Source organism: Podarcis cretensis (genome assembly GCF_951804945.1).
Source record: "Podarcis cretensis genome assembly, chromosome: 14".
In the NCBI taxonomy this organism is placed as follows: Eukaryota; Metazoa; Chordata; class Lepidosauria; order Squamata; family Lacertidae; genus Podarcis; species Podarcis cretensis.
Genome location: NC_137183.1, coordinates 14,351,734 through 14,464,555, shown reverse-complemented (window position 1 = coordinate 14,464,555; position 112,822 = coordinate 14,351,734). Strand labels below are relative to the sequence as shown.

Genomic DNA, 112,822 nt, shown 5'->3' with positions numbered 1-112,822 from the left:
GCTCAGGGTTTCATTCAACTACAGAGTTAGACCCATAGAAATCAATGAACAAAGTTAGCTGCGTCTATTTATTTCAATGGGCCTACGCTGAGTAGGACAAGCCTTGAACCCTCAGCCTTGTAAACCATTGGAGGGACGTGAATAATGTTGAGGGGTATTTTAGTGGGTAAATTAGGCCCAACTTGAAACTTCGGCTTGCTTTTCCAATTTGGGGGGGGGGGGTGGAGAGAGCTTTTTACTCATGCATTTCCACCTTCTGCTAAGGCTGGTTTTTGTGCTTTTGCTCCCCCTGTTTTGATATAGAAAGCTATTTCTGATTGTGTTCTTTTTTAAAAACAAAACAAAAGCCAGCTTTTAAAAATCTTGCTTCACATGTGCAGCACCCTGTGACTTACTAAAAGAGTGTGTTATTATGATGTGTCTCCTCCCACACCACAGGCCCACACACTGGTGCCTTTAGATAGGGGAGTCTTCCTTTGATGTTTTTTAATCTCCCTTTCATCATTGGAAAAGATGTGGCAAGGAAACTTCTTTGTTTTTAACAAAAAGCCCTCACATAGGAATTTATGGCATAGGAATTGGTGCCTGTAAGGAAAGCCCAAGTTTTTGCCCTGATTGCCCCGGTATCACGCGAACCCCTCATGGGGCATCCAGAATCATAGGACCATCATGTTAAATGTCAGGTAAAGAAAAACTGGAGGGATCTGTTGTGATTTAGTTACGAGGGCCCGGGGCGCAGCATAGGGTGTGTGTGTGTGCCAGTGGGGCCATGGCCCCAGGCACACATTTTTTAAGGGGGCATGAACCAAGCACATCCCTCACAAGCACCCTCAGCACAGCCCGACCTGGTGTGACTCTCCACCCGCCAAGGGCTGTGTTAGATGGCCAGGCTCCCCGCCCCCCCCCTGCAGGATGGACAGGCCCTTCTTTGCTCCGGTGGGGGGGGGGTCGGGTCGCTCCAGCAGCATTGGTGGCAAGGGCTGGGCTGGCGCTCCCTGGCCGGCGTGTGTGCATGCGCCCTCCGGCACGCTTGCCCTTGCCCACCCTGGGCACCACCAACCAACGCTACGCCACTGTATGAGGGAGTAGCCCAATGTGAAAAGTGAATGGCATCTATCCGCTTTCATTAAAATCTTCTGCACCACCAAGCTGTCCTTTAAAAGCCCATGGAGTACTTGCTCATTTTCACATTCTCACTTTCAAACTTCTGAATCCAGTTCCCGAAGAGACCCCCTTTTGTGCTAGGCCAAGACTGGCATCTTTCAGCATGACATGATATCACAGCAGACAGAGTCAGTGGCAGTCGGATGCATGCCACTTCTGCCACATCTATTTATGGTGTGTTAGTGCACACAAAGCAATGACGGAGTTGTGTGTCTGCGTTTGACATATTGATTGGCATGTCCAGGACACAGAAGAATGAAGGAGGGTGCAGAGAGAGGGTCAGAGGCAGAGATTGTAAGAGGGCACATTCGAGGTCTGTTGTATGGAATGGACCAATAATTACTTTATATTATGTTCATAACTACCACGGCTAGCACCATCACCCTACATCGTTGGGCATCTGCCAGGGCCCCAACACCCTGGTGTGGGCCTACTGCTGATTCCTGCCCTGGGTCCTTTAAGAAAAAAATGACTCAGTGCCTGGGAGGCCTCTCATCTCAGTCTTTTAATTGGACTCAGCTGGTGTTTTAGGTGGCACTCCATAAACAGATTAAGGGTGTGAGCTTTGCCATCTACCACCCAAGGTATCCTGAAGGAAAGGCGAGAGGTCCCAGTGGAAGAAGGCAGAAGGTGCAAGCTGAGGCAGTGCAAAAGCACTACAGGTCTCAGGTAAGAGTGTCACCCCTTTAAATGTCCTGCAGCTCTGCTGAGGGACTGGTTCTGCTCAGATATATAAATGCTAAGTTAATGGTTGGACTCACTGGGAAGATTCTGGTTTCCTTGTTGCTTCCTATGAGGTCTAGGTTTTCTTCCGTTAGGCTTGATCTCTATACCTGGTACCTACAACTGAACGAGTCCAGTTGAAGGTAATATCGTCCCAGTCTTGCTACTTAGCATCATGAAGGCTCCTGGCTTGAGAGTCAGGATGTTGCCCGAAACGAACAGCTGAAAACATGAAGAGAAAGTGACTTGGTAACCCAGGAAGTAGATGTTTGAACCTGGGTCACTACATCACCCCTGCTTTCATCAGCCACATTTCTGAACATCACCACATGTACACTGAAGGGTTTTGTTTGACTGTCAATAGGTAGCAAGTGCTGGTGTTGGTTAGGTTTTCCCATGGTATTGACTTGAGGCTGAAGAAGTGTTTTGTGGGAAAGAGGCTGTCATGGGCTTAACTCTCTGCAAGTGATCATGGCAAATTAAACAATCTATGTCCTTTTAAACTGGGGAGGGGGTATCATTTTTGTTCCTTATTATGATATGTATTTTGTGTTTTTATGTTGTAAATTGCTGTATGAACCTCAGGTGAAGGGCGGTAAAGAAATTTAATAAATAATAATAATAACAACAACACATGCCCATTGCATACCCCATGCTGGCTCTGTATTCGTTCCTGTAAAGACTTGGAGATCTGTTGCCAGTCAGAGTGGACAACACAAAGCTACATGGACAAATGGCTGCCTTGCACCAAATCAGATTTCTATCAGATATAGAATAAAAGTGTGCGAAGTAAGTAAATATATGTTTTTGACAATTTTTGTGTGCATTTTGGCCGCTAATTTCAGCTTTTTCTCTCTAGTACAGAATTCAGATTCTTGTTTTTAAGTGTAATACACACATCCTTTGTAATAAGCATTAAATCATTGGGTCAGCCCCACTCCTTAATGCAGTTTTGTGTTCCTCACTAATGGCTAAGACTGCTAGCAATTTCGGTGGACGCAATGTGCTTTATTGCACTGCTGACTCAGCCTCACTTCTGGTCTGTGCTCAGTCCTTTGCAGTTTTTCTCATGTCTTCAGAGTAAATTTGATAGGCACAGGAAGTGTCATTAGATATTGAACCGAGAGTCAACAAAAAGGAACTCTTCTTCTAAGAATGGTACATCACTACCCCCCCTCCCGATTTTATACCATATGAACTAACGCTGGTGGAAAAGATGTTTGCTTGTTTCCTTCTCTACTAGCCATCTCATGCTGCATTGCAGAAATAACAGCACACACACACGTTTTTTCTCAACAGGAAAAAAAATGAATTGCACACATTGGCAGTGTAATTATTGATGTCTTCATCCATTCACTGCCTACCAGAACATTAAGAATTGCCCCCATCACTAAAAGTCACATTTTGCATGGCTACTAGTTTAGTGTATTTATGGTGCATGAGTCACTGAGCTTTCTCCTGATTGGCTGGAAATTAAACACCCCTGGGACTGTCAGTCAGTTACAGCCATTCTCAGCTTCATTCACAGATTTATTTCGCTTGCACACAGGGAAATTCATTCAGAAAACTTCATTCATAAAAACTGCAACATTCTCTTTCTTTTAATCTTCCCTACAAATAAGCTACCATGACCTGGCTACTGAGGAAAACCTACGGATGACTTGAAAGGCTGCTGGAGATGCTTCACTGTAATATTTCCACTGACTGATGATGAATCTGAAGTCCAATTGTACCGGATCATAAATCTACGAGGAGTATTTTGCTTATTGTGGTGCTAAAGGATTTTTCAAGAATTACCAGGGTTTCACTGAGAGAAACTGAGTTTCATCTGCAGAATTATTTAACATGGGATCTTTTCACCTACATTTCTGTGAATTAAGAATTTTTAAAATCGCATTTTTTCCCCCGACAGAGAAATTCAGCATTAATATGCTAATGAAAAATCTCCTTTCAATGCTGCTGTTCTAGGAAAGGTAGAAATTTAAACTCTCTTGTGCTGTTTTGATATGAAATACTGTAGTGTTTTCCTTTCTCATTTTAAATATATTTAGATAAAATTAATTGCAGCCAGGGTTTGACTATTGCTAAAATGGGGCTATGGTAGTGAGAGGTCAAAGCAGAGCTTGCTTGCATGCTCAGAATAAACGGTTGTAGTTTTCTCTGGTGTACCTGCATGCATGTGTGTGTAAATTTAATTCAGATTTAATTCCAAATAGCCAGATGTCCAGACAGAGCGAGGCTCAGTTTATTAAAAGGGAGAAGTCACCTGGGAACCTGACGAGGACACCAGTGACAACCAAATCTGCTCTTTTCTTCTTTCTTTTCAAAATAGTTCTGGTTTGCCTAATTCCCTATTTCTTTCTCTTATTTATAAAAAGGCGGCCGATTTAGAGAAGGGTGGGGTAGGGAAAGAGAACCCAGTTGCAGAACTTTGAAGGCTATGAGAGAACGCATTCCACACAGCCTCGGCGGACACATACTATATGTAGGACTGTTGAGAGACCTAGGAATGCTTCACAGGGCTAAGTACAGTCGTTTTAAAAATGAATCCCTCACATCCCTGGAGGAAGATGTGCAGAGCTGTCCTTTGCACCTTAAAGGCTCTTCGTCTTCTCATTCCTCAACGCCTAACATGCCCATTGAAGATGTCACCATAGGAACACCGGACAGCTCTCTTGCTCTGTGCACCTTGATCCCTCGGATGGCTAATATCAAGCTGGCCAACCCTTCCACCTTACCAAGCTTCAAGAACTTCTGCCTACGGACTAAGGAGGTACCAAGAATTAAGCTCACCGAATGCCAAACTGTCCCGAGCAGCCCAACCTTGCCAGAAATCAATTTAACCAGCTGCCTGACTGCTTCTTATTCCCGGGGAAACCCAGACAGGCCAACAAAGGCCAAAACAAATATCCAAGAGGACAGTTTCTTGTCTGGCTCTGAGGAATCGGCTTTCATATCTAAACAGGAAAAAGACTTTAGGCAGAGGGGTGAATCCAGTTTGGAGACTGGGATCTCATACGCCGTCCAAGTAAGTTGCTTCTCAAAATGTCTCTTTTTTCTAGTTTTTGACATGGTAGATTACCTGCTATTAAGAATTTAAAAGCAAGACCAACTTGGGAATTATGTGGGGTGCTAAAAAGCGTTGAAAGCACTTTAGTTAAAACTATCCCAATTCTTGCAGCTGTTGTGCAAAACAAAACAAAATGCCAGTATTATTATCCTCATGCAGATGTGAAGACGGAGGCTCACGGTGTAGCTTCTTTAAGACCATTTTGTGATGTGAGTTGGTAATATTTGATTTCAGGATTTCCTGGTTTATGGCTCACTTGCTAGCTTTTATCCTGTGCCAGTGCATAACCCACCTCGTCTTAAAGGTCTGGGTTGGATTGCAACAGAAAAGCTAGGCAGAGAACCATGCAATGCTGAAGACATTTCTTCTCTCATACGGTGGTAAAAGAAATTCAGATCTCCCTTTTGGGCTGTGTGTATTCACATGTAGGGAAGCAGACTGGAGTTATTTTTAAACCAGGTATGCATATGTCTCAGCTGCGTACACACTACACAGCATGTGCAAAGCACATTGTCTTTCAGAAAAGACTGGGGGACGGTAGCTTCTTAAGGGCTGTTGGGAATTACAACTCTGTGCATGGTAAGAAACAACAACAGTGCCCAAATTTATTTGAGGGGAGGAAAGAATGTGCTTTAAAGGTATAGTGTGAACATTTTATGTATGTTTTATATTTGAGATGTGCGTGGAAATGTGACAAACGGCGTGTCGTGTGAGAAAACAGTCTCAAGATGCATGATGACCTAAGCCATGAGCTAGTGCGCTGAGATAGCTGTTTTAAAGACATAGTACAAGGTTTCCTGGTGCAGACTAGATCAGCCTGACATCTGACTTGACCTCTTTTCTGCATAGTGGTATGGGTCGGCCCAGAAGAAGAGAATAAGTTTGTGGACAGGGGTGTGGAGCCACTTGGAGGAGTGCCAGTGCCAAGGTCATGTTACCCGAGGAAATCCCAAAATCTACAACACTACAACTGCTGGTCACCCAGCCATAGCTAAAAGGGTTTCCTGGGATGAGGGGCACGAGCAGGGATGGGGAGCTTGTGCACCCCCTAGATGTTTTGGACTACAATTCCCATCATCCCTGACCACTGGCCATGCTGCCTAAGGCTAATGGGAGATGGAGTTCAACAACATCTGTAGGGCCACAGTTTCCTTATACCCTGCATAAGAGAGGGAGGAAGAACATTGCAGAGGGGGTTGTATGTTGTTCGAAAATGACTCATGAGTCCAGGACTTCTCAAACATTTTAAGTGGAACCAAGCTGTAAATTGACTTTACTGGACCCACTTGTATCTCTGCCTTGTGAGCCCTACTTTCCCCCTTTGTAACACTAAACAGGAATATTGCGTAAAATGCTTGGTACTGAGGAAGTTTATATTTAATTTTCAATTTTAATAGAGAACGCAGCATGTTCCCCTCTTTGGATGTTTCTAATCCACATTTTTCTTTATTGTTTTTGTGGGGGGCAGGGGGCAAATAACATGGGTATTACTCTGAGTAGGCCCATTGAAAGTAGACATGCCTACTTTGAGTATGAGTAAGACGGATTAGAACCCTATCTATTTAAATAAAATTTAAGGATGGTATTATACATGAAATGAAGGAGGGAGTAAGAGGGTTGCTTCCTTCTGAAAGAAAAATGGCATTGAAATAAGGGAAATAAGGAGGCAATATCCTGATTGTGCAGCCTGCTTAGGAGCTTAAGAATCACTGTGTTTCTCAGACTGCCAGAGAACTGGAATGTCCAACGTTTTATCATTAACCCAGAAGATGAAGCCCTCAGCGCAGATCTCCCAGTATCCCTTCCCTGCCTAGAACAAATGAAAATTACAAAACAAAACATATGCCCCAAAACAACTTTCCCACTTGTGCATGTCAAAGATGTACAAGCTTCCATTTTTATTTTTTCAAGTCAGTTTCAGGGCAAATACCTAAAGATCAAATGATTTGGATTGTCACCCCTGTGTTTACCATGCAGTTGGGTTACATTCCATCTTTCTGTATAAAATGCACTCGGGACAGCTTGGGCATGTTATGCAGTTCGTGGCTGCACAGCTTGCGACGCGCTGAGCAAAATGTTGATGTGTGATGTCCTTCCATGTGCTCTGCAAACCCTTATGTTCTTGCAGACCCCAGCTAGCGACAAAAAGCAGGCATATCCATGAGCATAGGGAGCTGCCTTACTGAATTGGACCACTGGTTCATTGAGCTGAGTAGTATTGCTTGCACATAATGCCAGTGGCTGTTTAGAATTCCAGACAGGAGTCTTTTCCCAGCCCAACCTGGGGGTGTCAGGGATTGAACTGGCGACCTGCATCCAATACAGTACAGAAGTTTTCCACCCAAGGTACAGCCTTTCCCTTTCTGCTCCTAGTGGGCCCCCTTAGAATCATAGAATTGTAGGGTTGGAAGGGATTCCCAGGGTCAACTGGTTCACTCCTTGCAGGTCAGTAATGAACACCCGCATATCATATCGCTGCATTGCAGGGGGTTCGTAGATGATCCTCAGGGTCCCTTAAAACTCTATTCTATGTCGCCATCAGTCTAGCAGGAAGTTTGGGCTGATGAGGAAGGATGCTTGCACGGTGTTCCCAAGCAGCATCAACCTCATTGCAAGCCTTTTTGTTGTCGAGAAGATGCTATTTTGTCTCCTCTTCACCCTCTGTGATTGCCACAAAAATCACTGAATGCTATTGGGACTGTCACACATTTGAACATGTTTTCACTTTAGTTCTTAGCCCCCTTTTCATTCCTCTTTATTTTATTTGTGGGAGAGCAAGATTCAGTTTTTAGCAGGTCTGGATTTGGATTTTCGAGGTCTCACTTTAGATCTCTCTGCTGAGCTCAGACTTTTTTTGGGCAGCCCTGGTCCTGTCAATATTTCACAGTGCAATCCTATACACGTCTACTCAGAAGTGCGTGCCTCTGAATTCAGTGGGGCTTACTTGCAGGTAAATGGGTACAGGACAGCAGCCTTAAAGATTCAATTTCTTCGTCATTTTGTGAAGCAGGAATAGTCTCGAAACAGCTTTTAGGGGAAAATATTGTAGTGCAGTCTAGGCAGCTGGTGCTGTTTTGGCTTCAGAATACAAATCAGGTTAAGACAACAAGATATGCCACTGGGCCAAATTCTGCTGACTAGCCTACAGAGGTTTGCAGGTGTTTGCAGAGCCAAGCAGTCCTCCTAGCAAGTCAAAATGCACATCACTGGGATTTTTCTTTGAAGGAAACACAGTGCCCAGATTAGCTAATCCTGACCTAGCAATAGGTTCTTCCCTTGATGGGGGATAGTTAGATCCTGAGCAAAGGCTGCCCATCTGACTTAAAGAAAAAAAACCAGACTGGAAAATGGATTCCACGCAACATGCTGGCCCCAATCCAGAGATCTTCATGCCTTCCATGATGGGGGAAAGCTCCCTTGCCGAACAGCTGGCCCAGACTGTCAGCTTTGATAGCACTGATCACCTGTTACAGCGGGAAGGGGGTGCTAGGCATGAATTCCCTGCCCCTAAACAGGTGTTCGCTGCTGATCAGAGCTGACAGTGTTATCTGTCTGTTTGACAAGTGTGGATAGGGTACACAAAAGCATATTGGGTGCATCAACATTGTGTGCATGTGAGCACCCATTCAGGTGGGCAACCTGCTGAAGCTCCATTTCTGAATGTATATTTCCTCTCCTGGATTGACCTCCTAGCTTGATCAAGGTGCCCAACTTCCATTGTGGTTGCAGAAGTAAATGGGAAAGGTGATACCAAGAGGTTTGGAGAGAATATTTCCCCGTTTATAGTTTGGCTATAACTTAAGGCAATAGCATCATAGTGAATTCTGTTAGCCTATTCTGCTTTTGAGGCAGATTTTCTGCATTTACGTGTTCATGTGTGTGTTATGGAGGAAGAGAGAGGAAACGTACAAAACTAAATTTATTTTTCCTTTCAAGTGAGTGCACACCAAGAAGAAGATCAAGTGTCTCTTGATGGGATAGAAAGTGATGCCTTAATATGTTCGTTCTCCGTCTCTCATATCAGAGGTTAATTTTGAGGCAGCACTCTGCTCTGGGAGCATAATAATGCTTAGAATTTAATTCTGCAGAAAACCAACTTAAATAGAACTGATTAGAAAGTTCTGGTAGCATCTGGGGATAATTAAACTAATGAAGGTGAAAAAAACAGGAGTATCAGGAAACACAAAGTGGCAGGTGCTTGGTGATCAAGTGCGTCAAGGAATAGTTAGGGATTTCACAGATAGAAATCAATGTTTCCCTGGGAGAGGCATGAATTATGTGAGAAAAAATAATATATTTATTGTTACTTTCATAATTATTAGATGTCATTCTAGTATTTTCCTTCTTTTTTGGTATTCCTCCCCCCTCCCTAATGCTCTTTTGTATTTTGGGGTAATAAAACTATACATAAAAGAACTTCGAACACATTCTTCACATATATTATTGCAGTAATCTTTAAAACAACTCTGCATAGTGTTGAGGAATTGCTGCATGCGGGAGGGATGGAGCACATGCTTTGCACAGACAAATGTCTGCTTGGACCTGATCACACACCTCCTTGTCCACTTCCTCAGCCAAAACTCATGCAACAAAAGTGGGCAAGCCAGTCTCCCAGAAAACCTTGCCAGATTCAACTGCAGCAATAGCTGAGCCCGAGTCTCTCACAATGCCTCACAAACACATCACCGTGGGCTTCAGAGAGCACGTAACAAGAGACCAGGCCATCTCAAAAAGCACCCGCTGGATAATACGCAGAGGATGCAATGGAGACTGAGAAGGAATTATCATAGATAGGAACACAGAAAGTTGCCTTACACTGAATCAGACCATTCGGTGGTGGAATTCCCCATCAAATAATTGCACCTGTTAGGCCAGCTAGTCTTATTTGCATACCCTGTTTTCTTCTCTCTCAGTTCCTGGCAGAGCAAAGCCTTTGCTGCACCAGTGGTTTCTTGAGAACCACATTTTCCACTCCCCACCTCTGCCTTGCTTGCCCACCTCCTGCCTACGCTTGCTTTCAACTCTTTCCCAATATGGATTCTGGCAGAATATTCAAGCTGGTTTTTTGAAAAATGCATCAAATTGCAGCTGATTAACAATAAGAAGCTGTCTTCTACTCAAGTCAGGCTGTTGGTCCATCTAGCTCAGTACAGCCTACACTGACTGGCAGCAGTTCTCCAGTGTTTTAGTCAGGGGATCTCTCCCAGGTCTAGGATTGAACCTGGGATCTGCTGTGCACAAAGAAGGAACTCTACTGTGGAACTATGGCCCTTCCCCATATTAAATTACGGGCATTTGAATGTAAAAGTTCTGCAGGCAACAGCGGTAGACCTGCATTTAGGCAGAGTTAGAGGTCAGCCTCAAATGGTATGAGGGGTGGGAAAGAGCTGCCACCCATCTTATCCTCCACAATAATAATAATAGTTACAGGTAGGTAGCCGGGTTGGTCTGCCGTAGTCGAAACAAAATAAAAAAATTCCTTCCAGTAGCACCTTAGAGACCAACTAAGTTTGTTATCCGTATGAGTTTTCGTGTGTATCTGAAGAGGTGTGCATGCATATGAAAGCTCATACGAGTAACAAACTTAGTTGGTCTCTAAGGTGCTACTGGAAGGAATAATAATAATTTTATTATTTATAACCTGCCCATCTGGCTGGGTTTCCCCAGCCGCTTTGGACGGCTCCCAACAGAATATTAAAAACACGATAAAACATCAAACATTAAAAACTTCCCTAAACAACTTTGCCTGGGTAAATGCATAGAATCATAAAGACAGAAGGGACCCTGAGGATCATCTAGTCCAGCCCCCTGCAATGCAGGAATATGCCACAGTCCCATATGGGGATCGAACCTGCGACCTTGGTGTTATTAGCACCATGCTTTAACCAATTGAGCTATCAACCTGAGAGCCACATTCCCATATGGACAACCTTCTGGGGTCCATATGCTCATGATGGGCAGGGCCACAAGCAAAAGTGAAGGGAACAATGAGTTTGAATTTCACCTTTGGGTAGAGGAGGTTTGTTTCTACACACACTCGTGTATCCTCTCCGTCCTCCATCCAGGCCAACAAGAAGCACGAACAGAGTGCAAGCACACTTTCTAGCTAGGCATAAACACCTAAAGGGGGTTCAAAGCAGCATTGGAGAGGGGTCGATTTATCTGGGTTTAGGTTCTGCCTAAGATCAGAACTCCTCAGTTGGGAAGGCTACATACACAGCCTGGAGGTCAGGGCTCTTGTAATCTTAACAATTGGGCAAAAGAAGGAATTTTGGCACCTGCGTCCCTGTAGAGGTGAGAAGAGTCTGTAAAGACTTTTTAATATTGTTTTGCAGATGGATGAGTGTATGTGCAAATCAAGGCACTTTCCAAAATTAGAGTATGTAGGCTTATGCCGAATATATTTTTGTCTCCGCTCTGCCATTAGATTCAATATGAGGAGGGGAATCACACCCAAAATGCCAGGGAGACTTAGGTCACCCGAAAAGCACCCCATCTCTTGAGCATCCTGTTTTGTTGCAGGGAGATTAGCTGATGTTGGCTATTTAATAAGCATCCATTCTGATGGTTTGTGGGGACATGAGATATCATTGGGTCAAAGCAAGTGTTATGACACACTGTCCAATGCATTTTCCTGTCACTTTCCTTATCACAAAAAGTCTGATATGGGGGTGGGGAGAATGATGGCCAAGGTTTGCCAGTCAACTATAATTCCACAATGTGAATTTGCTGGAATGTGATTCAAAATAACGACAGTCCAGAAGCACTTACAGCTCCTCCCCTCCAATCTGACAGTCCTGGTGATACTCGTCCAATTGTGTATTTTCATTAAGCTCAGTCAGTTCCACGGGAACAGAGGTGAGGAGTCTCAATCAGTCAGGGGTCAGCAAACTTTTTCAGCAGGGGGCCGGTCCACTGTCCCTCAGACCTTGTGGGGGGCCGGACTATATTTTGGAAAAAAAGAACAAATTCCTATGCCCCACAAATAACCCAGAGATGCATTTTAAACAAAAGGACACATTCTACACACTGATTCCCAGACCGTCTGCAGGCCGGATTTAGAAGACGATTGGGCCGGATCTGGACCTCGGACCTTAGCTTGCCTACCCATGCTTGGTAGTGCAGTTCCTGGGATCTTTCATGGTTCAGCTTTCAAAGGCAGGTTTCACCCGTCACTGCTTGAACCTTAAGCTGCTATGAAAGGATTTGGAAGAAATGCCTGATGGCATAATTAGTAGAAGACTGGTATAAATTCCAGTTTTCTTGAAAAATGCAAATTAAAAATCACATGTAGTGACACCAGTGTGAGTCCTGCCCCTCCAACCCACTGGCCTATCTTTAAGTTTCTATCCCAGGTAAATTGCTGTCCTGATAGTGACTTGCTTTGGCCTTTTGTGAATACCTTCTTAAAATTCTGCTGGTGTGATTTGCCTGTATCTTGAAACATTTGCCAGGGCAGCTAGAAGGCTACTGATGTGCTCATCTGGGAGCCTGTGAGTCTGCTTCTATCGTCGTGTCTTGTGTGAACCATGGTGTTTTCATTCCTAAGGGTCTGGTGATCTCCTCTGGAGCTCTAGAAATTAAATCTCATTGTGGGCTTGTGTCTCTTAACATGCATACAGAGAAACACGTGCATACATGAATGAATGTTTAAACCTGCGCATGTTTAAAGAACTTACTTTCCCCCAAAGAATCCTAGGAACTGCTGTTTACCCCACACAGAGTTATGATTCCCAGCACTTCTAACAAATTACAGTTTCCAGGATTCTTGGAGGGCTTTAAATGTGTGCTTAGTTTTATGTGCTTTAAATGTGTGCTTAGTGTACCCCAGCATGTCACATTTCGCTGGAGACACATTTTGAACTGTTGGCAACAGATTGCAGGACAAAATCATGTTCCCCACCCCCAAACAATATGTTTAACCTAAGAAACAAAGGCTCTCCTGGCTTTTTAAACTGGGGAGGGCAGAGTAAGTCTTATGTGGTATTCAGCAGAAAAAGAACCTTCTGCAATGTATCGTATGGGGCAGTGCAGAGTTGGGTGGTATATAAGAAGTTGCCTTATTCAAGGTCAGTTTGTGTTATGTCTACTCTAACAGCTAGCAGCTCTCCAGAAACAAAGGCAAAGGTATCTCCTATCACCTGCTCTCTGAGCCTTTGAGCAGATGGTTCCAAGGGTTGAACATGGGACTGAGAATGAAAGGAACGGGGTTAACAATTGCGTCTAGACGGCAGAATGTTGGAGGGTATGCTCTTCTTGGAGACAAATGCCCTATTGCAGAGATGGGGAAGCTGTGACCCTCCAAATATGCTCTTCAGTCCCAGCCAAAATAGCCAACAGCCAGGGATGATGGGAGCTGCTGTGCAGTAACATCTGGAGGGCCGCCATCTCTCCATCCTTGCTTTGTCACATACCATCACTTTTAAGGGGTGGAAGAAAATAAACTGACCCCTCTCCTCCACCACACACACACACACACACACACACACACACAGAGCAAGGTCCTTCCTCATGCACCCAGGTTCATTCTGCTTCCATTTAATCTGAACAATTTGTGTGTGGACATCAGTAATGCAATTGTGCCATTGCTTCCAAGACATTGCCCCCCTCGCTTTCATTGGTGTCTTACCTTGGCTCAAGACAGAATGCATAAGGGTCCAAGGCAGTCTCCCCTTGGGGCGCTGTCTGGACCAGACATAATCCTGCATGACTTCTGTGTGGTTGCTATATTTTTGCCTTTCTATCCACCCAAGACTCCCATGAGGAGGAAATGAACTCCAAGTGACTCAGTGTTTCTCAAACTCATCTATGATTCAGGAGCTGGGGGAACATATTTTTAGCTTCTCCCTCTCTTTTAGATCCACTCCACCGGGTGCAAACATTTAATTATAATATCCAAATGTGTGTGTGTGTGTGTCAGTATACTTGAGAGCACAGGTGTCTGCCTGAAGACCCTTGCAGCTCCAAGCCTTGCCAAAAGAGATGGACAAAGAGAGAGTGGGCTGCAGCTGTTCCATCTGCTTCCTTTGTAATTACTCCTGATGAGTTGTGGTTTGGCATCCCGTGGGTGACTGACCTGGCAAAGAAGCCTGCCAGATGCGCTTGCTCTTTGGCATTCATTACTGAGTCCCTTACTGAATGGCAAAGTGGCCTGTTCACTGAGGAAATAGATCAGTAGGAGGACATGGAATTTCACATCATGCCTGGCTCCAGGAAGTAGCATGATACAGTAGACGCCAGGGCTTTGAAGCTACCAGGGATCTACAGAGGAGGTCAGCTGGATCTAGACCAGCTTTTCTCAACCTGTGGGTCCCCAGATGTTGTTGAACTACAACTCCCATCACCTCTAGCTAGCAAGGCCAGAGCTCAGGGATGATGGGAGTTGTAGTCCAACAACATCTGGGGACCCACAGGTTGAGGGCTGTTGATCTAGACAGAAACAAAAGTATTTGGCAGGGGTCAGCAATGTGCTGGCTGTTGGTCTCCAATGATGTCTCCAAAACGTAGATATTTCCTCAAAAAAATCACAGTGCACAAGAATACTGTTTGCTGTTCCCACTCAGTTCCTGTTTGCACTGGCTCATCTTACCAGCACTTTAGAAAAGCTTGCTGGATGAGGCCAAAGGCCCATCTTTTGCAGCAGCCTGTTCACACATACAGCCTTTTTAAACCTAAAGAAAAAAAGGGGGATGCAAACCCTCAATTCTTTCTCAAACCTAAAGACGTACAGTGGTACCACGGTTTAAGAACAGCCCTGTTTACGAACTATTCGGTATAAGAACCCCACAAAACCGGAAGTAGTGTTCCATTTAGTGAACTCTACCTTGGTCTACAAATGGAAGTTGAATGGTGGAAGGGCACCGGCGGCGGGAGGCCTCATTAGGGAAAACACGCCTCAGTTTAAGAACAGTTTTGGTTTAAGAACAGACTTCTGGAACGGATTAAGTTCGTAAACCGAAGTACCACTGTACACCCTTTCTTATCTGCAGTTTTCCAAACTTAAATACAACATGATGGCACACAGAGCATTTTTAAACCTCTCCTACATTGAACGTGCTCACATTTCACTGGATGTCAGGATTGGACACTCACTTTCCCCATCTGTTCTGAACAGAGGAGATGGAAAGAGCTTCTCTCTGTGAGTGAGTGCTGTGGTGGCAGATGTGGGTGACTTTCCCCCCATGGATGTAGCTGCTGAAATGCCTACACCATTTTGTGCTTCTATCTCTTTTTTCAGCTCTTAGGGCAAATCCACACTATAGATTTAAGGCATATTCAATGCATGTTTTAAAGCGCATGGCCTCCCCCAAAGAAACCTGGGAGATGTAGTTTCACCCTCACAGAGCTACAATTCTGAGCACCCTTAACAAACTACAGTTCCCAGGATTCTTCAGGGGAAGCCGCGTGCTCTAAATGTGCACTGAATGTGCTTTAAATGTGTGGCTTGGACCCACTCATATTTTGGAGAAAGATGTAGACATATGACTTGGCTTGCTTGCACTAGTCATTTGTCCGGGGGCTCCTCTGTGCACTCTGTTTGCATGCCATGTCTTCTCTTTGCTTTTTAATATGTCCTGCTAATAGTTTCTTGCTCAGAAACTCTCAAGATCCCCAAGCCAGCCCTGTTATCTGTGGTGAATACAGCAGAATCTCAGCACTATGGACCTCAGAGATACAGCCATAGGATGAGTCATAACTCAGTGGCATAGTACATGTTCTGCATGCAGAAAATCATAGGCTGAATCCAAGCATAGCTGTCAACTTTTCCCTTTTCCTGCGAGGAATCCTATTCGGAATAAAGGAATTTCCCTTCAAAAAAGGGAAACGTTGACAGCTATGAATCCAAGTTATCTGTAGCTAAAAGCAGCTGGTGAAAGAGTCAAAGTCAACATTACTAGGCTAGTCAGACCAGTGATTTTATACATTATAAAGCAGCTTCACAAATAAAAAGGTTTGCTGAGTTACTCCACCATAGCACAAATGGGATGCCGTTAACATATGTTTTGTGGTATGTGATGAACTTCTCAATATAAGTCTTCTCCTACTGAAAGATCCCGATAAGTTTAGCAGAATCTCTTGTTCAGGTAATTAGTAGCGTGCACTAAGATTAATAGAAATTCTATGGATTACATAACGCTCCTGGTTTTCTTCTATGGTGTCGTGATTTGGTATTTTTAATTGGTTCTGTAACAATTGTAAAATTTAATGACCGTGCAAAGTTTGTTTCCTTGACTTACAACTAAATTTGTATACAGTGGTACCTCAGGTTAAGTACTTAATTTGTTCCGGAGGTCCGTACTTAACCTGAAACTGTTCTTAACCTGAAGCACCACTTTAGCTAATGGGGCCTCCTGCTGCTGCCGCGCCGCTGGAGCATGCTTTCTGTTCTCATCCTGAGGCAAAGTTCTTAACCTGAAGTACTATTTCTGGGTTAGTGGAGTCTGTAACCTGAAGCGTATGTAACCTGAGGTACCACTGTAATGGCAAGTGGCCATATCGGATTAAGTGGGTGATTATGATGATGACACACAGAACCATAGAATCATGGAACTGTAGAGTTGTAAGGGACCACAGGGGTCATCTAGTTCAACCCCCTGCAATGCAGGAATATTTTTGCCCGATATGGGGCTCAAACCCACAACCCTGAGAGCCTCATGCTCTCCCAACTGAACTGTCCATGCAAATTACTAACCTAGTATTTGATGCCTGTCACCAGACTAAGCTAATGTGTCACCCCTAGTTTAGAGAAAACAGTAATGGCTACCCCCTCCTCCTTTCTAACTTAAAACCAGAACTTCTCTGTTTTTCATCAACTTCAGTGGATGCCTCCAAAATATCTGTTAACTAATGTTATGTTCTGGTCAAGTGCTTTTTTTCTGGGGGTACGCATACCCCTAAACATTTTGAGAATTTCTGTACTTTTGTCCATTTACTGTATTTATTTTCCCCGATTTGAACTATAAAATGGTAGTTTTCTTGAGTCAAAATGAGAGTACCCCTAAACATTTTTTTTTAGAAAAAAAGCACTGGATCCACACCTCCCTTCTTTTGAAGTGGAAGAATGGAGGCAAGGGAAAACATCAGATAAAATTCATTCTTTCCCCATTGTTATTGATTTATTTAAAACTTTGTCACCCTGCTCTTCAGCCCAAAAGCTGTGGAATTCCCTCCCCACAGGGGCATGTTGCATCTTATTTCATAGCTTTCAGCCTATGCTGAACACATACCTCTTTGCCCTGGCCTCAGACACCTGAGAGATTTTTAAGGCCCACCTATTCTTCTGATTGGACACGGGTGGTGCTGTGGGTTAAATCACAGAGCCTAGGACTTGCTGATCAGGTCGGCTGTTCGAATCCCCATGACGGGGTAAGCTCCTATCACTCAATCCCTGCTCCTGCCAACCTAGCAGTTCGAAAACACGTCAAAAGTGCAAGTAGATAAATAGGTATCACTCCAGCGGGAAGGTACGGTAAATGGCGTTTCCGTGCGCTGCTCTGGTTCGCCAGAAGCGGCTTAGTCATGCTGGCCACATGACCTGGAAGCTATACGCCGGCTCCCTCGGCCAGTAAAGTGAGATGAGCACCGCAACCCCAGAGTCATCCACGACTGGACCTAATGGTCAGGGGTCCCTTTACCTTTATTCTTTTGATTGTGTTTGTTTTAACTGATTTCAGTATTTTATTTTTGTCCTTTGTTACTCACCTTGGGACCTTATGATGAATAAATAATGCCACTCCTAAAGTGGCTTATAGTAATCAGGTGTAAAAGCTAAAAAGACACGACACACAAGGAAAAGGGGATGGGGAGGGAAGAGAAAACAAGAAAACTCAAGCACCAGTTCTCAGATTTACAAAGATCCTATAAGAACGGCCAATGAGGAAGACGAGACAAAAAGAGCTGGCATCTCAGCAGAGCCAATGGAGTGGCCCTGCTTCCCATCTTTCCCTGTGCTGCAACAGTCTGGTGATGACTGATAACAAAGCAAAGGTCACATAGTGTCTCTGGGATTTCCCCCCAGACCCTCAGAGCCATTGGTGTTCGCCCCACCTTGCTGCCTTCCAAAACCAGCTCTACCCATTTTTGCTCAATTCCCTTCCTATTGAAAACTACAGCCATTAATAGTCCCAGGAGCTGGAGTCACCCATTGACGTTTTTTTAAAAAGCCCAGATCCTAAGAGATGCTCCTGTATTTAATGTATTATCCCTGTTCAAGGTTTTAAGTGAAAGTGGCTTTGGTGAAATGCTGGTAAGATTAACTCTGCTCAGGATAATTTATGGCAAAACCCCTGGTATTGATTTCTCTTCTCTCTCTCACCCACCCTAACCTTGCAGTTTTTGCTCAGTGTAGCTTCCCACACAGATGTGTGCAGCGTGTCTTACTCACAGTCATATGATCTCAAACTGTGACTCACCTACTCCTCCGAATCTTTGGCTTTATCAAGCATGGCGAAGCACAGCCCTGCCAGTTTGCAAGATTTCTGCTCTTAACAGAAAACAGAGCACGCATATGAATACACCGTTGCCTCCCTTTCATAGCATAGATCATACATGTTCTTCAATGGATAAATGATCTCAAGGGGAATTTTTCAAATATTTGATTTGAAAAGCCTCTTCATAAATACAGTACCCTCCTCCCCTTAAAATCTACATCTTAGTCTTGGGAGCTAATTGTAATATTATATGAAATGCATGGCAACTTCTTTGTTTTTGCATTATATATGATGCCATATTAGGGATGGGAACACTGATTCTGTTTGCATCTAAAGGCGACTCCATCCATATGGAAACTGAAACACAGCCATCCTTCAGAATTCACACCTATCCAGATTTTGCAGTACAGTTCTCCCAACTGACCCTTTTTTTAAAAAAAGAAATGCATATACATTAGGGGAAAGTGTGCATAAGAATGAATATATTAGAAAATAATAACATACAAATATGCATTAGATTAGGGAAAATTGCTTACAGAAATGTATACATTAGTCAACGATAGGAATGGTGAGGTCTAATTCTGGTTCTCCCACTTTCTCATTTTTCGAACCATAAATTCAGTTTTCCACATTTCTGCAGCAATTATCCATAGATAGATAAAAAATAGATATAATTCTCAAGAACATGCATCACAATTTTAGTGTGAATTTCTCCTAGCACGCACATTTTTGTATGCAGTTTTGACTAATGTACACATTTTTGCAAGCAATTTCTCTTAATATAATGCATTTTTGTATGTTATTTTCACCAATAAATTCATTTTTATGCACACTTTTATGCACTTCTGACAGTCAGGAAAAATGAGAAAACATTTGTATCTACCCGCGCGTTTGATGGTTGAAATACACTGTTCTTGGCAACCCTGAAATCACTGGATAAGGTTATGTTTTCAACTGTAACTGTTTTTAGAAGGTTTTAATTGCTTTTAGAATGCTTTTTTATTGTCTTGTTTTGAATGTGTTTGCTACTCTAGGCTCCTTCAGGTGGAAGGGTTGGATATAAATTCCATAAATGGGGAGATTTTGGAATGGGTTTATGCAGTGGCGTAGCGTGGGTTGTCAGCACCCGGGGCAAGGCAAGTAATTTGCGCCCCCTAACCCGGTAGGGGCAGAGAGCTGCGAGTGTGAGAGCGCCCCCCCCCAGATGTTGCGCCCGGTGTGGCCGCCCCCCCTGCACCCCCCACACTACGCCACTGGGTTTATGTATTTCTGTGCTATCGTTTTAAATTAAGGAGTATATCTTTTGAACGTTTTCTGATTGGAACTTCTTTCTCTTTATTTTTCTAGATAATTTTTAAACAGCTGTGATTTCTCTCTCTCTCAATATTTACTCTAGTATATGGGCTGTATTGAAGTGTTGCAGTCAATGAGATCTCTGGATTTTGGCACTCGGACACAAGTTACCAGGTAAGTGGTTGAAGTTTGAAAATAGCAGCTTACTAAATAGTGAATCCTTTATTTTGCAGGTAGAAGTGATTGCTTTCCAATGACTTTTTAACATAGTCCTTTTTGTTCTGTTTGAGGCTACAATATCAGCTCACAGGGCCGGCCCTCTCATGAGGCGAGGTGAAGCAGTCACCTCAGGTAGCAGATCTGGCATCTGAGAAGCACATTGCACACCACCCGATTTTCTGTAGCCTCCTATTCCCTTGCTGGCTTCCTGGGCTGTCCTGGCAGCTCACAAAGTGTAGACATCAATAAATAAAAAATGCAGCCACGCGCATTTCACATTCTTTCACATTCTTATTTCTACTGTAATTTTCAAGAGGGTAAGAAAAGCAATAATCCTTTTTGGAAAAGTGGGAGAACTGGCTTTTAAAAAATCATTACTACAGTCAAAATGAAAGAGAGAGGGGGCCTTTTTGTTGGTGGCTCCTGGCTCTAGAATCTCTCCCTAGGGAGGCCTGCCTGGCACCCAGGTTCAAATTTTTCTGTTTTCACAGGCCTCTCATCTAATTTTAAGTCCCTGTGGTACAGTTGATAGTTGTAATATATGAACGTATCTGATAGCTGTTTTTGTTCTGCACTGTATGCACTATTTCATTGTGCCTATTTTGTATTTAGGTCTTTATGTTGGTCATCTCGAGATTATTGTGGTTGTATCAGAGCATGCTTTTATTTTCTTTTTATTTGCATTACACCTAGCGAAGATATTTTATGAGGTGTTTCATAAATATATATAAAACACCCTGCTTTTCCTTTAAGCCCTCTGTGGCACCATTGTGCGTCTCCCTCTTGGGACTAATAACAACTTGGCTGGTGGGGGGTGGAAAACTTTCATGCGGTCTGCGGGGGAGAAGAGTTTCATCAGCTATTTACATTTTAAAATAAAATAAATTGCACCCTTAATTGCTTCCATGCACTTAACATCACAACTAAAGGTAAAGGTAAAGGTACCCCTGCCCGTACGGGCCAGTCTTGACAGACTCGGGGGTTGTGCGCCCATCTCACTTAAGAGGCCAGGGGCCAGCGCTGTCCGGAGACACTTCCGGGTCACGTGGCCAGCGTGATATCGCTGCTCTGGCGAGCCAGAGCCGCACACGGAAACGCCGTTTACCTTCCCGCTGGTAAGCGGTCCCTATTTATCTACTTGCACCCGGGGGTGCTTTCGAACTGCTAGGTTGGCAGGCGCTGGGACCGAGCAGCGGGAGCGCACCCCGCCGCAGGGATTCGAACCGCCGACCTTTCGATCGGCAAGTCCTAGGCGCTGAGGCTTTAACCCACAGCGCCACCTGCGTCCCTTACATCACAACTAGCTTGGCCCTTAAAGGGAGGAAGAGAATCAGTGGTAACCACAATTAATAGCTGGCTAGTATGCTGATCCAAAGCTTGGGTAACCTTGAAAATCTCATTTAAAGACTTCTGTTGTACAGATTTCTGATATGCTTAGACATACTCTGTACAGGCTACATATGGTTCTTCTTCATGCCATGCCATGGAAGATTGTACCAAAATTCTATTTTTTCCCCTCAGACAACTCAACATTAACTTTATGCCATATGTACATCCGATGGATTCCAAACTGTTCTGTAATCCTTGTGACATTGGCCTTATCAGCTCCCCAGAGGTTGTGAATGATGATTTCTGAACACAAAAACCTAACCTTATAATAACGGAAACACCTCTTTTTCCAGTGAGACACAGTTTGGGAACATACATCCTATTGCATATCATAGAAGAACATTCAGAACTGATCAGAAAGAAAATGAGAGTTTTCAACTCTAGATCAGAGATTCTAATCTATCCCACTATATGGGTAGTAAAAACTCACAAATATTGTCACCTTCAGCCAAATCATCTAATGCGTCCCCATACTTAAACTGCATAGCCATGTGTTAGATTAATGTTAATAACATTCCATATTTTATTTAGCAGAAGGGGCTTGTTTCTGGAGCTAATTTCAGGCTGCTAATAGTTAGCAAGTATCAGGAAATAAAGCAGCACCTCTATTTGTCGTCTTGATCCTAGGTTTTATGCATTTCCAGTATATAGCCTGGTAATTGGTTATACCACATGGCGTTATATGGCAGACAGAATGTGTAGAAGAATTCAGGCATGCCCAGTATCCGATGGAACAGAAACTGCACCAAATGTTTGTGCTCTACTGCATATGTGATGCACAAAAAAGTTCTTTTCCACAAAAAATGCAAGCAACTGATGGGGCAGGGTGGGGTGGGAGGAAAGCAAGTGGATCAGAAGAAAATGACTTGTTGTCAACATTAGGCAACTATCCCAAGAATAGGAATTGAGAGAATCTGTCCATTTCAGTTTCTCAGTTTTTCATTTTTCCAATCTTAAATTCAGTTCTCATTTCCACATTGTTTTGCTTTCTTTTCTTTCTTTTTTTTAGAATTTTGCATGAAAATTCACCAGCATTTTAGTGCAAATTTCTCCTAATATACTTACGTTTGTATGCAATTTTGCCTAATATGCACATTTATACAAAGCATATAGTGCACTAATATAGTACACTTTTGTATGTTATTTCCAGCAATATATGCATTTTTATTCACACGTTACCCGAGTTACATGCATCTTTGTACACCTCACATGACTGGAGAACTGCATTGCTAAATTCAAAGGAGTGCAGATTTTGAAGGGCGGGTGTGTTTTGGTCCCCGTATTGTTTGGAATGTGTGCATGAAGTCTGTTCACTTAAATGGGAAGTGAATGAAATTTCTCCCTCGTCCTTAACCAAGAGGGATCTGTCCAGGCATCTAGACATGTAGCTGATGAAGCTGAGTGTCCACATTGTGATGTTCATATGAACTCCACTGAACAGATACTGAATGCTTCTTTTGATGTAGATGAGGATGTACATCTTCTTCCAAGACTTCTAGTCGTCGTAGATGCCTGGTTGCATGCAACTAGAAGAGGCTGACATTTACAATGGGCACCAGGCCATTTGAATCACTGCCCTGTTTTCTTCTGTTTTTGCATGCATGGTCTGGAAAAAAAAACCAGTCTAGAAAATACGTTTGGCTGCCCTTTTGTCTCTCAAGTTGCCACGCAGAACATATTATTGTGTCATGGTCTCTGTTTATATCACTACTATTTATCAAAGTGATATTAGAAGGGAAATGACTTTCAGTGGTTGGTGTTGAATGCATTTTGTTTACTAGGCTAGCAAGTCTCAGGCTTCAGCTTAGAAAGCCGCGAAGAGCCTGTAGCTAGATATTATTTCACTAATATATTGCCCACCACCAATCATACGAATGAATATCATAAAATGTCTCCATTGAGCAGGAAGCAATAAAGACAACCCATGGTTCCCTGAAGGCTATTTAAGCATGAACTACACTGTTCTGTATGTCATCTTGAGACGTCTATAACTTCCTCTGCAAACAGATTTTCTGCTGTACAGAAGCACAGATGTGGTATTCCTATGTTAAATCTAAGATTGGAATTAATTTCTCCTGTGTTTCACTTCCACATGTTGGAGGGGAATCTCATATGCCTTTCCTCTGAGAACAGGCATGCTTTCCTAGACTCTGGTCAGATAGGAGTGTGTCTTTCAAGATTCCAGTTTTTTCTCTGCTCCCCCCCCCCCAACCTTGGTGAAATTGATAGTGGCGTGAAGGATTCTGAGGCAACAGCTTCTTAATATTTTGACTTTTGGGCCACACAGCACAATTGTAGGAAATTGTCAGAGCAGTGACATCATTCAAAGGATTGCAGAGGGCAAGCAGGTTTCTCTCTCTCCTATTTTTCAGACCACATGTCATTAACCTATATATCTGATCATTGTGAAGAATATAAAAAACACCACAAAAGCTCTGAAAACAGTTGCTTTAGAAAGTTCATCTTCAATACATCCAGGAGCAGACCTTTGGACCTTTCTGTGAATTTCTTCCCACCCTCATGCTGTAACCTAAAACATTGTGTTTGGGTGAAAACATACACACAAAATAATGAGGGAGCAGGATCAGGAAGAAAAAGGAGAGAGGCAAGACTTAAAAAAAAAAAAAAAGAATTGCAAACTGATAGGGAAGTTAAGATTAGAAAGATAAGAAACTGAAATTGACATTCAGCCATACCTAACCTAAATCATGCAATGGTGACAAAGGATGCTATTTTACACCGCGGCCAAAGCACAGCAGTGGAAGACCCCCGTGCTTCCCGTAGGGCACTAAACCCTGCAGGCTCAGCTGCCTTTGCTTGTGTCCAAACTTAGGTGCAGGGGCCAGCAGCCTGGCAGGAAAGGGAAGGGTCATCACTTAGTAGCAGAGCATCTTCTTTATATACAGGATAGTCCCAGGCTCCATACACAGAATCTCCAGGTCTGGCTGGGAAAGATTCTCTCTTTGACGTTATGGAGGGCTGCGGCCAAGTCAGTGTAGATCTGGTTGGGTGATTCTTGGTAGGGTTGATGAGAGTTGTAGTTCAGCAATATCTGGAGGCCCAGAGGTTCCCAGCACCTGGTGTAAACAATACTTAAGCTAGAGGAACCAATGGTTTGATTCTGTAGGTAAAGGAAAAAGGTAAAGGGACCCCTGACCATTAGGTCGAGTCGTGGACGACTCTGGGGTTGCAGCGCTCATCTCGCTTTATTGGCTGAGGGAGCCGGCGTACAGCTTCTGGGTCATGTGGCCAGCATGACTAAGCTGCTTCTGGCGAACCAGAGCAGCACATGGAAATGCCGTTTACCTTCCCACCGGATCGGTACCTATTTATTTACTTGCACTTTGACGTGCTTTCAAACTGCTAGGTTGGCAGGAGCAGGGACCGAGCAACGGGAGCTCACCCCATCGCGGGGATTCGAACCGCTGACCTTCTGATCAGCAAGTCATAGGCTCTGTGGTTTAAGCTATGTTTTTGCAAGAGCTGCATCTGTTAGAAGGCCTGTGTCCAGGGTTATCCCTTACCACCTGCTAGGAGATATTACATATACAGTGGTACCTCGGGTTAAGAACTTAATTTGTTTTGCAGGTCTGTTCTTAACCTGAAACTGTTCTTAACCTGGAGCACCACTTTAGCTAATGGGGCCTCCCGCTGCTGCTGTGCTGCCGGAGCACGATTTCTGTTCTCATCCTGAAACAAGTTCTTAACCCGAGGTACTGGGTTAGCGGAGTCTGTAACCTGAAGCATATGTAACCTGAGGTACCACTGTATTTTGGTGTCTGGGATGCTGGATTAAGGAGGACGAGGTGGGGCAACACCTGTTTGCACATTCCACTGCACTTGTGGATACATATCCAATATACACAGGGGTTCCTAGTCATGACAGTGGTATATCTTGCTTCCAACCAAGGAATCTCCTTTGTCAGATAGGAGTGGGTGCCCAAGGACACATAGTGAAGGATGGTATCCCCAGCAAGAGACAAACAATGGAAAGAAGAATCCAGTGGGTAGGGTGGGCTAGATTTCTTTTGCATTTCCAACATCAATAAAGAAGATGCAGAAATGGGTGGAAGACTGTGCCTAGTTATTAAAAGAGGCTTCTGCATTAAAGCCGAAGCAATGCCTTTGAAAATGAATTGTTACAAGCTTAAGTCATTAAAGCTCCCATTCAGCCTTAATGGACTGCTCATACTTGGCAGTCGGAAGCTTTTTGCTGTTGCACTTAACTTATGCATATTGTTAAGTTTGCAACAACAACAAAAACGGATTGCATACCCAACACTTAAATAAACATTTCACATTTGCTTTCTACCATACAGTGGTAGAAGCAAGCTCTATCTCATTCTGGAAAGCAAAAAGAAGTGAAGGTAAACATTCAGTTGCCGCTTACACATTGGAACACTCCTAAATAATTTTAAAACTTCTGTGTGTTGTAGTATATATTCTTACACACCACCCCAATCTCCATGAGTTGTGTGACGTTCCAGGGGTTCCAGGTGCTTACCCAGGGTTGTGCTTCTGTTGGGAAGATAAGGCACAGCAGTGGCTAGCGTCTTTAAAAAGTATGGTTTATTAACATATTTACACCTAAAGGTAAAGGTAAAGGAACCCCTGACCATTAGGTCCAGTCGTGGCCGACTCTGGGGTTGCGGCGCTCATCTCGCTTTATTGGCTGAGGGATCCAGCGTACAGCTTCTGGGTCATGTGGCCATCATGACTAAGCCGCTTCTGGCGAACCAGAGCAGCGCACGGAAACGCCATTTACCTTCCCGCCGGAGCGGTACCTATTTATCTACTTGCACTTTGATGTGCTTTCGAACTGCTAGGTTGGCAGGAGCAGGGACCGAGCAATGGGAGCTCACCCCGTGGCGGGGATTCGAACCGCTGACCTTCTGATCGGCAAGTCCTAGGCTCTGTGATTTAGCCCACAGCACCACCTGCGTCCCCCGCGTTACACCTAGATGCTTGCAATTGGGGGGTATGGAGTATCCTGGAACAGGGCAAGGCTGGGTGCCTGGAATCCTGAGCAGAAGCATTGTAATGTATTATTGCAAGTCTCACTTGTATACAACTGCAAGTAAGAAGGGCTGTCTACATGCAATAGTGGAGTCAAGAGAGTCAGTGTGTGCATAAACTCTATGTAGATTTTAACCTGATCATCTTTTGCTTGAGGAGGGGGCCTGCCACTACAATGCCAATTCTCTTTCTTTCTGTTACATGTATATTTCATGCACATAGCTTGAACAGCTGCATAGGACTTAATGCACAGACTATCATTGCAACCTGTGGCACTCCTACATTTTAATACCTGCTGTGGATACCCTAGGCCAGGCATAGGCAAACTTGGCCCTCCAAATATTTTGAGACTACAATTCCCATCATCCCTGACCACTGGTCCTGTTAGCTAGGGATGATGGGAGTTGTAATCCCAAAACATCTGGAGGGCTGAGTTTGCCTATGCCTGGCCTAGGACTAGTATAATATACACCAGTATTTTTTACAAGTGTCACAAAACCACATACAATTCAGTATGTGTTCATTGCAGTACAATTCTGTATTCCCGGAAGAGAGCACCATTGAGTTCAATGGGCTTTACTCCTGGGCCAATTTGTTTGGATTACATGCTTGGACATAGGGCGCTAATCCTTTCCGGCTAGTCTCAGGGGCAAGAGAATATCCAATCTATTCCTGTTTGGGACAGATCTTTGGGAACATAACACTTGTAAGCAACAACTCTTGGTCTAGTAAAGACAGCTATAAAAACGGCTATAAAAGGCTGTAAAAGGCTATAAAAGGTTTGTAATCCAGGAGGGTTCACGGAGGAGAAGTTGTTACAGCCGCCATCTTGTTTTCTCAGCCCGTGGTTGCTACTCTTGGTTCTATGTTTCGTACTGTGTTGTTTTTGTAAAAGAATTTGGAAACCAAAATAAGATTTAAAAGTTAGCATGCACTTGATCTGGCTGTCCTCCTTTTATTAGTACACAGTTCATGATTTTTCTAAATCGTTTTGTTTGGTTTCTCTCATGTTCTGTCTTGCTGACAGTAGTTTTGGGACCTTTACGGGATAACAAAGTTGGGATCTATACCTTGTTGGATAGCTACATTAAACCTTGAAAGCAGCTAGGCAAAACCGCTAGAGTTAGAAGGCATCTGAAATTGTGGGGCTAACTGGATAAGGCTGATTTTATCTTGATGATTAGACTTTCTACTTTGTCAATACATACAATCCCTTTCTGTTCTGCGGGTGAAGGAAGGGCCTCAGATGCTTAAAATCGAATCTTCAACAGCATTCTTGTTCACTTACATCAGCCCACCTCCTTGCTCCCAGCCTCATTTGGAGAAACAATAAACAAAGTGGGCCAGTGTTCGTTGCAAGATTGCCTCTCCTCCTCAACAAAATTCTTTTTTCTGGACGGTCTAGAAGACCGCAGGCTCAGGGGCTGGCAAGTTCCTTGACACCCAAAAGAGTTTCAGATGCTTTTAGCATGAAATGGCTGGTTTCATGCAGTTTCAGGGCAATAAAAGTAACAAATTCCTCATATGCTGGATAAAATCAAATTGGTTTTGCGATTTCCACCTCTGTGTGTAATTGTCAGGCTCAGTCCAATGCTATATAGACAATTTAAACAGATGGGGGAAGGCAAAACAGAACTGTGTCAAGGGCTCAAGGCTAATTCATAAATGCCTAAAAGAGGATCCCCCCCCACCTGACCTAGAGACAACAGGGTGGGTGGGTGGGTGGGTGGGTGTGTACACATTCAAGGTTTCCCAAAGTAACCAACACATCAGCTTGTATGTATATATCTGTTTGTCTGTCTTTCTACCTACAGTATTGCAATTACAAAAAGAAAACAATACAGAACAGTTACAGTTGCCCTTGGTAATTGCAATATATTGTTCTTGCCTGAAAGTGATACCAGTTGACAAAATAGAGCAGTGGTAATAAAGACAAGCTGTGTTTCCTTAGCTGATCAATGGGATACATTGCTATATCTTAATAGAGAAGTATAGAGAGGAATTTAGTGGCGGTTTCTCTTCTTTTCTTTTTTAAAGGTGCTTTTCATGAAGGGGCTATCCACATGTAGTTTTTGCCTCACTCTTTCCAGGCATAGGTCTGTCTGTGCACTTGTCTTCTTACTTTATTTTTTGGTCCTAGAGCTTTCCTTGTGAAAACCAGCACTCTTTAAAGCTGAAGGGCAACAAACAACAAGCCCTAAGTCCATATGTGTCAGTAAAGGAATTCCAGACAATCAGGAATTTCACATCACCTGAGATCTTTGCACAAAGCTCTGCTCCACATTCTGCCATTCTCTGAGATTAGGTCGGTAGGATGTGGACAGAGCCTTCTTGGTGGTGGTGGAACTTATGCGTTGGAACTGCATTCCCTAAGAGGTGGGTTTAGTTATTTGTTAGATTTCTCACTAAAAAGTCCCAGGGTGAGTTGCAACAATATTAAAATAGATGGTGAAAACTAACCTCTCCTATCAGGCTTTCTTTGAAGACAAAGCTACTGTTTTTATCCCTTGATTGCTGCTGCTTATTCATGTTTATAGTCATATCTTTGCCATTTTGATCATGTTGCTTGTGGGGACAGCTTCAGGGTTTGAGGTGGCCCCTGTGCGAAGTGCCCTCTGGTGGGAACCATCTACAGTGGTGCCTCACAAGACGAAAAGAATCCGTTCTGCGATTCTCTTCGTCTAGCGGTTTTTTCATCTTGCGAAGCAAGTCCATTGACGGCTTAGCGGATTAGCGCTATTAGCGGCTTTTAGCGGCTTATCAGCTTAGCGGATCAGCTGATAAGCGGCTTAGAAAAAGGGGGGGGGAGGAAAAGAAAGTCGGAAAAACTCGCAAGACATTTCGTCTTGTGAAGCAAGCCCATAGAGAAATTCGTTTTGCGAAGCGCCTCCAAAACAGAAAACCCTTTCGTCTAGCGGGTTTTTCGTCTTGCGAGGCGTTCGTCTTGCGGGGCACCACTGTATATCAGTGGCCCTTTTATAGCTTACTTTGTGGCAGTGCTGGATGACTGGGGCCAGGAGCTACTATTTTCATTTTCCACACTGCCCTCATGTAGGGTTGCCATACACCTGGAATTTTCCAGACATATATAGAATACTGCAGCCACCGCAAGCAGTGTCCGGCTGGAAATTGACAAAATGTCTGGGCAAATTTGGACATAGGCAGCCGATGTTGAGCAGTGTCGTTTTTGCCAATTTTCCTCAGAAATAGCTCAAAAACGTCCAATTTCTTTGCGATTTTGCAATATCTTTGGATTTTCAATTTTTTGAAATATGGCAACCCTACCCTAATGTATGGCGCTGTGGGTTAAACCACAGAGCCTAGGACTTGCTGATCAGAAGGTCAGCAGTTCGAATCCCTGCCACGGGGTGAGCTCCTGTTGCTTGGTCCCTGCTCCTGCCTACCTAGCAGTTCGAAAGCATGTCAAAGTGCAAGTAGATAAATAGGTACCACTCCGGCGGGAAGGTAAACGGGGTTTACGTGTGCTGCTCTGGTTCACCAGTAGCAGCTTAGTCATGCTGGCCACATGACTCGGAAGCTCCCTTGGCCAATAAAGCGAGATGAGCGCCGCAACCCCAGAGTCGGCCACGACTGGACCCTAACGACGACTACCCTAACGTAGTACCACTTCATGGCATTGCGAACCCAGAAACGTTTTCAAAGGGGGCCACAGGGGCCCTGGCAGTACCCAAGGAACCCAGGTGCTGTTGGCAGGATGGCTTGATTGTATGTCTGTTGTCTTTTTTTTATTTATTCTTTATACAACAACACCTTGGCAGCCAGGCATCCAAAAAGAAACATAAATGTTAACATAGCATCTTTAGTAGATACTTTTATGTGGGCCTTTATGTTAAAAAGCAAATACTTTGGTACTATTGGTGCAGTACTACGATTCACTATTTGATGATTGGTATACATGGCATTTCTGATCGAATGAACTGCTCTCAGGAGGTTAAAGATGAAGCAGAGGTTGTGTCTGTGCTGATTTTTTTTATTTTCTTTTAAGATCACAGGTGCCAAAGCAACTTAAATACCATGCCAGGAAAAGCATGTTTCATATTTTATCTTTATTTTTGCATCACTTGGCTTCTGCTAGTTATAATTGCCTCAGTCCCCTGCAAACCTTATGTAGCCAGCCCTCTGCTTTCTGAAATATCACTGTGCATAGCTTACATTTCTAAGCCTGTAGTTCCTGAAGCCATAAGAGCTAGAAATGGCATAACAGCCCTATAAAATAGGCCAGTATTACCTCAGTATCACAGAAAGGAGTGAGAAAGAGAGAGGCTTCTTAACTGAGAGGAAAGATTTGAACTCAAGACTGCCTAGTTCATGGTTCAGTCTTTACGTTAGGTCTCTTGAGATGGCCAAAATTCTTTCATGGGGGTAAAGGTTTTGGGCTATTCAGCAAAGCATTTTCCACTGGACAATATAAATAATGGGGACCACTTGGTAACAAACTTTGACCTCCCACTGGGGGGAAAATTACTGGAGTGGGTAGCTGTTCCTGAAGTCCTGCTATTTTTTTCACATTCAAGAATGAGAACCCTTGTTATTGTATTTGCTTTGGACTTATTCATTCTACCCAGAGGGTCTTTGGGCAAAGCAGCTGAGCATTCATTTATTGCCAAATTTCAGTTTGCCCCTCATTCCCCCCCCCCCATTTCATTCATCTTCTCAGTGTGCTTTCCTTACATGAGAGGCCAGTCTGTTTTATTCACTGTTGGGCCCTTGTATATGCTTGGAAGAAGAGTTCCCGCATCCTTATAAAGGCCAATTTAGTAGCTAGGAGCTTGGCAAGAACTTTTTCTCTGATTAATTGCTCGCGAGAAGGGAGTTGAAATGAATTTAAAATAATAATCAATAATTTACTTATATCCTGCTGTCCTTCTGCAAGGACTAAGAATGGCATCCAGAACATAACCATAAAATCATACTATACAATCAATTAAAAAATGCAAGTAAAACAGTTTCTAAGAGCAATATCAAAATGCAATCAGCTCTTAAAGCAAAGGAAAACACAAACATAGCAGCAGCAGCAAAGTTAAAAGTTGTTATATAATAAATCTGCTACAAGCAACAATAGAGTCCACTGAAATAAAAGTGTATTCAGTTTTGGTAAAAGACAGTGAGGGAGCCTGGTGAATATCATTTTGGAGGACAGTACAATGTTGTGATAGCATCACCAAGAATGCTCTGGTGGAATCTACACAAATTTCCCCAATTTTATTTGTATTGGTCATTGAAACTCTGGCCAATGTAATTAGAGAAGATGGAAATATAAAAGGAATAAGCAATAAAGGAAAAGAGAAAATGAGCTTATTTGCAGATGACACCTTGCTGACAATTGAAAATCCGTTGGAAAATATTCAGGTGTTAGAGGCACATTTGAAAAAAAAATTGGAGAAATAACAGGGTTGCAAATTAATTGGTCCAAATCAGAGATGATGATATTTAACTACAGTGAAGATGAAAAACGATTTTTTTTTTGAAGTAGATAAGAATAGACATAAAATTAAGAAATATAATAAAGTACTTGGGAATAAATATAACAAGAAATGCAGAACAACAGAATTTTAACAAACTAACGAAGGAAATTAAGGAAAAGCTGGATGAATATAAGAAAAAAGTTTTCATGCTTTTTTTTAAAAAAAAGCGTTTTAAAAGATACATTGAATTTTCCATAAGGCTCACCATCGCCATCTTGTGTCACATTGTATATTGCACTTAAACCGTTTTATTTGACATTGTATACCTGAGTCCTCTGTTTCTTGTGCTCACAAGAAGGGGTTGGACTATATGACCCATGAGGTCCCTTCCAACTCTACAATTCCACGATTCTATGCCAAATCTCCTGAGATGTCACAAAGAGCAGGGCGTCTGACATTTATCCTAATTCCCGGATAAACCTGTAACGGAACAAGTAGTCCTCTGGGTTACCTGTTTCTAGCTGCTGAGGGCTTTAAAGGCTAGAGCATGGGTAGGCAAACTAGGGGCTGGATCCGGCCCAATCGCCTGCTAAATCCGGCCCGTGGACGGTCCGGGAATCAGCGTGTTTTTACATGAGTAGAATGTGTCCTTTTGTTTGAAATGCATCTCTGGGTTATTTGTGGGGCATAGGAATTTGTTCATTCCTCCCCCCCCCCCAAAAAAAGTCCGGCCCCCCACATGATCTGAGGGACAGTGGACCGGCCCCCTGCTGAAAAAGTTTGCTGACCCCTTAGCTAGAGTCTGCACTTTGAACAGCCCAGAAGCATACAGGAAGCTAAAGTAACTAATGAACATAACATCGGAGTTATGCGCTAACCTGTGAGAGCCAAATAAAAATCTTGCTGCTGCATTTGGATTAGTTGACGCTTCTGGACTGTATTCAAAGGCAGACCAGTCTAGGGCGCAGGGTGTCACAGAAGCATGGATGACAAACCACACCTGCCTTCTCCAGGTACATCTTCAGCTAGCATTTCTACAGAAACTTATAAAAAAAGTCATCCTAGCAACTGCTGCAGGGACGCGGGTGGCGTTGTGGGTTAAACCACAGAGCCTAGGACTTGCTGATCAGAAGGTTAGCGGTTCGAATCCCTGCGATGGGGTGAGCTCCTGTTGCTTGGTCCCTGCTCCTGCCCACCTAGCAGTTCGAAAGCGCGTCAGAGTGCAAGTAGATAAATAGGTACCGCTCTGGCGGGAAGGTAAACGGCGTTTCCATGCGCTGCTCTGGTTCGCCAGAAGCGGCTTAGTCATGCTGGCCACATGACCCAGAAGCTGTACGCCGGCTCCCTCGGCCAGTAAAGTGAGATGAGCGCCACAACCCCAGAGTCGGCCATGACTGGACCTAATGGTTAGGATTCCCTTTACCTTTACCAGCTGCTGTCAGATAAGTATCCAGGAAAAGTGATGGATCAAGGAGTACCACTATCTTGTTAACACTCACATGCCACCAGTTTGTCACGTCCACTGCCTCAGAGCTGTGTGTCAATTTAGGAATGGACAAATCCATTGAAGTAGAGATAATCCACCAACCACAGCCTTGGGCAGCTAGCAGACGGGGCTTCTTGCTGCCTCATGCCTTGAATGAAAATAAAGGAAGTTCCGCTACTAATGACTAATTGACATTTCCTTGCTCTCGGGGTGGGGATTGTGTATGGGTCGTGTGTGTCCCGCCCCCCCCCCGTCCCCCACCAGCTACAATCCCCGGGAGACTTGCTGTATTTGCATCCCAGGTGTGCAGTGTCAAGGAGTCCCATGTGCTAGCTACTACAGGTGGCCGAATAACCTATTTTAAAAACATTTAAACATAATATTTTAGATTAACAGAGGGAGGGCTGTCTCATAAAGGAATCCACACAACTGGATTACAAAGTGGATCCATAATCTGATCTGGGTCATGATCACGCCTGGATTAAATCAGGTGCGTGTCCACTTCTGACTCTGAGTTTGGCAGATTCCTCCTACAGGTTGCATATTGGTAACTGCTCAGCCAGCCCAGGATAAAAAAACCTTAAAACATTCCTGGTCGCTAAACGTGTCTTTGTTTTAGCAGTCTCATTTAGGGTAGCAGTGGGGAAGTCTTTCAGTTGTTAGGCAATTAGGAGTCAAAAACACTTTTTGATCTACTGTAGGCACATCCAAATTCCATGTCGGGGGCCTAATTCAGCCCTCTGGTAGATTTAATCTGGCCCCTGTGGCAGTTTATTTTCTGTGGCAAAATCCCCCCAAAAAAGTTCAACTCCAATCCAAACTCAACAACTCCAATCCTAAAAAAAGGTCAACACTCATGTTCACTTCATCAAATCCAGCCATCTTTGAAAAAAGTTTGGGCACCCCTGATCTACTCAGAGATCTACCAAGATATCCCAAGCTGGATTGCAAGAAAAGCTATTCCACTCAAACAGTCACCCTTTGGATTCATGGAGACAGTGGCCTTTGGCAAGGCTAACTCCTTTTCTCCTTGCATAACTGTAATGAGGATAATTAAATGGTACATTGCATGCCAAAACAGAGATTCTGACTGATCTTATATCAGTGGTTTCGTTGTTGAACCATGGCGGCATCAGGAAGGGGAATGCAGCTTGTCATTTGACTATATGGTGTGTAATTTGCCTGTCTTTGATGTAGGTCATTAAGCGTGCAAGTGCTTTATTAGCCATCTGCTTCCCTCCCCTCCCTTCCCCCATCTGGACACAGAATCTTTAAAAGAGACATTCACTTAAATTGGGTTGGAAAGGGAATCTTATTAGAAGTTTTGGGTGTCCCCCCTCTCCCATTTCTACCCTTCCTTGCCAACAAATGTTTAAGGCAGCTTGAAATCAATCACACTTTCAAAATCTTCACAGCAACCCTGCAAGGTTGGTTATTCAGATAGATTGCGGTTGGTTCTCTAGGCTATCTATTGAGCTGCTTGATTAAACAAAGATTTGAGGCTGGAGATCCTGCACCCAGTTGTGCCATGCTTGCTACTAAACAACCATGGCTTTGTAAAAAGTAATATACGGTGAAATCCACCCCAAACTGGAAGTATTTTCATAGAATCATAGAATTGTAGAGTCAGAAGGGTCTCAACCCCCTGCAATGCAGGAATCTCAACGAGATCAAACATGACAGGTGGCCATCCAACCTCTGCTTAAAAACATCCCAGGATAGAAAGTTCAGCACCTCCCATGGGAGTCTGTTCCAGTGTCAAACAGCTCTTATGGTCAGAAAGTTCTTCCTGATGTTTAGTTGAATTCTCCTTTCTTGTAACTTGAATCCATTTGTTTGGGTCCCAGCCTCCAGAGCAGGAGAAAACAAGCCTATTCCATTCTCCATATGACAGCCCTTAAGATATTTGAAGATGGCTATTATATCTCCTCTCAGTCTCCTCTTTACCAGTCTAAACTTACCCAGGTCCTTCAACAATTCCTCATAAGGCTTGCTCTCCTAACCCTTGGTTATCTTGGTCACGCTCCTCTGCATACATTACAGCTTGTCAATATCCTTCTTAAATTATGGTGCCCAGAACTGGACAAAGTATTCCAGGAGTAAGGAAATGGATGCTTACCCCTTTCTTCAGGTGGGTGGCTGTTGCTACAAATGATACATTTATGTATTTATATTTTCATAAACTGTATATGCTGCAGAAAAAAACCTCAGAGACGTTTCTAACAAGGAGTGAAATCCCCAGAATTACTCCAAAGGTAGAGCTATGTTCGGTAGCTTTGATTTTTATATGATAAGTAGAGACAGAGTACAAAGTAAACACACAACTGCTTTAACACCCCACTGCATCACTACAACCAGTTTGGGAGAGGATAAAGTTTGCACAGTGGAGTGGAGAAATTTGTTTTAACGTTTCTTCGCATGTCTTGGACCAGCTGTCTTCCTTATTTCCTTACCCCCTACTGCAGCCCCTGGTTGCTTGCGAGAGGCAGGGGGCAAGTTCAGTGGCTGCAGTGACTAGTTTCTTTAGCACTGGCACTTGGGACAAATGTCCCACTCGCCCAAAGGCCGGCCGGCCATACCCTTGTAAGTTACTAACAGTTATTTTCTGGAAGGTGGTTGTGCTGAAGCCAAAAAAAGGGGGACTTAAATATTGAAAATAAGTATTCACTGTCTGAATCTGAAGCTAAGGCTGCATAAATAAACCACATTGCTCCATCATCAACTGTCTGTGCTATTTGTTCTTTCTCAAAGGGAAGCAATAAGTCGGCTGTGTGAAGCTGTACCAGGAACGCAAGGAGGCATAAAAAAGAGGAAGGTAAATATGGAACTCCTGGAAATTTACCATTTACTAGTATTTGCTTGTTTTAATATATTTAAGTTGAGAAGGCATCGAGCAATCAGACACAGGCTAATCCCAAAGCAGCAGCATTTCTAAAGCAACAGCAATACACCCAAAGGCGTAAGACTCCTCCTACCTGCTGCTTTCAGAAACTTGTTGTTTAGTCGTTTAGTCATGTCCGACTCTTCGTGACCCCATGGACCAGAGCACGCCAGGCACTCCTGTCTTCCACTGCCTCCCGCAGTTTGGTCAAACTCATGTTGGTAGCTTTGAGAACACTGTCCAACCATCTTGTCCTCTGTCATCCTCTTCTCCTTGTGCCCTCCATCTTTCCCAACATAAGGGTCTGTCACCATCTGCAGTGATCATAGAACCCAAGAAAGTAAAATCTCTCACTGCCTCCGTGGCTTATTCTTTTCCTAGCCAATTCAGCTCCCTCTTGGGCAAGTGGATGTGTACATTCCATCAAATAGGAATAGTTGCTATCAGTGAAAGACGTATTGTTTTATATGCCATGCTGCATACAAACCTAGAGAGAAAGGGCCATTTTCTTTATATTTGTTTATTTATTTTACAAGCGATTAATCACTAAAATATTGTGTAACAATGGCTGTAACTATACGAACATATCTATGCTTCTAGTGAGATAGGTAATTAATCAAGGAACATCCACAGTGAAGGTAAACCACATTGAACAACAGTGTTTGCATTTACTTTAAAGTGCTTGTTATTTGATTAGCAGCCACTAGCAATGCTGAAATATTTCACCAGCATTTTATGCCAGGCGTCCCTCTAGAGGGAAGAAAAAAAGGAGAGTAACACACAGCCTGAGTTTCTGGCACTAAACTGAAGGTATCTTCATTGCCTTCCCCCACACGCCACTGGCAACTAAATTCAATGTTAATACAGTGGTACCTCGGGTTACATACGCTTCAGGTTACAGACTCAGCTAACCCAGAAATAGTGCTTCAGGTTAAGAACTTTGCTTCAGGATGAGAACAGAAATCGTGCGGCGGCAGCGTGGCGGCAGCAGGAGGCCCCATTAGCTAAAGTGGTGCTTCAGGTTAAGAACAGTTTCAGGTTAAGAATGGACCGCCGGAACGAATTAAGTACTTAACCCAAGGTACCACTGTATTAGAAATATCAGTGATGCCTACATTGGGACTGGACCACTTTGGTTATCCCATGTGTCCTCATTGCAGATGGTAGAGGTTTGTTTGCTCAGCTATCCAGACCTCCCCAGGTAGCTTGGGCCCCGCAAAAGAAGTCATCCTCAGCTCTCTCCTCCAACACTATGGTAATCACCTCTTCCATCTTTCACAAACACCCCAGTAGTATTTGTAGCTCGGCTAGTTCTAAAGTAAGTGTGGAGAATCTGTCGCCCTCCAGAAGTTGTAGGACTACAGCTCCCATCAGCCCCAGCCAGCATAGCTAATGGTCAGCAATGATGGAAGTGGTAGTCCAACAACATCTAGAGGTTCCCCACCTCTGTTGTCAAGGAAGGGCAGAACTCTAATTTGTTTCATCTTTATATTTGCATCTTGATCTTTCCTTCATCTGTTGAGCTGGCCTCAGTAGCCTCTACTGCAGTTGAATATGCCAGCACTACACAGATTGTGTTTGGCTTTGTAGGGCGGGGGCCACAATACCTTCCATATTGTTGTGCCCTTCCAGTTTGTCCCTGGGTCCCATTCAGCCCCTACATATGTTACAGATGGCTAGAAATTCTATTTTTGCTACACTGGAATCACAACATTTTAAGTACCTAAAGTCCCCCTTTCCTTGTACCATAAACAGCATAGTTGCTACTTGCTACCACCTTCATGGCTTCTTTCATGCTAGTTCGGATCCTTGTAAGTTCCCTCAGTTGCTCCTTTAATGCAGTGGTGGCCAAACTTGGCCTTCCAGCTGTTTTGGGACTACAACTCCCATCATCCCTAGCTAACAGGACCAGTGGTCAGGGATGGTGGGAATTGTAGTCCCAAAACAGCTGGAGGTCCAAGTTTGGCCATCACTGCTTTAATGGTATGTCTTGCATCTTCCAAGGGTCCTGGTGTTATAATAAATACCTTGTAATAATTAATTCATTTCATTTCTCCTTGGTTACGAGTGAAATGTGAAGACTAACGGATAGGCATTTTGTTGTCTTTTTAGCCTCCAGCTAAATTTTTATCTCCAGTGCTTGGTAAAAGTAACCTTCAGTTTTCTGGCATGAATACAAAACTGACCATCTCAACAACCAGCCTCACTCTTCTGAACATTGAGACCCAGCAGGTAGGCTGGCACATTATTTTATATCAGGGTGGGGAACTTCCAGGCCTCAATATATTCGTGGGCCACAGCCCCTCTGCAAGCAGCCCTCCTATTTCATGCCCTCCTTTAAGGTTTTCACCTGGTCGGAATTTGCCCTTGAGCTATAAGCATGCCTCTGAATTACTGGTTGGAAGGCAGATGCGTTTGTGTGGTTGAAGCTAGCCTACTGCTGCTTAACCCCCAGTCGTGCTACAATTCCCAGCACCAATAACAAACCACAGTTTCCAGGATTATTCTGAGGGGGAGGCATGTGCTTTAAATGTATGGTGTGTATACAGCCAATGTAACTTAGCCTAAATGTGTATTAACTAAAACGACTGTAGATTGCTTCTTTGTTCTTTTTCTACGATGTAACTCGCTGGTGATTTCTAGCTGCGTAGCACCTTAGCATAGTTAACTGTTTTTAATTGCTCCTAATCCCTTCTTTGAATTGTTATACTTACTGTTGTTCATTTGAGATTGTGAGCCACTTGGGACGCCATTTTGTGGGAAAGTGGCATGCCAATAAACAGATGACGACAATGATGTTGTTGTGTTTTTTTTCCAGATTATTGCGAATCACCACATGCAGTCCATTTCATTTGCTTCTGGAGGTGATCCTGTAAGTACAAACTTCTGAACTTCAAGAACCTGTTATAACACACTGTCTGTCAGTTGTCTCATTTCATATGTGACTCGTTTCCAAGTTAAATTGTTCCCTGTCTTTCTGACCCTTCTGTGGTTTTGATTAGGAGAAAAGGCTCATTTTAAATGATAACTGAGGGATTTGTTTCATATGGAAAAGCTTGTAGTTTGCTTTTCCTTGACCATTAAAAACATAATACTTTGTTGTCACTCTGTTTTAGGCCATTTCCAGATGACTTGTTTATTCATTCATCCTGATTTGTTTGTGAGGAGATTAGACTATGTTGGCTATTTAATGAGCATTCATTCTGATTATTATTTTTTGGCTGGGAGGTTAGATGACGTTGCATCAAAGCAAATGTTATCCTCCACTGGCCAGTGCATTTCCCCTTCATCTTTGTTATTGCAAAAAGCCTAATTTCTTGAAGAAATAGGTTTGTTGAGCAAGGCTTCCTGACCAACTATAATTGTGCAACCTGATTTTTGTGTCTATTGAATCCTGCCCGAAAAAAAGCAATAGTCTGGAAGTGTCCTTAAGTATCCCTGCTTGCTTTCTTGTAAAGTGGGGTGGGGGTGGGGGTAGGAGTCTGCTGTAAAATAGAATGACCGCATTGTAGTGGCTTAAGCTCATGAAATAAAATTTCTTTCCTTTTTGGCTTTGTGTGTTTTAGGATACAACGGACTACGTTGCCTATGTTGCTAAAGACCCTGTTAATCAAAGAGGTAGGCGCAATCATTTTCAGTAACGTTGCACATATAAAATATAATAATTTCCACTCACTTTCCATGTACTTCAAAATGTTGCCATGAGACGACCATACTTTGGAGGGAGAGCCAGATACAAATGGTAGAACTGAAATGATATACAGTGGTATCTCTGGATGTGAACAGGATCTGTTCCAGAGCCACGTTCGCATCCAGAAGCGAATGCAACCTGTGTCTGCGTGTGCACAGGTTGCGATTTGGCGCTTCCGCGCATGCGCGTGACGTCATTTTGAGCATCTGTGCATGCGCGAGTGGCGAAACCCAGAAGTAACGCTCTCCATTACTTCCGGGTCGCCACGGAGCGCAACCCGAAAATATTCATCCTGAAGTTACTTCAACCCGAGGTATGACTGTATAATAAAAAGGTAAAGGACCTCTGGATGGTTAAGTCAAGTCAAAGGCGACTATGGGGTGCGGTGCTCATCTCACTTTCAGGCCAAGGGAGCCAGCATTTGTCCACAGACAGCTTTCCAGGTCATGTGGCCAGCATGACTAAACCACTTCAAGCGCAATGGGACACCATGACGTAAACCAGGACGCACAGAAACGCCATTTACCTTCCTGCCGCAGCTGTACCTATTTATCTACTTGCACTGGCGTGCTTTCAAACTACGAGGTTGGCAGGAGCTGGGACAGAGCAACGGGAGCTCACCCCATCGCAGGGATTCAAACCGCCAACCTTCCAATCGGCAAGCCCAAGAGGCTCAGTGGTTTAGACCACAGCGCCATCTGTGTCCCAGTATATAATAAAGACATGCTAGTTTGTAGAAACCAGTGACTTTAAAGTTTTGCGATAACTTTAAACAGTAATTTAACACTGTTGTGGCAAACGGCAGGACTCTTTGGGCAACCTCACCCATGGTGCCTGGTGATAAAGAGAGACCCCTTCCTCAGAATTAGGCAAGGCATGCCCATGCTGCCACTATGTCAGGAGCATGCAATCGTTAGGCAACAGGGAAGTGGCTGGGGAGGTGAGGGAAGAAGAGTTGTAGTCTGTAGCCCATCTCGGGCAACATGTTGTTTACTAGTTACACTGCTTACTGGTTTTCCTGATGAAAATCCTTCCTTGCCGGCCAGGTTCTATTTGCCCAGAAGGTGAGCTGCCTTCCACCCTAGGGCAAATAGCAGCTGTGGCAATTTTAACTAGGTACCGTATTTTTTGCTCTATAAGACTCACTTTTCCCCTCCTAAAAAGTAAGGAAAAATGTATGTGCGTCTTATGGAGCGAATGCAGGCTGCGCAGCTATGACAGAAGCCAGAACAGCAAGAGGGATTGCTGCTTTCACTGCGCAGCGATCCCTCTTGCTGTTCTGGCTTCTGAGATTCAGAATATTTTGTTTCTTGTTTTCCTCCTCCAAAAACTAGGTGCGCCTTGTGGTCTGGTGTGTCTTATAGAGCGAAAAATACAGTAAATGTGGGATGGGGAGAGTTAACCCCCCCTCCCCACACTGCAGTCCCAGTCTTGACCAGGCCCTCCTGGAGCAGATTAGTTTTGTTTTTGGTTTAGTTAAAGATATGGAAATGCAAGCACACATTTCGCATATCATTTAGTTAAGTTTTTATTCTACCACATACAGTGGCTTTAAAAAATGTGAACCTTTGTGGAAAACAGGGTGCATAAGATTTTTGGTGTGAAGACCTTTCCTCCTACCTTTGTACAAGAAATCCCAAGGTCCATTAGTGGACAGGGAAAGTTAAAAACACCCAAGAAGAGATCGTTGGCTTTATTCTTTGATAGCTTTCTTATCAGAGTGGTCTCAAAGTGCCATCTGATGGCTAAGATGGGGAAATGTGGCTAGTCGATACCATAATGCTGTTATACAGATCTGTGGTGTTACTGCATTTGGAATATTTTGTTCAGTTCTGATCACTTCACATCAAAAAGTGATATTGTAGAGTTGGAAAGGGTTCAGAAAAGGGCAACCAAAATGATCAAGGAGATGGAATGACTTCCCCCCAGGAAGAAAGTTTGAGTGTTTTGGATGGTTTTAAAAGAAAATTAGGTCCAGCACCGAGGGCCTTCTGGCAGTTCCCTCACTTTGAGAAGCCAAGTTACAGGGAACCAGGCAGAGGGCCTTCTCAGTAGTGGCACCCGCCCTGTGGAACGCCCTCCGACCAGATGTCAAAGACAACAACAACTACCAGACTTTTAAAAAGACATTTGAAGGCAGCCCTGTTTATGGAAGCTTTTAATGTTTGATGCATTACTGTATTTTAATATTTTGTTGGCAGCCGCCCAGAGTGGTTGGGGGAGCCCAGCCAGATGGGTGGGGTATAAATAAAATAATAATAATAATAATAATAATAATAATATAAGGCCATCAATGACTACAGTGGTGCCTCGCAAGACGAAATTAATCCGTTCCGCGAGTCTCTTCGTCTTGTGGTTTTTTTGTCTTGCGAAGCACGGCTATTAGCGGCTTAGCGGCTATTAATGGCTTAGCGGCTTTAAGAAAAAGGAAACAAACTCGCAAGAACTCGCAAGACGAAACGTCTTGCGAAGCAAGCCCATAGGGAAATTCGTCTTGCGAAGCACCTCAAAAAACGGAAAACTCTTTCGTCTAGCGAGTTTTTCGTCTTGCGAGGCATTCGTCTTGCGGGGCACCACTGTATTAGCTTTGATGGCAATGCTCTGCCTCCATGGTCAGAGGCAATAATTCCTCTGAAATCCAGTTGCTGGAAACATCATGAGGGAAGAATGCTCAGGTCCTGCTTCAAGTTTTCCACAGGCATCTAGTCAGCCCCTGTGAGAACATGATGTTGGACTAGATGGGCCATTGGCCTGATCCAGCAGGCTCTTCTTATACTGTTATTTATGTTCCTGGAAATATATACTTTTAAGAGTTTATGTTCCTGGAAATATATATATTTTAAGAGTCATTAGCAAGGCAACAGAAAATATAATAATGTGACTATGCAAATCAGTGTTTACATTTGCACCTGTAGTACTGTCTAAATGACTCCAGGGATTCCAGATATATCAGATGTGGAAATGAGACATCCAAAACAGTTTGTCCCAGAATACCCAGGACAGAATACCTCCTGTCCCGAAGATAAGCTAAAAGAATTAACAGTGCAATTCTATGCAAGCTAACTCAGAAGTCACTCTGTATTCAATGGTGCTAACTTCCGGATGAGTGTGCACAGCATTGTGGCTTAAATTTTGAACATAGTAGAATTTACTCCCGAAAGTCTGAAGTAACGATTAAAATCCTTATCTCCCTAAAAGTATTCCCCAGTATGCCTCCAGAGCCAATGTCTGTACTTGGCCTGAGGAAAGATGAACTATGAAATTCCTTAGCATAAGGAAACCACTGCCTCAAAGAATTAAGCAAGCTCTAAAGAGCAAACAGATATCGGTAGAGAATGATGTTTGCAATTGCCAGCTGATTATTCCAAGCTCCACTTCCACCTTCTGCCATTTTGTTAGTGGCTCCACCTCTGCACTGCCATTTTGTAATTGGTGGGCTTCAGGAAATTTCAACCCTCTCAACAGATCCCCGTTGGAAAGTTTGAGAACTTAGGTTAGATTTGATTCCTTTGGAATCAAATACAGTGGTGCCTCGCAAGACGAAATTAATCCGTTCCGCGAGTCTCTTCGTCTTGTGGTTTTTTCGTCTTGCGAAGCATGGCTATTAGCGGCTTAGCGGCTTAGCGCTATTAGTGGTTTAGCGGCTTAGCGGCTATTAGCAGCTTAGCGGCTTAGAAAAAGGGGGGGAAAGGGGAAAAACTCGCAAGAACTCACAAGACGTTTCGTCTTGCGAAGCAAGCCCATAGGGAAATTCGTCTTGCGAAACACCTCAAAAGAACTCTTTCGTCTTGCGAGTTTTTCGTCTTGCGAGGCATTCGTCTTGCGGGGCACCACTGTACTCTGGAAACTGTTCTAACCTTCACTTCAATGGAACTTTTACCTGCACAGCACTCTTGATAATCAGACTCCTAAGCCTTTTAATATATGACAACGATTTATTTGTTTTCCACAACTTTTCTCTGTTGTTGTTTTTTTAGCCTGCCATATACTGGAATGTCCCAGCGGAATAGCCCAGGAAGTCATAAATACCATAGGGCAAGCTTTTGAGCTCCGTTTCAAACAGTACTTGAAGAATCCATCCACTTTGATTGCTTCCAATGAAAGGTCAGCATGGTGCTGGGAAATAATGTGAATATACATGCTGTTTGCATGCTGATTTCAAGGGCCTTGCAGTGTATCTCTTTCTCCCTACATCTCTACTGTCCCATACCTTGTCATTTACCAAGAGAGCATCATGTCAGGGCTGGGAACGCTCAGGCCTGGGAGCCAAATGAGGCTCTTCTCATATCTGGCCCCAGGACACACTGCTTCCTAAAACTGAGTTGCAGTCCTAAAGGTCACCTAAAATAAAATCCCATGGAAAATAAAACTCCGAGGAAAAATCACAAATAGATTGTAAATTGTGCAGAAGAGCACACGGCTTAGTGGCAGAGTTCATGCTCAGTGTGTGGGTTCTAGGTTTGTGCAGGTTCTAGGTTCAAGCCCCACACACTCCTGGTAATAGGATGTCCAGCAGCGCTGCTTTGAAAGACCCCAGCCTGTAGACCTGATGCCAGTCACAGTAGTTAACACTGTGTTTGTTGGATTAGTGGTCTGGCTCTGTATAAGGCAGCATTTGCCAAAGTAGTGCCCTTCACATGTTTGGGACTATTACCATCATGTTGGCTGGGGCTGATGAGAATTGTAGTCCAAAATATCTGGAGGACAACAGCTTGAGAAAGGCTGGTGGTATAAGGCATGACTTATGAATAAGTTGAGTGCTCCGCACTTATAGATGATCAGATGTGAAATGTTGTCCATCTATTGCTCTGCAAATTGAATGGCTGCTTCTCCAGCCACAGTGAATTATACAATTAAATTCTTGAATTATATACTCCTAACCAGACTACTTGAACTCTGCCTCTTTCCTGTTCCCGGCCGTTTATAAAATTATGTTCTCATTATAAATTAAAAAGCAGGATTCAGGGTTATTTTTACAGAAAAGACACAGCACAGTTTGGGTTTTTTGCCCCTGGGAGGTGGGGGGTATCCAAACGGAAGATTTTTCAGATTTCTTGGTTGCAACTACAATGTAATTCATTAATATTTTGCTGCAGTTCTAACTGCAGCAAAATGCTACATTTATTTACTTAAGGTGTTTATCTACCACTTTCAGAAGGACCTCACAAAGCAGTTTATAAAAGATTGTTTAAAACTTTGATTTTAAAAAAATGTTACCATTACATTGAAAGACATGAATGAGGAACCATTGTCATCTTAAGGGCCACTTTCACTTCTGGGCAACCTTCCAAGAGCCACATGCCAGTGGTGGGAGGGGCAATGGATGCAAATTTTATTATCGTACAGTAAGCTACAGACATTGACACAAACCTCTCTGTCCTCCATCAGGACAAAAAGAGGCATTATCAGAATTCAAGAACATATTTTCACCAGGCTAAAACACTTAGAGTGAAAAGCAGGTTGAGTGAAGGGTGTGGTCAGAGCCAGGATTTTGAAGGTTAGATAGAAAGCCATATTTGGCTCCCAGACCTGAGCTACCCCACTCCTTTTGAAAGACTCCACCACAGAAAAGGCCCACTTAGAAGCTCTACATTCTCAATTAAAAATTGCCATATAGACCTGACTGAACTGGGGAGTCGCACCCTCTGTGCCATCACCTCAGACCACTTGGTGAGAGAGCATAACAGGGGCTTTTTGGTGGTGGTGCCAGATGTTTGGAATAACTTTCCTACGAAGATCCCACAAAGCTATGATGTATATCTGCCATCACATAAAAACTTTTCCTTTCGGGGAGTTCTTTAATGTTTAATTTTATGGCTGCCTGGCTTCTTTGTTTTAGATGTACTTCTTGGCTTTGTTTATGTTGTGAAGTGAAGCCATTCTGGGAGTTCCATTAGCAGAAGAGCAGAATCTGTATAATAAATACATTGTTAATGCATTCACTGGTTGATTTAATTTAATGTCATTTGAAACTACTTGCAGCTCATTTTATGAGACACATTTGAAAGTTGTGCATTTTGTAATGTTGATTAATTTTGAACAGGGAAGTGGTTAATCTTGGTGGATCCACGTGGAATATTCAGGATAAGGAAGATCATGAATACTATAATGAAATCCCAGGGAAAGAACCTCCTGCAGGTGGACTATTAGATGCCAGGCTGAAGGTGCCCGCAGAACAAAGAACTAAGTGCCCTGTGCACTATGAACAGCAATATTGTCCAGTAAGTGTGTTTATTATTGATAGGACATTATTATTATTATTTAACATTATTTAGACTTCTTGATTGCTTGTTACTCAGAGTTTTCCAGGCAGCTTACAACACACTGAAAACATACATATAGATGCATAATACCATAAAAAACAGAACAAGGAACTGCTGTAACAGCAAAAGGAAGCTTGGCAGCACACTAACAATAATGACACCATTTCAGTCTATCACATTCCTGGGGGGAAATATAAGTATTCCCCTGGTGCTGAAAATATGTCAATGATGATACCAGATGGACCATACTGGGGAGAGCATTCTGCAGATGGGGAGCTACAACTGAAAAGGCCCTCAATATTTGATGATCTCCTTCTACCGGTCAACAATAGAAGGTGTCCTTTCATACTGCATCACGGAGTAGTACGCTGGTTTGACATCAACTGATGGGAAGTGCCTACAGAGGGTGGTGAATACAGCACAAGATATTATGGGCTGTCCCGTGAATCTGCTGGATGAAATAGTGCAAGAACGTTGCCTCAGGAGAGGGAGGAAAATTCTCAGGGATGATTCACACCCTGGCTGGCACTTTCTTGATCCCCTGCCCTCAGGCAGAAGATATAGAAGCATGATTAGTCGCACCAACAGGGTAAAGAACAGCTTCTATCCGTGGGCTGTTAGGCTGCTGAATGAAAAGATAACAACAGGGCAACTGACTTTTGGGTTTGGAGGGTGTGCGTCAGTAAACGAGGGGAATTAAGACTAAGAGAGCTGAGTGGGGGGTGCTCGTGTAATCTCACTGTATACAAGTTGTACAAGTGACAATAAAGTATTTCAATTTTAACAACATGCCTTGTACTGAAATTTAACTGTATGAGAAGAGATTTATTTAATTCACTAGAAATAACTAGAACAAACTTTCCCAAGTTGGTGTCACCCAAATGTTTTGGCTTATAGCTGCTCATTATCTCTGGCCATTGACCATGGCTGCTGGCCGGGGCTGATGGGAGTTGTAGTTCAACAAGCTGGGGAAGGCTACACTATGTCAAGAGTGACATTTGGGCTGAGCAAGACAGGTAAGCTGTGAGACATTGCTCAGATAGAGAGACGGGACTTAGGAGGCTTCTGAGGCTCAAGAGTCAACCTAGACAAGGAGAAATGCAGGTGTTGCAGTCCATATCATCTGGAGGGCACCAGGTTGGAGAAGTCTGGGCTGGAGTCTCAAGCCAAGAAAGCAGCGACAAGGGAGCCTTCTAGAGCAAGCCAGCAAAGATAAAAATGTCAGACTCTTGATATTTATACCTTGCTTGGCCAACCCAGAAGCCAGTGGCGGACCTACATTTTTGCGGTCCTGAAGCTTGAACTGTCATGGGGCCACCTTCACAACCAGCCACAAGGTCTGGATAACCACTGTTGCCTTCTTCAGTGACAGATCACCACACCTTTACAACATCTGTGCTGCTGACTGTCCAACTTTGGGATTGTTGAAATATATATATATATTTTTTTTTAAATGATTTTTATTAATTTCCAATTTTTTATCACAAACAAAAAAAAACAACATAAAAACAAACAAACAACAAACTCATATTTTCTTAACCTTATTTTCGTAACCCTCTTTTCCCGGACTTCCCCATACCTTTCCCTTTTTGCATCCTTAGTTTAGTACCATTATTCAGCAACCTATCTTACCCAATTAAATATAAATTTGTCCTCTTTCTCTATTCCACCCTAAATTTTTAAACCCAGTTATCGCTGCAATTCTACGTCTTCTTTTCCCTCAGCATTTTAACACTCCTCAGTTTTATAATAATTCTTAAGATACATCTTAAATTTCTTCCAATCTTCTTCCACAGTCTCTTTCTCTTGGTCACGGATTCTGCCGGTCATTTCTGCCAATCCCATAAAGTCAATCACTTTCGCCTGCCATTCCTCCAGCGTGGGTAGCTCTTGTGTCTTCCAATACTTTGCTAGAAGAATCCTTGCTGCCGTAGTAGCGTAGAAAAAGAAATTCTTATCCTTCTTCGACACCAACTGGCCGACCATACCCAAGAGAAATGCCTCTGGTTTCTTGTTAAAGGTGCATTTAAGCACTTTCTTAATTTCGTTATAAATCATTTCCCAGAAGGCCTTAATCTTTGGGCAGGTCCACCAAAGGTGGAAAAAGGTACCCTCAGTCTCTTTACATTTCCAACATTTGTTATTGGGCAAATGGTAAATCTTCGCAAGCTTGACTGGGGTCATGTACCACCTATAAATCATTTTCATAATGTTTTCTCGTAAGGCATTACATGCCGTGAATTTAATACCTGTGGTCCATAACTGCTCCCAGTCAGCAAACATAATGTCATGACCTATGTCCTGTGCCCATTTAACCATAGCAGACTTCACTGTCTCATCTATTGTATTCCACTTCAACAGCAAGTTGTACATTCTTGATAAATTCTTAGTATTGGGTTCTAACAATTCTGTTTCCAATTTCGATTTCTCCACCTGGAAGCCAATTTTCCTGTCTTGTTTGAAGGCCTCCATTATTTGAAAATAATGGAGCCAATCTCGTACCTTGGACTTTATTTTCTCATAACTTTGTAATTTAAATTCACCACCTTCTTGTTCTAAAATCTCAGAGTATTTCGGCCAATTGGTTGTCATATTAAGTTTCTTTACTTCCTTAGCCTCCATAGGTGAAAGCCACCTGGGAGTTCTGTTTTCCAGTAAATCTTTATACCGTATCCATACATTATATAGTGCTTTCCTGACAATATGATTTTTAAAACCCTTATACACTTTAACCTTGTCATACCAGATATATGCATGCCAACCAAAATTATTGTCAAATCCTTCCAAATCTAGAATGTCTGCATTTTCAAGAAGTAGCCAATCTTTTAACCAGCAGAAAGCTGCCGATTCATAGTAAAGTCTTAAGTCCGGCAGGGCAAACCCCCCTCTTTCTTTAGAGTCGGTAAGTATCTTAAACTTAATTCTGGGCTTTTTGCCCTGCCAGACAAATTTAGATATGTCTTTCTGCCACTTCTTGAAACAGTCCAGTTTATCAACAATTTGTAATGTCTGAAACAAAAATAACATTCTAGGCAATACATTCATTTTGATCACAGCAATTCGACCTAACAAGGAAAGCTTCAGGTTTGACCATATTTCTAAATCTTTCTTTATCTCAGTCCAGCACTTGTCATAGTTGTCCTTAAATAGGTTCACATTCTTAGATGTCATGTTAATCCCCAGGTATTTTACACTCTTTGCCACCACTAACCCAGTTTCCTCTTGGAATCTTTCCCTTTCAACATTTGTTAAATTCTTTTCCAATACCTTGGTTTTTTGTTTATTCAACTTAAATCCTGCGACCTGGCCAAATACTTGAATTAATTCCAAAGCTCTTTTGGTACTAGTGTCTGGCTCTTGCAAAGTCAGTACTAAGTCATCTGCAAAAGCCTTTAATTTGTAATGTCTGGCTCCGACCGGGATTGTTGAAATATAAAGGTAAAGGGACCCCTGACCATTAGGTCCAGTCGTGACCGACTCTGGGGTTGCGGCGCTCATCTCACTTTATTGGCCGAGGGAGCCGGTGTACAGCCTCTGGGTCATGTGGCGAACCAGAGCAGTGCACGGAAACGTCATTTACCTTCCCGCTGGAGCGGTACCTATTTATCTACTTGCACTTTGACGTGCTTTCGAACTGCTAGGTTGGCAGGAGCAGGGACCGAGCAACGGGAGCTCACCCCATCACGGGGATTCGAACCGCCAACCTTCTGGTTGGCAAGTCCTAGGCTCTGGTTTAACCCACAGCGCCACCCGCGTCCCTGTTGAAATATACACAACAACAAAAAGTCAGTTTCAGTCCTGCCACTCCAATTAGGTCTCCAAGAACCAAAGTTTTTAAGCAATGTGGACTGAAGTTGCTTCTGGGGCCCATCTGGGATTAGGGGCTACATTAGCTTTGTAGTAGATCCAGCTGTTGCACTGTCTAAAGAAGTACCATACTTTCTTTCGTCTTTCTTGGAACTTCCATCAGTCAGCCGCTTTGGATGAAACTTTCTCTACTCCGTGCATAATTTTACAAACCTTCCTCGAGTCCTCCCTGACCTTTTTTCCTAAATTAAAAAGCCCCAAATGTTATACCTTTCCTTATAAGGGAGTTGTTTCAACCACTTGATCAAATTGGTCGCCCTTTCCTGAACCTTTTCCAGCTTTTGCCGTGAGCACAGCACCAAGGATAGATGACATGTAATTTGTTAGGCAAAACTATTTGATCCGGATGTGTGTGTTTTTTCTCCAAATGAATTTCATAGGATTTGATTTGACTGGACATTAAAAAAGCAATGAACACCCTATATGATTAATTTCTGCTTCTTTCAGACTGGGAGCCCCAAATCCACAAATATTTATGAAAACTGCCCAGAGAACAAGGCAGGTAAGTAACCTGTGGGTTCCTAAGACATAAGTCACAAACTGCCCTCTGCATGGGGGAATGGAAAATGTAGGATCAAGCTCCGTTCTGCCTGTGGTTAAGCCTGCCTCTGCTTCTTCTTCCCCTTTGCTAAGGGTGTTTCAGAATTCCATGAGAAACAGGGGTGGAAATTGCCACAATTCACATGTTTGTCTGAGGTCAGTAATGGAGATAATGCAAGCAAATATGAGACGTGATTCTTTGGGGGAAGTAATGAGCTTTTAATGTGTGCTTTAAAGACAGAGAAACACTGCCTGGTTAACAGAGTGCTTCAGGATGGAGTGGGGAGGGGGGAGAGAGAGTTTCTTCAGCCTTCCACCTAGGTTGAATGAATGAGTGGTTGGCAAAGGGAACCGGGAGGGCTCTTTAGCTATGTCTTTCTGCATTAACTGTTGAGTGAAATGGGGTAGAAAACAGGCAGGTACAGGCAGAAGAGGATGTACATTCATAGCTGTAAATGTAAGCATCAGGGGCTTTTTAGATCTGTGTGTATATGTAACGTAAGGGAGCCAGTGTGGTGTAATGGTTAAGAGCGGTGGACTCATAATCTGGTGAACCGGGTTCGCTTCCTCGCTCCCCCCACATGCAGCTGCTGGGTGACCTTGGGCTAGTCACACTTCTCTGAAGTCTCTCAGCCTCACTCATCTCACAGAGTGTTTGTTGAGGGGGAGGAAGGGAAAGGAGAATGTTAGCTGCTTTGAGACTCCTTAGGGTAGTGATAAAGCAGGATATCAAATCCAAACTCTTCTTCTTCTTCTTCCGCCCTAAATGATGATGTGTGCTGTGCTTGTTAGACTTTTTAAATTTTGTAATAGATGTTGTAATTTTAATATTGCTATGTGAGCCACCTAGAGGATTCCACTCAGTGACGGGCCTTGGGGTTTCAAATTTTCGCAGCACCCTATGTGACTCCAAAATTTGGCACCCCCGCCTTCTGTTCTACCTAAGTTGCAGAGCCCCCTGCAGAGCCCCCAATGCTCTATGCAACCAAACCAGTTGTGGTACCCTAAATCTGTCTCTGTACAACTGGGATCATAAGATGATAAATGCATTTATATGCAAACTTTACCCCAGTATATGTATCTTTGTACATACTGCTTGGCTGGTGAATTGCATTTCAAAAATCAGAGAAGTGCTAATTTCAAAGGTAGGATGGGTTTCAGTTACATAATATTTCAGAAAGTACAAATTAGGTTCACCTCTAAATGCAAACTGAATCAAATGTCTTCCTCATCCCTACTGAGTCAGGGACATTATACATTCTCTTCCCTATTGTGGTTCTGAGCCGATGGGATTATAGTGGTAGAAATCAGTTTACAACATCACAGTTCGATATTGGTGTTTATGTAGGATAGCCTGGTATGCTAGAAGTTCATTTTTTGATATGTGCTGAAAATATTATATAAGTAGGCCCATGGGTTTTTTTGAACATGTTTTGGAAGAACACATTTGGAAAATGTCAAGTGTTTTACTAATGTTTATTGTGAAATAAAGGAAGTCTCTTTCTACTGCAATTAACTGCAGATGGCTGCACTGAACAAGGGCAGGGAGGAAAGAAAGATGCTTCATTGCTGAAAAATGCAAGCAAAATGGATCTTTTTGATGACCCTCGATATATCAACACTCAGAATTTGCAGACCATACCTAGTACTACCAGAAGCTGCAGTGCAGAACAGCCCTGTGGCAGCCCTGTTCACCATTCAAGTACGTTCATATTCCTACAGTACATGCCATGAGGCTTTAAAAGAAATGTGAATCCTTGCAAGCCTTGCAGGCTTTTTGAAACCTGCTAATCATCTGTTCTTGATATGAGACTCAAGATGAGCAATGCCAAATTTAGCATTAATGAAAACAATGAGCAGTAACAGATGACCATTATTACTCAACACACAGTGTACATATACCCTCTTCATAAGCTGGTGCTTCCACTTCCCTGCTTCTCTGGATTTCTGCCCTTCTACACACAGGAAGATGGGACGCAGGTGGCGCTGTGGGTTAAAGCCTCAGCGCCTAGGACTTGCCGATTGAAAGGTCGGCGGTTCGAATCCCTGCGGCGGGGTGCGCTCCCGCTGCTCGGTCTCAGCGCCTGCCAACCTAGCAGTTCGAAAGCACCTCCGGGTGCAAGTAGATAAATAGGGACCGCTTACCAGCGGGAAGGTAAACAGCGTTTCCGTGTGCAGCTCTGGCTCGCCAGATGCAGCTTTGTCACGCTGGCCACGTGACCCGGAAGTGTCTCCGGACAGCGCTGGCCCCTGGCCTCTTAAGTGAGATGGGCGCACAACCCCAGAGTCTGTCAAGACTGGCCCGTACGGGCAGGGGTACCTTTACCTTTACCTTTACCTTTACCTTTACCTTTACACACAGGAAGCTGCCTCATATCAGGTCCATCTACTATTTGTTCTATTTATATCCCATCTTTCCTCCAAGGAGAAACTGAGTACCTGGTTCTTCCCGTCATGTGATAAAACAATCCCATGACTGCAAGCACGGGGCAAGAATCCTAACAACCACGACCCCTGGCTTCACATTACATCTGAGCCATGGATTGTGGTTTATTTCACACCAAGCAAACCTTGATTGGTAAGCTAAGAATAAGCTTGATCTTATCATTGAGGTTTGTTGGGAGTGAAACAAACCACTGTGGTTTGGATGTCAGGAATAATGGTTTGTTTCTCCCCAGTACAAGCAGGGAACAGTGAAAAAGGTGCCCTCCATTTACTGTGGCCAGTCTCCTGTCCACACTCCTTACGTTTACTAGTTACGGTAACTGTTTAAATAATAACAATTGTGCAAGCCGCTACACTACCCTACAATTTAAAAATCCTTTTCTCATTGTTGAAACTATTCCCCAGTGAACTGCAGTGCAGTGGCCTTTTCCCAGTTGGTTGATAGACAAATAATCACAACAGTCAATAATAAAACTTGTGCATTTTCTTTTGGTTTCCATTGAGTTTTACAGCAGGGATGGGCAGAAGAATGTAGGCTGTGGATCACTGGTGAATTTCTGGTGGATTACTGCCACCTGCTGATTGACGGCATTCTTCCAAATCACGCAGCCTAGACCAGGTGTATCTTAGCTGGATCGAGTAACACATATTTTAAAGCAAGAGTGCTTGGGGACATTTTACACAAGTTTGTTGTGCCTTAAAAGCTAAAGGGTCTTAAGTTTGCTTTGTAAAGACATCACTGACTGATGGGAACCCTTGTTCAAAAAAGCTAAGTGACACGGAAGTCAATTCATTCTTGTAGGTTTTGGAAGGGCTGTTGGAGGCAATAGGCCTCTGAGTGTCAGTCGCTGGGAATCCCAAGAGGGGACCGTGCTCTGGCACTCAGGTCCCACTTTCAGGCTTCCCATAGGCATCTGGCTAGCCTCTGTGAGAACAGGATTCTGCACCGCATGCGACATTAGCCTGATGCAGCAGGACTTTTCTTATGTTCTCATGATCATGTCTCTTTACTGGTAGTTTATTGCATGCCAATGGTGCTAGTTTGAAGCACTATCTAATGCAGACCTGTACATTTCCTTCGCTGCTTTTTTAAAAACTTTATTCCAAAACCAAAAAAGAATTACAAACATCAAATTCAAAATCCATATTCGTTTTGTAACCTAAGCCTATTACACAGTTGACTAGATTAAAATATACCTAATTGCTATAGACTTCCCTTTGCTATATATAAATTCAATGCAATTAGAAATATTATATTAGAATTTTTTATAAATTCCCCTATACCCACTACCCTTCACCCATGTGTGATCTCAATAATTTTTTTTTGCTTCTTCCATCTTGTTGTGTTGTTGTAGTTTAATAATTATTCAATTGATTCTTTTATTATTTCCTTGATTACCCCTGCAAGTTTTACACATTATCTATTAATATTCCAGTTCCAGTGCTAGTTTGAAGCACTGTCTAATGCAGACCTTTGCATTTCCTTCACTTTAATTTCAGAATCATTGGAAGAGGTTGAGCAGAACCTAGCAAGTCTTGGAAGCATTGCAGGCATACAGCAACAGCTATGGAATGAAGAATGCTACCATGGGAAGTTAACCAGGAAAGCAGCAGAGAGCCTCTTAGTGAACGATGGGGATTTTTTGGTGCGTGAAAGTACAACGTCGCCTGGCCAGTATGTTTTGAGTGGGCTACAAGGAGGACAAGCGAAACATCTGTTGTTGGTGGACCCTGAAGGCAAGGTAGGAACATTTAAGAAAATGGATGTAGTAATAATCACTAGGGGGATCACTGGGCAGGTGCAGAGTGCCAGAAATCGCATTGTCTGGTTATTGTTCGCTGGCAACTAGTATTTAGAGGCATGCTGCCTCAGATCCAGGATGCAGTAGAACATGGGTAGGAAAACTAAGGCCCAGGGCCGGATCTGGCCCAATTGCCTTCTAAATCCGGCCCGTGGACGGTCTGGGAATCAGCGTGTTTTTATACATGAGTAGAATGTGTCCTTTTATTTAAAATGCATCTCTGGGTTATTTGTGGGGCATAGGAATTTGTTCATTTTTTTTTTCAAAATATAATCTAGCCCCCCACATGGTCTGAGGGACAGTGGACCGGCCCATGGCTGAAAAAGGTTGCTGACCCCTGCAGTAGAAGCAGACAGCGGTATGGAACAAGGTTGGGTGGCATTGCTAACCTAGCTTCCCAGTGCAGAGGTTCCTGCCAGTAACTGAGAGGGGAGGGGCAAGGTGGCAGGGAGGGTGGTGCAACGGAATAGCAATAGCGTGAGCATCTGATTGGCTCCGCTATTGCACCCACACTGCACAAACCTCCCTGCCACTTAGCCCCTTGCCCGCTTAGTGCCCAGCAGCGACCACTGTGCTGAGAAGCTGGGTGAACAAAGCTCCAGCAGCACAAGACACACAGCAGCTGCTACTGGGATGTAGCATACAGCAATCATGACTCTGGCTTTTAATATTTTGCAAGTGGAAGAAAAGCTGGGGAGAAGGCAGGTGCAATATGGTGGTTTGAGATGCAGAGCCACCTTATTGACACACAATTGAAAACTAACGTTTGCCTTTATTTTTTTTGCTGTCTTTTCTAGGTTAGAACCAAAGATCATGTGTTTGACAGTGTGGATCATCTTATTCGTTACCACATGGAAAATAAATTGCCAATAATCTCTTCTGGAAGTGAATTAAATCTGAAGCAGCCTCTGAGGAAAGGGACCGGACACCCGCAATATAACAAATAATTAGGTTGGCTTATGCCATCCTCAAGACAATTCCTCCTTTCTTTTTCCTAACAAAACTTCAAGTGACTATTCTGAAACATAGATCCTAGGAATCCAGCTCTGCAAAGAATAGATGATGCCTCTAGATGCTGTTACACAAGACTTCGTGCGTGTGTTATCTACTTGCCAGTGTGTTTATCTACTTTACATCTATACAGTCCCATCTGGACAGCTATAGCAGTTTTACCTTACAGAAATAAAACCCTGGAGAGCAAGAGAGAGAGGAGATACCAAGCACCAGAATCACTTTCTAATGATTTTTAGAATCAGTATGAAATATAAAAGCACAAGCAAACGATCACAAGCAAAAGCAAAACTGACTTGAAGAAACTGGCTGGAATGATAGAAATATGTGCCTTTTAACCAAGGAGGTGTGGGGAAATAAATAATCTTTATACTGGATTTTAAAAAATTTAGTTGATTAATTTGTCTAGGTATACAACATATGATTGCCGAAAAACAGAGAGATAAAAGAACCCACAGGTCAATTTGAATAGAACGATAAAACAACAACAACAACAACTTCCATTATGATACTGATCTTTCTTTGAGGGCTACTCCAAAATTCACAGTTTCGTTAATCAATTTCAGTGAAATGTAAGTATGCTCTGGAGAAAGACTACAGCTTAAGAAAGGTATCAGATTCATTCATTAGTAGTAATAAATAATAATATCCCTAAACTTTTTAAATGTTTGTGCAACATTTGCTAAATCTAACTATGTAAATTAAGCATAATTTTGAAATGGAAGCTGACACTGGGTTAAACTTAGGTTTGCTTACTTTTCAAAAAGCCCTTCTATGCCTTTACCAGCAGCACGACATGTTAAGCGATAGCTGAAGCTTCATTTGCATGTCATGCTGCTGTTTAAGAAAAGAAGAGATGGACTTAATGGATGGTAAGCCTAGTTAGATGCTAATATTTTTGAGAGTCTCAAATATGATTTTACTAATAACGTCAACAAGTATCAGAAATAACTTTCACTCTCAAATTCCATTGTACGTTTACAATATAGAGGAGCTACAGGAAACAGATTATATGTTATTTTGCAGGGGGACCTTTTTAAACTGGCTACTTTCCTTACCTCTTTTTAAATTTTGCATGCTCTGTATTTCCCCTTCCCTCTGCTCTTTTTCAGCTCCACTAGATTTCTTTTGTTCCTAAAAGTTAAGAAACTACCGTAAGTTTCTTAGAAATAAATATTCACCCTGCATTGTCTCTGTACCCGTTGTCAATCTGAAGTATTATGTAAATTAGCATATACTGGAGCAATTCTGTACTTTATAACAGAGAGACCAAGTAGTGTGTTTGGAGTTTTGAAAAAGAAGACTACACTCTTAAGCACACACATCTAGGGATTAATATTTACTGAACTCAGCGGCCACACTCAGATGTTCTAATCCTGACTTGATAAACCACTGCATGCTTGTCCATGGCACTCGTATATATGCTGGTTTATTAAGCCAGGATTTGATTGTTATGAACCTGGTCACTGGAACTTACTTCCAAGTGCACATACTCAAGACCACACTGCACATGGAAAGGATAGTTTTCTCAGGGTATATTCCTTTTTATATATTAGCACAATGCCACCAAAATCATATTTGTAAGAGCTGAACAAGTTGGCAGAGCAATAGATGGCGATTCTCTCCTAGGATGCCCAACAATGGATATATGAAAGTCTTAAGTAAGGTTAGCTTTTAAAATAATGACATTTAAAAATAAACTTTGTCTGTGCAAATATATTTTACATGTTTTGTTTCTGTTCTTTTTACAACACACTGTTCACCCAGTTCGTCACAATGCCAAGCTGAGAATCCCAACATTTTACCAAAAGGCTTGCAGCATGAGATAGCTTGTTGATGACTGCTCATGGCAGTTTTGGTGTATAAAGCCTTATACAACTTGGAACCAAGATACATGAAAGATCATATCATCCCTTACACACCCAGCCAATCACTATGTTCTGAAGCTGAGGGGCTCCTGAATCTCACCAGGAGGTCTGTTCTGCACAGTTTGGGAATCAGACCTCTTTTGGCAACTACACTCTGGAATGTTCTCCCATTAAATATTAGACAGGTGTCACCTTTCTGGCACCCAATGATGCTTGGGGAGTGTTGTTCGGCCCAATGGAACCTGCAGTGCAGGGTTCCTCAGGGTTCAGTTTTAGCATCTACATGAAACTGCTGCGTGGGGTCTTCTGAAGGTTTGGAGTACGTTGTCAGCAATATGCTGTTGAGGCACAGCTCTCTTGCATCTGTAGGTGTGGCATGGGATGTGCTGGACCATTGTCTTGCCTCTGTAATGGACTGGATTAGAGCCAATAAAGTGAAGCTCAATCCAGATAAGACAGAGGCACCGTTAGTGGGCAGTTCCTTAGACCAGATGGGTGTGGGGGGAGGTTTGCTCTTGATGGACTTACACTCCATCTACAGGAACAGTACATAGCTTGAGGATACTTCTTGATCCTTTGCTGTCACTTGAGGCTCAGGTGGTCTCAATGGTGCAAGAGAGCTTCCATCAGCTTAGGCTGGTGACCCAGCTGTATCTCTATCTGGACAGATATAGCATAACTAATGTCATCTATGCTCTGGAAACCTAGGTTAGATTGCTGCAATGCATTATACATGGGGCTGCCTCTGAAGATGGTTTGAAAACATCAGCAGGTGCAGAAATCAGTGGCCAGTTTGCTCACTGTGGCAAGACTGTTTGAGCACATGATTCTTGCCCAAATGTACTGGCGGCCAATTAATTTCCGGGCCTAAATCAAAGTGCTGGTTTTTTACATATAAAGCCTTAAAATGGCTGAGGACCACAACACCTCAAGGACCACTTCTCCCCATATGAACCGCCTCAGACCTTGCAATCAGAATCTGAAGCCATTCTTTGTGTGCCTCGTCCACAAGAGGTCCAGAGAGCGGCAACGCAAGTTCGGGCCTTTTCTGTGGTGGCCATGGGCAAATAAATAAAAATACTTAACTGACCAATTGTATCAGATAGTTCAGTTCTGCCCCCGCCCATGGTGGTGGCTCCCCGTTTGTGACATGCTCTTCCCTGGAAGGATCGCCTGCCACTTTCATTGCATATCTTTAGGCGCCAGGCAAAAACATTTCTCCTCTCCAAGGCCTTTGGCTAATCAAACCATCTACGGCCTTTTAAAATGGGGGGGGGGGGGCGGCTTTATTTTTGCTCGTTACTGTGTTATGTATTTTTTGTCTTGTTATAGTGTAAACTGCTCTGTGATCCTTGGATGAAGGGTGGTGTATAGAAATATAACAATTATTATGATTATGATTGCTGGTCCTGATCCAACAACGCGCTCCTTCTGTGTAAGATGAGCAGGTGAATGGGTCCTGAAGGCAGAACAGAGGATGCCCCCCCCCCCCGCCCCACCTCCAGCCCCGGAATAATTCCTATTTGGAAGACAGCCGAAATCCTCCCCTTTGCCAAAACCACACACTCAGCTCCCCTTCCAACAGGCAGCCTGCAATGTGCTTAGAGCGCAGCCGCAGCCGGCTCTGAAACTGTCTGGTGCTTTGCGCTCCTCCCGATTGGCTGAGACCTCCATCCAACCGCCGAGCGGGATCCTTTTCCCGCCGCCAGCCGCGCCAGCTTTCAAACAAGGAAAGGCTTCGCGGCGCAACCGAGCTTGGAGCAAGAAAGAAAGGGAAAAACAAAAAACAAAGACCGCCTACCGGCTTCTCTCAAACACCCCCGCCTTGTGGAAAGGCTGTCTCCTTGCCTATTGGTCGGCCTTTCTTTCAATCACCCAAAGAACGACGGGCAGGTTCGGTCGTCACGCGGAAGAGAGAAGGGGTCGCTTTTAGCGGCGTGGGGACGGGGGAGCAGGTGAGGCGTCTCGGCTGCTCGTTGAGTGGGGAGGGGGGGGAGAAAATGTGGGGGGTCGCTGCTCGCTCGCTCGTGTAGGAGCCCGGGGCGGGGTTCAGCGCGGCGGGGGCGCCCAGGGAGGGGGGTGGTGGTGGTTGGGCGTCGCCATGGAAACGGGGCGCCTCGGGCCTAGACGTCGAATCCGCCTGCTCTGCTTCCCTCGCAACTCGAACCCCGTCTTCTGACGAGTTTTTTTTTAGAAGCAAAATGTTTTAAATAGGCACCTGTTTCCTTCGCTGTGGTAAAGAGGGACGCTCTTGTGCTAAAATGCGACCGAGGAAGCTTGGCGTAGCCGCTTACCTTTGACAAGCCCCCTTGTCTAGGGTTTCCACCTTTGTTGTGGCAAAATGGGGGGGCGGTTTTTATTTTCTCATCTGGTGCTCAAGCGACTTCAAAGCAGTCCAGAGTGATCTGTTGCAGCCTATTCTCTGGAATACATGTCACACACACTCGCACACACATGGATTTTTAAATCTGTGCTTGGCTACTCGGAGCTTAAATACAGTGGTACCTCGGGTTACATACGCTTCAGGTTACATACGCTTCAGGTTACAGACTCCGCTAACCCAGAAATATTACCTCGGGTTGAGAACTTTGCTTCAGGATGAGAACAGAAATCGTGCTCCGGTGGCGCGGCAGCAGCAGGAGGCCCCATTAGCTAAAGTGGTGCTTCAGGTTAAGAACAGTTTCAGGTTAAGTACGGACCTCCGGAACGAATTAAGTACTTAACCCGAGGTACCACTGTACATGACTTTTCACACACCCTTTCAAACACAGGCATTTGGAGAGGTTCTCTAACTTGGCAGAGAAAAGACCTGAAATACAGGGCAAAACTGTATCAAGTATCAATATAAGACGCACTGGACAGGTGGCAATCGTACCATTGACCTGCCTAAATAGATGTGGGGTTGCAGCTTCGCAGCCTAACCTGAGATGCTCTAATGGCAGAATTCTAATTCGCCTCAATAAGGCACACTTTTGAGCAATACTCATTTACAGGGTTGTGTGCATAAAGATGCCATGCTATGTAGTGCTTTAGAAGTACGTTTTGATACGTTTTCAAAAGAACTTCACACATACATTGCTTGTTAACGTTTTGGGCTGCTTTTCTGATCGTTCAAAGCGGCTCGCAAAACAAAAATGGCGACCAGGGACTTGCAGATGCTTGACAAAATCCCAGTTGCCACGCTTGCTAAACCAAAAGCCAGCTAGCTGAGAAAAATGTACCTTTCCAAAGGCAAGTAAGGAAGTATATATAATTCTGGAGTTAATGGAGAAGGCTTTCCCAGAGATGGGGAAGAGGATTGGACAAATGCATGGAGGATACTATTAGCCATGATGGCTCTGTTTTTACCTGCACTGTTGGGGATGGTATGCCTCTGAATACCAGCCACTGAGAATCACAAGTGGGAAGGGTGCTGTTAAGCTTTTGGGTCCTCCTTGCTGGCTTCCCCTGGGCATCTGGCTCACCAGATGCTGAAATATAATGGACCTATGGCCTCATCCAGAAGAGCTGTTCTCACGTTGTTATAATTTGAAGGAATAGTGGAAGCGTCACAAAATATTTCCCGCTACCTTATTCACTCAGCAAGGTTTCAGTCACTCAACACATAATAGGTTTCCCAAGCTAATCTTTCTGAATTTAGGCTGAGTAGGGCTGGCCATTTTAATTTAGGTTTATGGATTCTAGTCTCTCAGGGTCTTCAGGGAAAGGAATTTTATTTCAGTGTGGTGGGTCAGAACCAAAAAGGTTGGCTAACTTCCCCTGGTCCCGTCTCCGGCTAGTGGAGCAGGTAAACTGTGCAAGCCATCAATTTACACATTGTTTTGCAAACATTGCTATGCAAAGCAACTATAAAATAAAATAGCTTTTTATATTCATAGATTGGATGCTTGAGGCTAGCTTTTTAGACTGAAGAGTGCAGGAGTCTGGGTTGGATCTATAAAAATGCAGCAATCAAATATCAAGGCATTTCTCAATATCTCAAGTACCAATTGAGTTTCACAGAACTCATCAAAAGCACAACAGATGGGGCAAAATAATAATTTTGTTAGCAAATCTTGAGATTAATTTTTAAAGAATAATATGCAGAGAATAAATTTAGAGGTGATTAGAAGGTTTAGTGAGGTGTTTATTTGAGACTAAAATGGTCTGTTTTCAAGGTTATATAGGGAGTTGCTATTTGTATCTGACTGGTGATGAATCACCACAACCATATTCTACTTCAGAATACCAAACCTTCCAAGCATAGTAATGTAACTGAACAAAATTGGCACTTGAACTGCAAGTAGGGAATGTTATATGAAAAATTTGGGGTGGGGTAGGGTGGAGGGGGTCAGTCTTTAGGAATAGGTGTAACATAGGCCAAATGACTGATTATGAGCAGGCAACCTAACATTGTTAACTCCTATTATATGCCTTTTGAAAGCTAACTGCAAACCAAAGGCTCAGTATCAAAGAATTTTTAAGTAACAAGGAGCTAACAAATTCTGGCTAATGGGAACGTCACTTTAGGAAAGGTGTCTGTATATTTGAGGGCTCTCTTCCTCATTCACTAAAGCTTTTTATTATTATTATTAAATGCAGTTGTGTAATTTTTGTTTTCCCTACCACAGGTGAAACAAGAAACATTGTTGCAAACATGTCACTTGACTTTGACAGTGCAGCTTTGCAAGTACAACATGAAGATGAAGAATATGACCAGGAGGACTATGCTAGGGAGCAAGAGGTAAAAACTAAGAGTTGCCAAAACTTCATGTTTCTTATTCTCTCCCCGCCCCCCAACTTTCCTTTCTTCTTATGCTGGGGTAGATGACTTGTTCAGCACTAAGGACCACATTGGAAATGATTTAGAACATATTAAGAGCCTGACGTACCAGGCCAATGACCCATCTGGCCCAGCAGTATATCATAAACAGTTCTTTATATAATTCACAATATTCTTTCCTTTCAATACTATGTTCTTCTCTTTCAAACCTTCTTAAAAGGTCAACCAGATGATTTTAAGACAAGATAGCTCCTGGCTGATGTAAATACGTTCACCAGCTATAGAGCTATTGTGGCTAGTAGCTAACCAGTTCTTCATGAAGTTGTCTAATCCTCTCTTAAAGCCATCCAAGTTGGTGACTGTTGCTGTTTCTTGTGGAAGTGAATTTCAGAATTAACTGTGCTCTGTGTGAGGAAGTACTTTTCCTTTGTCTGTTCTGAATCTTTCAACATTCAGTTTCATTGAATGCCCACAAGTTTAATTTCATGAGAGATGGGAAAATTTCTCTCTATATATATCAGGCTTCCTCAACCTCAGCCCTCCTGATGTTTTTGGCCTACAACTCCCATGATTCCTAACTAGCAGGACCAGTGGTCAGGGAGGATGGGGTTGTAGTTTCAAAGCATCTGGAGGGCCGAGGTTGAGGAAGCCTGCTCTATATGCACTTTCTCTAAGTCATGCGTAACTTTCACACCTCTAGCATGTTTTCTAAACTTAGATGCCCAAATGTTGTAGCCTTTCCTCAAGGAAGAGTTGTCGTATGCTCTTAATCATTTTGGTTGCCCTCTTCTGAACCTTTTCCAGCTCTACAATATGACTGACCTAGCATGTCTGCTATACAGCTATAATAGCAGATCCAACTTGTGTAGTTGTTGAGCTTTTTCTGTGACTTCCTTATTCTGGGATTGGACTCCACCTCAGAAATTTCCTTTATGTTAAGACTAATACTGTTGTCTTGGAAAGACATTTCTAGTGACATCATAATCTTCTTGAAATTACACCTGAGTGTCTCATGATGTCACCGAAACAGCTCCTTATTAGTGTGGCTGGCTGTTTAAAAAAACACCTTTAAATAAAGTGCTTTTGTCATTTGCTATTTCTTAAGCTTATGTACATGTTGGAGTCAGCTGTTGTAACAGAACTGTGAATTATGCCTTCTCTTATCTGGAGTATTTAGGAATGTGGGTGCCTCTCTTGGTTATGAAGAGAGATTCTGCTGTTCTATGCAGCACTTCAGTATGTGTTTCTTATACATTTAGTTTAATTTATTTAGTGTTATAGGGTGCCTGTTGCACATGTAACTGATTTTGCTGTGTATCAGTTTTCCCTGAGAGTTCTGTATATTTTGTGGAGAGAGAAAAAACACACAAATCTGCTAATTTCTAAATGGAGTTGTGTCAAGAGGGCTTATAGGGAAACTATTGCTGGTTAATTGTATTGCAGCAAGATACTTGTATTGATTTGGTCCTAGGGAACCAGAGTGGCTCTTACACCACCATCAGCTGACCAGTACAATCTCCTGTCATTGTTGCATTACAGTGGTGCCCTGCAAGACGAACGCCTCGCAAGACGGAAAACCCGCTAGACGAAAGGGTTTTCCGTTTTGGAGGTGCTTCGCAAAACGAATTTCCCTATGGGCTTGCTTTGCAAGACGAAAATGTCTTGCGAGTTCCTGCGGGGGTTTTTCCCTCCCCCCCTTTTCCTAAGCCCTAAGCCGCTTATCAGCTGATCCGCTGATAAGCCGCTTATCAGCTGATCTGCTAAAAACCGCTAATAGCGCTAATCCGCTAAGCTGTCAATGGGCTTGCTTCGCAAGACGAAAAAACCGCTATACGAAGAGCCTCACGGAACGGATTAAGTTCGTCTTGCGAGGCACCACTGTAATGCTAAATAATCAGCATAGAATTTGTTTTGCTTCTTGTCTAGTTTGGTCATTAAAGGGGGAAAGTATTCTTTGCTGGATATGCTTCCTGTCCCATTTAATACACCTTGCAATTGGCTTTCACAGTATCACAGCTACAGTATTTATCTCAAACTAGTAAGCTAGGATAATTTGCCAGAATGCATTCGTGTTCAGATATCAAATGGAATTCACCAGACCCTTGATTTTTGTTTGTTTTTTTGAAGCCACCTGTGGCTTCAAAAACTCCCAACTTTCCCTCCTTTAGGTATGCTGATTACTAACTGAATTAATTCCCTGCCTTCCACCGGGATGGTGACGTGCTTCCCTAATTTTTGCAGAGGTGTAAACATGTTTATGGGCTGTACTACCACTTCATACTGCAAATTGGTTGGACAGTTTTTCTGTACACCCCCTATCCCAAACCTCTGAAATAAGCATGCCAGGAAGAAGGGGACCATATGGCAGTGGTGAGCAAGTCTAGAGGCAAAAGCGGGCATGACAGTGGGTGTGTTTTGTTAGCTTAATGTAGCAGACTATTTTCCAGCCACAGCAAAGTGAGAGGTATACACACACACTGTGTATTTATCAATCTATATTTATATCTTCATTCAGGAGGGATTATAATAGTAAAGGGCACATTCCAGCCAGGCAACATGCTTGATGGTGGGGAACAGGGTCAGGAAGAGCCTGTTGCTTACAAATAGTCCTAAGGGCCAGAAGGAGAGAGCTGCATTTGGTCTCTGGCTTTGAGATTCTCCATCCCTCGTCTAATCCATAGAGCAGGGTTTTCCAAACTTTTGTCTCCCGCTGTTCTTGGACTACAACTTCCATCATCCCTAGCTAGCAGGACCAGTGGTCAGGGATGATGGGAACAATAGTCCCAAAACCGTTGGAGATCCAAGTTTGGGAAACCCTGCATAGAGATGATCTGAAATCCTTGTACAACAGGCACAATCTTTTCTCCTTTACAACAGTATAAAAATGCAGCCCTTCCTCTCTCCCTGCCCCTCCCCCAGCAAAAATGAATCAATGTCTTAGGCATCTTTTGTATTCCCACTTCTGGCCTTCTGTTGTCTCACATTGGTCAACTCACATTTTTCCAGCGCTCTGCTACTAAAATTATTCACCTCTCTTGTCATCATATTCCTTAAATCCCCACACTGACTTCCTACCAGTTCCCAAATCCTGCGCAAGATCCTCAGTTTTGCTTTCAAAACCTTCCATGGCCTTGCTCACCCTTTCTCTCTGTTCTTATATGCCTTGACTCATCCAGTTCCAGCATCCTCTGCTCTCCAACGGTTTCCTGCTCCCCTCCAGCTGCCTCTTATGAGTGGATCTTTAGAAGAAACTCATCTACTTCACTCCAGTTCTGAAGTCCTCAATACTGTGCAGTGCTGAAGCCCTAGTCTATATAGAAATAGTAATTGCAAACATTGAACAAAAAGGTGTTGACAGTGTATAGCTTGGAACATCTGTGAACATTTAGATGTAGTATATTTGATAACTTAGAATCTTGATTGCCATGCCAAAAAGAAGAAGTATAGTTTTCCTGGCGGTTTTGGTGCAGTCTTACTTATGTGGTTACCCCCTTGATTTGTAATATAGTAATCCCACTCTAAAATATGAGAGAGGCACTTCTCCTATTTGCCCATTATTCTTTTTGTGGGCTGCTGCTTTCCTTTAATAAACAAACATGTATAGGCTTTGCTAGTTTTAGGATGAAGAAAAATTGGGTATCTAATTTAAAACACCATAATTGCTTATGTTGTGTACAGTCTTCTAGTAACGTGAGAAAAAGAAAATGTACTGCACAGATGTATCAGTTGAGATCCATTCTAAGTACCAAAACCTCACTGAAGGTTTGGAAGAACAGGTGCACTCTATACAGGATTCCTTGCTCCAAGTAAGTAAAGAAAGTTTATTTTAGTTAGTTGCTGAAAAGTAACTTCCTCAACAAAGAAATACTGGGGAAGGGTATTCTGAGAGATGTAAGTGGCCTGTAGCTCTTCCCTCTCAAAAGAAAAGTTGGTCCTGCAGAGAGTTAAGTTCTACATTCACAGTATTTTTTGGCTTTTAAAAAAAATACTTGGAGAAGTGCAGTATTGGTTTCCTATCATGATACTTCAGCTGAAATAATGTTACATTATTACCACCCACTCCAGCTTCGAAGTAAAATTATAGGGTAAAATAATAGGGTTCCCAAGTTTTGTATGTTCCATTGCATATTTATTGAAAGCATTTATTCCTTGTTATTGGGACGCAGGTGGCGCTGTGGGTTAAAGCCTCAGCGCCTAGGACTTGCCAATCGAAAGGTCGGCGGTTCGAATCCCTGCGGCGGGGTGCGCTCCCGCTGCTCGGTCCCAGCGCCTGCCAACCTAGCAGTTCGAAAGCACCTCCAGGTGCAAGTAGATAAATAGGGACCGCTTACCAGCGGGAAGGTAAACGGTGTTTCCGTGTGCGGCTCTGGCTCACCAGAGCAGCGATGTCACGCTGGCCACGTGACCCGGAAGTGTCTCCGGACAGCGCTGGCCCCTGGCCTCTTAAGTGAGATGGGCGCACAACCCCAGAGTCTGTCAAGACTGGCCCGTACGGGCAGGGGTACCTTTACCTTTACGTTTATTGAGCCAGAAACGCTCCCAGAGTGGCCTACAAAAATTGGTTATAGAGACTCATAATCTAGAAAGCCACGACATACGAAGAAAAGGCATGGGAGGGAGAAGGCAAAAGCAGGCTCAAACAGATGTTCTTCAGGTTACCATTCTTGTAATGCAGTTATATAGTTCTGTCTAGAAGAGCAGCAACTCCTTTCTGAAGTCAGCAGGAGTTGTGGGTGTTCCTTTACCTTTGATAAAACCCCACCCTCCATCAATTCCGGGAGGAGAGCAGGAGGCAGTATTCAGGCCAGGAGGATAGGATAGCTTTTGTCACACACCTCTTCCCTCAGGCAGGCTTGCATATCAATATAATGTCATGTCAAGACAAACAGTGCAACATTCAAATCAGCTACCTGTCCTGGCTTCTCTAAGTCATCAAGGAGTTGAGGTGGAGAACTCTGTGTGTGGGTGTGAGAGACAGAGGGCTGGGGGAGAGTTTTGCACCCTGTATTCTGAGAAATGTGAGGAATGGAGTGCTAGAATAGAGGAGGGATAAGCTCATACAAATGGGACGCGGATGGTGCTGTGGGTTAAACCACAGAGACTAGGACTTGCTGATCAGAAGGTCGGCGGTTTGAATCCCCACAACGGGGTGAGCTCCCGTTGCTCAGTCCCTGCTCCTGCCAACCTAGCAGTTTGAAAGCACATCAAAGTGCAAGTAGATAAATAGGTACCACTCCAGTGGGAAGGTGTATGCTGGCTCCCTCGGCCAATAAAGCGAGATGAGCGCCGCAACCCCAGAGTCGGTCACGACTGGACCTAATGGTCAGGGGTCCCTTTACCTTTACAGTGGTGCCCCGCAAGACGAACGCCTCGCAAGACGGAAAACCCGCTAGACGAAAGGGTTTTCCGTTTTGGAGGCGCTTCGCAAAACGAATTTCCCTATGGGCTTGCTTCGCAAGACGAAATGTCTTGCGAGTTCCTGCGGGTTTTTTCCCCTCCCCCCCCTTTCCTAAGCCGCTAAGCCGCTTAATAGCTGATCTGCTGATAAGCCGCTTAACAGCTGATCGCTAAAAGCCGCTAAACCGCTAATAGCGCTAATCCGCTAAGCTGTCAATGGGCTTGCTTCGCAAGATGAAAAAACCGCTATACGAAGAGCCTCACGGAATGGATTAATTTTGTCTTGCGAGGCACCACTGTACCTTTAAGCTCATACAAAGAAACTGGTGATTGGGTAACCTATCGCTCCTGATTATTTTCAAGTAGTCACTTACAGGCATTGGGTCCAGAGTGTCCAATCTGCAGACAGTCTTTCCATTCCCCCAAGGGACTCTGATCCAACAGAGACATCTGCTGCATCCCACAGCACTATCTCCCACACTTTCATAGGGTCCCCAAACCTTCCAGAGCAGATTCTTGCAGTCATGGGGGTGTAGTATAAGGAGATGCAGGGGCAACTAGTAGCAACAACGACAATAGCTTCCTTCTCTGAATTCTGCCTATGAAGCATCCATTTAGCAGAGTTCTGCTGCAGCCATGTCTGTATCCAACCTAATTGTCTGAACTACAATCTTACAGATATATTTCCGATGTGCAACTTTGTGCTAAACAAGTTGATGAATTCTAATCTTGCTTACTGTTTTAGGTAGCAGCAAAGCATGCCCCTCAAGGGCATCTATGTGTAGGTTGTGCAATAGGTCAGCTCCCATAAATGAATGTGTTACTATGGTTCTATTCCATCTTACCTGCCTTGTTTATGAGAATGAATATCTTTCATACTTTTTGTGCAAATGTTCATGGCCCAGCAGAGAAAGAATAATATGTGCTGTGGTGGCAATATTATAATGGTATGGCGTTTTCAGAACAATGTAGCACGCCTTCTCCTCAGTTTAATTCCTTTGATATTGAAGGTGCCAAAACCTCTTTCGCTTAAGCACAAGTCGACTTAGTGGATATGTGCTCCATAGAATCAAAGAAATATAGGTTGTAGAGTTGGAAGGATCATCTAGTCCAGCCTTCTGCATGTTTATGTAACTATAATAAGTCTTATTTCAGTTGCAGCAGCTGTTAACAGACCTTCCCCATGATATGCTAGAAGACAGCGGAGATCACCTCTCTGATTACAGTGCACCCGAGGACCATGAACAGTAAGAAACTTGACACTCTTTATTATCCTCCACCCACTCCTGACAGTGTTGAAATTTTCAAATGGCACTCAGAGTAATTGTATGAGCAACATCAACTGCTTGAGTAGGAGGCCAGATGAAGAAAAAAGTTCAGCTAATAATATATATATCACAATAATGCTACATATGCTCATGTGATTCCTATGGCTCCATGTGCTTTCTTAATAGAGCACAGAAACCCTGGGATCAGGATGCCAACAGATGGAATGATCATCCAGTTGCAACAAATCCACCAAGTGTAAGTTAATACGACATACAGTGGACCAGATTGGCATGCTTGCTTGCTTGTTTATCTTTATCTTTGCTCAGGTTTGCAAAATAATAATTTATTCATGTTGTCTTTCAAACTTTTCTAGCTGTAACATAACTAGTACCCAGTTGTGCTAACTAACTTTATTCACAGGACTATGAACAGGGTCAGAATTTGTATGCTGAGCGCTTTTTATATGACCAAGGCAACTTCCAAGGTGAAATGCATGGCAGTGACTGGTCAGAGCATCACAATGAAGATGAAGATAAAAGCATGTATGAGATTTCTGGCAGAGCTAGTGAGGATGGATCTGATGAAGTGTATCTGGGAGGAGATGGGTTTAAAGCATCTAGCCACTACCAACAAGACAATATATATCACCTTCCAGAAAACTTTAGGCCATACACAAATGGTCACCAGCAAGAGTTCAGTAAGCAACACAGCAAAGCAGACAATTTCATTGATGCTAAGAAGGAAAACTTGAAGGTTTGTAGACTCTTTGAAGCTGTTATTTTGTTTTCTCATTTCCTGATACTCCTCTTCCAAAGTTGTAAAAACTAGTGGCATTGCAAGAAAACTACAACCTCAAGATTAAGTCAGTTTGTAACTTTCAAATAGCAAATCTGGCACTACTGAGTTATGTCTAAGCTCTGTTGAAATCGTTAGGGCTTATTTCCAAGTAATGGTTTCCAAATTAAGGTCTTGGGGTACTACATTTCACATAGTGTTTGGGCCTGGTATCAGAAACAAATAGAAAATACAGGAAGTCTTTTCTTTTAAGTTCATGGATGTATAAAGAGGTGTGGGATATAGCTATTAATGATAAATTAACATTTATCATTAAGGTAAGAGGAGGAATATGCAGGAGAAATAATTTTGAGGAGATATCAAAGATGTTTGTAGAATTTGTACTTTTAAAATGGAAAGGGGTCAAACCATTGCAAGAGGTGTAGAAATTTTGGGAGGTTGGATAGTTACAATGGAATGGTCTCGGTGGTGGGGTGCACACTTTTATTCTTATTTATTTATGATGATTACTTTGTAAAAAACAACAACAGAAAAAAAATAGAATAAAAAATAAAGTACATGGGTGACGAAAGGCAAGGAGTATGAATTCAGTCATATGTATTAAAGGGAAAAGTGGGGCTTATATATGCTTCCTTTATATGTGGCACTATACAGTACATGTATATTTCATAATTGGGTATTGGAACTCTGATAACAAATGTAAGAAGCAACTTTTTAAAGAAATTATGTTTTTCTGTTGTAGTTGCAATGTGGCACTTCAGAAACAACTGTGGAGCCTTACAAAGTAGTATATAAGCCATACCAGAATAACATCCAGCAATCAGTCCCTATTTCTCCAGATGCAACAAGAAGAAATGACGCATTTGAAGAGATGCAACAAGAATTTTTGGGTACTGGTACGGGTAAGTTGTTAATTACTCTAAGAGTTGATGTTCTGAGAGTAGCAGATGAGATATCTTTATAGACGGTGGTGCCCTGTGATTTGCCTAAGTCAGGGACATGTGACTAGTTGATCTATATGTGCTTTTCCCTTTAGGCTTCTTCAGTTTAGTCTCTGCCTTCTCCTAAAGTGGTTGTATTTCCTCTGCTCTGCTCTCTTTGTCTGTGTTCTGTGCTGGCTTCCTTTCCTGCTACCTATCTTTGCCCTTTTCTCTTTATTGCTCTTTTTCTGAAGTATTTTCTAAAAAACAACAACCCTAACTTCATTTCCTTCTTTACTGTCTTCTTTGGCTCCCAACTGGAAAAACCTTTGCACCGATGAAGATGCACACACAAGCTGGTGAAACAGTCTCTGAGCTGGTGGCTGGATCCATCCTAGCTAACCAAATGCACACTGCCAACAGCAAGGGGCGCAAACAACTTGGTCAAGCAGAGAAGCAACACACGCCAAAAACTGGCTAGGGCCCAGGGCAGTCAGTCTAGCACCAAGACACTTCACTGTCACCATTTGCCACAAAAGTGTTGGTCCTGACAGAAGACACAACCACAAAAGCACACCTAGAATACCAAAGGGCCGGCAGATCATGCTTGCTCCTAAAAGAGGCACAAGCTTTCCTTATCTTTGCAGAAGAAAACCTGGCCTTGATTGTAGCACAGCACAGTACAACAGACTACCTCATCAGACTATATCTAGCCAGCAGAGTGAACACTGAACACGCTTGCCTTTTCCAAAATCCAGGCCAATATTGGACCTCTCTCAGGTTGAGAGGCAAAGACTCCAGAAGACTGGACGTGCTACACAGGTGATTGACACAATTCTGGCCTCCAGAAGGCATCAACTAACTGGATTTATGAGGCCTTTTGTGGGGAGCCTTTTCCAGATGGTTCCATAGAAAGTGGATGGGCAAACTGGAACCTGGCTTCAGAGTTCTTGCAGTTCCTATAATCTGGCGTGGAACAGGGCCTCAAGCCCAACACTGAGACACCAAGTTTCTGCACTAACCTCAGTGCTATCTCAGGTGAGCCACAGGTCTGTTGGCCACATCTACAAGTGAAAAGATTCCTCAGAAGGGCAGCACTCCTTAGCTGACCAACAGTTCACAGATTTCTGGACTTCCGGGTTAGCGCGATCGGTTAATGGCGGATTCCCTCCGAGCTCCGGAGGGAATCGGCTCTACTGGGGACGGGTCCTGCCGCAACGGCGATGCGGGGACCCTTAGAAACCGCAGGCGCGGAAGCCTGCGGACTTGGAGACTCGGTGGGCGCCTTAAGCGCCCCCTTCGACACACGAAGAGCCTTTTTAAAGGCTTCGGAGAGGGTACGAAGGGTGGCGTGGCGCTGTGAGTTGATCGCTACCTCAGTGGAGTGAAGCCGCAAGCCATGACCGGAGAGCGCTGACTTTCTTCCTTGAAAATTTGGACGTAAAGAAACAACCTGTGAGTAGAACGGAATTTGGACTTAAGAAATTTTTCTCTTTGAATTCGGTACGACCGGGGGGTGTGCTAAAAGGAAGTCCGCACCCCCCCTTTTACAGATGACCTAAAGCAAGAACTTGATAACTAAGGTGGAGTGATCGTTTTCCTCCTTGTGAGATAAAAGATATCAATTCCACGATTGGCATAAGAAGTTTGGTGTATTGTGTTAAGAAGAAGAACTTTTAGAAGCTTTTGGAACCCCCCCCCCCCCGGACCCGCTAGTGCCCTGCGAGTGAGAGCCTGTTGAAAAGAAATAAGGAGCTTGACAGCTGTCAAAGGAGCTGTCAAAGGAGCTGTCAAAATTAGGAAAAATTTCGTTAAATTCTCTCTTTGCGGACTAAATGTGTTATATTTGAACTTAAGTTGGTGGAAATAAAGAAGGAATAAATAACAAAGTAACGGACTGTTGGAAAAGGATTACTAAGTAACCAGAATCCCTCTAGGGGGAATTCTGAGACACTACAATGGCTGTAGATGGAAAAATACAGGCAGAGCTGGAAAAAAAATTTTTTCTCGTGGGAAAGTTACAAGACCAGAGCACAGCTATGGCTAAAGGGTTATCGACCTTGATTGTTAAAGTAAGCAATGCTGTTGACTGTGTTAAGGACTTGTCAGTAAAAAACTCTGCAGCCGAACTGGAAGAGATATCTTCAGAATTAGAGGTGAGGGAAGAAGGAGTGGAAACAGTTCAGGTGGAAAGTACCAACCAGAAGCTTACTTTTGTGGAGTATAAAGAAGAAGATTCATGGATTATAAACTTGCTTGAGATGGAAGAGGGAACCCTTGGAGCCTTTGGAATATCTGATTTTGAAAGAAACAAGAAATACGACTGGGACTACCCTTCTGAACACGGAAAGCAGGTTGGAAACAGCTTTGAACTTACTGTACTCCAAAGCAGGAGGTTTTGCCCCAATTTTGACTTTATTGTACCAGAGCTCCTTCGAGACCTGAGGACCAACATAAAGGACTACCAACAAATTGGCAGAGAGAGACAGACAGAGACTTGAAGGCCTCGGATGTGAGAAATCCAGGCTAAGAGCCGTTTCTGTGGACATTTATGTGGAAGGGGACTGAAACCGGGGGAGGGGGGAGCAGATTTTTGAAAATTTTAATGATTTTTGTGTTTAGTTGGTATGACTAATATTTAATGAAAGAAAGGGGAATCTGTGGAAGGGAACTTGGGTCAACCTTAGAAAAAGGCAAAATGTTTATAAGAGATCTGTTTAAGATAAATTTCGTTAAATAAGAAGAGTTAAGTTAAAAAATAATAACAATAATAATATTTTAAGGATGAGAGGTAAGGACTTGCTGAGCTATCTATTGGAAGCGGGATGTATGAAGTGGGGGGTAGGGGAAGTCAGGGGAAGAGGTTAAGAAAGCAAATATTTGAAATTATACATGTTTTGTTTGTGTCTTTTTATGTTTGTGCTGTCTATATAAAATAAAACCCAATAAAAATTTATTATATAAAAAAAAAAACAGTTCACAGATTTCTGACTTGGAGACTACACATGGACCTGAAGGTGCTAGGTCAGCCTCCTTTTGAAACCACCAGATTGGTTTCTCTGCACCTACTCTCCTTAAAAGTAGCATTCCAGGTAGTATTACCTCAGCCAGCATTCAAGGCTATCTCAATGAAAAAAGAACTATTTCACAAGGACAATGTGATTATTTGTACAGACCCTACATTTTGCACAAAAACGAACACCACTTTCCACAGTACCTAGGAATTGATATTTCTATCCTTTTTCCTGCACTCCTCCCACCCTATAGAGCAATCTTGGCACATGCTAGATTTCAGAAAGGCAGTCAGCACACACATGGAAAGAACAAAGCGCTTTTGAGAGACACACAGCCTCTTTGTATCATTTCATCCTATCATAGCAAGGTGAATTAAGGGTGTGTGTGTGTGTGTGTACAGTGGTGCCTCGCAAGACGAAATTAATCCGTTCCGTGAGGCTCTTCGTATAGCGGTTTTTTCATCTTGCGAAGCAAGCCCATTGACAGCTTAGCGGATTAGCGCTATTAGCGGTTTAGCGGCTTTTAGCGATCAGCTGTTAAGCGGCTTATCAGCGGATCAGCTGATAAGCGGCTTAACGGCTTAGGAAAAGGGGGGGGGGAAAGGGGGAAAAACCCGCAGGAACTCGCAAGACATTTCGTAGGCACCCAGCACACTCTGGACCCAATTGCCTGTAGGCACCCAAGCATGTTACTGCCCACTTGACAAGAGTAACAGCTATTTCAGCAGCCCTGCACACTCAGGCCAGCATCTATGTTTACCCATCCCTACAAAATAGACCTTTGCACCTTGGCAGAGGCAGCCCTTTTGTTAGGTGTGTATTGCAAGGTGTACTGCCTTCACAGTGAGCAGCTTTCAGACATTTCCTACCCATAATAAACACAGGCTCTGATAGTTGCTGCAGTGATTGGCTCACTATTTGCCAGCAGAACAAAAAATCAGCCAGCCATGAACACACCCTTCAAGCAAGCTGCTCACAACAAGCCTCACCATTGCTCCGTGTCCGCTTCTCTGGAGCAGCAGAAAACAACCTTTCTCCCTTCTCTATGTGACATCCTTTTATATATTTGAACATGGCTATCATATCACCCCTTAACCTCCTCTTCTCCAGGCTAAACATGCCCAGCTCCTTTAGCCGTTCTTCATAAGGCATCGTTTCCAGGCCTTTGACCATTTTGGTTGCCCTCCTTTGGACACGTTCCAGTTTGTCCGTGTCCTTCTTGAACTGTGGTGCCCAGAACTGGACACAGTACTCCAGGTGATGTCTGACCAGAGCAGAATACAGTGGCACTATTACTTCCCTTGATCTAGATGCAATACTCCTATTGATGCAGCCCAGAATTGCATTGGCTTTTTTAGCTGCCGCGTCACACTGTATAATTATCCCTCCATTAAAAAACTATATGGCCATATTTATATTAGTTGAGGAAAGCATACATATTTTAATATCTGATGTTTGGAATTTGTATCTGAATTCACAGATTCTCCAGACAACATGCAGATTCTGCAACTTCAGGTTCTTAATAAAGCAAAAGGAAGAAAACTGGAAGAACTTAATAACCAGCTGGAAGAAAGAGCCCAGCAGATTAGGTATCTGTCTCATCAGCTTGCAATTGTAAAAGGTAAATCTCTTTGCCTTGGGGAGGCAGAGTTTTGGTTTGGTTTGTGAGGATTCTAGCTCCCTTAGAAATAAAATATGTTCTTCTCTGGGAGTGGTGGGGAGCCCCCTGTCCGTAGGCCAGATTAGATCCAGAAGGAATCCTGATTTGGAATTTGAGGCTGTTTTCCCCAATTCACTCCCACTTGGGATTATTGACCGAGATCACTTGCATTCTTGGCAGAATGTGTTAGAAGTTTGGGAAATAACAAAGATAAAATGCCAAAAGGGCAGTAAGAGGACCAGATATGCAAGAGTTAATATTGAAGTGCCTATTACAAATAATAAACAAGGCAGCACACTGTTATTTTGCTATAATTTATTGTCCGAACTGTATTTTGTGTGTTCATTAAATTAAAACTACACCAATCTGGACCCTAAAATTAAATTACTTCATTAGAGACAAATTGTGTGTTCATTCTTTCCATGCTGATCACTGCATTTGTATTAATGTTTACGATTGTGTGTGAGCAGGGACTGACAATTTCAGGGGGAGGGAACAGGATTCAACCAGTGGGCAAGATAGTTTGGTCTCCCCACCATCCATGGGCCATTTTGACAGGTAGACATTGTAGTCCTTTTCCCCACCCCCTCAAACTTAATCTAGCAGTTTTAAATATTTTTCTTTCTTTTTAAAAAAAAGATGAAAAAGATGGCATGTGTCTCAGTCTCCAGGAAAGCCAAAAACTCCATCAAAATGCCAAAGAAAGGGAAATTCAGCTTGAAGGCCAAATAAAAGCTTTAGAAACACAAATTCAGACGCTAGCTGCCAATGAGGAGCAGGTACGGTAACTATTACAATTCTCATGGTTATTAAAGATTTACCAAAGTACTGCAACATTTCAGAATTTTGTTGGTGATGTCATGAAGAAAAGAGAGCCATCACCCATATATAGTAGGACTCAACTGGATTAGGATTGTTTGGAAAGATATCAGAGATACTAAAAGGGGAATTACAGGATACAGTCTGCAACTAAATCCAATTATAATGTTGTTAGATCATATTAAGCAGCAGATAAAGAACAATCAAAGGGTTCTTGTATCTCATTGTTGATAGCAGCTCAGATAACGTTTGGTAGCAAAATCTTGGAGAAACAGTAATCATCCTGAAATTAATCAGTGACTAAGAAAAGTGTGTGACATCATGGTCTTGAAGAAAACTACATGCTGTAAATTGCTTTGGGAAAGAAGTATGCAAACACATTTCCAAGCAAAACTGGCCTTTTAGTATGTATTAGCATTTTTAAAAACTTGATTATTATGGATATTCTTAGCTGAATATAGTTGCACAATACTTGCTTCGTAACATAATATGGCATTCTATTTAAGAAGTTGAATACTTTGTAACCAGAGAATTGATGTCAATAATTTTATTTTTTTAAAGGACCTAGAGAATCATTTTGAACTAACACATGTTCCTGTTTGATTTTTGTTTGTTTTTGTAGCTGATCAAACAATCTAAAGTTGCAGAAGTTGCAATGGAAACCATGCAGCAGCAGCTCTTGGAACTTCGACGCTCTGACACCCTCCAGCGTGCAAGAGAGCAGCATGAGGCGATCGTTACAGCACTCAAACAGAAACATGAAGAACAAGCCTTGTCTTTGCAGCAGAAACTGGATGCTAGGAATATAGCATTCCAGGAGCAGGTCAGATTGACGTTTACAATATTGAAAATATCACACAGAGGGCATGAAAAGTTGCGATGTTCTGCTTTTTCCATCTGACAATGATTCTAAATACCAACTCTCCATTTGAAAATACACTTGGAAGGGAAGCATACAGAATGCATACAAACTACAAAACCACAGAGCTCAGTTGTCTTCAGTGGCTTTCTCCTTTATTTTAGAAATTGAAACAGATGGTGGTAACTATCCTCACTCCTTTGACTTCCAGTCATGGACCTGTTTTGACAAGATTCTGTAATGCTGAAGATCTAATTCAGCAAATCATTCTTAAAAATCTGGGGATCACTTGACTTCAAATTGTTTATACTCCAGCTTTCTTTCCTGCCCCACCACACCTAGAAGCACAGCCATTTTTCTCTTTTTAAAGTGGGCTGCAGTTTCCCAGGGTCACCACCAGAGGCCCCTGAAGGACAATGCTCTTAACGTTGATAAATGTCAATTATCAAAAGCATCCATCTTTGGGACTGGTTCATACTTCCCCACCTTCATTTTTATTTACTAAAGAAGTGATTTAAAACCTTAAAGAGACCTTACCGACTGACATAACAAAAGATATGAAATCTGAGAAGGGGGTGGTCTAAACTTAAAAAAAAAAAAAGCTTTAGGCACTCCTTTTAATCTTTTTCTGTTCCTGCCTCTTTCTATAGCCACATGAGGAAAAAAAGCCACCCTCCTGGCTGAGTGCTGGAGGCACCATTTTGAAGGATGTGGCTGAAAAGAAAGTTGATTCATCCCACAAAAAGCTCAAGAGGCAATAGCAATAACTCTAAGAGTAGCTTCATATATCAAGCCAGGAGCAAGCTATCCTTGTAACAGCTCCTTTAAGAAACCACAGTTTATTGGCCTAAGTTTGTGATACCTGAACCATCTTAAAGTGTTGTTTTAATTTTTATTTTCCTTCCCCCTCCCTCCCTCCATTTAAAAAAAATTCACTAGTGATGCAGATTATATGATGTATATTGGACCTGTGCAAAGATATTCTGGAAAATATGCAAAATATGATTGGATATAATATACCATTGTGTCTGTTACCCAAAAAAGAATTTACATCTTAAAATAATAATAACAATCAGAACATGGTAATTTGGTGGTGAATTGCTAATTGAAGCAAAAATGTTAATAGCAGCCAAATGACATACTTAAGGAATCTCAACTGAAGGAGAGTGGATTAATAATAAAAAAAATGGTATCTGGTCATGATGTCTACACTTACTGTGATGAGAAAAAAGTCAGAGCAAAAACCAGCTTGAGAGAACTTGGTTCCCCTTAAAATCAATTATGAAGAAGAACTATAGTTTGGAACTATTTAAACTTTTCCACTGCTGGTATAAATCTGAGATCCAGAAGATGAATTAGATAGCTTGCAATGGAATGGAAAAAAAACAAAATGTCTATACACTGTTTTCAGTTGTTGTGTTATTTAATTGAGAATATGTAAATAGTTTTATGTTTCTGTGTTCCACACCCCCCAACCCAATTGTGAAGTATGGATGATTTTAATATTAAACTTGATTGGGAACAATGTAGCCTATATGGACACCCATTCTGCTGTTTGTTTGTGTTGCTTGCTGTTTGTGTTCAAAGACATTTCTCTTTAAGCTGTTGATTCTGTTTCTTAGCTGTTTTGCCTCTTTTATACTCTTGTTCTGTGATGCTGCTTTTAGTTTGGTAATTGTGTTTTAATGTAAGCTTATTTGAGACCATTTTGGAGGGGGAAAGTGGTATAATTTTTTTTGTATAGGTATTGATTGGAAACTTTTGATACAATTCTTTTATCAGTCAGAACTTTGCTGCCATCTAAAGGAACATGTGAAACAACTTGAAAGAACTCTTGAGGAAAGCAAAATGGAAAAAAATGAAATTATCAGTCGGCTCTCAAGAAGTCTAGAAGAAAGCCAAAACCAGTGTGCAAATCTGCTGCAGACAGGTTTGTCATATTTGCATTGTTTTGGCGGCAAACATGAATGAAGATCTGCTCAAGTTTTGAATAGGTATTTGCCTGAAAAATCATAATAGTCTCAAAACAGTAGCCTTTAGACTATAACTAGGTGCAGATGAAGAAACCATTTGTCAGTTCCTTCGGGACAATTGCTTAATGCTATTCTTAAGTATCAGCTGAGCATGATAGTTATCGGTTTTTAAATTTGTTTCTGAGGTTCTCCAGGTTTCCTCAATGGAAACAGCAACTACAACAGAGCCCTGGTAACCTGTGTATTTGACATTGCAGAAAGCTGTTGATTCACAGCTGCAAGTGATTAATGGGCACATTCTAGGAATACATTCTTTGTTTGTGTAGGGCAGGGGTAGTCAACCTTTTTATACCTACTGCCCACTAATGCATCTATCTTGATGGTAACATTTCCTTACCGCCCACCAGTGCTCGGTCGAAGGAGGATTCAGCTTGTGCCGTAGAACCGCCCACCTAGAATCCTGAAACACCCACTAGTGGGCAGTAGGAACTAGGTTGACAACCGCTGGTGTAGGGTGAAAAGTTGGCCCAACAAGCTTACCTAGCGAATCCTACAAACAATATACATGCTGCGCCCTAGAATCCTCTGAAAAACACTTAGGATTCTGTGGCAAATGTACAGGTATTCCTTGGCCAATAAATCAGTGGTAAAGAGAGTTATTTGAGAGGTAGGAATTAAGAAAGCTCCTCATATGTAAATAATCCTGGATTTCTCATACATTACGACGAAGCTCATATAGCACTTTCTTTGCTTAGGGTGTCATCCTAAAAAAGCGACTAGATCAGATACCTAGGTGGCATAGGTGGTGAGAGGCCTCTTGCAAGGAGAAAGATGGAAAGTTTCAGTAGAATAAAATTTCCTTTTAAGCGAACCTTGCGTAACAAGGTAAATAAGTGATGATGAGTGTGGCAGGTGATACTTAAGTGACATAAGCCCTGCCAACTCCACACTGAAAAATATTCCTGCTGGCTAAAGAAATACTGTGAAATGCCTCTGTAAGTGACATTAAAGATACCACTGTATACATTTAGACATCTTGTTCCTTAAAAAAAACCCAAAAATTTAACTATTTTACCAAGCCAGCCTTGTTCATCCTGTTTTTTTTGGCAGAGTTTCACAGTTTCCTTCAGCTTCAGGCAAGCTAAAGAAAAGCAAACATTGGACATGTCTTATGTACTCATCATTACTTTTATTTTAAAGTGCAAGGAAAAACTCAAAGGAAATAAAGCTGCCACAGTCTCAAATGCTGGAAAAGATTTTTTTAAAAAAACAACAACCTGAGAACTTGAGTACCTTCCATTCACATAGGGCCATAATGTCCATATCCTCTCTGTAGTAGAAAAATCCAGCGTTTCAGCGCATCTTTAAAAGGGTACATTTAAAAATGCTGCTACCCGATTACTGTTTCTAATTTGAGTTATTAATGTATATTCTTCTTAATGCCAAAATAGACCTTAGTCAAGGTCACTTGACAACCCGCCCTCCTGCTGTTCTTACCGTATACTCACGATATATTAATTCCAGGTCTTTCTTTTCAGGTTTGGTGAAGGAGACAAATCAGTTACGCATGCAGCTTCAGCAAGCCCAGTCTGTCCAGCTGATAAGCAATGAAATGAATAAGGCTCTGCAGGTTGGTTTATTATCCTGTTTAAATACTTTACGATTTTGGCCTGGGCACTATTTCAAGGTGCTTACCTACTAAGCTCTAAGCAGCATGGGGTCCAAATACCTGAAAAAACACTTTACCCTATACCAGCCTAGCTATGTCTTCAGATGTCCAGGGGAGGCTCTTCTCAAAACTTTCTTTACTGGATATGTGACAACCGGGGAAAGAACCTTCTTTCTTATGGTGCCTTGTTTGTGGAACACTCTCTCCACGGCAGTGCACCTGGCAGTAGCCTTGAAATGCTTTTGTTGCCAGGTCTAAACCTTCACTGATTTCCCAAGCTTTTTATGCTACATTCTATACTTGTCTGCCCATATGTTGCAGTTTGCTGCCCTGCTATTTTTTAATGGTTTATAAACATTCTAAAAAATAGTATGTTGGTGTATGCTGAGATCATTGCGATGTTGGAGACTAGACTGAAAGGTTTATTTTTACTGTCACTAATTTCAGCAGTCCTAAATTCATTTACTATGGAGCTTTCTGTTGAACTCATTGAGGATTACAACAGAATAAATATGCATGGGATTTCCCCCCCCCCCAAGTGTACAAAATACAGGGTAATCCTTATCCCATATGTTCTTTCATCACGCCATAAGATTGTTTCATTTTATTGGCAGAGGATGATGTAGGCAAGCATGACAAAAGGACACCCCGTGCATTCATTGTGGAACTCGAGCTTTAGCCTACTTTAAAATTTCCTTTATATTTATTTCCTAGCAGAAAAATGGCACTTAATGACATATCTGTAGTGAAAAGTGTGCTGCCATTAAGAATATGAATGAATGAAGCTTTATTACCCATCAAAGATATCTGTGCATACTATAGGGATACCTCTTGCGTTCAACCCATCTTAATAAAATCCAGGAATCAAAGGAGTCTTTCCACTAGGCATTTGCCCCAAATTCTTGGAGACAGTGTCATTGAGTGTCACACCTGGATTCTTCCAGTAATCAGTCGGTTGTAATAGACAGCACTCAGACACTTCTAGAATAAAGTGGCCCAATGAATGTCTGTCAGTCCCGGAAGCTCTTTCATTGATAAAGTAAATTCCTTTGATCAGATACTACCTGGTTTCCAACATGGGGGAAGGGTATGACAATAATATATATATCTTACCAGTTTCACTTTATTTGGACTACAGATCATCATTGTCATATATAGGTATTTTAAGAAATTAAACAGATGCTTAACTGCACACTCAGCTGTGACTACAGTCAGCAACCATTTTGCCAGGGGGTTCCATTCCCGGCCCCTGTGCCCAGCGTGTATAAGCGAGTCCCGCTCCCGTTCCACCCTTTTAGTGACGTGTTTCATGACATTTTCGGTTATTTCTGGGTTCGGCACTGTGCGCGATTGCGCATCTTTTGAACGCTCATTAATTGGTCATGGTTAAATGTTAGCAGGCCTATATTCCTAACCTATTCTGGATTTGTTTATCTTCCATTCCCCCCACCCACTGTATTTTAGGAAGAGTTAAAGGAACTTAAAGAAGAATTGGTTTTATATGAATCTGCTGCGAAACATGGTGTGTTTCTCAGTGACCCAGGTGGAGAATTGAATGTAGACATGACTGATTCTTATGTAGATTTGGGTATTAAAAAGAAAACTGGACTTAACAGGTACTGGGTGAACAGCTTTCTAATTTGAAAATGACTAATATTGAAATGTTGTCCAAATAGTATCATATTTCCCTATTATGTTTTAAAATTTTAAATCTCACTTTCACATGGGGCTTGCAGTTGTCCGTTATCCAAGGGACTGTTCAAGTCCATATCTACTTACCTTTAGTAATTCTGAAGAATTGGTTGTTGTCTTCCCATTCCCTGGACCCCTAAAATTATTCCGCTTATTAATGTACCTGTGTGATACATGTTTTCGTTACATATTTAAATTGTACTTTTAGGTAAAATACAACCGTTACTGCTTTCTTTTTATTCGTTTTTCTTCTGTAGATTATTACCAAAGTAGCAGTGGTTTTCATAAGAAGAGAATGGACTTGTAATAGTTGTGTTTAAGATTGATGTAAAGATACAGTGTAAACCTTCATTAGTAAATTTAAGGCTGCAATGTAGTGTGGTGTTAAGTCTTTGTTTTTAAGCCAGCATAGAAATACGCAAGCTGAAGGTGTACCGCTTGAGCTATATTTGTGGTGGTAGAACCCAAAATTTAGGGCAAGTTTATTTGGTAGAACCAAAAATTTAGGGCAAGTTTGTTTGGTCTTGTTTGTTTTGCAATTTATAAGCCACTTCTTGGGTAAGCCCTCAAGCAGCATATGATAAAATAAAAATAACAGTAAAACAACCATGAAAATGTTCAATAAAATAATAGCACTATAGCAAAACAAGATGCCAAATAGCTAGATGATAATCTCTAAATGGTACTCCAGATCGAAGAATGTCTAAACAATGCAATTTCTATTAGCCCTTGGAAAATTGAGAGGGAAGGGACTAGGTGGGCATATGATGAGTTCACAACTCTCCTTAGATAGAAACTGAATGAGTAGCACTGCTAGAATTAGTTATGGGAAAAGCTGAAATGTTGATAGAGCCAGTGTGGCGTAATGGTTAGTGTTGGACTAGGACCTGGAAGAGCAGGGTTTGAATCCCCACTCAGCCATGAAGCTCACTGCCTCACCATCTCTTAGCCTAAACTACCTTGCAGGGCTGTTGCCAAATGGGGAGGAGGAGAACCATGTACCCTGTGATCCCTGGAAGATAAAAGGTGGTATATAAATGCAATAACTAACTAAAAAAAACGGGATGGTTATTACTGTCCTCAGGTAAAAAACTGAATGGCTAGCACTGCTATAATCAGTTATGGGGAAAGTTGAAATGAGGCCCCAATGACACAAGCCAACTGGAAGGGTAATCTGTATATCCTATAATATCTGCATGCAAGAGTGAATTTGTGAGCTCTTCATTTGTTGTTTAAGTAAGTAGGTGCCTTAAACTCTTTGATAGTGAGTCCATTTTAAACTACTCTGTTGCCAATTATAGCATCCTAGAATTGCAAGGCTAGAGCTTTCTGCAATGAATAGGCTACACAGTCCAAGAACCAGATACCAGGTCAACTTCTATTGCCGCTTCAAAGTAAACCTGAAAGGCAAAGGACACATGCAAATAAAACTGTTTGCCTCTTCCTACTTGTTTATTTGGGAGCAAGTCTCACTGAAATGGAACTTTAGGATGCAGCCTTAGTACATAAAATAATTCCAAGTGGCTCAGAATCTCAAAGTCTCCCAATAATTATAGGCTATTAATGCAACTATCCCCCCCCCCTTGGTAATGTTCAACAGCGCTGCACTGACTAAAGAAGCAGATAAAGAATTTTCTAAAGATGAGATCATCTTACAGCTGAAGATTGAACTAGAACGTTTACTGAATAGTAACAAAACAAAGAGGAACCGCATTTCTCGGTTACAGAGTGACCTTGATGATTACCAGAGAACAGTTGAAGACCTGAAGGAGCAACTAGTGAAAACAAATGTGCATGAGGTTTGTTTTAATTGTGGGGTGCGTTTTGAAATATTGATATACTTTTAAGTTTTCTCTTTTCAGTTGGAGTAATGAGACATCCAGTATCTTGGGCTATAACTACCAATTGCCCAGGAAGTCAAGAAACATGTGATAAACTTCTGGGTCATTCCTGTGACCCTAGGTTCGTCCTTTTCCTATCTTCAGCCAGGATTGAGCCTTTTCTCATACATCCTTTCTTTCAGCATTTCCACCATGCCCATATTCTTCTCTCTATTATAACTTGTTTGATTACTGCCACTCATCTTCGAGTTTCTCCATTTTTCCTCTTAGCTTTCTCATCTCTGTTTCTATTCTCCATAGCTCAAAAGCATTACTCACATCCTGCCAAATTTATGAAGAAACTTAAAACTCCAGTAGTAGATGTGCCAGTGTTCTTCTTCCCTTGAATGATGACTCTTGTCTCAGATTCTTCTGCTGTAGCCCTCTGGGTCCTTAGGGCGTCCCTCATTTCATCGGAGAACTGTTGGAGGGCACAGGAATAATATAATAAATTTATTATTTGTACCCCACCCATCTGACTGGGTTGCCCCTGCCACTCAGGGGGTCATCCATCTTATATAAAAACATAGTAAAACATCAAACCTTAAAAAGCTTCCCTATACAATCAATCAATCACCCCCCAAAAAAAACAAGAGAGGGGTTTAATAATAATAATACTTTGGTTGATCTGATTTACATCCTATGCCCTTTCAAAAAGGGTTTTTTTGGGGGAGAGGGCAATTGGGTTGTTTTTATTTTTATTATGTATTTTGTGATTTTATATATTGATTTTATTCTGTGAACCGCTCTGAGACCCCCAGGTATAGGGTGGTATATAAATTCAATAAACAACAATAAACAACACCTCATTTCCCCCATAGTCATCCTTTTCTAAGCAGTGGCTATGATGCAAGATAAGGACCTAAATGATAAAACCGTAATAAGGAGCCTTCCCAGAACTGCCAAGGACAATCATTGCAGTTGCTACCATAGAAGTTCTGTAGTTTTCAGCTCAACCCATTGCTGCCTCAGCTGTAGTGTGGGTGTCCCTGTAGCTACACTAGTGGAACTCAACAGTGGCAAAAGAGCCCTCTTTTGAGCAGCCTTCCAATCCCAGAGAGAGTAGATGCCAGAAAATGAAGGTTCAGGCAGCTGTCCAGTGAAGAAGGGCTACTCAAGAGTAAAGGTCTCTTGGAGAGCAAATTTAAGTGTTTACCATAGGAGCCAACACCTAGGGGGCCATTTGGGCTTTGGCCCCTGCAATAAAATATTGAATGGGCATTGCCATTCAAATGGTGTGTGTGCACCATGTCATGTGATCAATTATGTGGGGTGGAGCTTACCTGGGCACCTGCAATATTTCATTCAAGTTGGCACCCCTAGTATTTACAGCTGGTCCTGGGTAGAGTTTGGTACATTGGAATATATGAGTGCTTAGTTGAGATCGAGTAGCTGATGGAACAGCCCATGACTTTTGAATCCCAGACTACTGAATTGTCTTACTTATTCTGTCCTATCTTATGCAGATTGTATGTCTCACTTACCCTAATTTGCTCATGGGGGTACCCAGCATTCCCCCCACCCATTAAATTTAAAACTTCGATTGGATTTCAAACAAACCAAAACTTAGTAGTCAATAATTATGGACATGAAAGTACCGGTAGTTTATACTGTTACACTTTTGAATTTAGTTTAAAAGGTAAAGGTAAAGGTACCCCTGCCCGTACGGGCCAGTCTTGACAGACTCTGGGGTTGTGCGCCCATCTCACTTAAGAGGCCAGGGGCCAGCGCTGTCCGGAGACACTTCCGGGTCACGTGGCCAGCGTGACAAAGCTGCATCTGGCGAGCCAGAGCCGCACACGGAAACGCCGTTTACCTTCCCGCTGGTAAGCGGTCCCTATTTATCTACTTGCACCCGGAGGTGCTTTCGAACTGCTAGGTTGGCAGGCGCTGGGACCGAGCAGCGGGAGCGCACCCCGCCGCAGGGATTTGAACCGCCGACCTTTCAATCGGCAAGTCCTAGGCGCTGAGGCTTTAACCCACAGCGCCATCTGTGTCCCACGGCGCCACCTGTGTCCCACGAATTTAGTTTACGAGACTGTAAATGATTGTAGGTGGTTAGATCATCCAGAAACCAGAGGCTAAGTATTGCCAACTCCTGGATGGTATTATTGAACTCATAGTTGCAATACGTATTGAATGCAAAGACTCAGCTATAATAATTACACCCCATATTTGTGTCAGATGATTGGATTGGATTAGTCCTCAGGATTATTCAACCCTCCTTAACAACTGCTTTAACCAGGTATGAACCAAAAGGAGAAAAAAAACCCCACCATCTTGGATTGTGTTAGGTGGATGTGGTAAATAATATTTAAGCAGTACTGCTGGTGAATTAATGGGTGGTGTTCAATAAAGTTTTACTTCGAGTAGACCCATTGAAATTAATGGACCTAGCATGCTCATTAATTTCACTGGGTCTGTTCAGAGCAAAACCTTGTTGAATTCTACTCAGTATTTGGAGAAGCCATGTGCTTCCTATACAGTATGGGAAGATGCAGCCCTCTGATAGTGAAGATGGCTGCTATTGTAGTTGGAGGCAATGCCCTAGGTCAGAGCTTTCCAGACTGTGTCGCGACACATTAGTGTGTTGGCTGCAGTGTGTAGGTGTGTCGCACAAATTGCTCCCTGGGCCTTGAAAGGGGTTAGTTTAACCCCCAGTTTGCTAGTAAAACTGAATTACTGTGTCGTGAAATGATGCATGTCTTAAAAGTGTCAGCAACATGAAAAGTTTGGAAAGCTCTGTCCTAGATAATATTTCACAAAGAAATAAAACAGGTGATTTTCTTCCTAAGAAACTGATGTCTGCCCTTTTGGTAGGAGCCAAGTTTTATTACAGCTATATGCACTGACCCTTTTGTTATTTTAATTTCCTGTGCTTAGCTTAAAGCACACTCTTCGTGCTGAACAACTGTATGTGATGTCTTTGCTTACATGAGAGAGTTGCTTAAGAATAAGATGGAGTACTGTAATTTAAGTTCTATAACTTGGTTTACTGGCCTAGGATAGAATGGCTAGAATATGATTGTGCTGGCTGATGGACTGTACTGGATATGTTGAAACCTTTGCCTTGATGCTGAAACATATTTACTTGGAAGTACAGTTATGTGAATCATTTAGTTGCTTCTTGTGCTGCTTGGACAGTTGTTGGACCTGGAAAGTCATGTGGGAAGCACTGACAATAGTAATTCTTCTGCCAAAATTGTCCAGCTGGCCCTAATATTTAAAACTCGAGTGTGCCCTACTTGCTATAGCATCCATGTTGCATTACCTGCCATACCAAATAAAACACAGACACTTACATCAGGTTTTTGGATAACAGTGTGTTAGGACATAATTTGACGGCTTTGTGCTGTGCTCTGCAATCATGGCTTTGTTCCACTTAGCATAAACCTATTGTGCACCAGCCAGCAAAAAGAGGCACGTATATAACACACAATCCTATCTGGATCTAGTTCCAAGTGAGCTGTGTTTTGGTACTCTCTGTGCTTTGTATCTTCTTTTTCTTTTTCCGCCAACAACTTGCATCAGGGATGGTTAGCATGGCGTTCCAGATGTTGTTGGACTAGTTTCCATCAGCCCCGGCCAGCACAACCAGGGATGCTGGGAGTTGTAGCCCAACAAAATCTGGGGGTCCACAGGTCAGCAACCCTGATAAGCATAATTGACAAATTCACCTTGTGAGTGGTAAATATTGCATGTTGGGGTTACATTTTTACTTTTTCGCTTTTGGGAAGTGTTGGGCTTCATTTCTGATTCATTTCAAATGTTCCAGTGTTAGCTTTCGTCCAGATGACATGTATTGAGTGTCTTCAGAAGTGGCTGTGTGAAAAGTTTTTCTTTGGCATCTCTCACAAAATTTTTCATTACCTGACAATTTAGCAGTCCCTAGTCCCTCCCTCCCCTTTTTCTTTCTGGTATTGGTACTTTAAACTGTTACGTCTTCTAGGAAAGGGCAGTCTTACCTCTGATTGGGGCAGCACAGAGCTATTTTGCGCTGTGTGTGTGTGTGTGTGTGTGTGTGTGTGTGTGTGTGTGTGTTTATGTTGTCTGGACTCATTTTCCCCTCCTTTATTAGCCCAGAGGAAGAAATATAGAGAATCAACTTGATCCCGTACAGTCTAATGTCTCTGAAGAAATGCTGAAGCTGAAAAAGGGAAATCAGGATTTGAAACAAGAAACTGAGGTGGGTTTTTACCATGTCAGTTTTCTTTCCATCTAAGGATAGGATGGGATGGGATCACTCAGAAAATGGCTTACATATGTTGGAGACCTGAGAGTGGGAACACATACTGTTGTATATATATCTTGATATTGAGAGTAAAGGGATCCTTATAAAAAGTGTGCATGGTAATTTGCTACAGTACCCACTCTAAAGCAAAATGAGGAAGGGGAGGATATACCTATCCTGAAGGAAGCAGAACCTAAGTTTGGGGTCCTTGCATTTTGTTTGAGAGTTATGCTCTCCCCATCAATAACCTGTACCCGCAAGGCAACAATATCTCTCACCCATTCTTTGGTCCATGATCCAGCAAAACCAAGGGCTGATTTGGGACATCATTAAGGAGCAAAGAGCTCCTGTTGGAGCTTTGAGCTGCTCAACTTGAAAATCTGAGGTTTTAAGTACTATTTTGAGCCCATGTATCCTCACGGAGAAGGAAGAGGTCTTTTTCAACAAGTGAGTGCTGTAACATCTTTATTCCTTTGTGCCATTGTACCATCCTACAAGTTCCTTGCCCATTTTGTAGTTGAAAGGAAACAGTCCTCATGAGAAATGACTAGCTGGTTATCTGTATGTTTCCTGAATCATGGCTTTTTGGAAGAAGACTGTTGTATGTAGAAAACATTCCCACAGGAAGTGATAATCTATTTTGGTAACAGGATTAGTCTGCTGATCTTATTCTGAGGTCAGAATATTTATTGATGCCTTCCAGGTTACATTTAAGATAAGAACTATTCATTGAGGAGACCCCTTTTTATGTAAATTTATGCCAACTGCACTGATGCTATGATCTACAGAAATAAACCATAGTCAAAGTTCAGATTGGCACCCATTGTTACATTACTTTGTGATGTCACTGCACTATATGTTTTCTACCCCACATCATTGGCTGCCACTGGCAAAAGGAAAAATGCACACAGTGTTAGAACACACACGTTCATACCTGTTTCAGGAGAGAAAAGAACTTTACACAGGGATGCCACTTTTGGCAGAGTTACCCGTAAAATGTTTCTCAGTAAAGGCAGGACATGTTAATAAGATGTGAGCATTATTCAAATTTAAATTGACCTTTTATCATTATTCCTCTCTTATTTTTTGTTTGGACAGAGCCTTAATGCACGTATTCGGGAATTAATAGAAAACCAAGAAAAACTGAAAAATGCAAATCAGGAGCTATGTAGTCAAATGAGACAGATGATTCAGGAGTCTGATCGGGATAAGCAAGAAGCTCTTGACAGGTAATGTGGGGGAGTGGGAAGCTAACACAATGTCCTGCATGTGCCTATAAATGTTACTTTTTGATTTTCTCTGTTTAGGAGATAAAGAAGTAGAAAATGGGTTGGCTCGGATTCTATATTTATTAGGACTTGTCCGTACTAGTAGTAGCCAAGGAGGTGAGGGTTAGCTTTCCATCTCCAGCTGCAACCAACAGGAAGATCACTCCTTTCTCCAAACAAAAAGCCTTGAAAATAACTTTCTGTTAGAGCTAAGAGAATGCTTTTTCAAGTCTAAATGTGACATGTAATTAAGCTTGAAAGAATCCTACTACTGCAGCCAGTGGAAGCCTTCCTTGAAGCCTGATTGTGACACAGCAGACACAGTTGAGGAGAGGAGAGTTAATTCTTACCCCTGAGCTTTAACCACCCCAGAAATTGTGTACGCTCTCTCTCTCTCTCGCTCTGTGTGTGTGTGTGTGTGTGTGTGTGCGCGCGCACGCGTGTGCATGTGTGTGCATGCATATGCTTGATGGGTTGCAGGCTTTGTTTTGCTCTTTATACGTGTGTAAAAAAATCATTTCTTAGGCTTTTTCCTCTTCCTATCTCCTATCCCCAGATGTGAAAGAACCTATCAGCAACATTATGAAAACATGAAGAAAAAGCTTTGTGAAGAGCTTGAAGAAAGGCATGCTGCAGAGAGAGAAAAACTCACCTATGATTATGAAATGAAGATTACACAGTTAAAGTGAGATTTGTTTTTGCCCTGCTAAGTTAGACTGCCCGAAACTGTTTCACTTTCAGACTCACTGTTTTATTAGAAAATAACTGGGATTTTTTTTATCTTTTAAAATGCAACTTGTATGTGTTTCCAGGACTGTCATTGATGAGTTGAACAAAGAGATGCTCTCAGTGAAGGAATGTTACGTCACTGTCTGCAGAGAGAGAGATGAGCAGGAGGCCACTCTGAAGGCAGAATTTGAACAAAAGCAGCAACTGAAGGAAGAGAAGGTAGAAGCAGAAATAATCCTAAGGAAAAAAATACAGTGGTACCTCGGGTTAAGTACTTAATTCGTTCTGGAGGTCTGTACTTAACTTGAAACTGTTCTTAACCTGAAACAGCACTTTAGCTAATGGGGCCTCCCGCTGCACAATTTCTGTTCTCATCCTGAAGCAAAGTTCTTAACCTGAAGCACTATTTCTGGGTTAGCAGAATCTGTAACTTGAAGCATATGTAACCTGAAGCGTATGTAACCCGAGGTACCACTGTACTCCAGCGATGATGATTGCATAGCAACTATACCAGATTTGGTTCCTGAACAAAGACAAATTCTCTCAGCAATTTGTGTTAAGTAAAATGTTTGGGAATGCCTGAATTGGTGCAGAACAGACATAACACTGGCTGCTTCTTAAGCATAATTAAACTATGGAAGATAGGCCATAGGATCTTGTACTCTTTCCCACCTGTCCCTTCCTCCTCAAGCATGAATCACCCCTATCCTTCTCTTGTTGGCATTTACTGTGACATTATATCTGCATCTGTCTAAATATGGTAGCGTATTAAAGTTTAAAGTTGGAAAGCGCTTCTTGAGGTGAGCTACATTTCACTCACCTTAAGTGCTTTCCAGTTTTAAAGATATTAGAGTTTTGCATACATATAATAATTGTGTGAACATATTACCAAGTTATGTATCGGGTGCTTGCAGGATCCAATCCTTAAAATATATAATGAGGACTAAAGACTCATTTGTGGACCAAATAGAAACCCTAAGTTAAATAGTTTTATTTCTCTTTTCCAATACAAATTTTATATGCTTAGGATTGTGAAATCATACATAGCCCCTTACTCACATTTAATCGTATATCAATCGTGTTTAGTGGCTGATTTCTGACTCTGGCAGAAATGCTGGTTCCATAGCTTTCAGCTTTCTTTTGTATCTCAAGATGCTCTTCTCCATCAGAAATGTAAATATGAAAGATGGATTTTGTTGTACAGAATAACAGTGAATGGATTTTTTTTTGCCTTCATCCTACTTTCATACAGAAGTTGTCTATAAAGGCATTTTGATTTGTGATCTTGCTTTATGGTAGTATTTGTTCCAAAGCACTATCAATGACCATTTCTTTGTAGAATCATAAAAGTGTGTACACACTTCAGACAGCTCCAAGGTGCTTAGAAACTTTGACAGTGGTGAGTCAACAACAGAGAAAATTAAAGGCAGGGTTAACAAGTTAAAGGCAGGCAGGCAGGCAGGGTGGATTTGATTTAGATCAAATCAATTTAAATCATGATTTAAATCACTAGTCAGTAAGACTTGATTTAAATCATTTTTTTTTACAGAAAGACTCAGTCTTGCATATTTACAACCAGATGAAGGTTTCTTTTTTGGAATAAAAAATTTTCAGAGTAGTTTTTACAGTTATATCAAAAATTACTGATTTGGTTATACTATTAAAAATACATAGACAGATAATTATGAAATTATTGTGAGGTTTAATAAGTTAACTATATTTGGACAACTTTTCTGCAGTACTTTATTGGAAGAAGAAAAACAATCACTTCCTTAATAACAATTTAAACAATTTACTTAACTAAAACAGTAACATTATAGCATATGTACCCATGTTTGTTAACTGATGTGGTTAAACAATTTGAAAAACAAACAAACTTAGACTGAGTTTTAGCATACATGAAAAACTTAAAACAAATCCTTATTTCCTGATGAATAGTCTTTGGACTATAATGTAACTTAAATAGAAAACTATCTTTAGAAAGATTTTTCCTCCAAAAGCATTTTATTTTTAAAATCCGATTTAAATAAAAAAAAATCTGATTTAAATTTTTAAAAATCCATTTATTTTTTTAAACCATTGATTTTTATCCACCCTGCAGGCAGGCAAGAATAACATGAGATGAAAACAAGCAAATATACCTATGTTTAAATTTCATTGGGCATAAGGTGGGCATAAGGATCAAGAAGCTAAGCCCAAAACTCCATGTGAAAAGTTGGTTTTGAAGAGGGATTTGAAGGAAGAGAGAATTGCTTGCAATGAGAAAGTTTTAGATGTAAGAACTGGCAAGGAGGAATTCAGGGAACTGTTTTAAGTAACAGCATAATCCTATGCATGTTTACTTGGAAGTAGTCCCACTGTGTTCAGTGAAACTTCCTCCCACAAAAGTGTGTATAGAACTGCAGCCTAAGAGAAACCCCTTGAGTAAGAAATGCTAGAGTAACATAACCACATAAATAGTGGTAGGATCACACCAGTGATAGTATTAAGAGAAGAGCTTTTTTAATTCTAACAGGTGTGGTGTCTATTACAACAGCTTTAATACTTTTGTTCTTTGCCAAGAAGCTGATAAACCATTGCAGATGTTTAGCTCCGAAGCTGTTGTATTTATCAAAAAGTTAATCTTGTTAAATTTTTCCTAGCTCAAGAAACAGTTATTGAAGGAAAAAGAAGACTCTTTGAGCAGGCTGAGGGCTGAACTAGAGGAAGAACACAGGAATTCCATTGTAACAGCCAAGAGCCAATGGCTGAGAGAAAAAGAATCTGATGTGAAGCAGCACATTGAAAATGAAGTGATGATAGTCAAGACCCTCTGGGAGAGAGAACAGAAAGAGGTGTGCTGGGGTTTGTACTAATACAGTCATACCTCGGGTTGAAGTAGCTCTGGGATGAATATTTTCAGGTTGCGCTCTGCAGCGACCTGGAAGTAACAGAGCACATTACTTCCGGGTTTCGCCGCTCGTGCATGTGCAGACGCTCAAAATGACGTCATGCGCAGAAGCGGCAAAACGTGACACATGCAGTTGTGTCTTACGTTCGCTTCAGGATGCGAACAGGGCTCTGGAACGGATCCCATTCTCATCCAGAGGTACCACTGTATACAGTGAACTGCTTCTGGGATGCTGTTTATGCAGACACTGAAGAATTCTTTCTGAATTCTTTGGCTCTTGCAGAAGCTTGCCATTTGTTCCTTGCATTTAAAAGTGCTAAAATAGATTTGTTTCTTTGTTGTAGTTGGTGGCAGCATCCTTTTCTAGTACGTATTCATTTGTGTGTTCATTTCCAGCTTATTTTTTCTTAAGTGATCAAGGATCAAACACACTATTCTGCTGTTACATTTGCTCTCAGAAAACATTGGGACGCAGGTGGCGCTGTGGGTTAAAGCCTCAGCGCCTAGGGCTTGCCGATCGAAAGGTCGGCGGTTCGAATCCCTGCGGCGGGGTGCGCTCCCGCTGCTCGGTCCCAGCGCCTGCCAACCTAGCAGTTCGAAAGCACCTCCGGGTGCAAGTAGATAAATAGGGACCGCTTACCAGCGGGAAGGTAAACGGCGTTTCCGTGTGCGGCTCTGGCTCTGGCTCTGGCCAGAGCAGCGATGTCACGCTGGCCACGTGACCCGGAAGTGTCTCCGGACAGCACTGGCCCCTGGCCTCTTAAGTGAGATGGGCGCACAACCCCAGAGTCTGTCAAGACTGGCCCGTACGGGCAGGGGTACCTTTACCTTTACCTAGTGTGCTCTAAAAAAATCCACATCATTTGTTCCATGTAGATCAAAGACAGAGCTATTCAGGAAGTTGAAAAAGAGTGGCAACATAGACTCGATCAAGCTTTAGAAGAAGCAAAGAGGCCTGCAGTGGAACTCAATGATTATTGCGGCCAAACAGAGTTGTTAACCATCACAGATGAATCGTTGGACCAAATGATTGCCGAAGCAGTTGAAAAACAGACACTTCTAATTCAGGAGGCACTGCAAGAAAAGGAAAAGGCCCTGAGAGATTGTGAAGCAAGGCATCATGAGAGCATTGCTAGTCAGGTAACAAGCAAACAGAACATACTGCTTTGCCCCAAATATGGCCAAAGCATGTGCAAGAAAAATTATAGTTATCATAATACACATTTTCTTAATATTGCCACGCTAGAGTTGAATCAGTGTATAATAGGCACTGATTAATAAGCAGTTCTAAATCATGTATTTTTAAGCATGTTCTTAAGATGAATCTGACTGTATACACTTTCATTACCTCAGAGTTCAAGACCTTTATATGATAGCTGGTTGTCTAGCTTTTAATGTGCAAATTAGACCATAACACTAAACAATCAGATTGATCTAGATTGAATCTGTGTGAAGCCTCAGGCTTGCATTCTCCCATCTTCTGGTTCTCTCTCCTGATTTTGAAGTTGGCTTGTATTGAAACCAATCACATTTTACATGGGAAAAGGGTCAGTATCTGTTGCTTTAATCCTGGGCACAGTTGGGCTACTTTATATCTCATTGATTTCAGTGAGTTTAAGCACCTGCACAGACAGATTTGTAGCTGAAGTCCTTTCTCTTCATTCTGTGATTAGTTGAACATAGACTGAAGCTCCACTTACCCATTTGTAGGTGGAACTGGCTCTGACAAAAGCTCGTGCCAGGTGGCTGCAAGAACTGACTGAGCTTGAGGAATACAAAGCTCACCTGAAGGTAGCCAAGGAAAAATGGGAGAAGGAATGTGAAATCAGCACAGCAAAACAGGTAGTGGAGAATGACTTGCCCGTGATGGGCAAAACTTGGCTTATTTTTCACAGTAGGTTCAAACTGGAAAAGTTGCAGATTTGAGCCCACTTGATCAGAAATGTATGTTAACTGCTCAAATTCAGTAGACCAGTGTTCTCCATAAGTTGTGTTTTATGCTTTGCCTGAGGGAATGGTATGATACATTTTGTTTTGCTAGAGCTCCCTCCCTTAAGCTGCTTCCTCAGTTCAGTTCTTGCCATCACTTAAAGTAGACATGGTTTCTTCTCTCTCCTATTTTGATGCTCAAGTTTCTCCTTGCTCTTTTGTCATCCTAGTTTCCCTCTGTTTACTTTAAATCTCCCTCCTTTGTCTCTTTTCCCTCCATTTACCTTAAACCAATAAAACAAACAAGCAAGCCTTCTTTATACTCTTCAGTTTCTCCCCACTATTTTGGCATGCTGCCCACAGAAAAGAACAACAAAGAAGAAGTTGTAGCACATAAGGATTTCTCACTTAACTGGCAAATTGAGGGCAGTGGCCTTTGGGCACCAAAACTGTCTTTCTGCTTTTAGCTTAGCATATGTCCATGCCATAGGTGAATCATGAGACACAACCAATCACATAGATATATCCCTATGCCAACCTTGGAGGTCCATTCATGGTAAGTGACCAATGTTCCATTCTGCTTTCAAAAAGAGAGATATGATAAATTTGTTAGTACAGCTAATGAAATTTTCCAAATTATTATTTTTTTCTTTTACAAATTGTGATGGGATGATGAGCTGCTTGTGCGTAAAGCTTAGTCCCTCAGAGTCTGGCCTGGTTATCAAAGCTCTGTCTATAGCGGAGCCCCCTAAAACATGACTCCCTCAATCGCTGGCAGAATCCGACAGTGGGCGTTTGCGGAAATGCTTCCAGCATAGAAGCACCTTAACGGAAACGCGTCTACGAGATTCTCGGCGCGACAATTTCCGGCGAGGGGTGGGTGTCCCTATAGGAGGTCCTGAAACTTCCCCACTGTTTTCGCTGGAAGTCTCTCTGAGCCATCCCTCCGATTCACTTTCCCTTGGAGCTCCTTCTCTCCCCCTGCTGGTTCCCTCCTCTGCTGCCGAGTCTCTCCTAACCTCCGTGAGCCCTTCCACCGCCTGCCCTTCCGATGGCAGTTCCCTGACACAAATCATCTAGTTTTTTAAAAAAAATCCAGTACAAGTTCTGCTTACATTATTTAATTATACTGAATTCAAGCTTGAGTGCCACTGACAATAAGAGTGGCATTTGCCTTGGTACAAGTGCTAGTATTCTCAAATGGGTTAATTGGACAGTAAAGCTGTCCAATCTCCTAATGATGTCTATGTGATCTGTGTTTCCCAACCTTGTGCCTCCAGCTGTTTTTGGACTACAATTCCCATCATCCCTTGCCACTGGTCTTGCTAGTCAGGGATGATGGGAGTTGTAGTTCAAAAACAGCTGGAGGCACAAGGTTGGGAAACACTGATCTAGAGGACCATTCAATCTGCTGCTCCCTCGATATCAGAGATGGGCTTGCATTGTGCCTGCACCTATATTAAAACACTAAGCATAGTTCTACCTCTAACTATGACTTTGTTTTGACACTTAACTATGGTTTGGGAGCATGCCTGTGCAAATATAATCGTAATGCTAACAATAGTTACCAGAACTGAATGAGGGCGGAGAAAAGAGAGGAGCACGCAAGCTTGTGTGCACTCCTGAGTTCCTAGCCATCATTAGGACACAAGGCAGGGTTCTGTCTGCACCAAGCCACCTGTAACCTTTAGAACTCTCAGGTAAATTTGTCAGGATATTGCTGACGGGCCATCATGTGTTGCATCCTTTAGGTGTCACTGGCTCTTTCAGCTGCTGAAGAAAAGTGGAAGAAGGAACATGAGAACACTGATATAGCTAGAGTAAGGACCAAAGAACTTGAAGATAAGGTATTTTCCCTTAAAAGGGAGCTAGAACTCAAAAAAGAAGAAATCCCTGCCATCATTAAAGCAGAAGTGGCAAAATCTCGGACTCAGTGGAACAAGGAAAAGCAAGAAGAGATTCTGAGGATTCAAGACCAAAATGAAAAAGATTACCACTCTTTTTTATACGACCATAGGAATAAAATCAATGAGGTGCTTGCCAAAGCAAAAGAAGACTTTGCAAAGCAGAAGAAAGAACTTCTAGATCAAAAAGAGGCAGAACTGAATATGTGTCTGGGCAGAAAGCAACAAGAATGGGCAGCCGGAGAAGCCAAGAGATTCCAAAATGAAATTCGCCAGTATGAAGAAAGGATTCTGGTTCAGGTGGAACTCCTCTTAGATGACATGCACAATAACTTGGTCAAATGTTCAAGCGAAGGACGTGCTCAGCAACTTAAGTGGACTGCTTCTCCTACCATTCAGATCAATTCCCAGTTCAAAGAGAAACTGACATTTTGTCTGCAAAAAGCATATAGAGCCACTGTCAGCGCCGTTCTGGAAAAAGCCAAGCAAGAATGGAATGAGGTAACATTTATGCAACTTTAAATGAAAACATGTGGGGTTTCATTTAAAAACAAGCTACATTTTGGCTTTCACACTCTGATTATGGACAAGTTTAAGAAAAATAGGGAGCCATGTATTTTTTTCAGAGTTGGGGGTGGGAAAGGATGAGGACCAATTGATGCGGAAATGTTGTAGATAATATAGAATTTGTTAACTATACATGTAAAGGGGGAGGATAAAATAGATTTGTGCAAGTGTAGCCTTGCCCAGTGGCGTAGCGTGGGTTGTCAGCACCCAGGGCAAGGCAAGTAATTTGCGCCCCCTAACCCGTGGATTTGCGCCCCCTAATCCTAACCCCCAGATGTTGCGCCCGGTGCTGCCGGCCCCCCCTGCACCCCCCACGCTACGCCACTGGCCTTGCCAGACTTGACTCAATTTGTTTATTTCTATTTAGTCATCACACTATTACAAAACAGGTTTCACAGAATGAAAGTAACACAAAATAAGCAATAGAAGTTTAATTCAGACTTGGATAAACTTTAACATAAGCAAGTTTAATGTGCTGAATTTCTCGTAGTTTACTGCTTGCCCCTTTAAAAAGGGGAGACATGTTTCTCTTGTTAAAAACATTCCATTTTAATACTGCATTTTATAAAAATGAGTTTAAAGAAAATGAATCTGCAAATCTGGAAAAAGTAAAACTTAAATGAATAAAATCCAAAAACATACTTAAAATTTTGAATTTCCCAGGCAGGATACAGAATTCTCTCCTAAAAAACCCCCCTCTCATTACTGTCTTCACAGTTGTATATTTATTTTGTTCATCTAGTGGATAAATTATTGACTCATGGTCAAACCTCTTCACATCTCTCCCTAAAATTTGTCACAAGTATTTCTCTCTCAGTGCATTCTATAATGATACAAGATCTTCAACCCATAATAAACTACAAGGACAGGTATGTTCAGAATATGGCATGTATCCGAACCTTCCTTGAAAAACAGGAAGACATCAGATTTAACTGAGCTTTACAAATTAGATATTTCACCCGTCACCATTTATATCAACACTTGTAAAAAGCCTGATTTTATGATGAGTGGGGTATATGTATGTATGGAGGGGTGAGCCTGTAGAGACTCCTAGGGGCTTGAGGTGCATCTTTTCACTCAGACACATTTGTATCCTACACACACACACACACACACACACACACCGTGGAACCCTGCAGTGGGGCACAAAATGCTCAGTTGTGGGTGGCAAGTTTGGTTCTCAGAGCAAGTGAATGATTGTGATTTGCTCCATTAAAGACAAAGGATTCCTTCAGGAGTACCATTTGGTGTGGAGACTAAACCTGTTTCCCACCTTGGCAACCCCAGCTTTTGGAAACGCCCATGGGCCTCATTGAGGCTTGGCCACCTCTGAGAGCTGCGTGCTAGTGTGGACACATGTCACTCGCACTGTATGTCATTGGTGTGCATTCATACACACTTGCCACACGTACAACAGAGCACTTCTCCAGCACACATCTAGATGCCAGGTACACCACACCACACCACCCCCAGATACAGACATACAGTTGGCTACTCTCACTTTCCTGTCCTTAATTGGTGAGCTCATTGATGAACTAATTCAGGTGGTCCTGACACCACAAAACAACCATTTCACTAGGAGGAAAAACAACACACACTTCAGACAAATAAAGCACAGACAAAGAAGGCAAGAAAAAATGGTAATTCCTCCCCAGCGCCCATCAGTTTTGCAAAAATGGGAAGGACAGGGACCCGGGGGGGGGCACCACGGGGTTTGTAGTGTCTTGGGGTACTGTGGTGCCCATGTGCACTACATAGGGGACCCTCACATTAATTACTCACCCCATTTGAATAACAGTTTTATTCAGTTGTTACCAATTTGTTGCTCTTTATTGAGGAAGCACTTTCGAATAATTTTTCCATTGCACGCATTAGGTTTAATTGCTTTTTGTATTTTTAATTATGCATGCTGCTTGTGGCAAACCCTTATAACCACTCCACAAGCATAAATTGCTGTCTTATTCCTTAGTGAATTGGATAAGTGAATTTAATGAGCATCCCCACCCCCCTTCCTCCTCTTATTCATTGTTAAATTCATTAAACACCCCTCATTTAATGAAAAGAGCAACTGCACCATAAATTCCTTATAAAATTCTCCCCATTATTTATTATTGAATTTGTATTTACGTTAAGTAGGTGGTGATGGTGGTTGTTTTTAAGTTGCCACTCTGACCTTCTTTCCATCATTTGCTCTCCTGGCTGCTCCCTGAATAGATAGTATTTATCCATCAGAAAAGTTGTAGCCAAGTTGTTCAGTCTTACTATAACTGGCTCCCAGCTGCTCCCAAAAGAGATTGTCTCTCTTTCACAGCAAAGCTACTGTGAAGGCTGTAACAAAGTTTTCAGAGTACTGCAGAAGTGTTCTCAATAAGGAAGCTGAAGGAGCTACTTTGAGGTGGAGTTTTTGGAGCTTTTGGACATTGTAGCCACACTGAAAAGTTAAAAGTTACGTGCTTGCTGGCCCACATTGAGTGGTCTACCTAATAAGGTCTTATACCCTGTTTTGAAAAGCAGCATGATACAGAAAGATATAACAAAAAAGGGATTATTATTGTTCTCTTTCCATCTAAAGAAAATGAGTACTGTATCTACCATTGGACTCACAACAAGAACTTTAAATAGATTTTATACAGATATACACTTTTCATCCTATTTCCCATCACAGTTTAACACAGTTTAAGAGTGGTTGAATATTGAATAATATAAACACTGGTGGAAAGACAGAAGTTAAAGGCTTGATTCAGCCATTCTGTAGAGTTATATTGATTTGCCTGATGTCACCAAATTCCGCACACTGTCATTGCATTCCAAACCTCTTTTGTTGTTGCTAGGATGATTCCACCAATGCTGTTACATATGAATGTAATCTCAAGTGCTGCTCTTTTTTCTTTGGGGCAAAAACGCAGTGGTGGCAGTTAATGATATATTCTGTTGTGGGGGTGTGGATTATACTTTACTATAGTCCCTCACTGTAAAACCTCATTCCACCTGTTCCCTGATCAATGATGATCAGATAGTATTTGGCAAAACCAAGAAGAACAGAATATCAGCTTTAAAAGAAAAATGGGCCAGGAGAGAATGGAGCACCAGGAATTTTTACAGAGATGAGGAATGTAGGGGCCTTTTTCAGTGCATCATTACAGAGAAGATTCAAGAGTGGGTCACCCTTGATCACATTCCCCTCTGCATTATTCCGGCTCCTGTGACAGCCATGACTTTGTATTTAGCTGTTAGTCTTTCTCCTCTCTGCAAGGTGAGGGATTCTTCAAAATGCTGTGGAAATTAAAAATTGTTGAACTATGTCCATATGAAGAGCCTGCTCTGTTCTGCAGTAGTGAGACAATGTTTGGACTGTTTTCTTTCATTTGTTGTCATGAAGCCTTGCAAACAAGTTTTATCTCCTTGCATATACTGTTGGTTTTTTTTGTTTTGTTTTTTTTTTGCTCTATAAGACTCACTTTTTCCCTCCTAAAAAGTAAGGGGAAATGTGTGTGCGTCTTATGGGGCGGATGCAGGCTGCGCAGCTATCACAGAAGCCAGAACAGCAAGAGGGATTGCTGCTTTCACTGCGCAGCGATCCCTCTTGCTGTTCTGGCTTCTGAGATTCAGAATATTTTTTTTCTTGTTTTCCTCCTCCAAAACTAGGTGCTTCTTGTGCTCTGGTGCGTCTTATAGAGCGAAAAATACGGTACATGAATATAAATCTGTCTATATATAAAGACAGATATAAAAACTCCACAAAGGGTTTCTTTTCTTGCTAGAAATATTTTTAAAGCTGAAGAGGAGCATTTAAGCTGAGTCTAAGAATATTGCCCAATCTTTGAATGAATATAAATATACCATTTAATAAGCTTCTTTTAAACAGTGTGGTGCAATAGATACTTCATGGTCTAGCCCTTGGAAAGCTAGGTCCACATTCCTGCATAGCCATGGAGCATGTTAGGTGGTCTTGACGACTAACTTTACCCTAGTCTTTTACAGGCTTGTGAAGATAGAGAATTGTAAAATACTTTGTACACCTAAATAGAAATTGATACTAGTGGCTCTCATTTGGAACTTGAATTTGTGATATCTTTTGCAGAAACATGAGGTTCTGGACTATAATTTCAAAGAACCAGGGGACTCCTGCTTACACAGCAGTGAAGGAGAAACAGGAGACAAAGCAAGACCTTCCATGTACAGCGTTGGACAGCAAGTAGAACTACAAAGGATGTTAAGGAAGCAGACACCTTTGCAGGAATCTGAAATGGGTATTGGTATTATTTCCTTCTGCCTTGCTTTAATCTTGACATTGGTTTGTTTCTTTGTAAAATAACATTTTTATAGTAGCAACTGAATATAACTGGATATAAACAGCATTGTACAAATACTGTAATACTGACAGCCACCTGCTGTTGCCCTTCCCTCTATTTCAGGCATAGGCAACCTTCGGCCCTCCAGATGTTTTGGCCTACAATTCCCATGATCCCTAGCTAACAGGATCAGTGATCAGGGATGATGGGAATAGTAGTCAAAAACATCTGGAGGGCTGAAGGTTGCCTATTCCTGCTCTTATTTCCTTCTCTGATGGCATCACACAAATCCTAAGCATTACCTCTGATTTCCAGAGACGGGAGTATTCCATGCACAGACCAGGCTTTAAGACCAAAGATGTATTCCATGTTTCATAGGAACCATGATTCTTCTCCCTCAATCTGGCAATCTGCACAGAATTTTGCTTAACGGTTGCCATCAGTTTGATTTTAATTAATTTTTATAATGAAATGTTTTTAAAATGTTGGATTATTTTATTGTTGTTAGCCGCCCTGAGCCCGGCTTTGGCTGGGGAGGGCGGGATATAAATAAAATTTATTATTATTATTATTATTATTATTATTATTATTATTATCAAACCCTCTCACCCTCTGAGAGGATTTGACAGAAGTTGATAGGCTATCAAAATCTACAACAAACGGACAAAGACATTTAGATAGCCTGACTCATTGTTTGTCTCTTTTCATCCCAGATTTCAGGGGGATTCTCGCACTTCCAAAGCCAAATTGTTTAAAGCCTGCATTTCTGTGGCCTAGGACACTTGCCTAAACCACACAGCTTGAGAACACTCTCCTATAGGGCAACAGCTACATCTTTTGCTTTCTTCAAAGCTGTCATGTGGAAATTGCATACTAGACATTGCGTACTAGACATTGATGCATCAGACATTGATGCATCAGTGGAGGCCGCTTTTTAGAAGAAATTCCTGATCTCCTATTTTATTTTTTTCTGAAAGGGAGTTCTTAATTCTTCTTATTTACAAAATAGAGGAATCAAGGATCAGCAAAAAGAGAGCCAACATTTGTGAATGTGGTTTCCCCCCCAACATAGCATTTAGTAAAATTTCATACTCTTTTTTTAAAAAAGCAAACCCCTGCTATTTGATTCTTAATTATTTTCAAAAACCTTAACGCTTCATATTCCTACTGTGTATGATAATTTCCCCTAACATTTCCAACGTTTGTGTGCATATATGTTTTGAAATTTATTTTATCTATCACCATTTTAGTTATATACCATCTGCGGATTAATTTGCAACATTTCTGCTGAACAGCCTTATTTAAAAAGAACTAGCAGCCTCTTATGTGGTATTGCTTGATAATTCTAGGGGTGTGTGGAATCAGTGCAGCTTTGAAATCAGTAGTAAAATCACTACTATTCTGAAAGGTTTATTCAGCTATCTTGATTCAAAATGGCACCTAAATGGTATCCAAGCATAAATTGAAAAACTGCTCCTTAATCTCAGGAACCATCATGCAAAATTTGATTTGATGAGGTGTCCAAATGTGGAAACATAGGTCTCAAGATACATGCTTGTTCTGTAGAAGTGCATTGAGTAGCTACGTCAAAACACTTCTAATATTACTTCCTTTATTTTTTACCAAATTCTAGTTTTACCGCCCTATCCCTTTTCTTTTCCTCCTTTCTTTCAGAAGTTTTCATCTCCTCCGCTAAGGTACCTTTTATATCCTTTCCATGGAACAGGGAGGAATCTTTAAGTGACCAGGCTTAACTGAAAGATTGGTGAAGTGTTCTCTGTCTATTAGATACCTCATTCACCTCGGAACAGAAAGAACCTTCACAGTAAATGTCAAAAAATCATTTCCCTTCAACAAGGTCAGGAATGGGGAACCCATGTTCCTCCAGATCTTGTTGGATTCCAATTCTATGGAACATAGCCAGCGGCCAGGGATGATGGAAGTTGCACTTCTACAACATCTGGAGGGCCATAAATTCCACATAGCAAGACTCCAAGAAGCTGGGAAGCATAGAATAAATGTGACTCTGGTTGGTCTATTAGCTGATTTCCTTCAACTAAGTAAGATATATAGGCACTAGAAACCTGTTGTAACCACACAGAGGTTCCAGAAAAATACAAGAAAACAGTAGTTTCTGGCCTCAAATACAATGGCTACCAATCCACGTTTTCTAGTTTTCTTAACTTTTTGTGTTGATTAACTGCAGATTTGAAATATAGGAAAAGAGATCCCTTGTCCCGAGAAGACATTTGTTGTGAGCACTGTCGCCAGCAGCTGGAAAGAAAGGAAAAAGAATGTCAGGATTTGAAAAAGAAACTTGATAAAGCTTGCAAGCACCTCCAGCTTGCAGTCAAAGCAAAGTCAGAGCAGTTCCAAGGTTTGTGTTCTTATTTGTCAAGGTAGAATTATTATTGGACTATACCTGTGATGGCCAAACTCGTCCCTCCAGAAGTTTTGGGACTACAACTCCCATCATCCCTAGCTAACAGGACCAGTGGTCAGGGATGATGGGAATTGTAGTCCCAAAACAGCTGGAGGGCCAAGTTTGGCCATCACTGGACTATACCGTCTCCAGCCAACACTGGGTATAATAGGAGTTGCAATCCACTGGAGTCATTTTCATAGAAGTATGCATCCCCAGGTGGATGAGGTCCTTTCTCGGGTGCCACAATCCAAATCAAATTAAGTTATAAGACTATGAAAGAGAAGACACAAGTTGATAATGTTACAGTGTCTTTTTAGGGTGAAGTGTTCAAATCTTCTTCCCTCGCATTCCCACTGCATGTTCCATTAGTATACTAATGGTTCTATTTGACATAAATTTGAAATAAAGGAGCTTGTGGTGGACTTCAGGAGACAGAAGAGCAATGTCCAGCCACTTTTGATTGATGGGGTCTGTGTGGAGAGGGTAAGAACGTTCAGATTTTTGGGTATTGAATTACAAGAGGATCTGTCCTGGAGTGTCAACACAAGGGGGCTTGTGAAGAAGGCGCAGCAGAGACTGTACTTTTTGAGAATCCTAAGGAAAAACCATCTTCCGCAGAAACTGCTGCTTGCCTTCTATCACTGTGCCATTGAGAGCGTGCTTACTTATGGCTTATGTGTGTGGTACGGAAGCTGTACTACCCAGGACAGGATGGGGTTGTGCAGAGTTGTTAAGGCAGCAGAGAGCATTGTTGGCTGCCCACTCTCCACCTTAGAGCAGATTTATGCCACAAGGTGCCACAGGAAGGCACTGGACATAGTAAAAGATCCATCGCATCCTGGTCACTGTCTCTTCGAGCTCCTGCCGTCGGGACGGAGATACAGGACGATGAAGACAAGAATGAGCCGTCTCAAGAACAGCTTCTTCTCCAGAGCGATCTCGGCCTTGAATGGGAAACCTGGACTTTGAAAGTCATCTAATCTTCCTTGCTGTATTATACTGTATTGTTTTAATTAGTGTTTTTATAGTTGTTCTGATTTTGAGTGGAGTGCCCTACCTGGGTGGATGGAGCAGCCAAATAATTTCGCTGTCCCCGAGAGGGGGCAATGACAATAAAGATATTATTATTATTATTATTATTATTATTATTATTATTATGAAATGCCGGGGCTGCATGTTTCTATAGGGTTTCTGTAAGTTTTTACTCAGTTCTATATAGAATTCTGGCAATGGTGCCAAATTAAGATAACAGAAAAATTCCACACTGATTCCTATTTAGATACCCAGTTAAATTAACAATGTGTAATATTTTTGTTCTGTACTTTTAGAAAATGAAAAAATTGTAGAGGCATTAATGGAAGAAAACTCCACAATGAAGGAGAAACTTGAGGATTTGAAGTTGGCCAACGGTCCCCCAAGGTAGTTAAGAAAAAGAAGAGTGATTTATGGGTGCTTGAAACTTCATACTCAGTTTGTGTACTGTGTATTTTGTGTTCTTATAGATCATCGTCAGAGGGGAGTGTCTCAGCCCCTTGTTCCTGTGATGGAAAAGCCTTGGAAGAAATGCGTTTTCAGTATATTAAAGCAGTGGGCAAAATTAAGAGTAAGTGCTAAAGAAGTTCCTTGTAGTTCAGTAACTAGTTTCCCCCATCTGCATGCTTTACAACACAGTAACTGAGGCAAATTACCAGTAAGACTGAATGGCTGCAGTGTGGGTCCCATAATCCCCTGTCTTTTCTGCACGATATGTCCTCTTACTATGTTTCATAAACATTGATCTTTGTATTATTGAATATTCACTTCTGAAACTCCAGTTGTGTATCTCTGGAGCATAAATTCTTTATTTAATTTATACCATGCTGTTTATAGGTGACATGCTTCGTTACATACATGAAAGTAAAGAGAGAGCCGCAGAAATTATTAAAGCAGAAGTTTTAAGAGAACGTCAAGAGACAGCCCGGAAGATGCGCAAATATTACCTCATTTGTCTTCAGCAGCTTTTGATTGATGATGGAAAGCATGATGGGTGAGGTATTTCTAATTGTATTAGTTGAGAAGACAACATTTTTCATAGACTTGTGCTTGAGATCCAACACTGAGTGAGTCGGCTTGTGCTCATTTAGCAGGACATTCTCTTCCTTTCCTCTTGCCTGTACCCGCTTGGCCTCAGCCCCAACCCCGAGTTAGAGGTCTGCACAGCCTAACTTTATGGAAAGTACCGTATTTTTCCATGTATAGTACGCCCACCATGTATAATATGACCCCTATTTTTTTGGACTGCAACAAAAATGGAGGGGGGGGGGAATTGCCCAAAGTTGTTGAGCTTCTTTTGGGGGAGATTGCCCAGAGTTGTTCAGCTGGGAGGGGGGAGCACCAATCACTCTACAGCCTTGCCACAGCAACCAATCACACGCCCAATTGCCGTGGCCAATCTCCTGCTGGTAGCTGACGCCAATTGCCCTTCCCCCTCTGCTATCCGTGTATAAGACAACCTGCAATTTTTGCCTGTTAGTTCTAAGAAAACAATATTGTTTTATACCTGGAAAAATACGGTATTTTTAATCTTGCTTATCAATAATGGTATTATCAGTGACAATACTCTCCAAGTATTGTCTGCCAAGCAGAAATAGGTTGCTCAAAGCACCTGTGGAATTTACCAAAGTTGCTATCTCGCCTGCTCTGCATGAGAAATCCTCTACTTTCTGCTATTCAGCTCATTGATTGAGAGAGGTAATAGCTGCTCTTCTAGCCTGCACTTAGACAGATCACAGTTCATGAGCTCTGCTCTCATCTCTCAGAAATCCCATCCTGTCGTATAATTATTTTATACGATAGTGAAGAATTATGCAGATATCCTTAAATCATTCAAACTTTAAAGCTACAAGGGAAACTTTTGAGTAGCCAAACCTTGGAGAAACCTTTCTGTGATATATATATTGTCCATAGACAGCTTTCCAGGTCATGTGGCCAGCATGACGTGTGTGTGTGTGTGTGTGTGTGTGTATATATAAGTGCTCACTCTCTTTATTGAAGTGCTCACTCTCTTTTTGTCGTAACTTCAGATGGCTGGAATGGCCCTTGTAATTTGCTGCTCTAAAACAGTTGTCAATCAGATTAGTCCAGAAAAGGGTGGACTTTTAAGACCTCTTACTGGTTTTCCTGCAGGCCTGAGAAGAAAATAATATGTGCTGCTGGCAAACTTGCTACAATGGCTAAAATATTAGAAACACCTGTTCGTAATGCATCCCAGAGCAAAGTTACCCACTCAGGTACAGTAACATGAAGAATGCCTATCTCCTGGTTTTTTATACATGTCATTTGCTTATGTAGTGAGAGAAGATGTTTGCTCGTGTGGCTTATAGTACCTTCAATTGTGCCTTACGTATATGTGAAGCACTTTAAACTCATTGAAGGAATTCTTTTTAAAATATATGTGTTTGTTGATTTTTTGAGGATACAGCTGTAAAAACTTAATAAGATATAGAACATCTTCGATGTTAAGAAATAAATATGGACCGATGGGTCAGAGTTTACATAAAATCAAATCAGATCAGAAGCCATTATTGGCAACAACAACAAAATCAGTTGATTGGGGAAGGGGATAGTCTGAGATGTGTCTAGGCCAAGCAAAAAGAGTCTGTCAGGGGAGGCAAATACGCCCCCCCATAGTGATGCACAAGTTGTTGGAGGTTTCTATAATATACTGTTGTTGGTTATAAAAAAACAATTCCTCCAAAACAATTACATGCTTGATTTTAATTTCTTTTTACTTTCCATTCCACCTTCTGTAGCCCAGTCACAAAATCCCAAGCTGCTCTCTGAGGTTGAGAAACCTCAAAGAAATTATATGCAACAAGCCTCGCCAACCCTAGTAGAAAACCAAGTTCATGTCAAAAAACCCAGTAACCCAGCTACCCAGAAACGTATACCTTGTAGCTTACGACAGCAGCTCGATGCTGAAACCCACTCAGTTGCAAATTCCCATACCCAAGTTGGTGGGAGAGCTTTTAAACAGCTGGATGATACATCACTTGGTGGTGTATCGGTGGTGGCATTCAATGAAGGCGAAAACGTAGACAGAGGTCAGTGCCATGCAGTCAGTGATGCTACGTTCCAGAATCGTTCCTCGCAGATTTCTCAAGCAAAGCTCCAAAACATTCATTCAACTAGTGGAACAGGAGATAGCTCTGACTCCAGAGCAGCTTGTGTAAGATTTAAAAACCTAAATGAAAGACCAGTTGTTACAGAACTTGGATGCACTCAGTCTTCTAGGCATCAGAAGTCAACTTCTCAGAAAACTCAAGTCTTTGACATTCAGGAAACTCCAGAACGGGATGAAGGATGCTCTTCTGATTGGAGCTTGGTCAGTGAGACTTTACACATGGATGTGTCTCTGTATCCTCTTCAGAAAGCACATTCCAGTGCACCAGGAGAATCTCACCCCAAAGAAGATAGTTCTGGTTTTTGTCTACAACCTGGTGGCCACAAAGACAAGACAGGTGTTACAAAGAGCCGAGACATGGGCTGCAATGAAGGCCATCTGACTATGAATCCTAGCTGTGTACCATCTTTGAATGTGAGCAAATTAAGCCCTGCCGATCCCTATCTGAGTGGAGCAATGTGTTCAACAGCTGGGAAAAGCTATAGCCTTCTGAATTCAAGGAAACAGAAGCAAGATGTTTTGGCTTTTCAACAAGATAGTGGCTTTGACAGCCCACAAATCAACTTTGATTAAGCATCATGGACTCTCTGGACAGTCTCACAAAAGAGATACTTAAAAATATTTAAATGAAAGCTGTGGAGGAAGCCTGTTGTGACAGTCTTGTGAGTGTTTTTTTCCAATTCTTAACTTTACCTTTTCGACTGTTACATGAACAGACCGATCATAAATATTTATGCAGGTTTGGGATATGTTTTAGCTATCTGTCTTAGACTGTGTATAGTGTGTGTGTGTGTGTGTGTTGCGTTTTGCATATGAAATTATCTATTTTTATACCTCAAGATTAGTGTGCAGTACAGTGCAAACTTTTTAATTTATATGGCAATAAAACTGACACTTTGTGATCCGTATGCACAATTGTCATAGAACTTTCTTCAAAGCTGGGAGTACCTTTTATTTATTTAGTACATTCATCACCCTTTTCTCCAGAGAACTGGCAGACATAGAGTTCCAGGGCAGTCTTCCAGCTGGCCAGTAGCCAGACCCAAACCCACTTAGCTTCAGCAAAGTTAACTATGTTATACACCTTCAGACCATGCCTCGTATGAATGAAATGCCAGGACATGGAATCTTAAACATTTCCTTTCAAATATGGAATGTAAAAAAACACCTGGCATTAGCAAACTCCAATACCTAGAGGCACATGAGTGCTATTGGGTTTCTCCTTCCAGAAACAGCACTGCTATGATGTACATAGAGGAAACTTTCTCAGGAAGCAGATCCTGGCCATCAATTAAGCGTTGAGGAGATGCCCAAATTTCTTGTGATGAGATTTCATATATGGTATACCTAAGGTCCAGTTTATGTGTCCGTGTTTTTGTCACAAAATGCCCAAGCTGCTTTATCATATAAACAACAGTGTGCTTAATGAGAAGGCAATGTGTTTAGTTAGCTGGTTTGCACAGAACATTAAACCATTGGGGGTTTTCTTTTTTTTAAAAAAAAAAACTGGTTTAATGTGACTATGAGTGTGGTGGCGCACAATATACAGTGTTTGCTTTGCTCCTTCCCTACTCCTACTTATGCCGTACCAGTGGGAAACAAGGCAAAAACAAATGGTATGCTAAGGGAAAAACCTGGGCTTATTGCTTGGAGAGAAATAAACCACAAGCCCAAGTTCAAACATTACGATAAGCTTGTTTCCCAGTGACTCAGCAGAAGCAGGGGAAGAGGACAGCATTAACTACATGCAACAGCACACTGCTAATTTGTGCTAAACCATAGTTCATTTTAAATCGGTTATATTGCCAGGTGCTAAGTGCCTCTAGCAGGACGCGTGTGGCGCTTGGGTTAAACCACAGAGCCTAGGACTTGCCGATCAGAAGGTCGGCGGTTTGAATCCCTGCGACGGGGTAAGCTCTCGTTGCTTGGTCCCAGCTCCTGCCAACCTAGCAGTTCGAAAGCACATCAAAGGGCAAGTAGATAAATAGGTACCGCTCTGGCGGGAAGGTAAACGGCGTTTCCATGCGCTGCTCTGGTTCACCAGAAGCAGCTTAGTCATGCTGGTCACATGACCCGGAAGCTGTACGCCGGCTCCCTCGGCCAATAAAGCGAGATGAGCGCCGCAACCCCAGAGTTGGCCACGACTGGACTTAATGGTCAGGGGTCCCTTTACTTTTAAGTGCCTCTAGCATCATATCAAAAACCTTTTGAATGGGACTTTTTCTTCCAGGTGTTTTTCACAGAACAGTAATTTTTGTGTTTCATCTCACAAAATGCCACTTTTCCAGATACTGGCTTTCTAAACTTCCAGCATGAAATAAGTGGCATAGAAACCTATTTTTTTATGTGCCTTTAAGCAAATTTGATCACTCAGAGTTGATTCCCCCCACCCAGTGTTGCAATGAGGACTACCATTGAAGTTTGTGGTGTCAAGTATGTAGCTAAAGATCCAGAAATTATGGTGTATCTTAGCTTTGCTCCCGCAATGCAGAGGTGGAAGGGCCAATGAACTAGTCTGTGTCAGTTGTTGACATTTCTGTATAACTATAATGGAAAAGAAACTGCAATAACCCTTATCAAATTCCTAAGCAGCAGAATGGTTTCTTGAACAGAAGTTGACACACAAGCAGTCTTAAGGAGGAAATTATATTAAAAAGATCTAGACCAGTTTCCAGGTTCCATGGTACAGATGTACCTGTAGAAATTAGTCGCATCCGGTTATTACAGGTATATATTTGATTTCTCCAGTAAGAGGAAAGATGCTCACAGCAATGCTGCCATTATTCAATCAATGTTTCTTTTTTATATTAAAAAACCCCAACTGCAGTTCACCCTCAATCGTTTGGTGCTACTAAAGCCACTAACTGGTGTAAATACAGTTTGTTCAGTTAAACTAAAATGTGTTAAGTTTTTAAAAAATGTTCATGGTTTAATGGCACTCTGCTCCCACCTAGTGGATTCTTGTGTGTATTCTTTGAAACATAATTCCTGAAAACGTTTGAACAGTACAAGTAAGTGATGGCGCGTAACCAGTTTCAAAATTTGAATGCTGCAGGAAAAGGAAATAATCTGGGGCACCATCCATCCCATCACATGTGTCTGCAACTCCATCTGACTTTTCCACAGCCCCTTTGCTGTTGTGAGAGAAAAGGTGTGTATTTAAGGACTCTGTATATAGGAAGCATTTGCCTACAAAATAACCCCCCATGCCCTTTCTATCAGGTACATTACAGAACATGGCATGCCTCCAAGCAATTTGCCACTCCTTTTTTATATCTGTTTTTAAAGAAAATCTGTATCCTGCCTTTCCATGATAAACAGTGCTCAATGCAGCTCCCTGTATTAATAAAAACAATTCAGTGTAGAACAATACATTAAAAACCGTAAAAATGCAACAGAGTCAGACATACAAACTTATATCTTCAGTTAGGAGCTAACCTCAATAAAGCTTGCCCTAACAGTAGAAAATAGGGGAGTTCGGCAACTAGGGTGTGACCACAGAGGAGGTCCTCATGTATCTTAGCTAGTTTTGGAACAGTCATTATTGAGTGTGAGATGGGCCTCACCATCAGATACTAGGGAGAAGGCACAAATGGTATGGGAGGAGGTAGTTCTTTATATCATTTAGGCCTTTTATAGGTAATCACAACACTTTGAAACCCTCCCAGAAAGGTACTGGCATTCCAGAACCACCATGGGAACATAAATTTATGTGGTGCAAGATATAAAGTTTGTAACATGCAAGATTCCCAGCAGAAAGTGGCCACTCTCCATCTCACCCTTGTGCATTCCTACTTGTGTTTCTGTAAATTGTATGGCCTTTCCTCAAGCTTCTTTCCATTCCCCATGGCTCCCTATGCAAAAGTATTGTCCTTTAGCTGCAGCTTCCATTTCTGTGGAGGAAGCCACCATTATTGGATGCTGTTGGAAGGACTTTGCTGCAACCCACAACCTTCTGATGATGTCTTCAACTGAACTCCTTCCTTACTGTTGTCCTTATAGCCAAGAAAGCCTTCCTTTTAGCTGTTGCCCTTGCCCAATTGATAGGGTGCTCCCACAGTAGTCTGGGTCATGTGATTCCTCTGGCAATGGTTTCTCTCTTGCATGATGCTCTAGGCACACTGTCAAGGAA

General features: G+C 42.3%; 2 protein-coding genes and 1 long non-coding RNA gene across 7 annotated transcripts; 2 read left to right on the top strand and 1 right to left on the bottom strand.

Annotated features, from left to right (window-relative positions):
• The first annotated feature begins 1,915 nt into the window (after positions 1-1,915).
• SHC4 (SHC adaptor protein 4) lies at positions 1,916-57,435 on the top strand. The gene is made up of 13 exons (XM_079953544.1): positions 1,916-2,446; positions 2,678-4,915; positions 19,784-19,854; positions 35,968-36,031; positions 38,210-38,329; positions 38,916-38,969; positions 39,664-39,715; positions 43,766-43,892; positions 45,832-46,009; positions 50,366-50,420; positions 51,981-52,160; positions 54,404-54,645; positions 55,503-57,435. The coding sequence occupies exons 2-13, from the start codon at positions 4,328-4,330 to the stop codon at positions 55,650-55,652; spliced, it is 1,881 nt and encodes a 626-aa protein (XP_079809670.1). The 5' UTR covers positions 1,916-2,446; positions 2,678-4,327; the 3' UTR covers positions 55,653-57,435.
• LOC307203052 lies at positions 36,217-39,856 on the bottom strand. Its single transcript, XR_013833109.1, has 3 exons — positions 39,774-39,856; positions 38,812-38,998; positions 36,217-36,845 (listed from the first exon to the last, which is right to left on the bottom strand). It is a non-coding gene; the product is annotated as an uncharacterized lncRNA (long non-coding RNA).
• Positions 57,436-59,430: 1,995 nt separating the features above from the next.
• CEP152 (centrosomal protein 152) lies at positions 59,431-109,598 on the top strand. Of its 5 annotated transcripts, none has more exons than XM_079953132.1 (28): positions 59,431-59,539; positions 62,195-62,307; positions 68,899-68,990; positions 69,198-69,267; positions 69,433-69,765; positions 70,550-70,709; positions 75,222-75,362; positions 76,041-76,180; positions 76,843-77,043; positions 78,862-79,009; positions 80,591-80,682; positions 82,186-82,337; positions 84,014-84,212; positions 88,372-88,479; positions 89,623-89,753; positions 90,349-90,477; positions 90,605-90,740; positions 93,164-93,355; positions 94,288-94,551; positions 95,122-95,253; positions 97,092-97,745; positions 101,893-102,061; positions 104,310-104,480; positions 105,857-105,947; positions 106,031-106,131; positions 106,398-106,554; positions 107,694-107,797; positions 108,320-109,598. In XM_079953132.1, the coding sequence occupies exons 2-28, from the start codon at positions 62,221-62,223 to the stop codon at positions 109,261-109,263; spliced, it is 5,298 nt and encodes a 1,765-aa protein (XP_079809258.1). In that variant the 5' UTR covers positions 59,431-59,539; positions 62,195-62,220; the 3' UTR covers positions 109,264-109,598. The 5 variants fall into 5 exon arrangements, with proteins under 5 accessions (XP_079809258.1, XP_079809257.1, XP_079809256.1 ...); XM_079953131.1 differs by lacking the exon at positions 59,431-59,539 and adding an exon at positions 66,025-66,152 and having other exon boundaries at positions 62,192-62,307; XM_079953130.1 differs by lacking the exons at positions 59,431-59,539; positions 62,195-62,307 and adding exons at positions 63,462-63,582; positions 66,025-66,152.
• The last annotated feature ends 3,224 nt before the right edge of the window (positions 109,599-112,822 follow it).

Bases quoted from the DNA above. Each gene is read 5' to 3' on its own strand.
- SHC4 (XM_079953544.1), top strand. From the start codon at position 4,328: ATGAGAGAACGCATTCCACACAGCCTCGGCGGACACATACTATATGTA. The intron at 19,855-35,967 runs GTAAGTGGTTGA...TCTTTCTCAAAG, and splicing joins ACTCGGACACAAGTTACCAG to GGAAGCAATAAGTCGGCTGT. The intron at 54,646-55,502 runs GTAGGAACATTT...TGTCTTTTCTAG, and splicing joins TGGTGGACCCTGAAGGCAAG to GTTAGAACCAAAGATCATGT.
- CEP152 (XM_079953131.1), top strand. From the start codon at position 66,051: ATGTACTGCACAGATGTATCAGTTGAGATCCATTCTAAGTACCAAAAC. The intron at 97,746-101,892 runs GTAACATTTATG...TATCTTTTGCAG, and splicing joins CCAAGCAAGAATGGAATGAG to AAACATGAGGTTCTGGACTA. The intron at 102,062-104,309 runs GTATTGGTATTA...GATTAACTGCAG, and splicing joins TTTGCAGGAATCTGAAATGG to ATTTGAAATATAGGAAAAGA.